Source organism: Porites lutea, chromosome 2 (assembly GCF_958299795.1).
Source record: "Porites lutea chromosome 2, jaPorLute2.1, whole genome shotgun sequence".
NCBI classification, from domain to species: domain Eukaryota; kingdom Metazoa; phylum Cnidaria; class Anthozoa; order Scleractinia; family Poritidae; genus Porites; species Porites lutea.
In genome coordinates, this window is record NC_133202.1 from 2186671 (window position 1) to 2321314 (window position 134644).

General features: G+C 38.2%; 11 protein-coding genes across 11 annotated transcripts; 4 read left to right on the forward strand and 7 right to left on the reverse strand.

The window, feature by feature from the left end:
• Nucleotides 1-12426: 12426 nt before the first annotated feature.
• Nucleotides 12427-35670, reverse strand: LOC140927371 (trafficking protein particle complex subunit 8-like). The gene is made up of 28 exons (XM_073377007.1): nucleotides 35383-35670; nucleotides 33346-33528; nucleotides 32605-32694; nucleotides 31412-31583; nucleotides 30483-30639; nucleotides 29225-29677; nucleotides 28543-28646; nucleotides 28186-28336; nucleotides 26823-26920; nucleotides 26055-26160; nucleotides 25469-25600; nucleotides 25305-25376; nucleotides 24348-24500; nucleotides 23173-23590; nucleotides 22231-22349; nucleotides 21916-21990; nucleotides 20742-21020; nucleotides 19985-20349; nucleotides 19593-19691; nucleotides 19158-19212; nucleotides 18201-18297; nucleotides 17453-17518; nucleotides 17215-17273; nucleotides 16436-16579; nucleotides 15807-15911; nucleotides 15378-15502; nucleotides 14918-14998; nucleotides 12427-14471 (listed from the first exon to the last, which is right to left on the reverse strand). The coding sequence occupies exons 1-28, from the start codon at nucleotides 35537-35539 to the stop codon at nucleotides 14147-14149; spliced, it is 4440 nt and encodes a 1479-aa protein (XP_073233108.1). The 5' UTR covers nucleotides 35540-35670; the 3' UTR covers nucleotides 12427-14146.
• A 1665-nt stretch (nucleotides 35671-37335) lies between these two features.
• Nucleotides 37336-45068, forward strand: LOC140926482 (calmodulin-like). Its single transcript, XM_073376216.1, has 5 exons — nucleotides 37336-37520; nucleotides 41773-41809; nucleotides 42385-42528; nucleotides 43536-43784; nucleotides 44784-45068. Exons 1-5 carry the CDS (start codon nucleotides 37518-37520, stop codon nucleotides 44810-44812), a joined length of 462 nt encoding a protein of 153 aa, XP_073232317.1. The 5' UTR covers nucleotides 37336-37517; the 3' UTR covers nucleotides 44813-45068.
• Nucleotides 45069-48560: 3492 nt separating this feature from the next.
• Nucleotides 48561-54011, forward strand: LOC140927373 (calmodulin-2-like). Its single transcript, XM_073377009.1, has 5 exons — nucleotides 48561-48675; nucleotides 50709-50739; nucleotides 50881-51024; nucleotides 52277-52522; nucleotides 53593-54011. The coding sequence occupies exons 1-5, from the start codon at nucleotides 48673-48675 to the stop codon at nucleotides 53613-53615; spliced, it is 447 nt and encodes a 148-aa protein (XP_073233110.1). The 5' UTR covers nucleotides 48561-48672; the 3' UTR covers nucleotides 53616-54011.
• A 307-nt stretch (nucleotides 54012-54318) lies between these two features.
• LOC140927372 (retinitis pigmentosa 9 protein homolog) lies at nucleotides 54319-58974 on the reverse strand. Its single transcript, XM_073377008.1, has 6 exons — nucleotides 58845-58974; nucleotides 58686-58716; nucleotides 58155-58284; nucleotides 57606-57697; nucleotides 55727-55788; nucleotides 54319-55290 (listed from the first exon to the last, which is right to left on the reverse strand). The coding sequence occupies exons 1-6, from the start codon at nucleotides 58970-58972 to the stop codon at nucleotides 55062-55064; spliced, it is 672 nt and encodes a 223-aa protein (XP_073233109.1). The 5' UTR covers nucleotides 58973-58974; the 3' UTR covers nucleotides 54319-55061.
• An 81-nt stretch (nucleotides 58975-59055) lies between these two features.
• On the forward strand, nucleotides 59056-63164 carry LOC140927375 (NADH dehydrogenase [ubiquinone] iron-sulfur protein 6, mitochondrial-like). The gene is made up of 5 exons (XM_073377012.1): nucleotides 59056-59195; nucleotides 59291-59344; nucleotides 61083-61164; nucleotides 62050-62090; nucleotides 63020-63164. Exons 1-5 carry the CDS (start codon nucleotides 59070-59072, stop codon nucleotides 63086-63088), a joined length of 372 nt encoding a protein of 123 aa, XP_073233113.1. The 5' UTR covers nucleotides 59056-59069; the 3' UTR covers nucleotides 63089-63164.
• A 778-nt stretch (nucleotides 63165-63942) lies between these two features.
• Nucleotides 63943-77297, reverse strand: LOC140927374 (protein VAC14 homolog). Its single transcript, XM_073377011.1, has 16 exons — nucleotides 77098-77297; nucleotides 76746-76896; nucleotides 75215-75382; nucleotides 74470-74532; nucleotides 73772-73879; nucleotides 73134-73243; nucleotides 72726-72832; nucleotides 71597-71736; nucleotides 71189-71431; nucleotides 70255-70320; nucleotides 69316-69554; nucleotides 68931-69105; nucleotides 68123-68241; nucleotides 66960-67039; nucleotides 65577-65733; nucleotides 63943-65195 (listed from the first exon to the last, which is right to left on the reverse strand). The coding sequence occupies exons 1-16, from the start codon at nucleotides 77196-77198 to the stop codon at nucleotides 65039-65041; spliced, it is 2184 nt and encodes a 727-aa protein (XP_073233112.1). The 5' UTR covers nucleotides 77199-77297; the 3' UTR covers nucleotides 63943-65038.
• Nucleotides 77298-95212: 17915 nt separating this feature from the next.
• LOC140926483 (proline-rich transmembrane protein 4-like) lies at nucleotides 95213-96244 on the forward strand. Its single transcript, XM_073376217.1, has one exon. The coding sequence runs from the start codon at nucleotides 95213-95215 to the stop codon at nucleotides 96221-96223; it is 1011 nt and encodes a 336-aa protein (XP_073232318.1). The 3' UTR covers nucleotides 96224-96244.
• Nucleotides 96245-100240: 3996 nt separating this feature from the next.
• LOC140929180 (proline-rich transmembrane protein 4-like) lies at nucleotides 100241-101257 on the reverse strand. Its single transcript, XM_073379046.1, has one exon. The coding sequence runs from the start codon at nucleotides 101255-101257 to the stop codon at nucleotides 100241-100243; it is 1017 nt and encodes a 338-aa protein (XP_073235147.1).
• A 4810-nt stretch (nucleotides 101258-106067) lies between these two features.
• Nucleotides 106068-108159, reverse strand: LOC140926485 (proline-rich transmembrane protein 4-like). Its single transcript, XM_073376218.1, has 2 exons — nucleotides 107960-108159; nucleotides 106068-107626 (listed from the first exon to the last, which is right to left on the reverse strand). The coding sequence occupies exon 2, from the start codon at nucleotides 107621-107623 to the stop codon at nucleotides 106655-106657; it is 969 nt and encodes a 322-aa protein (XP_073232319.1). The 5' UTR covers nucleotides 107624-107626; nucleotides 107960-108159; the 3' UTR covers nucleotides 106068-106654.
• Nucleotides 108160-111861: 3702 nt separating this feature from the next.
• LOC140927376 (proline-rich transmembrane protein 4-like) lies at nucleotides 111862-113803 on the reverse strand. The gene is made up of 2 exons (XM_073377013.1): nucleotides 113667-113803; nucleotides 111862-113333 (listed from the first exon to the last, which is right to left on the reverse strand). Exon 2 carries the CDS (start codon nucleotides 113135-113137, stop codon nucleotides 112190-112192), a length of 948 nt encoding a protein of 315 aa, XP_073233114.1. The 5' UTR covers nucleotides 113138-113333; nucleotides 113667-113803; the 3' UTR covers nucleotides 111862-112189.
• A 4648-nt stretch (nucleotides 113804-118451) lies between these two features.
• Nucleotides 118452-119574, reverse strand: LOC140926486 (proline-rich transmembrane protein 4-like). Its single transcript, XM_073376219.1, has one exon. The coding sequence runs from the start codon at nucleotides 119424-119426 to the stop codon at nucleotides 118479-118481; it is 948 nt and encodes a 315-aa protein (XP_073232320.1). The 5' UTR covers nucleotides 119427-119574; the 3' UTR covers nucleotides 118452-118478.
• Nucleotides 119575-134644: the final 15070 nt, after the last annotated feature.

The following is a 134644-nucleotide window of genomic DNA, read 5'->3' on the forward strand; positions in this document are numbered from 1 at the left end:
TCTGACGTGAGAGCTCCCTTTTTGAGTTTCTTAAGAAGGTGCACCTTGATTAATATATACCCTTTTAGTAACCGGAACGAAAAAGTTCTGTTGAACTTTGTAAGTGAGAGAATAAAGCTTGTTTACAGGATTAACTTACTCGGTACAGCTTTCGAAAAAAAATAAGCGGCCTTTCAAACTTCTAAACCACAATTTATAGGCCGCATACTCCCGAGTTAAATTCCATATCTAAATTTCAATTATTGTTTCACTGGAAGAACTTTGAAAAATATATGATCTTTTATACTCTACCTTGAAGCAGGTGCAACAGAACTCATAAATTATGAAATAAGTGCATTGTACCGTTCGCGATAGCCGAATTGAATTATGTTAGAAATGTCTTGAAGCAGCACCTACACCAAAATATTAACCCTTAAACAGCTGCATCACTGTAATCAGCGTTTGAATGATGAAGATATTTCAATGTTATATGCTTCAAAACACCTTTAGCCGTAATAAAAGACAAAAAAACTTGTGAACAATCAAGATGGCGTTCTCAAAGTGCTCTTGTTGGACCTTAAGAAATGTCATGTTTAGATGCCAAAATCCTCATTGGTTCCTAAGCATCAACTCATAGTTACTGTACCTTCAACCTTATTGGCCCCTGCAACAGACATCCGAACACACAAAGCCACAAAGATACAAAGGTACATACGCTCAGTCCGTTGACAAATGAGCTATTTTCTTCAAAATAGCTCAAAAACAGAGGCAATGTACGGAAGATCGCACGTAACGTAAACCTTCTCAGCTTTCACATTTACGCTGGTTCTATTTTATTTACACTCGTACATAGTACGTACGTAAAAATTATGCGACAGTGAAAATCCACCCTGTCTCTCAAGCAAGCAGCTGCAGGTATCTATTTAAGCATATTTATGCCAAACCAAGATTCTCCTTGAATCGTTAACGGCTAAAAAATCACTTGACATGTTTTAGCGTATAGAAACAAGGCGATGATAAAAGTGAAATGGAACATTTTTTGTTTTTGCACCATTTTTCTGTAAACTAAGAGTTTTTCTTATCTATCTGGAAACATACTCTTAACCCAGTAAAGGAAAAGAAGACGAAAAACCAGTGGACAACGGAAATTTAAACATAATTAACTTTGATCCCTGAAGAAATAGTTTTTAAAGGCCTATTCTCTGTAAGTAGTAACACCATAAATTGTAGGATCATAGCTCCTTCTGACCCCTCCCCCCACGCTAAAAAAAAACGGTTTTTGGGCACGAGAATTGAGGCTTCGTAACGTTCTGCCCAATAACATAAGTAAATACTTTGCTACAGCTGCTCCCGTGGTTAACAAGGAACCTTAAACAATATAAATCGATGAGCCAAAGGTTTTCCATCGAATCACCCATGACAAGAGAGCCATAAGCTAAATGGGGGGGAGGGGTCTCTTTCAAAACCTTTTAGAATCACCCATTGCAAAGGTATATTCTCCAAGTGCATCGATACATTTAAAGTGAGTGTTTATTTATTTCAGTAGCGTTTATTTTATGTCTAAACACCCAAAATTACCCAAAATCACCCAACCCTGATTTAGCCTGAGAAAAAAGCCGACATTTCGCGACGCCACATGTCGTGAAACTTGCAGTCGGGTGGCGTCGCAAAATGTCGGCTTATTTTCTAAGGCTAAACCTCATTGGTCTGGCTTTGAAACAAATTTGCGGGCAAAACCAAGTCTCTTTAGAAAATTGTACAGGTTTGAAAGATATAGATTAGAGACGGACCATTAGAAAACTTATGGGGGAGTGGGGGGGGGACGGGCGAAGTGCAAAAAAAATATTCTTGCAAGGGAAACATGATTAAATGAAAAAAATTCATGCACGCCAATTAACCCTAAAAAATATTCATGCTACGGCTCATGCTGCGGCTAGAAAATTCCCCTTCCCCCCCCCCCCCATAACTTTTCTAATGGTCCATCCCTTAATTAACAAGTTTACGAAAGGAAGTTGCGTTAGCTCCAGTGGTAAATCTGCTGAAAAAAAGAAAACCATCGACTGCAAAGAGGATGCTCGAAACAAATCCAAATACCTAGGAAAAAAGGAGAAGGAGAAGTTATAAAAAAGGAATGGTCTTCTCGAAAATATTGCATATACATCGCACTTTCAAAGATCCAACGCACACGCCTTTTCTTCCCTCCCCCTCCCCACCCGCCCCCCTTCTTTTGGTGTTGTCAGTCTACTTATACATTCACAACGACACCTGTAGAAGAGCAAGAAATAAATAAAGGATCGAAAGGGTTCCAGTTTAATTCTCTCCTTGGTACCCCGCACTATTCTTAAGCTGTCTTTTCCGGCGTTTCGATTTTCTGGTCGGTGTGAAATATATCGTCGTACTCAAAGAGTGCTTACCATTTGCCAGAAAATTTCGGAAATTCCGGATGGAAGGTAAATGGTAAGGTCACTTGTCGGAAATTCCTAATCGAAAATTGAGAAGTTCGTTTTGAGGTAGTCCGCTCATTCCGGTTCTGGTACGAACCAAACAGAATGTTGCAGTTACCATTTACGAATTTTTCGGTTCTTTCTCGGTTCCAGACTCACGCTACACAAATTCGCCCCATTTTTGGATTCAAACTGTAACGGATGTGGCAATTCTGCGGTAAACTGGTAAATCGCTTACCATTATGCTTTTGACACCCCAACCGGATTTTTCTGTCACATGGTAAACACCCTCAGTGTCCAAGTTAAACTACTGATTCCCAATCCTTGACTTATTCAGTCAGTCTAACTGAATGCAGTTTGTACGGGTGACTGCACTGGCGACGGGAAGAGAAGTAAGTATTTCGTTTCGTTACATTGGGACGTGCCGCTAGACACGGTACATGTAAATATATTTGGCCCCTCTATCTGATTTTGTGTGAAGTGGTCCTGACTACAGTGGTTTTTTTTTTTTTTTAGAAGAACAGCAGGGACGGTAGTGTCGCGGGTAGTCATTGACCTAAACAGGGATAAAAAGCAGAGTTGTTGTCCGATACAAAGAAGGTAGTTTAGATTTGTCCTATCTTCAGGGCCGGGGGTGCTTCCTGTAATGGCCTACACAGGGAGGCCCCACCCGAGGGGAGATAAACACGCGTGTCTCCCTCGCACGCCTCGTTCTTTCTTGCGCCCATTACTTCCAAGCGCCTGCTACTCAAGCTTGTTGATGGTGGGGAGCGATTTAAATTTTACGGAGGGGAAAGACTGGAACAGGCTAATTTTGGAATACTTACCACTGACACCAAAAAAGGATTCTTGTGCCATTGTTCGTCGTACACATCTTTCAAGAAGTCAGCCATGAGAGCAGAAGCAAGTAGGCAACAGAGCAAACAGGACGGAGATAATGAGCAGCTTAAAAAAAAAAGTAAGTTAAAGAAAGATCATTCAACTTTGTCGTGATTTTATGTCTTCATCAGATTGGGAGAGTTGTGATTAATACAGGTGAAAATAAATTTACAGATTTTCGCAAAGCAAATGAGACGGTCAAGTGTAACTTTATTTAAATATTCCCTCAAAATGTTCTAGCAAACTGTGCACAAGAAAAAGTTTTCTAAACCCACCAAAACTGCAAACACACCTTGTAGTTGTTCGGAGAGCTTTAGAGGCTTAGTATACGTAAATTTCTCGATAGCTTACCCGCCAATGAAAAACACTACGTTTAACGCCACTTAAAAATGGGTAAATTAAACTAAAGAAAAATTTCCTACACTTTGGAATGTTAAACAATATTTATTTACTGAAACGACTGTAAGCTTACGTCAGTTTCAAAAAATTAACCCGAGTGGCTCTATTTTGTCTTTGGAAGTTGTAAACTTGGTCTGTGCGAGTACATATGCCAATCAAAGTTTGGCACGTAAAAATACGATTTTCTCACATTTAGCTCAGAGAACATTTTGGCACGAGAGAAGTCTGTTTATTATATATAGACACCGATGAAATACCAGGATTTTTACAGTGACGAAAATGTGGTATCCAGTGAAGATACAATTTTTATCCTTCACATGTGAAGATATCACGGTTGTCATGACAACTACAGTCCTAGGCCTAGCCAAAAGGAAAAGAGCATTACAGCTCTCGCCGTCGGTGCCTATATGATAAACAGAATATTGCATGCTCGCTTCTGGATACGAATTTTATCTTCTCGTGCTCATGCAACTCGAAGATAAAATTCGTATCCATGCGGGGGCATGTAATGTCCTCTATTAAATATTATACATGTCAGACCTTTCAATCCTTTCTACAGTTAAGGTGTTTCGATACAGTTTTTCAAAGGCCATAGCGATATTTCTCAATCGCCTTAAAAGTAGTTTTTTCCTTGTCCGATCGCTATAAAATTTTCACCAGTTATTGGCTATGGATTGAAATTTGTGAAAATGTAGTTTTAAGTAAAATCGATATTACTATGACAACAATAAACAAAAAACTTTGAAATTGATAAAAGCCGAATTTTGTGTGATCTAGACCTGCTACGGAAAACCCAACACTAGGAACTTAAAGTTTGGTGTTTAGCAAACAATCTCCGTAAGAAGTAAAAAATTCTGTATGTTTGAATTCGAATAAAACTAAAATATATTTCAAACCTTAAATTTTCAATAGCCGTGATAGGTTATGTAATAAAAACGTTATAAATGACTCAAATTATTCTTACGTAGCGTACGAATGATGCTTAATATCATGTATTGATGCTAGGAAATTTTGGTGTACTTTCGTTGATGCGATATTGAAATCTAACCTGTTTTCTCACCATCTGTATAAGTGCAACTTCATTCAGAATTTGGGTTTTTAGCGCTTTCTTGTATATCTCCGAAACGACTCGAACGAATTTTTTCAAAATCTCTTCACATAATCTTCATAATGTATATAAAAATGTCCGAAACTTTCATTAAGATTGATTCACTGTAACACCTTGAAATTTCAAGACAAACCTATTCGACGAACCGGTCAAAAATCTGCGCTCCAACATTCACGATTTTGACGTTATGGTAATTTTTCCAAATTAATGCGGACAATACATATATCCATGACTAGTACTTTTCAGTGTGAGTATTGCCAATATTTTACATTCAAAAGATGCGATAAATTCAAACTAAGATGTACTAGTCATGGAGGTATGTATAGTGCGCATTATTCTGGAAAAATTAGCATAACGTCAAAACAGTGAATGTTGTAACGCAGATTTTTGACCGGTTGGTAGGACAGGTTTGTCTTGAAATTTCAAGGTGTTGCAGTGAATCAATCTTAATGAGACTTTCGGACATCTTTATATATCACAAATTTCAATCCATAGCCAATTACTGGTGAAAATTTTATAGCGATCGGACAAGGTAAAAACTACTTTTAAGGCGATTGAAAAATATCGGTATGGCCTTTGAAAAACTGTATCGAAACACCTTAAAGTTCTATACAGTAGAATCCCGGTAACTCGAACTCTGAAGGGAAATGAAGAACAGTTCCAGTTAGCGGGGAGTTATCGGGGTAAATTTCAGTGAAATTTTTGATCAAGGCCGGGAAAGGTCCATGGGCTCCTGCCAGCTAGCAATGACCAAATTTGAAAGACGATTGCGATATCTGGAATTTGACGTCAATAGTACGGCGATCGGCAGAAAAAGGGACGGTAACCGAGAAGACTGCGTTGTTTTGGTAGAGCAGTAGAAAGTGGCGCAACACTTCACAAGTTTCGCGAAGAAGAGGTAGCCGGACTACTGCCTAAAAAAATTGCATTAATAATAATAACAATAATAATAATAATAATAATTTATTAGTTGGTCAATATCTGCTAGTCAGAGTAAAGATCCCCTTACATCCGGTACTTGACACGAGACGGGCAAATGAAAATCCTCCTTGCTCTTAGATCAGCCTCATCCAATAATTGCCAAGAAGCAAGCTGAGAATGGTTTTATAGAGATTTATTATATTTGACTTTGCGGCCAAAATTCAAGGCAGAATCAAAATGGCGGCTGCGGGTTTCTCTAACACCAACCCTCGTGTATCATACTCACCGCTAGCTCACGCAGACGTCCCCTGGGGCTCGTCACGCGTTCCTACCCCAAAAACGTTCGCTGGGGAGGATTACGTGACGAGCCAAAAGGCTAACTCATCGCAAGAGTCAAGTCTTTCTCCGTCAAGCTGAACAGGAAGACCAAGAACACCAATAGGACCACTACCCAGCCAATGACGAAAACCGCCATGAAGAAGTCGTACCTCACTAGAAATTTGTCGCTTACGAAAGCCAGTTCACGGTCAAAATCCGCCAGACATGAAAACGCCATGCACATAGTTACCTGCAAAAAAAGAAAGAAAGAAAGAAAGAAAGGTTGCCTGAAAGAGCACTTACCACCCATCGACATGCAGTCGTTAGATAAGATGAATATCAGTTTCTTAACGGGTTGTAAATTGAGTGAATGTATCATGAAAACAACTGGTGCATTTTGTAGTATAGTGCGCCGGAAACTACAGAGTCGAAATAAAGTATAAAATAAGATACCAAGTCAAATCTTCAGTTGATTCTGCATGTAATCAGCTTCATTCGATAATTGTTCTGAATGGCGTTTAACTATAATTCGATACGCTCCCTAATTTTTCCAGACACTGATGAGGTCAATCGAACGTTGTAGAAGGCCTAAGCGTAATAAACGACCCCAAGTCCTAAATGTAATAACATTTTACTTCGGGAGGGCTCGTTAACTTTTTCTGGCAAATGCGGTGCTTATTAGAGGGCGACGCTTATTCGAATAAATAAGTAATTGGTAACATTAACAAGATGAAGAGAACCCCTTTAATGCCGTGTTACTTACGTCATTGATGACGGTAGCATGACGTCAATACATTTAAGGCCTCTGAAGTTATTACTCTTAAGAGTTTTTTACATTTAGGGTCGTTTATTACATTTAGACCTCTAGAAACGTTGTATAACTCTAAATCTGAAGTACTTACAAATTCCAAGATTTTGAGTATCCCTTGCATAGATTTTACGTATTCCGTATTTAGTGTCATTTCTCGTTTACCCCTAAAAAAATGAAAGAACTCTCTTAACCAGTGACAAAAACGAAAAACCATGAAAATTTCATTTAACAAGAAAAAGTCGCCTGCAAGTAGCAGCCGGCCCACGTTACGCATTTGTCTAAACCATTTGCATAGTCCGTCTACGAATTAGCTTCTTTTCTTTCCTAACCCCTCCCCCTCCCCTATCTAAAATCTCCTCTCCCTTAATTAGCCCCTTAGGAAGGCCTGATACTCAGGCTAAATCAAAATCAAAAGACGTTAATTCTACTGTACTTAATACAATTCTTTGTCGCGTCCAACTTTCAAATAAGCGCCGAACTAAGAGGTGTTAAAATCGAGTAAATACGGTAGTCTGTTTACCTCTTAAGTGACCAGTAAAACTTGGCATTTGGGTTTTTAGGTGGTCGCTTACAGAACTTTTCACTGTAAAAAGAGAGACGTTGATGACAAATAACGGAAAATGCTGATTTCCACACTTTGCATGACTGAAGCTCACCTTTTTGGTTGGATTCTATTTTCTGCGCTTTTTTTCGGCGATAAACACTTGTTGGAATTGCGACTGGTCTTAGCACGCTGAGAAACAAGTTACATATACCGTGAATACGCGTCTTGCAGGGTAAAATAATATAAGCATACACTAATAAAAAGGGAAAAGGATGTCAACTCCCTCAAACCCAACCAGACTCGCTTAAACCACTTCACATTTAGCAATTCATTCATATTTTAGCAATCCAGTAACGGAATTTCCGCAATTTGCGTTAAATCTGTGAGAAATCAGTCATACTCAAGAAAAAAAAAAACAAGTTATAGTTATTGAAGATTAGACCATGAATTAATGAGAGTGTCCATGAGAGTGGACCACAGTTTTGACAGAAATGTGGCAATTGATGATCAGTATACCAAGCGTAACCAAATATTAGGGCACATTCAAGTTAGAAAAAAATATGCATTTTGAGACATATATATTACATATATTATTTTTCAATATTTCCGCCAGCGAAAGTAGCACTGAGTTTACTAGATGAAACAATACAACCTTCAATTTGCAAATAAAGAAAACGCAACGGCCGGATAAGTGACATGAAATTACTGATAGGAAATGATGCGAATAATTATACCGGCATTCCATTACACGCGTTGAAGTGTTCCTGCTAAAGAGAACACTTTTAGCTTCACGTTCTGTGAAACGGAAAGCGTTAATTAAATTCTCTTTATCGGCTCTACTGTGCGAGAGTGATGTCAGACTGTATAGCCAAATGACCACCTCGATTAGCTTTCGCTATTGGTGGACAGTAATGATATGTAATTTTTGGTACTTAGTAATGACAGTAATGGCAATATTGAAGTGAAGTGGAGCAAAGTGATGTGAAGTGAAATGTCAAGAGATGGTAGCTTTCTTTCCGTAGCCGTTGAACAGAACCTTAAAAACAATATTTACAAATTCTAAGAATGAAACTTATTTCCAGTTACTGAGCACATTTAAGATCTTAGTAATGTGGAATTTTTATTAGATAGTTTCGAGCCAGAGTCCTGAATGTCTTCATCCTACCGAAAAGTTTTTCTTGTCCAGTCGACATGAAAAGCTATCCGTTGATATAATGAGAACCTCGCCACCCGCCACTCTTCGCACGGCCCTCGCCACTCGCCACCTGCTACCCGCTGCCCGGTACCTAGCTAACACCCGCCCACGAGGCGACCGCAACGAGAACAACTTTGCACATGCATCACACTTTTTTGTACATTTTTTTGCCGTTTTTGCACGACTGCTACGTGAAGATGCCTAATTTCGCGTTAAATAGACAACGTAAACAAGCAACAACAAAATTTTATTTCTCTTTCTGAACTTGGATAAGGTCCCTTGGAATTCCACTTCAGGAAGATTCGCCTTCATTTGACAAAGTAAGTATCCTAACTAGAAATAATCGCGATAAAGACTGAAAAAACTCAAATTAATTCACTTTTTAAGCGACTTTCTCGTTGCCGTCGCGTCGTTGGATCTTAAAGTCCCTAATGCCGTGTCAAACGCTCGCTTGGACAATAAATGTGACCCGAATCGCATAGGCCGCGCGGAATTCTGAGGTGTAAGGACTAGAGGGACAGGGGCAAGCGTACAACCTACGGACGTTTTCAGTGATACATCCATCCTCGGAGACCCAGGGGCGGTCAGTCGGGCCGGGAGAAATAGCGCGACAAAAGTTTTCAAGTACAGGCGGAAAAGCCCCTGGGTACCGACTCTCACCGGACCATTTCCAAACGGTCAAGCGAATGCTGGCTCCTGATTGGGCACAAAAAATGCTTTGTATTATTGTGCCCAATCGGCGAACAGCATCTCCTGAGTTCTTTTCGTGAGTTCGTACAAGACGGCTATTATTTCGCCACAGTTGCCCGGTTCGTTCACCAAGCTTTCCTATGACCAGAAACAAAGGAACTACCGATGAGTCGAAAACGTTTCGGATGCTATCAGCAGGAGCCGATTTGCACTGAGAAAATTCTGTTTCTGACGGATCACAATGTATCGTAAATATTAGGAAGTTCAAGATGGAGCGGCGACGAGAAAGTAAAAAAAGCAATAGCTTGACAAGGCAACACAACAACTTTGCACGTGCATCACCCTTTTTGCATATATTTCTTTGCCGTCACTGCACGACTACCACGTGAAAATGCCTAATTTCACACGTTTTGTGAAGGACGTAAACAAGCAATGACAAAATTTTCTTTCTCTTTATGAACTTGGATATGGTTGATAGAAATTTAATTCCAGAAGATTTCGCTTGCATTTGACAAAGTAAGTGAGTTGGAATAGTCTAATCTTGATAGAGACTGAAAAAATGTGAGTTCACTCTTCATGCGACGTTTTCGTGGTTGTTAGCTGTCGCGGCATATATTTAAGAAGGCGTGATCGATGCAAGCGTAAATACCTGTTGTAAGCTCGTCAAGCTTGTATTTTTGGAAAAGCGTCTTTAGTTTTCGTGTGGAAAGTGGTTGTCCTTACATTAGGCTGTTAAGTAAGACTTAAGAGCTGCTAAGTTTTACTCAACCAAAATTGCGCGTGCGAAGGCCTAAGCAAAATCTCAAGTAACTTTGCTTTGCATCTCATTAAAACCAACTTAGCAAACTTGCGGTTTCCAAGCTTTCAGAAAGGCGAAGCATGTCAATCAATCTTTTAAGATTGATTGACATGCTTCGCCTTTCTGAAAGCTTGGAAACCGCAAGTTTGCTAAGTTGGTTTTAATGAGATGCAAAGCAAAGTTACTTGAGATTTTGCTTAGGCCTTCGCACGCGCAATTTTGGTTGAGTAAAACTTAGCAGCTCTTAAGTCTTACTTAACAGCCTAATGTAAGGACAACCACTTTCCACACGAAAACTAAAGACGCTTTTCCAAAAATACAAGCTTGACGAGCTTACAACAGGTATTTACGCTTGCATCGATCACGCCTTCTTAAATATATGCCGCGACAGCTAACAACCACGAAAACGTCGCATGAAGAGTGAACTCACATTTTTTCAGTCTCTATCAAGATTAGACTATTCCAACTCACTTACTTTGTCAAATGCAAGCGAAATCTTCTGGAATTAAATTTCTATCAACCATATCCAAGTTCATAAAGAGAAAGAAAATTTTGTCATTGCTTGTTTACGTCCTTCACAAAACGTGTGAAATTAGGCATTTTCACGTGGTAGTCGTGCAGTGACGGCAAAGAAATATATGCAAAAAGGGTGATGCACGTGCAAAGTTGTTGTGTTGCCTTGTCAAGCTATTGCTTTTTTTACTTTCTCGTCGCCGCTCCATCTTGAACTTCCTAATATTTACGATACATTGTGATCCGTCAGAAACAGAATTTTCTCAGTGCAAATCGGCTCCTGCTGATAGCATCCGAAACGTTTTCGACTCATCGGTAGTTCCTTTGTTTCTGGTCATAGGAAAGCTTGGTGAACGAACCGGGCAACTGTGGCGAAATAATAGCCGTCTTGTACGAACTCACGAAAAGAACTCAGGAGATGCTGTTCGCCGATTGGGCACAATAATACAAAGCATTTTTTGTGCCCAATCAGGAGCCAGCATTCGCTTGACCGTTTGGAAATGGTCCGGTGAGAGTCGGTACCCAGGGGGCGCGATCCATTCAACCAAAATTTCCGGAAATTTCGGTCCAAAACTCAATGGATCGGTTCGGTCCAACCGGAAAAGTTTCGAAAAAACAGGTCCACCTTTTGAGGTGGTCCTCTTTTCCCGGTCGGACCGGTCTGAATGTTGGTTGAATGGATCGCGCCCAGGGGCTTTTCCGCCTGTACTTGAAAACTTTTGTCGCGCTATTTCTCCCGGCCCGACTGACCGCCCTTGGGTCTCCGAGGATGTGATACATCTGGTCTGCGCCTAGGCTCATCTTCTGTCTAATGGGAGCCCTTCGTTGCATTAGCCTTGTTTCCATGGAAACCATGGTCGTTTTGGCTGCTAGTAATTTTTTTCGCGGGCGAGCATATCACGAGGCTACACACTACTAAGAAACCAGAGACGTTTACCTGTTCTAGGAGACTGCCCACCTACCCCTCCCCTAAGCCAACATTTTGGTCTAAGTGTAAAGTAAGTGTTAATGTTGGCTTAGGGGGGGGGATAGGTGGGCAGTTTCCCCGAAAAGTAAAATGATCCAGTAATGTAATCCGCGATAGTCTTGGATTCTGGATTTTACGCTGTGGATTCCTTGTCAATGAAAACTGGATTCCGGATTACAATCATTAAATGGATCCGGAATCCGGGATCAGAATTTCCTTATACATGTATGAGGCGAAAGTTGAGTTTGGTTCAGTACTAGACCAAGACATCAGTATTAAAAGTTTTATTTCTTATTATTTTATTTTTACGCTATTCTATGCGAATTTGGGGTTTGAGATCCCCCTTACGCCCTACTTGTAAAAAATACTCGGCTGACTATTCAAAATTCTACCAATAGGGTTTCCCTGGCATGTACTTGCACAAACTTACGTAAAACAAAAGAAACAAAACAACGAAACTGAATAGCCGACTATCACTACATGTACATAAATGTAGTCAACAACACCCGAAATGAGTTTTACTTTGTAATTCAAAAAAAAACTGAAAATATATGTAGGATGGTGCCTGAGGTCCGAGACCTTCTCAAAAAAAAATGACCGAGCGCGCAGCGCGAGGTCATTATTTTTATAAGGCCGAGGAGCGGCACCATTCCATTGTTTAAGAACCAGAAGGTCATTATTGTGGCCACTGAAATGGAACAGTATAGGTTATTATTCGTAATAATAACCTCCTGTTCCACATCAGTGACCTGCCCTTCCATTTATTGAAAATAATAACCTGTTCAAACCAACAGGAAAGGTCCATTAATGTTTAAAAGATCTCAGGAGTCTCTTAAAGCCATTACAAACAAACCACATCGTAGAACTGAGGAAGTTTTATTAAGTAGCTTCGAGCCACAGTACTATACGTTGAAGACAACAGTGGATAAAACTGCTAGCTGTCCCTTAGATTATCGCGCGAGGAAGAAGGTTACGAGCTCGCAAACGAGAAAAACTCGGCCGGGTCTTCCCAGTTTCTTTTCTACCCGTTCTCGGCCCAGTCTCTCCCGTCCCTCCCTTGTCTCACTGATCAACTAAAAAGAGATTGCTGACAGTCTTAAACAATAAACTATACTTGAACACAAGGATTCAAGAGCAAATCCAATTCGTATTGAACACTGGTGAAAAGACAACAACATATACTGTTTCATTAAAAATACTTTTTTACCTAACTATGGACAATATCATAAAAAGTCTCGCTATACGCTTTGATTTCAGTCACCAGCACATTACGAGCGATTAATTTTTTTTCCTGGATTTACTGATTGCGAGCTCAAACACTTAAGAGCTTATACTTTTTTCTTTTTTATTTACAGTTTTGTGATTTTGTGAAATCTTACCTGAAAAATTACCCATGATAATAGTTAATCTGAGAGAAGAACACTAAGCCAAGTGCAAGATCCACGTGTGTAATCCTATCTGGCTTCGTACAAGCGTTTGTAAACTGGGGCCTTGCCTTGGCACAGAACACTCTAGAGATCTTTAGATTCAAAGACGAGTACGACTGCGAGTACGAGATTTTCTCAATACTAAGAAGTGATCACTGGTAAATAAGCGTCATTATGACGGGAAAATACGGTGGTAGCCGTCATCATTCTACTACGCATTTTAATATGTCGTAAACTTGGAAACAAGTCATGAAATGTTAGAACTGTTTGCGATCGAGGGAGGGCTTAATCTCCGTCACTAACAATAACGGTGTCAACTCTCTGGTGAAACAAAGTACAAGGAAGCAGTGTATCTATTTTTTAAGAAAAAACGAAAAAACGTAAAGTTAAAACTCGTCTTTATCGCCCTCATCCTTGAAACTGAAGGTCTCTACTACTATCCAGTAGGACCTACCGCACAGTTGTACTCAAATCGACCGGTCTAAAGTCCATTGGGTCTAACCTAGGTAACAAATCGACACAAACATTGTACGATCGAAACATTATGTTACACCGAAAAAAGCATTCCATTTACCTCTCAACCGAAATTTTGGTACATTTTCGTTGAGGTGCAACTGGAAACGATAATTCTAAAAAGCGGAACGGTAAGTTTCTGTCCAACCGCGCTAACAGGTCGACCACTTTAAAAAGTGGCTCACTTTTTCCGGAAAACAGCCGCCTGGAACAGAGCATTCATACTTGGTCCAAAATGTCCGGAAATTTTGCCAGAGTGGCAAGCTTAGTATTGACAGGTGCAAAACTGATCGGACCCGACGATTTTATTTGCGCAGTCCTAAAAGGCAACTAAAGCAAACCGCTTTGGCGGTTAAGATCACTCGATCGGATATCGAAACGTCAAAGGTTTGGACGATCAACCGAGGTTACGAAATATTCGTTACAAAAAATTTCAAGTTCTTGTCGCCTATGAGGTAATACTAACACAAGGAAACTAAAGAGCAATAAATCGGTTGTTCGCTGAAATAGGGTTTGGGGGGTAAAATGTAGTCTATTGTTTTAGATCAACGATATTGATGGCTATAGTACTCTCAAAATTACTAGAAAATTGATTCATAAAACATCTGAAGCATTGTAATTTTTTCTTCTCCACAGAGGTCATGAAGTGTTCTCAACAACCACAAAGCTGGGCGGACAAGGCTTCTGAAGAACCATACTGCCCCCTGGTTCAAGTTCCTCGGATAGTTTCGCGAGGACGCGAAAATTGTTCATGTTATAAACGCCCGGAAGAGTAACTAGAGCGCTGAATACCAACGACGAAGATCCGCTTGAGGGCAAGTGAAATCTCCTTGAGGTTTGCCCAATCCAAGTAAGGGAAGTGGGAGACGATTTTGATGCAGGACTGGAATCCGTGTCGAATGAAAAGAAGTTGTCTTGGGCGTCAGTAGGTTTATCTTCTAAGACTGCAGTCGAGTTTCCAAAGCTAGAAAGAAGCCAGAGATGTAAGGAACTCAAAGGCACAAGTTGTTTGAAAGTAACAGGAAAACATGTGGCACGTGTGTTTTTACATCGTGTTCAAACGCCTCCAGCGGGTTCGAGAGAATTTCATGGGAATTTATTCAAGACAGCAAGTTTTAATACATACCGTCATGCCGCAAGGGATTCCTACGGATCAAGGTCGTATCACTAGGGATTCGGGTAAGGGAAGGCAGAAGTGGGGAGGGGGGAGAGTGGGTACTAAACTTGGGGACAGCAAAATGACGAGGTTCTTTGATTGGGAATGAGCAACATGTCAAGACATGCCATTCAGATTCCACTGTAAAAAGTATAAGAGCTTGTTTAAAGGCTTTCTCTGGTCGCCAAGTTGAAGGAAAAGGCTCTCAAGATAATGTCACCCCAAAAAAACACAAGGGAATTAAAATGCTCAACCTGGAAAACAAATCCACAAAGACATCAACAGGTTTGGAGCAGCAGTTATGTAACAAGAGTTCCACTGAAAGACGTGCCAATCTGAAAAGAAAAAAAAACAACAACAACAACATCACATGACTGGTAAGACTCAGGTACAGGATAAACTTTTGAACGTAACCACAAAGGCTCTGTCGGTAAAAATACAATAAAATAATAAATAAGTTCCCAATTTCCTCTTAATAATGATCGAAAGGACCCATAAATTTTTGTCAGTTTGCAACATGGCTTTGGAAGTACAAAAAAGCACTGCTTTATCAAACGTTTTAGGGTGAAAGGTTCACTTGTCCAAACAGAAGAAGCATTGCACTACTCACCATATATTTATGGTGATATTTATTTGGTATTTAAAACAAAACATTTCGAGGTATTTAGTCACTGAACACCTTCCACGTGGACGAACTCTGGCTTTTAAAATTACCTGCTGGTGCTAAAGTCCACTTGTAGTGACGCGGGATGGCGGAGCGAATATTTAACAAGTAATTCTTGGTTGTTCAAGCCACTGGGTGACACTGTTTCATTCGAAACTGGTTCGGTGGGCTGTACCTGAAAAGACACCCATGAACAATGGCTTTTCAGCGTCACTGAATGATCAGAATGTTGAAAGGGTGAATCAAGGCACAAAAGCAAGCAGCAACAGAAACAAAACACACACAACCATGGACACAAAGGCAAAGAATACTCAAAGGGAGAAAGCTACGTTGTTTACAGACCTCGATTATAAAGATTTATCCACATCTCGGCGTGCCGCCTTCCGTCACAAGAGGAGATTTTAACCCTGTGCGCTTCAAGTAGTCCTCAAGAGAAATATGACCCAAGTCATATTCAACAGTATATAAACGCTTCTTACCTGAGCCTGTGTCACAGCTGAAACAGTTTCCGCCAATCTGCTGATGTTAACATGGCTCTGACCATTAACAATTTGCTGCTGAAAATCCTTGTCTATGTAAGACGTCTGGTCAAGAAGAGAAAATGGAGATCTTTAGACTCTAAGACAAGGACGACTACGAGTACGAGATTTTCTCAATACTAAGTAGTGCGGACGGGTGAACGAGCGCCATTTTGGCGGGAAAACGTGATAGCCGTCGTCATTTTACTACGAGTTTAAAATTTAGCAAGAAATTCGTTGTGGCGGGAACAACAACAGTTAGAGGTTTATCATTTTGCGACCGGAAGAGGGCTTAACTTCCTTCCGTAAAAGTAACCGTGGTAATATTTCTGATAACAAAAAGGACAATGAAGCTTTACGAGGTGTATATGTTTTTCGAGAAAACGAAAAGAAACTTGTAAGTTAAATCTCGTCCTCAAATCTAAGGTCTGTAATGAAACTGAAGCATTAACTGAGAATTGCACAACGCACACCTTATTGATCACTAAGATTAATATAGAACATAACTCAATTATAGTCACTTATGCGGAAGCAACTGAAGAACACAGTTTGTTATCTAGAGACCAAGGAGAATTTAGGACTCAAGTTACCTGCCAAAAAACAATTAAACCGATATCCACTTGTGAGGCATCATCGACGCTCCCAGCTTCTTTGGTCTGTGAAAGTTTTTTCTGCTCTTGCCAAGAATCTGATCTGAAGAAAAAGTCCACAGCAGGCGAAGATGAGGCAGGAATCTACAACAAAAAAATATTCATAATGTCACTTATTACCTTATAGCAAAACCATTCAAGTGTGCACAGGGTTCCCGCCATGACCGTAAAAGGTAAATGTCTTCCAAAAGACGAAAAAAAATTACTCACGCAACATCCTGTTTAGCAAACTTACTACTAATATATTAATTAATCGATATTTATGCATTGTGTAAGAAGCAAATAAAAACATAAAAAAATCGTAATCAAAGGTAAAGGTAAAGATTTGTTTATAGTAGAAGCGCACTCAGTTTCCAGCTAGTAGAGAGTCTAATCTTCACGTACACGGCGAACGGCAAACGTCAGATTCGAGTTGTGAATTTCTCAAAATACAAAATAAGCGGAAAAAAACAGCTCAAAACAACTGTTATGGAGTAAACGACAAGTAAAGGGGAAACTTGATAAAGGGTACAAATTCGCGCAACAAATATCCAAATAGAACATAACAGGATTAAAAACCGCAATTAGCAGGAGACACTTAGTTAGCTACTTACAAGAATGACCGAGGATTGGAATTGGGGACACCGAAAAACAAATCAAGCGTGATGGGAGGGAGTGGGACTCGAACCCGGGACCACTGGATTGTGAGTCCTGCGCGTTTGACGCTGCCTCCAGCTTACCTCACTTTCCACGAAGCACACGTGACTAAAATGAAGTTCAGCCGTGGAACTGCATTCACCTGTTTAGACAAACAAAGAATGTTTAAAAATTAGGTGTGATGAAGGTCCCAAAGTGGCATTATACATGTAGTAAGCATCGCAGCTTTTACTTCTTTTCTAATGAAACTTTTCACTTTGGATTTCGTATTTATTGGGTTCGTGAGAAAATCCCCCCATACCAAAAAAAAGGGCTCTTTACCTTGCCGTTTTGTTGCTTTAAACTGGACCATGACGGTTTCGCCATATCTGACTTTAATTGCACCATCTGTGAACAGAAAAGAGCACACCAACGTTAGTCTGAGGCGGACACTGGCCATCTACATTGATCAACTGAACAAGTTCATTAACAGTCATTGGTACAACATCATACATGTCTTTCATTCTTCGCGAGAAAATAACGAAAAGGATGTGATACTGAAAAACAGGTGTTTTTCATTTGTGGAGAAACCCAGACTTGTTCGACCAAAATGATGATAAGAATGGAGAGACTACCTTTCTTGGAATGCTACATCAACTATCACCAAGAGAGAATAATGAGGGAATCTTGGCGTGTTGGCCGGGATATGTGAATTTCAGTAAAGTAATTTTAGAGGTCGTAATTAAAAGGAAGAATTCCTGAGACGTCCGCACATTTTTATTGATTGTTTGAAACGTGTGACTGCCCCAAAGTAAACAATGCAGAATATTGTAATGGTGACTGTTGAATTCTCTCTTAACAAACTTGAATAAACGTTTGCCGGCCTCCCTAGAAACCAACTTCCGATTAATTCCAAGCGTTTAATTGGTCTAAAAATAACTTTGGTGAAATTCACAAATCAAAGGGCTACACTGGGCGTTTCCCTCTCTGCCTACTGTTCTCTCTTGCTATCACGGGCCCCTGGAGAGTAACTAAAAATTGCTAGTCAAAAGCCTAGGTATAAAACGACAAAATGAAAAATGAAAAGTACCAGTTTTATTGTGACTTAAGGGCTGCAGAATCCATTTTCTGCTTGCACAGGAAACTTGAACCACAGAAAATTCAATGTGTTTTCTGGCAACGTCCCCCTGCATTGTAAACAGAACAAAGTTCAATGAACAAGCAAATCAATATAACTTACTTCATACCAAACTATGGGGGAATGTTTCCCATCGGGGATACTGTGAACTTTCTTCTAAAAATTGAACACTGGGCAATTTGCACAAATTCCTATACGCTAAATTTCGATATACTACGTCATCTACATGTATTGAAAAGAACAAGGAAAATAAGTAGTACAAGCTAAATGAAAGGGGTTCAGAGCAGGAGTCGGTCAAAAGAGCAATGTCGTGATGTTAAAGCTGACTTTGTTTGCAAACTTGAAAAAGAGCGGGTGGATGCTTTTGAAGTTTATCCGAATACAGTCCGTTTGAATCTGCTAAATGATTGCCCATCTAGGTCGCCTTTAAGGCTCTGCTGTATTTCCTTTGTGTTTATCTATGACTACAGACGGTATTGTCATATTTCAGTCCATTCTAAGAGAAAGAAAAATTCCCCGACAACACCTCCGTATACTGCACGTTTTTTGTGAGTACACGGGGCGTCAAGCGAAACCTGGATTATGCGGATATCCACACAGCCTTCGCCAGCAGCTTAAACAGAAGGCGTCACAAGGGATAGGAAGGGAAAAGGGGTGGGTAGGGGGGCTGAGGAGACAAGAGAAGAGACCATGTCCCTTTTCCCTTTCACCATTTTTCTCCCTACCCATCCCTCCGCCCCCCACCCCCTTCCCAATTTGTTACTCCCACGAAGGCTATTAACCACTGTCCCTCAATACACAGTGTCTATTTAAATTAGGGTCCAATGAATACAGGTTTCCCTATGTTTGGCCCAGAAGTATCAATGTTTTAGTTCATTGTGACGAGAAAATGGTAAAAAGTTCACTAACCCGAACAAGACTTTCAACATCCAGTGCCACAATGAGCTGATTTTGATCCTCGGAACTACGAAATAATGAACACGAAGTTTAGCTTTACTTTCGATCCTCGGAACTGCAGAATAATAAACATGAAATTTAGCATTATTTAGACCTCTTTACTGTTCAGGAAGATTCGCCGTTGAAACATTATCTGTTTCTCACTGTAGCTTAGCTTACCCTGCCAACTAGAATTTTAATACCTACAATGCATTGAAGACGCGCAAAAATTAAATTTTTAATAAAAGGATAGCTGGAAACACTAAAATACAAGGGGGAAAACGAAAAAAGGCAAAATATACTATGAACTTGAACAAAATGGGTAAAAAACGCGATGCGACGTGTTTCCTCAACAATCAAAAAGTGCAATGACTCATTACATACATTACGTTTGTAACATAAACATACCTCTGCGATAGAGCCGAATGTCTGTTCCGTCTTGCAGTGGCATGCACACCAACAGAACTATTTGTGGTAACATTGAAAGCATGTTGAAGTACTCGATATCTAGAAAATCAAACCATAAATTAGTTAGCTATCGACACCAACAGTTTCACCAAAACTGACACTGTTAGGGCCGGCATAACTCTATCAGCCTAGACTTTCAAAAAGTCATTCGTCGGATTTTGGTTACTCTAGCTAAGTTCACATGAGCACTTGCATTTTCTGCTTGGGATGCCTGCGCTCTTCACAGGTAGCGACTTTTCGAAGCTGATAGCCTGAATCCTTACAAGAGATATTGATTGATGAAAATAACAAACTAAGGATAAAATATCATGATAAATTAAGGTACAACTCACCTCAGTAGAGACGTATTCTCCGGAGGCACATAGTAAAACAGCACCTCGCGCTTAAATCTGCCAGGCTTCTTGTGACCATGAACCCAGACCGGTAGTTTGGTAGAACTCCCTGGGGGAAGACCTCCCTCCGGGATGGGAACTTCGGAGACTCGAGTGATATCATCCACTGTTGAGTCACTTTTACCATCGCTCACTGTTGTAGTTTCACCCGCTGATAATGGTGCTCGCCCAAAAGTAAAGAATTCTGGGTTGGGCGTAGTGATGTAGAGTTTCTCGAGGTGGCAATCACTGCAATTTGTGAACTCTGCCACAGTTTGCACCACTTCGTTACACAGAAGATGGCTTGGAAATCCAGCAAAGCGAACCTGCGGTGAACGCCATATGGACTTAGCGATCGATTATAAGTTTAAAGGCTCGCTTATAACATAAATGGTCTCGATAATCAATCAAATGTTGCTGACAGCTGTATGCTCTAAGTGTAAATCTTCCTTGCCTGCTGTTAGCCTGATGGTGAGGATTACCCTTTGGAGGCAAGCTAAAAAACTAAATTTCCCTTACCAAGGCGAGTTCTTTTGGGTAGCAAGGGTGGATGGGGCACTTTTGAGACTTGTTGTCTCCCACCAATATGGCCCCGGTTTGAATCTAGAAGGCGAATCCATCTGTGGGTTGCGTTTTTTGTTGGCAATTAGTCAAATAAAGTAATAATCTCTAATCTATATTTTAGCAGTACTTTTCTACTCAACGCGTCAGTACACACCTCAAGTAAAGGCATTGCCGATACCACTTCCAAGTTAAGACGATAGTCCTTCCCATAGATAACACTAGTCTTCTCCGCTTTGGTGTTATTCATTCTCTGGCCCTTCACTACCAAGTCGTTTTTACCCAAAATACTGACGGCGGCCATAGCTGAATTTGACGCAGTAGATGTGGAGAATTTTTCTTCAATAGGTCCATTGATAGCCACACTACTCAAACTGTATTTTATTCCTGTGATGTGAAGACGACCAGTCTGGTACGGTATGAGTGTAAGACGGGCCTGTATCAAACAACGCCTTCACGTAAATAACTTGTTATTAAAAGTTAACCCTTTAAGCCCCAACATCCACATGCAAATTCTCCAAACTGATCTCCATACAGTTTCTTTAAGAATTAGTTGAGAGAATTTGATAAAAAATCAAGGCATTTTCTCTTTGGTGATCATTTTACTAATTCTCATAACTTTATCTCTTGACAATGTATGGACATCGTTAGGAGAAAATTGTTGTCGGTCACTATTGGGACCTAAAGGGTTAAACAAGGACAGGAAGTTCATTTTGCAAACAGACAGAGTGTGCAAAGACGACCTGTCAAGAACGGTATAAGACGAGCCTGCATCAAACAACGCCTTCATGTGTATAACTTGTTATTAAAAGTTAAACAGTGACAGAAAATTCATTTTGCAAACAGTGACTGCAAAAGAGAGGTTTCGTCCTTCGCACAGTGTTGCCTGTATTCCTAGGGATTACTTGTGCAAAGTAAATTTACGAAACCTAATCAGTTATCCAACCCCGAATAAGCGTCCCTCTTTGACCCTAACCCTTAAGCCGCAAGAGTAATTAACATCAAATTTCTCCCAACGACATCTTAATTCATAAAACAAAGTCGTCACGAGAATATGAAGACATGATCACACAAGATGAATTGAATTGATAATTTAAAAACTTCTCCCCATTGATTCTTCAAGAAACGAAAAGGAATGACAATGAGAATTGAAATTTTGATGTTGGGGTTTACAGGCAGAATTTAAATTTTGCGCTGAGAAAGCCTACCGATCTTCTTGTTCAGTTACTTTTGACTAAAAGATTTGTAGAAGCAAAATGCGTCGGAACATTCACACATGTAACAATTTTCTATCTTCAAATGTCATTCAAATCGATGTAAAATTTACTTACAGGTTTTGTCTCAGTCCCATTGATGTCAAAACTCTTGATTACTTCTGTTTTAATAACTTCATTCCTGGAAGAGAACTTCAATGACAAGAGCACAAATTAATATTGCTGGTTTTCAGCTGACGTCATGACCGCGGCCATGTTGGTTGACAAGAACAAAGGCCTTTCCCTGGCCTGGAAATTAAAACTGGCCGTACGCCGATATAGTTATTATTAATATTATGTCCTGCAGTTGATAATTCATTGTTGGGTGGCCAGCTCCCCCTTGGGACTTAAACTTGAATGCATTGTCATGTACGTACTCAGAGCTTTACTAACCTCATTGGAGATGCTTTCTTGTTGATTTTCCGGGGTGAATGTCCACAGTAATAACAGATTTGTCAAGTTAAGTGGAATCTTTAACGGGTTTTTCAAAACTACTTCAACTCCAACAGTTTCTGAAACACGAACACAACTTGAATGGTAAGGCCAGGAGTAACAAAACAATCTTATCACTGTAAGTGCGTCATACCCAGAACAGAAATTCTTCCTACCCTTCCCTGTCCGTGGGTAAAAACCAGCAGTGTTTTGCTTAAATTAAACTGTACTGTCGCATGGAAATATTTGCTTTCTGTATTTTAAAAGTTGAGAATTTATGTTTGTTTGATTTTGTCACTGGTTCTTGGAGGATGACAATGTACAGCAAGCAAAGTATTTGTAGGACGAAACATGTGAGAATGGTGGCCTGGAAATACCAACCCTTGAAATAAAAAAAACTTTAACTTGCCACTACCACACCTCGACTAAAATGTGGGGAGCTTTGGTAACGACGACAGCGACGGCAGTGAGAACGTCCAAAAAAAAAACAAATGGATTTTATAAACAAAAAAATCGACTCTGTTTGCGCATCCCACTCTGACGCAAAATTTCCTTGCGCAACGTTTCATGATGGACATAAACTTTGCTTTCCTTTTCTAAAATTAGCTTCATTCGCTACTTGAAATAATTGTTAATTATCATGACGAAGTTTGAAAAAAAAAACGAATTCATTTTAATAAAGACGTTTTCGTCACCATCGCCTTCTTCAAGTGAGTTCTCATTATTTCCATCGCTTTAACCGGCCACAAAGTGTGAGTGTTATCTGAGACTGGCCAGCGCGTCTCTGGCGATTAAGCGTCGATTTTGGCCAGTTATCGTAGCTGTTGGAGAACCCCAGAGTACACGTTTTACTATCTAGTAACTTTTCGCTGACTTGGTAGGGAACAAATAGACTTCATTTACCTCTAACAACACAGAGAGGTCTTGATGTGTTATCCGTCTTGCAGCTCAGATATGGCATATGAGGACGAAAAGACGGAGGCAAAGGAGTGATATTAACACTCTCAAAAGTCTCTTGTTCCAGTTGAATCCAATGCTGCGCAAGTTTAAGGTCCAAGTTGTCCTCAAAAGAAGCAAGTCCTATAAATGTCCAGTTATGATTTTTTTCTAGTTCATCTTTCGCAGTGAATACTTGATTCAAAAAGTTGTCTTTTGATTCATGCGTATTGTTCATAACCTTTCTGTCTCTAAGTTTGCTTTGAAGCAATCCATGTTGGTAGCAAGGTATTACTCTTGTTAAATCTTGCTCAATCAATGGCAATGGTAAAACAGAAAGTCTTTCTACTTGTGATTTCTCCTTCGTTTTCATATCACTCAGTTGCTGAAAGAGATGAAATTACAGTGATTTTAATACAAATAGTTATGGTGAGTCCTGGGACTGATCTTGTGAAAAATCATGAGTCCCTGTCCATAACCAATGAGTCCAAGTTCAAAAAAAGAAGACGTCCTAAATTGAAAATACTTACGACATTTTGACGTCATCTGTGATCTATTACTGAACAGACGCACGGCAGCATGGGATCTATTTGTTAAACTCACAACACGCTGCTACGTATACACGAAAGTGCTTAGAATACCTGAACACTACAAACAAAAAGCAGTTAACGCCAATAAAAGACGTTTCCTACACAAAATGTTGATAGCATTGCACCTGTTGTATTATTTAACGGCTTTTAGAGATAACCGTTTTGAAGCAAATTTTCTAGAAGCGATGATCCATCGATTATACAATGTAGTTAACTTAATATTGCATATTTTCTACGAGTAAACGCTGTGTTTGTTCCCCGCCTTTTAAATAGCCCGTATAGATAGCGAGATTAATCTCGCGTTACTGCCTCTTTCCAAACGCGCTTTTTCTGTTTTTGTTCAGGCTGTATAAGTCTGCGAGAAGGGTGGGGGTGAGCCAAGTTGTGAACCCACACGTACATTCGTAGAAGTTTACTTCAATGAAACCTAGCCTAGTCCAAAGCAGGCGTTTTTAGGAGAGCTCGTAAAAACGACTGCTTAGGAGGGTAAATGAACGCCAGCTGGCCTCCGTTAATACCTTGCACAGTCTGCTGCTAACTTTCAATAAATACCTTAAAAACAAATAGAAATTCCCTGAGGTAGGAAGCCTGTTGCTCTGGAACTTGAAGGCTTTCATACTCCAAAAGTTGTCTAAAGAATGTTTGTGCATCCTCCAACAAACGCAAGTTAAATGACTGTCGGCCAAGCGTGAAGTTGATGTGGTCCTAGAAAGAGAAGACGCCAGCAAGATTACAAAACTTGGCCAACACCAACGGCTTTTAAATTAAGTTACAAAAATGCTATACATGCACGGGACTTTTCAACGTAGAGCCTGTTTACGTGGGGGTGGGGGACCCCAGGTAGCTGAGGTAACCCGCCTGTTCATATAATCTCTCATTTTAATTTGATCACGTTTACATGATAGGTGGCGTGACCAGCTGTGGGTTACCTCACCTACCTGGGGCCCCCACCTTCATGTAAACACAGCTGTAAACAGGCCCTAAATGTGAGTCTAGATTTCACTAAATGTACGGCTGCTTTCTAAGGAAAGTAGAAGGAAGCCTGACCCAATGAACCTGTAAAATCTTAAGTGCCTAGCATATGATTTGTTTGAAAAAAAAACTAAGATTTTCTAGTTGCCTGAGTGCAACATTTAATGTTGCGCACAGGCCACCGGGCTCTGCTGGAATTCTTGCGCCCCGAAATGAGTCCAGGATTTGTAATCAATTAGAATGGAGCCAACAAAAAATACAGAAAATGCACTTTATTTGAGTGTCAATGTATTTAGCACGAAAGTACTAATTGGGGACAATATTTTTACGTGGTCATCCGAGCCAGGCGAAGGTCTAACCGTTTGCGGGGCAAAGGAAGTACCTTCATTTCTCAGTTAGCGCCGGGAATCGAACCCGCGACCTCCCGCTCTGCAGTCAAGCGCTCTACCGACTGAGCTAACCCTGTTGCGGTAAAAGGTTTCCTTAGAAAAAAAATTAGGTAGAAAACAAAAAGGCTAATAATAATATGACACAAACCTCAGCAAGGTGCCATGACTTTTCGTTGTAAACATAAAGAGCTTGACGATAACATCTCAAAGAATGCTTCCTCTGTTGGATAACAAACAATAAATAGAAGTAGTAAGTGCAAAACGTTCAAGATAATAACCCCAAATGGTAGCACCCTTCAGTTGTGTATGTACCTGGGCTGATTTGCTGTACCGATGACCTGCTAAAATCATGTTGAAAGCATACTTGCGGATCATAGGAGGATTGGTGTGAAGAAAACAGTGGGCAGCTTGCTCCAAAAGAAGGGCACACAGAAGATCAGAATCCTGAAAAAATAGACATTTTAAGGTTTAGGTTGAGGTTTGTGGCCATTAATTATTTTAACCATTGTTGCATGACTGTGACGTTAAACTTCCTAATTCAAGCGCCTGCTTTATGGAGTAGGTAAACACAATGTTCACCAAAGTTTTCTTTTTCTTTTTTTTAATTTAAATACAGTCCTCTTGGATTCAACCCTAGACAATTTGACAAATTAACTGAAATTGAATCAGATCAATGAAGTTTGAAACTGTGCAAATTCACTCTTTAAGTGATATTTTAGGTTTGGTGTCATGCAGAAATTTTGCTTCCATAACAATGTGACGTAAAAAATTCTCCTCTCCATTAGCCCAGATCTTTCATCTTCTCTGCCCCTTCCATGATGTCTCACAAAAAAACCTTAAATGATGTTAAGATTAATGGATGGGTCAGATTCTTTTCAGCTGTAAATTAATAATCTACCTCAGCAGTCATTCTCATGAACTGCATCGCAGGGTCCAAAAAGATATTACGTGACTTGAGTGCTTCAGTGCTAAGGAGAGTTGCTCTTATAGCAAACTGGTGTTGTCTGAAAAAGGAGAAAATTTACGAACACATTGAGAAAAGAGAGAAACGATACTGTTTGAAATAGGAATGATCAACTTCAATTACACTAACACGTGGCATCAACAATTCAAGATAATCTAACACATACAGGAGCAGTAATAATTTCATTATCACCTCAAACACAAGGAAGAGTGTTTTAACAGCTCGATTGGTTATCCAAACAGTTAAAATGGCAAAGAACATTTGCTTGACTAACAACACTACAATTAAATTTTCATTAGAGTGACTCTGATGTGTATGAATACCAAATGTCATACTATAGCTCAACTTCAACTTTCAAATTAATTTGAATAAATAATTGTAAATATACAAAACAAAGAGACTGGTCTGCAAGTAGCATTTGCTAATCCGGACAGAACAGTCACACAAAAACATTACAATAACAGTAATTAATATTACTAAAATTACGAAAGGAGAAATAATTACTTCAAGAAATTTTGGTAGTTTACTTTCTTCAATTGGTTCATGTCTACCATCATTAAAAGTAAATATACCTGTACAGTGGATAAACTTGAACAATAGAAAAACTTGCGGAGCTGCTGGAGGCACATCCGACCACCCCGAGTGCTATAATTGCTTCTTAAACAATTACCCTTAAAAAAAATAATAATGCATGCATAATACCTGCAGGCATTGAGGTAGGTGGTGATGGATGTCTCCATGTAGTGGGTGGGGTAGGAGCGTTGATATGAGGCCATGAATGCTGAAATAGCTGCCATTTCCTAACAAAAATAACCAAAATTAAATGCAATTCAATCAAGGCTACTTGTAGTGAGAAGGACAAGAATAGAATTTCTTTTTTCTAAGATTAAAAATTAATTTTTAACAGATCAAGGTAATCACCCAAATTGGTCGAATCCAATTTTTACAATGCAGAAGAAAAACATTGATTCAGTCACCTCTCTCTTTTATTGGACACCTCTTTAAGATGCACACCTTGCTAAAATGAGGATTTTAGAGTTGGTCCCGTAAATGATTGATAAAGGGCCATGCGGCGCTTATTTCATTTTCCCTGTTATAGGTGCAGCGCTTATACGAGAGCAGCGCTTATTCAAGAGCAGCACTTATTTCAACTACGTGTAAAAAAGAGAGAATAGAGAGGAGAAGTGTGACGTCAAGTTACCATGGTAGCCAAATTTTGGATGACAACAATAGGGCCAAGATTAAGCAAGGATGACAGAGACAGTAAAGAGAAGGGCAAAAAAAATACCCGATAGATTTACATTAGCGAAACAACTTTTTTTTTGTACTTTTCTTAGCCATCATTGCATGACTGTGACATGAAACCTCCTAATTTTGCTTGGTTTGCTTTGTTGTCATCCGAAAATTTTGCTACCATGGCAACGTGATGTAACGACTTCTCCTCTCCATTAAGTGAGGTGCATAATTATACACTGCAAGGTGTGCACAATTTAATATAAAATATGTCCACCTCGAACATACAACTTCCCCAAACTGATCTCCATACACTTCCTTTAAGAATTACTTAAGAGTATTTGATAAAAGATCAAAGATTTTTCTCTTTGCATGATCATTTTATTAATTCTCATAGACTTTGTTCTTGACAATCTATGGACATTTTTGGTCAGTATTGGGACTTAAAGAGTTAATTTAAAAAACCTGGTTTCAAGAGTCTCCCTAGCTACATTAAAACTTTACAACTCACGAGTTTATAGAGGTCTCATTTCTCAAGTGATATGGTTTTGAGATCTCTTTATATAAAGGGCTGTAACAAAGGTGGGGTGTTATTTTTAAATACCCAAATGATTAAATATTCAAGAGCGACACTTATTCGAGTAGCAGCTCTTAATCGATCATTTATTGTACTCCTTTTAGTTGACTCTCTAGAAGACAAGATCTCTCTAAGACAGCGCATACAAGTAGTGCTGGTCCCAAAGGAGTCCACCTTAGAGAGTGTTAACTGTAATATTATTTCTATGTAATCTCTATTTAAGTTGAAAATTAATGGCAACATTGTCATTCTTACCAGTGCTCCAGCAAAATAAAACCAAGCATGCTCATTATTGAAGTCTCTCTTGGCCGTGTGGTAGCAGTTGTAAGCTAGCTCGTAATTTTGCACTAGAAAAGCTAGGTCACCCAGTTTGCGCTGATACAATTCTGGGGCATCACTGGTGTAGCTGAAATTAACATAAAAAAGTTTGCTATTAACCTCACTTGTCGGAAGGGCAATTTTTGAAATTATCTTGTAATTGTCTGTACGAGATTGTAGTCGTCTGGGATGACCGGACGACTGAGAACATGGATCTCTGCCATGGTCCTCTTAGAGTTTTTATTTTGTATAAGAAGGGCTTGTGTTACATTGCTTTTACAAGATAAAACTTACATAATTCCTGGAACCAATCCAGAAGCAAGCCCAGCAGGTTTCCCTCCACTAAACCACTTCTTGGCTCCACTGAAATAACGATGAAGGCCTTTTCGGGAAACAATCTGAAACAGATAAAAAAATGATTAATATGGATAACAAAAATAATTTCACATTATTTATTTTTCACGGAACTTATAAAGATGGAACATTTATTTTTTAGGGGATATGTGAAAATTTTGGAAAATCCAAAGGACAGAATCTCTTGCAAGAGGCATGAGTCTGGTGACAAAAATCTGCATTGAAAGCTTGAATTGAAACCTGTATGGCAGCACTTATACACAATGCTTAATGTTTTTTTTATTTTTTTTTTTAAAATGACATTTGAAACTTTACAGTCAAACCAGCAAAACTGTGCAAACGAGAAATACTTCTGGAATGGTACTGTGTTGCAAGAAAAAAGCCAATCAGGAATGAGAAACTAAACCACAAGCAAGAACATTAATTAGTTTATGGTTTTACGGCTAGTTAGCGTGTCCTGATCTTGGCTGTGATTGGTTGTAACACAGTAAACATTTCTGAAACATTTCAAGTGTTCACGGTTTTGCCGTTTGACTATAAAATTTTGATTTTCATGAAGCAATCTTGTGAATAAAGAGTTTCACTAAAAACACCCCAACTTTACACAATGTGTACAGTGTACCTGCTCATTAAGGTGTCTCATTAGCCTCTCAATGTACTGCAATAATCCTCTGTAACCCAGCTCATGAACAAATATCTTTATCCTGTCGTGATCACTAAGACTCAAACACAGCCCATGATTTCTTTGAGCTGATGACCCCCTTGTACCCCCAGAGAAATGACGGCTGGAAAAATATCGATAATGGCTTGCAAGATGATGATGGTGTTTTGGGGTTTGCTTCCCTGAAAGATTCTTCTGGGGTATTTCATTCTCTAGTTTGTCCTCTGGTTCGGGGCTGTCATCAAATGACAGTGGACCTATCAGAATTGGACCAGAACTGCTGCGCACACGCCCAGGTCCTCCCTCTGTTTCTTCAACAGCAGCCTCAGGATCGAAGTTCTCATCAACAGCACAATTCTCAGGATCATCTTCCACTGTCTGGGTATCAGCACCTACTTCATCATCATCCCAGTCCTGGTTAAAGGAAAAGCAACAAAGAGGTTAAGCATCACACTTACGTCAAAAGGCAAATACGAATTTGTACCACATGACCAAGTTTTCCCTTAAATTGTCATTTATTTTACTTTCCATTATTTCTACACATAAATTAGTGGTTTCATGTAATGATATTTTTTATCCATAAGAATTATTTTGAGCTGTTTTTGTCCCCTCATTTTCTATTTTGAGTAAATTCTCAGCTTGAATTTGATGTTTGCCGTTTGTCATATACGTGAAGCTTAAACTCTCTCATAAGTAAAGTTAATCTATCAGAATTCTATATATATAGCAGGGCTGTCAATAAGGGCCGGTAGCCGGCCAAAACCGCCGGCTAGTTAGCCATCCTTAGCCGGCTACTTTCATCTCCTTCTACCATAACCGGTAACAAAAAATAAGTACCATCGAATAATGATGATCAATGACATTGAACGTATATTGAACTAGTCTAGATCTGTGAAACGTTCGAACCATGCCATGTTGTGAAACGCCCGGGACACTTTGACGGCATCGTTCCCAGTCTTGCGTGTATTCTGACGAAGCAACATGGCGTCCGCGATGGAAAAATACCTCTTGAAAACCCCTGGAAATAGGGTTTCCGAGACTCTAAATTCCAAAATGTCCTTAGATGCCTCGGTCCTCAAGAACTTGTGCATTTGGTGCGAGTTCCAAAGCCGCCTACTATTCGTTATCAGCCTGCCACTTAAAAACTTTTTGACAGCCCTGTATAGACTATACTATACACACTTAAACAACACAGAACTACATAAATGTAGTCTCTTACCAAAGTGTCCTCACTAGTTGGTATGATAAACTGACTCCATGGATCAGGCAGGTTAGGTCTGGGATTGGTTCCTGTGTGATGCACAGAATTGATCTGTAAAAGGTGACAAGCATTTGAACCATAGACAGACTTCATGCTTTGATAAACAGCCTCAGCCCTGCAAAGCATATCAAAGAATGTAAGACATACATGACATACAAAGTGAACACGGGTGATTCAGTGGTCGATGACTTCAGATCAGCCTACAGTCGCTCAAAAGCTGGATAGTGTTATCCACGAGATAAATCACTACCTAGGCAATAAGTATTAGGCAAACCAATGATTTTATTATTGCACTATCTGGATAGTGGATAGAGATATATTCCAGGGATAGAGTTATCCATAGTTGCGTAGCAGGCACCGGTATTTTTTTAGGGAGAAAAGAGAAAATTTGAGGATGAACACGTGCGAGAGGATGAAAGGAGAAGAAGCCTCCTCTCCCCTTTGCATGTTCTCCTCATGCAGCCTTTACGTTATCTACCTTTCGAACAACTAGGTTAGCAAGCTGACAGCTTAGCCAGGCCGCCATCATGTTCATGAATGCATGTTATTTTTCTAAACAGGAAACTTAGCTCCATACAGTCAAACGCCCATGAAACAGTGATTAAGAGAGAATCCAACTAGCCCATGTACACATGAAGGTCAGTGCATAAAACTCACAGTCTGAAAGGCATGATCTGAGTCACAATCTGAACACTAGGTAAATTTGTTTCTTTATACATAATGTTTTCAAATTTCAACATCTCAGTCATGTTTATAAAATATTGATCCAGTTCACTAGCTGGGGTTTTAAGTCACGCATACAATATATGTTTGTTTGAATTTTTTTAAATGATTATTTAATAAATAAAAGCCACAAGTCAGGTTGAACATCATTGCAGCATCCTTACTTCGACTCTTCTCCAACACTGACATCATGTAAAAGCAGGTAATACTTAAACACAGTGCTGGTGAACCATCTGAAATGGCCATGTTGTTCTGACTGCTGCTCTAACTGCTGTGAGCTCATGGTGGCAAATGCATTCATGGGGTCAGGATGGTGAGATGATACAACTATGAGACCTTCAATAATATCACAGTTATCAAGGAAAACTAAAATGCTATGGACTGATCAAACAGGACTGTCACTACAATTTTAAGTTAGTAGGTATATGCAATTGATAGGCGGGGATTGATCATTTAGGAAATCAATTCTATATCCTTCAAATTCTTATGAAAGTAACTAGGGGTCAGGCTCATAGAAGTGGGGTGAAATCCCCACACGCTGGGTCCTTAGTGAGAGCCCTGTCAAAGCAAGAGATGTTATGGTTCAATTTCATTCTTTCAGGGATGTAGCTAAGGAAAATATACAGGGGCAGTGCTCAACTTTCAGAAAAAAATCTTGGGTCCAGCTGGCCCTCAAGTTTTCATTTTTTGTCGCCAGAACAAGTATTCTGGTCACTAAAAATTATATTTAAGAATTAATGGATTATCAAGGATAACGGATTATCATTAGTGTACATTTTCCCAAAGTAGAAAGTCACCTATCTTGGGGGCAAGGTTGGCGACCAGGCGTGAAAATTTGCTCACCACTGAGTAAAAGCTGGTCGCATTGACGACCCCACGGGTCGCAACGTCGAGCGCTGAGGGGTGGATCCAGGAATTTTTGATTGGGTGGTGGTGGGAGTCCAAACTTTGGTTCAGAAAAGACTGTTGAACTTTTTTGTAGCAAATTGTTTCTCACGTGTTTCTCAATCTGTAAACGCCGGTCGCCAATGGTGCAGGAAATACTGCCTTGCGAGCTGAGGTAAACAGATCATAGGAGGGTACCCAAAAACAATTTTACATTTTTGAATATCCGGGAATTTAGTTCAGTGGCAAAATGCAACACGTATTTCATTAACAAAGTCAGCCAGTTAAAAAGTGATATAGACAATCCTGTCAATGACTAAGAATTTCAGTCTCAAACAAGTGTCAGGTCTGATAGGGAGGCTCCAACATCCCTGTACTTTGATTTACATTATTTTCAGTACAACAGTAACTAGTTTTTTAACAAATAACAATACCCAGACACAAATAAAAATAAAATTTGCCTTAAGGATACAAGCTAAAAAGTGTCTGATAAATTCATGATCAGATGGCTTCACTAGTTGAAAAAAGCAATCTCGAAATGCTTCAAACCAAGGTGCAGAGGCTGTAAAGACATAAACAGACCAGAAACAAGCAGGTACACACTTATAACCAACTGAAAAACAATTTATAGGAGTGAAAAAGTTCTGAAACAGAGATAGCATATGAATTTTCAGCTGAAACATGTTAAAAGTGATCACAGTCGCTTGTTGCTAACCCACTTCCATCATTAATAACACCTACTGAGCTTACATGTACATTTACATACAGTCGAACCTCTGATAACAGACACCTCCATAAACAAACACCAAACTGTGGTCCCAGGAGAAAATGTGGAAGGTAAAATTCAAGGGGGCTATGGCACTTTAAAAAAAAAAACTCAAAATTTTGCCTTCTGCATACCCACCCAAAATTTTCAAAACGATGTAATTGGGAACAAAAGGTAGCATAGTACATGACTTGTAAACAATGTTTCAAGCAGTTTAGGCTGATTAGAAAATGGCTCTACTAGCCTCAAGCCGTGTTTTTCAGCAAAATTTCCAGGGGAATGGGTTAACTCAACTAACTAAAAAGCCTTATATTGTTTATCTTAAGAAAACATAAATAAAATGGCGACAAATAAATGGCTCATAAATTTTTCTCACATATAGATGTCAACATTTACCAAAACACCTCATTACCTTAATGTCAGCCCAGTTGTTCTTCATTTTCTTACCTTTCATCTGTGCTTCAGGAGTCAAAGTGCTAGGATCAGTATTTAATGGCTGAGTTCGTGACACAACTTCACTCAAAAGTTTATTCACAACATGCTGGGGTGGATGTGTTGCTGACATTTCAACCAGCCTGATGCGCCAGTTTCTCACAGCATGGATTACACCAGAGGGATCACGGGCATGAGCTACAATTCAAGTAACACAAGGTGCAATGCATAAATGGTTGTGTAAATAAATATTAACAATACTGTATGGCACTATTACTTTTTTGCATAAGATTATAATGCCTTCATGGTACATTGTACATCCGTGACCTAAATATTTATTTCATAAATAATATTCAGCTAATGTATATGTACATATGGCTGCCACTTTTTTCTTGTTTGCACTTTCCTAATGTAGTTCTTCATTCGAGATTGAATCAAGCTGAGATGAAGAACGTTGTGCAAGCCTTTGCTAAGGTTTACTAGCCTGTGGCCCATTTCTCAAAAGCCCCAGTAACGTTTCGGGCCCAAAAACAAATTTTCAAATCGAAATATAAAGAATAAGAGCATGGGTTCTGGGTAGCAAACTACTCCATTCTGTTTCATTAACTGATAGTTTTATCACATTAGATGCAAAACTACTGAAACCTCTATCTTGCATGTAAACAACAACAGATATACGGGCCCGTTAATTATCGGGACTTTCGAGAAATGTGCCCCTGGAACAGTCATGTACACTACCAACCCCCCTTTTCACTAACATTATTTTACTTTAGCTTGAAAAATTTTGCTTGTCCAAAGGACAACTCTCTAACATTATGGGCTGCACCACTAGTCCCAGGCTATCTGACAACAAGTTCTTAATGCCCCATTGGATGCATGTCTCCATGTCAAAAAAATAATTTTTTAAAAGCCATTTCTTTAAATAGGTGTCTATATTGGTGTTGTGGGGGATGGACATTCGAAAGAGAGATCCAAAATTCTACAGGGTTTGCAAATTTTCTTGATGAGTGGAGTCAGTGTGACTTCTGGTTCACAAATTTTGGAGTCATTTTGGAATATTTGGAGTCAAGTATCACAACGAAAAAAGCCAAACAGACTTTCCAGCACGTGGTCCTGGCATGTTGACACTATCGTGAGGGAAACACCTCTCATCATAATTTACCCTCTTCCTGTTTTTTGGTCGTGCAGTATAATTCTTTAATTTCGATGATTTAATTAAGGTTTACAACGTTTACAATTAACGTAAATTGTATTTGTTGCGAAAAAGGTAAGGACAAAACTATGTTTGTTACCGAAGATTTCTGGAGTCAAAGTGACTCCCTCCGTAACCTCAGTGGAGTCATTTGAACAATTTTGGGGTAAAATATGCCAAATTTGGCGTATTTGCGAACCCTGATTCTACCTCAGCACAGCAGCCAGTTGTTCAAAAAGTGGAAAACTCTATCCATTAGATAAATTGTTATCCATAGGAAAATGCAATTGATTTCTCTAATACTTATCAATTGGATAACGATTTATCTGGTGGATAGCGCTGTCCAAAGCTTGAACAATCGGGGCCTGTGGCTTTCAAAACTACAGTCATGGCTCATGAAATAACGGTTCATGAAATACAGAAAGATGGTTCATTTCAAGCTTGGTAAATGAATGGCAAAGATAACTACATGCTGATTATCATACCTTACAAATGGATCATTATGTTTTAGTTTAATTTTAATAAACAAAAATGAAATTCACCATAGTTGACTTAGGTACATAGTTTTGGAACTGTGACTGTGAATCGACTTTTTGATTGCTCGAAGAATAATAATTACAACACATTTTACAACAATGCCGCTGGAAGGGAAATCAACAATTAAAAATTTATTAAGTTCAACGCAAAATCAACGGTTAATTAATCGATAATTACTTACATTCCACGATTAAGTGAATGCATTGACGACGTTTTACAGCCTTTTAGTACTTGGTATTTATTTATCAAACAAAAACTCATTAACAATAACACAAACGATGATCTAAAAACTAACAAGGCTATCTTAATCTTATAATAATTACCTTCACTCGTAAGATGACAAAATGGTCGCACCATTTCCACGAAGCTTAAGTTGTTTTTCTGGCAAACTTTATCAGCATCCTCACTACACATCACTGCAACCATCGGGCAAAATGCGCTCTGTATAAACTCGAACGCTGTTTGCGTGCACTGTGCCATAGCCAGTTATTGGTGGCTTAATAGCTTTTGAAATGTCAAGAGCACAATCAAGAATTCACCATAATTTGAAGGAGATTTTCCGAGCGCAAAACGTTAAAAACGCAACTGGTCTTCCGTCCGCCATTTTGATATCTAGTACCACCACTGCGCACGTGCAAAACAATCCAGACCAGACTGCCTTGCGAGACAAAAAGTTTATAGGTCTGCAGAGCGTGCATACAAACGGAAAGCTAACCGGTAAGTGAGCAATGGTCAAAAAATTTAACTGTCAGCTGAGAAATGAGGTGTGTGTGTTTTTTTAGTAGTACTCTGGCCCCGGATTCTCTTACATGAGGCGATAGGCAATATGATATCTGGCCTCTGAATCGCACAAATGACGGCTCAAATCGGAGAGAAAAATAGAACTTGAAACTAAACCTCTCTGGTGCTTTTTGTAGTAGAAATTTTCTTTAGAGGAGAGGGGGTTCACTGTTTCCTCTTCTTTTCGCGACTTCATAAAACTGATAACATGTTAGTTGACAAGAGGAATATAATTATAGACAGCTGTTTCTCGTTTATTAAAAATTACGACAACGTTCTTACAAATTGTGAAAGTTTCGCTTATTACAAACTAAGAACACCTAAACAAGTAATAAAAATTAAGACAAATGTATTACAAACTGCGACAGATATTGCAAATTACGATTAAGTGTTACGAATTTACAGTAGCTTTTACAAAGTAACGACGGTTCAGTGTTGCAAATCATGACCATGACCGAACAATAAGCTGAGATAGTTTGATAATTTGTTTTTCTGTTTGGTACAATGAAACGTTTTGTCTAGATTTGTTTGTGTTAATAGGAACGGCTGAAAGGCACATCATAATCTGGGAGAGATTTAAAATAGTGACTTTCGTGAGTTACGTTCGCCAAATTCCTCCTTTTTCTCTTTTATTGGGGCGTTTTTGTGAGGATTTCATTCCAATCTCGTTCCCAGAGCCTTTGTCCGCCGCGTTAGCTCAGTACCCCCATCGGGGTCAGCTAGGTTCACTTGTTTTAATGACAGGTTTTAAGAATCGTAAGAAAATATATCTGCAAACCGTTGATCATCTGCAGCTCGGTCCATAATAAACGTTAGTAAGTTGGAAAGACAAATTAAACTGTTCGCAGATGAAAAGAGTAAGCAAATTAGTTTGTACGAAACTATCAATGTCATCAGCTTCTAGGCAGTGAACGGAACGAGCTTTCCTTCCAGTCAAAAGTGCAATAAAAATAATTAATCACACATTCATCAATGGAGTACGCTAAAAAAAAAAAAAATCTGCTATTACCAGAAAATAGTGCGCTGAAAAGGACAGCCAATCCAATAAAGGATGTTTCTTTTGCCTTATTTTGCAACAGCAAGATTCTAGAAAAAGGGGAGAAATTCATAGTAAAATTTTGTATCCACAACATCCTCGTTTACACCTGCTTAATTTGTTTTTCTCATTATTGTTGTTTGTTTTCTGACAAAAGCTATCCAGCAAATCCCCGATTCTAAAGAAATTGTGAGGGATTTTTTAATAATCATATCACTCGGGAGCATGTATATATACTGTGTTTCATCAGCAACTTTAATTTTAATTACGGCCGCATACTCATGGCGTATTTGCACGACGCTTTCCATCTTGCAATTAAGTCAAACAAGATTTCCTCGAATTAATAAAGAGTTTCCTCTATTGTTTGTTTGAGTTTACAGAGATAGGTTCACATTTGACAGGTGCTTGTCAAGTGACTGGTGAAATTCATGAATATTTCTCGCCTGCCACACATCAATAGCAGGAAGCTTTTTGTTTTTTTCGTATAATTTGCTATAAAGAGTTCGACACACTACTCTTCTGACATCCATCCTCACCAACCTCCAATTCTAAGACAACTCAGTCCGATTTTCCTCCTTTAATACCTTATCTTCAGTGAAGTCAAAGCAAAACAGGCCTGTAGTTTATTCTCTCAGTGATAAAATGGTAAGTTTGTACTGAAATAACGTTGATCTTCATAATTTTATTGCAATTCTGTGTTAGCGTTTTAATCAAACTGGTTGCATTGAAGATTTAAATATTTTTTCGGCTCTGGGTCTTTAACTGTTTGACCTACAAGGAGGCTAGAGATATTTTTCATCTTTGAGGAAACTAAAACAAGCGAAAATTGTTTCTTTCTCTTGAGTAACCCTAAAAGATATGTGATACATCAAAAATATATGGCTCAGGCAAACGAAAAATGGAAATGAATTATCTCAATACTCATGTAAATTCACATTTACTGCGACAGCTGTCCGGTCAAAAAAGAATTAATATGAAAGTAGTTTTTGAACAATAACATTCACTTAACTGAACTTGGCCCGAGTGTTAGCCCTGAAAATTTTTGAAATAAGCTGTTAGCTTAAAAATAAAGAACGGAGCATAACTATTAAACACCCTGCCTCCTCCCGCTTAAAAAAAACTGCGAGACGTGCTTTGCCTTATTAAAAGGTTTTCGTAAGTTCAGAATAAAGGTGTCGTGAGCGATTCTCAGTTGTTAGTCGATTTCAACAACATATGTGAGGAAATTGTCATTGAAAACCTTTTAATGCAGAAATGAATGATGTACGAGAATTGGACTATGATGACTTAAACTTGACAAAATAGGATAGCGAGACAAATCAATACCCAAGGATAAAATTTTTTGACTGGTGATGGACATAAACAGAAAATAGAGTATGGGAGGCTTCTACAAAATCGAATGCAAATTAAAAAGAGTGATATATATAACGTATTCATACTAACAGAAGCTGTTATGAATAGTTAAGCCCAGATTTGCCACATACGTCTCAATACGTCGCTAGTGAGTTATATTTCTTGCAATAACTATTGAAAGGATTACATCTGTAACAAAATATTTGTCTTCGAACATTCTTGAAAATGTATACCTTATACGAATTTTTAGCTTTCAAGTGATTTGATTTATAAAAAAAAACATTTCAATCCTGCATAGAAGCGAAAAAATATGAGATTCGACCACAACAAGAGAGCTTTATGTTTTCAAAGAAAGTAACTCAATCACTCCGAGAGTATTAAAGATACTGTGTTCTTCCTGTCTATAAGTTTTATAATAATATCGAAGTTTTGATGTTACAAACTGTTCTCTGCGCCCATTACTGCCGTTGCATTGTAAACAAGAAATATAAATCACCAAGCTAAGTTTGTTGTTGATTGTACAGGCATAAATAATTAAATACTTTTTTTATCCCCTCCAGAATTTCGCACTTGCCGCGTCGGCAACACCTGCATGGCAATTTATGACAGTAATAAATTTGTCAAAAGGAAATTAATATAATACTGATTGCTTTCAAAGTTTTCCAGATTTTTATCTTTTAAAGTGAAAGAAGGAAACAAAACTGAAACCATGGTTCTAAAGGGTATGGCGTAGTAAATTCTTAAATTTGTTCACTTGAGAACATATGTTCGCATTCGTTTCTATAAAACATGCTAATTTTCTCGTTTATATGAATGTTTAATTTTTGGCTCTCAAAAAAAACAATTAAAATCGCTTTAAAGATATTTCTCCATCATTCGCTGACCAGCAGCTTTAAATTTCTGCCCTTGGCTGATTCGACTTGAGAAAGCTTGGGTATGATAGTTTACAAGACGTGTGACAATTTTTCTGTAGAGAATATAATATTTAAGTATTAAAACGGATTTTCTACTGACTCCAGACTTCGCCAGGCTTCATATTAAAGCAAAATCAAACCTTCAACTGACAGGATTTCATTTTGTGTCTTCGTAAACAATGAGCTCGGTTGATGCGTGGTTTTCGGAATTGATGTCAAGCTCGGAGATCGCCTAGAGGTTTTTAGGCATTTTAGTGCAGCTTAGGCAAGGGACACGAGTTACAATTTGCACAACATGATAACATAAAATTAAAATTCATACTGTAATAAAGCTTTCTTATACAAAAAAACTGTTTACAAAAGAGCTTGATCAGTTTCAATGGTAGAAAAGAAATAAGTTTTTAATGCGAGCAATTAGAAGAATTGATTGAACTAATTGCCTCTTGAAAACTTGCAAACATGATTTTCTTGCGTACTGGTATACTGAGCGGATCTCACACTCATTGCAATAATAGCAATACTTAAATTCGAACTTTGATACTGAGAACTTCTAGCAAATACAACTAACAAAAATATGATATATTTGAAACTGAGGGATCGTGAGGTTCACCCTAGTAACGGTACGGAAAAACGGGCAACAAAAAACATGCAACTTTTTTTGCAACATTGCTGCAACGGAGTTGAAAAGCGATGTTGTGTGTTTTACCCGGCCCATGTTCAAACCTGTCAACAACCTGATTTGGTGCAAGCCAGGTTTGAGGTGGGTGGTAAAACGCGCAACATCGCTATTCAACTCGTTTTGCAGCGATGTTGCAAAACAAGTTGCATGTTTTTTGTTGCCCGTTTTTCCGTACCTTGAGATAGATCCCATTAATCCTTTTTAACTATAAACTCTGTTTTGATACAGATGCAAAATGATATACATATTATTATGCAGTGTAAAATATAGGGCTGAAATATTAATATTGCATGGGGCCGGTAATCACACGATTCGGGACTTTCATTCTGAAATGAGTTCATTCCATCTCCATATATTTTTCTGTATTTATTTACATGATACCAAAGCGAAATTTCGTTCCCGTACAGGTCAATCCGGAATTAGGTCATTGTTCTGTTATTAAGTTTCATTCTGGTATGGCAAAACTGAAAAGGAACTTCGCTCCGGATAGAAAATCGCCAATGGCGATTATGGTGAAGTCAACCGCGAGTCGCGCATACGTATTTGATCCGGCGCCGAAAACCCCGTTTTGGGGCTGAGCCAGTCGATCTCGTGAACTTCATTCTGGAACTAAACTTATTCCAAAATGAAATTCATTCCGTTATCAGCTGTTATCACATAAACAGCCCCCTCAATTGCTCCTAATTTTGTTTCCGCAACTAAAAGAAAATCCGTGAACGGGGTTCATCCACATTTTCAAACTATCTATACGAAAGTCCATAAAGTATGTAAAATCATTTTCAAATAGAATTCGGGATTGGTAAATTGTTCCAATTGCTGGTTTTCAGTGTCACGCCATTCAAAATAGATCAAAATAAAAATCAAGACCGTTCAACAGATAAAGACCCTCGCCAAATTTCAGGTCAGAGGAATATTTCGTATACGAGATATTCGAAGAAACGTTTTACCCAAATTTATAGAGATTTGTACGGAGACGCCATGCTGTTGTCCATCCAGACGGAGCACCAACATGGCGGACGGAAACCAACAGAAACATCTGTTACCGAGTTTTGCTACAAAAGTGTGAATTTATTCTTCGAAGAATTCATAAACATTAAAGTAATACTTTTTCTAATACATGAACTGTTTAGATAGCAAAATTTCCTGAAATAACTCATTTTTTTAACCTACATGACAGCTCTCTTGGCCGTCATGTAAATGCCGCGCCACGCAAAAGCTTACAGGGGCACCCAACGAGAATATAGTTCCAAACCACTTAAACATAGCACAGTTAAACGTATTTTAGTATTTAAACAGTAGATATGGGCATATTTTCATCCCCTAAAAATTTTTCATCTGTTCGGATTTCCTAGCTGAAAGTCTAGCGATCCGAAAATTATAGGGATCAAACCTTACCTTTTCGAAAATTCCAGCCAGAAAAAAGGCTCTCGAAAATTCTAGGCGACCTTTTTAGGGTAAAATCCGTTAAAAATGGGCAATTATACCATTTTTCAGAAGTTCGAAAATCCTAGAAGAGGCAGGCAAGCAAGAAATTTTACACAAAATGTTCCGATAATTCTAGATCTCAAATCGTCTTCCGAACAGATATTTTCCGAAAATTGACGTTGGGTGCCCCTGAGCTTAGAAATTCAAGCGTAATCTATCACAAAATCAAGAACCCTTTTCAAGAGAAAATTTGTATGAAAATTATTTTCAGCTGCTCTAATACATAGTGAAAGTAAAATCTCGGTAGGATCGGTAGTTTCGTAGTTTGAATTTTAGTGAAGTCACGTGAAAACTAGCAATAAATCTACTGCTCCAATTCAAGAGAACACAAAAATTTGTTCTTTTGATCAATTTTGTTTTCACCCATGTAAACGCTCTTGCAAAAAAGAAAACCGATCCTTAAATGCCCCACAAAAATCAGAAATTACAACTTCAACTCACGCTATATTTACGGTTTCATTACCAGGCTCAACGCGGAAAATTAACGGCCGAAAAGCGCAAAGGTAAGTCACCCATAAAACCATGAACATACAAATCAATACATTTTTCTTTCTGTGTAAACCGTGATGATCAACCAGGACCAAGCTCTTGACAGGAAATCTTCCTAGACTCGGGCTTTGTAAAATGCAGGTCTATTAGTCAGCGGTTTTTACTGCAGTGGTTGCCACTGTATGTATGTCCGAGGAGCGATCTCTTGCTAGAAGCCCTTCCGTCATGTTCTTTCTTTCAACAAGAAAGTTTTCTCCACTTTGTCTCTCTTTACCCTGAGTATAAATGGGTGGTTGTGTATATTGACATAGTGTTGAAAATAACCGACAATAAAGTTACTAGCCACAATAACCTCGGCTCAGAAGACTGGATTTATACCTGAAGAAATTTATTGACCTCTATCTGACCCAGAAATGAACTTCACCTGCGAGAGGAGCCAGCTCTTCATTTGGTGGGAATCGTGAGAAGATGCGCTCGCTCTTGCGTTCTCCTCGCGGCTTGCTTCTCATCGCTCTCGCCATAATTGGAGAGCTTGTTCGCAAGCTAGACCTAAAAACTCTTTAAACTTTCTTTGCTCTTCTAATTCTAGAAATAGCAGAAGCTTTTAAATTGTTCGACAAAAACGGCGATGGTCAAATTTCGGTAGAGGAACTCGGTGAAGCAATGAAACAAGCCGGGCAAGAAGTTTGCGAAGAAGACCTACAAGAAATGATAAAAGCTGTGGATCGTAATGGTAAGGTATCCTCCTAAACAGGCGTTCTCTTCTACTTGCCTTATATGGCCTGCTCAGTTTTTCTCTGCACAACGTGAAACCTGTATTAAGCCGACACTGTGTAAGCAGACACCCTGCATTAAGCGGACAGTGGTCAAAGTCCCCAAATTTATTTCCCTTAGGTACTGCCGGAATAAAGCCTTTCGCCCCATAAGCTGAATCCAAGGCAGTCTTGGATTCTGGATTCTACGGCACGGATTCCGGATCTCAAGTAAAGGATTATCAGAGGTTGGATTTTGGATTCCAGTCGTTAGTGGGATCCAGATAACTTGAATTGTCTCATTCAGAAGTCCGGATTCCAAAGCCCAGTATTCCGGATTCCACGAGAAAAATTTCCCTGATTCCAGACTCTAGATTCCCTTACTTGGGGCGAAACCTTTATTAAGCGGACGCTTTAAACGGACCCCAGGGGTTATGGGCTCCTGTGGACCCTTAATTGTCATTAGATTCGACCATCATACATGCCAGGCACTCGAAATTAAAAGATTTCCACCCAGAAATTTTCCGATTTTACGATGCAAAACTTACTTGACAAAAGACTTATGTATTTGCGTTAACATAAACATTGTCTGGTTCTAAAAGACAAAAGAAACCGGAAATACATACACGTGCATCATGAATTGTGTAAAGCCTTATATGACAGCAAGTCGACAATAAATCCTTATTCTTTTGGTCAGTTTATCTTTTAAACAGTTACAAGAAAATCATTCACCTCGCGATGCGGACTTGCAGCCTTCGTTAACCTGTAGATCAGTTTTACAATAATGTTTCCTCATTTCGTATAGATCTTGTTGAAAATTTGAGGTTCCTGATCTACGATTTAACGTACATTAATCAGATTGGTCCACTGAAACAACGAAATTAGTGCAAACGTATCTTCTTTGTATCAGGCATGCAGTGGTAGTTTTTACACCACTGCCAGAGCGGGGCATTGTGACTCACCGTAATGACTTTGTTTGCATATACAGGAAACGGCAAAGTAGAATATTCCGAGTTCGAGGAGATGATGGCCTGCCACATGGGAGCTGAACCAATGACTGGAGAGGATCTAAAGTACTATTTTAAGAAATTTGACACCAACGGGGATGGTTACATCACTGGAGATGAATTGAAGACCGTAATGAAGACCTTTGGAGGCAAGACCTACACCACAAAAGAAATTGATGATATGATAAAAGAAGCAGACATGGATGACGATGGGAAAGTCAGTTATGAAGGTGTGTTCTAGCTTTTAGGAATTTGATTAAGCTGCCAGAGGTTTTTTTTTAATCCAGGGTTGTAGTGCCACGTGAATTTCCTGGATCTGTTTTTGTTCAATATACGCCAAAAATATGATAGGTGATGCAAACATTTGAGAGATTTTTGGTCCAGTAATGATGAAATTTCAGTCGTCAGACAAGACTATTATTTTGAATTGATTTTTCAGTAATACAGACTGACATTTTTGTTGGATTTCTACTCAGTTGTAATCAATGTTCAATAATGATATCCCTCCGGAAAAACTTACCCCTATAAGCGACTACGTACACTGAAAATTAAAAAGATCTATTTCAGCCCCAAAGTGCCAATTCAGCTCTTCAGGCCACAGCCTGATTTAGCTCCTCCTGGAGCCCTTTGAGAACAATTAAAGCCAAAACAGCCCCGGCCATCAAAGGGCGATTCCAGCCCACGCTGGGACCCATTTCAGCCCTTGGGTCTAAATCAGCCCTAGGTAACTGGAACTGTATTGGCCCTGCGGCCCAATTTTTAAAGCTAAAACAGATCTTTCTTATTTACAATGTATAAAATGAGAGTGGAGTTTGCAATCACGATTCGATTCATGGACACCATGATTTAAGAATTGAAGTCGGTAGACACTGTGTCCCAAATATTAATTCCCGAAAACACTGGACAGTATGTCAACACTGTCACGCATCTAAAATGATACTGAGAATGAATTGCACTTCATCTTTAATTGTAGTCTCCACAGCCACACAAGAAACTTTTATGATGATGTTACTTTTAAATATCCGAACTTTACTAATCTATGCAATAGATAAAACAAGTCTCTTTTCAAGATGTAGACCCTTTCATTTGTAAAAAAACTAGGTTATTTCAGTTTTAAAGGATTCCAGAGAAGAAAAATTAAGACTTCGTAAATTATTGTTCCTGATAATCAGGTTCCGTTTATCATTATGATCACTTTGTTACCACAATAGTACTACCCTCTTTTGCAGAGTTTGTGAAGATGATTCAGATCAAGTAGTACTGAAATTTTAAGCGGCCTCCACGACCTGTGGTCCCACCAGCCATTTGAATGCTTTTGGTGACTTTACTCAGGACAATGTTGACTGCTTGCTGCTTCCATCAGCTGATTGAGTGTTATGCCAGGACCGAAAAAAAAATCCATTATTAAAGTAGCTAATTTTACAATTATAAATGAACAAAAATATACGGATATTGAAGCACTGCAGTTGGAGTGAAGAACTGACTGAAAAGTTTCAATTTTTAAAAAGGTCTACTATTAATTTGCAGTGTAATTTTTTTTTGTTATTTAAGAAATATACAATAAACTGTGCGAATTTCTGATTGCCTTTTATATTTCCGGGCTTGAAGTGAATGGAATGGGTCGGCCCTTTACAGCTAAACAGTCACTTGGTACAACGCGGTACCAAACGTCTATGAGTTGAACTGAGAAAATTCTCAAATGCCAATTTATGCAAATTGTCCGATTCTTGCTTGAATATCTATTGCGTTGTCAAAATGTGATATTATTTTATTTTATTTTTTTTATTTTTATATATACATATTTTTTCGTTTCTTTCTTCATTCAATAGCCTTCCGTTGATTCATACGAACACTGCCGGTTCATGCATGGTTCATTCAATTTTACTTGTTGCCATCCCCCTCCGGGCAACCCCCGGGACAAGTCCAGCCCTTCGGGCCCAGGGGTGGGGGATCCTGTCCCGGGGGTAGGGGGTTGGAACAAATAAAAAATATCTTCTCTTTGATTTTGCGAAGTATGTGTCATTTCTCGCGCGGTTTAAACGATGGCTACGGGCCTCAAGACTACGTATTTTTAAGGAAAAACGCAGGAATTTGTCGAAGAGTGGTTGGAGAGGAATATCCTATCAAAATTAAAGTATGTATATATAACGGCATGTTTTAAAATTTGATACGAATATGCGTATAATGCGTACTCGAATGGATTATTTTTTCTGGAAAAAAGAAGGATATAGAAATATTTCTTCAGCCTAGCTTTAAATAATGATAAAGAAAACTTATATGAAAACAAATAAAAGGCTTTTGATACGAGAAACAGAGATTCGGTCCATTGTTCTGAAGTGTTTTATCAAGGAGGAGCTTTTTTAAGAGTTTTTCTTTTCGTGTTCAAATTTATTGTTCATGTTTTAGCTACATTATGACATCCATTATCCTTCTCTCAATAAACTCAGGAAAACGTTTCTAAAAGTTGTGAAAACGTCTCGCTTTACTTTTGTACGGATCAAAAAAAAGTACCAAAAAAACTATATGAGGTCGATCAGGAGCTCGGGGGTGGGGAATTGTCTCTTTTAGTCTGCTTGCCCGGGGATGGGGAACAGACATCTAAGAAAGAAAAACTAAATAGCAAATCCCCAGGGGTGTGTCCGGGCGGGGCATGATTACGAGTAAAATTGAACTATGTAATAGGAAATCGGTGGATAAATTTTTTCAGAATCGTCGGGACAGTGACAGGGCTACTTTTAATTTTATTTCCACAATTCCACGAACTCACCGAACTGGTTATCGGCCCTGTCCAAGTACGGATATGATAGTTTTGAAACAGCATTATATTTTACAAGAATCTCCCCGGCGGCCTTCTGTTCACACGAAACAGGTGAATCTGTTCATTCATCCGTGGCCTATTTGTGTAAAAAAATATATATATGGGAATATCAGAATTCGTGCCAAGGTTTAAGACCAACACCTGACCAACTTTTTCTTTACGGACACGGCTTCCGTCCACACGAATCCGATGAAAACCATTTATGAAAACCCCGAACTTTTTGAAAACGCTCACCTGAGTGGAACTTTTTGAAAACGCTGTTTTCGCGTGTACGTGTGGACAGGGGAAAACGAACTTTTCGAAAACGCTGAAGACACACCATCAGTTCCAAAAGATGGTGGACGGGCGCTTCACTTTCTTGTCTTTTATTCTTGGGCTTATTTTTAACCTAAATTCTTGTTTTCAAACAAATTTAGCGTTGTTAATTCTTCAAGCTGATTATTGCAGGAGGTTACAAAACATTATCGGGTTACTTTCGCTACCGGTGTCAAGAGGCGGAAGCTTGGATCTCCCTTTAGTTTGACTTTGTTTTTGCCCTGAATTTGATATTTTAAACTGTTCCTGCGACTTTCAAGAACGTCACAACAATATAAACCCACACCAAAGAAATTCAAAGGTGGTGCCAATTTATTATTTCGCGGGCTCGTAATAGCGAACACGTATGCGTCAAGCATGCGCAGTCGGGTAAGTTATCGTTTTCAAATCGATTTATCGTATACACCTAATTGCAATAACGTTGTCATAGAAGAAAGCAAAAAGCAAAAAGCAAAAAGCAAAACGCCAAATAGGAATTAATTGGCCATGTGATTTACATTTGCGTATTTTAATAGTTTAACAATTATTTAAGAAGTCATCCACAATAACAAGTGATAATTCTGTATTTTCGCGCTCTAAGATAGTCAGGCGTTATTGTAATTTTAGGGTCAACATTTTCGATTAACAGAAGTCGCACAATTCGAAAAAGAAAAAGGTAAATTGACGCGAGCAATGTTATATCTCAGTTGTCGCACTTTAAGTCGCCAATCTATTATGTCCTGACAAACAAAGCTTGGTTTTTGGCGCGGGTGAGGAAGTGGCGGGGGACCCTCTCACCCTGTCCGCGATGAAAAGTCCTGCCTACGCCCCTGATTTGTTGCTTGAAAATTGTGATCAGATGGTGTTGAGCACTGCAAACCATACGCAGACTGGCTTTTCTATTTAGCACTAAACTCAAAGATGTGTCTCGTTCCTTGAATTTACCCCAGGCTATATTTATTGATAAAAAATGAAGCGATTATTTCTTTAGTAGTTACCCGATGTACGTTTGTAATTTGAACACGTTTGAAATTCGCTAGATGAATCAGCCTCGAACTGCATGAGAATGACACTAAGAAACTGATGCAAATGATTTCTCTCATGTTACGTGATTAATATTCAGCTATAAGTGCGTGTGTTGTGAATGTTGCAAGCTATGATAATTACATGCTAATTAATTTCTATTTAACTTTTTGCTTTTTTCTATGACAACCTTATTGCAATTAGGTGTAGGCGAATTTTTGTTTACACTTTTTGCCTCATTAACATATACTTTTGACTATGTGATGACGCTAAGAAAATTTAAAAAAAAAAGCTGAATATTAACAGGGCATAACAGTTTCAGTTATCTCTGAAAATTTGAGCCCAATACACCGGACGGTTTCGGAGAAATGCTCTTCTAAAAACTCCAAACTGATTTTTACAGAGAATGTATGGCTATCACTTTTTTGCCACACAGCAATTTCGCAGTATTTTATGGCTGATATTTCCTTCAATATTGCTTGCAAAGTAAGAGTTAAAAATTGCACAAATTGCTCAACTTAATCAGCTCCCTCAACCTTTTCTTTTAGTTCATATTTACGGCCACGGGTTCTATGAGTTAAATCGTATGCTAATGAGGAAAAATGTAAACAATTGTCAGCATAATTCGCTTGTACGTGTGGACGGGCGAAAACGCTACGAGTGGACGCGAATTTTTTTGAAGAAGGAGAAAAAAAGTTGCTTTTTCAAACGAATACGGATACATGTGGACAGGGCCTAAGTCATCTTTGTTAGTGAAACTCAAGAATGCATGCATAATCCCTTATTGTAATGCAATAACGAATCAGGAAACCAATTGAAATTAATATTTACCGAATGTTCATGAATGCTACACCAGTCTCTTGCCGGCAATCAGCCAAGCCTTGATTATATATATATTTCACGAGTGCCATTCACCCTCCATCGTTCTCTCTACAAACTCTGGTCATTGTCAACCAAGAAGTAAAGCAACAATCCTCAAAAATATGGTGAGAAACTGGTGAAACTAGCAGTCTTTAACCCATATGTTATGTTAATCTTTTCAGTTTTCTTTATTTAAAGCTGTAAGCTCCGTAAACTATATACGTAACTGAGGTAATTAATGATAAACATGTCGCTTCAAGTTGATGCAAGAAAGGAAACTGAGTTATTTTATTTTTCCAGCTGATTTAAGCAGCCATTTGAACGAAGCTGTCTGAAATGATAACCGGGTATTTTCAGCCTTTTATTTACGGCTGCCATTAGGACAGTAGCGTCATAGACATTTGCCACCAAGCGCTTACAACGCCCTAAAAACAAAAATAAGAATGACTGAGTTTTTTACGACCGGATGATATGGTACTCGTGAAGCAGGGTTATGGCTGCCCTGGCTCAAGAGCTGCGATCTCGAAATACCTAGGAAGAAATAAGCCGTGAGCCCGAGGAAAGAAAAAAATAATAACCTCGGCAGCCAGGTTAGGTTGAAGCTCTTATAATGACGAGTAATAAATTAAATTCAATTCAGATACATATATTAATGTAGTGAAGGTTTTAAACTTGAGACGGTTTTGTTGCCTGTTAACTGCCCTAAATGGATGCTATAAAAGCTAAGACATCAAAAGCACTGCACATCTGCACCATATTAACTCTTACACAATTTCCAGAAGAGTCTCCTCATAAAAACCATTTCAATACATGTGTTTATGTGCTTGTATTTTTCAATTTATTAGCATAATTCCTCTCCTTATAGAGTCATCATGCATTGTAGTTTTTTAAAAGGCTTTAATTTAGTTCCTACCTTACATATCTTGCAAACACTCTAAAAATTAATGTATACAGTAATGTTTTTGCGCAAAATTCAAATAGAACGCGATATGAAAAACTCTACTCGGGTGTCTTCTTCTGTCTTCTCCTGAATCTATTAGTTATTTGTCGTAACTATTTATAAATATTGATTTTCTTTGGCAGAAAATGTGCTTATGCATTAAACGACCATTTTTTAGAATAAAACGAAAGAGCCGAAAATGGTGTCCATATATTCTAGGCGTATAACACCATTTCTTTCTCGAATTGTGGTTATGAGTGAAATTTTTTTCCCTTGTTGCCAGTCAGTGATGCAGCGAAAAATAGAGAACGCCTCAGCAATTATGCAAAACGCGTGAAGCGCGTTCTCTTTGTATTGGCAAGGGTGGATAAACTAAGTTATCCCCGTGCTCTCTACAGCACAACAATGCCATCCTGTGCACCGCGCCAAAAAAGGTCGCGTGCGCAAGTCCAAAAGGGACTAAGAGATATCTAACTCCGTCCTAAGCACTATACATTAAAGGTCGGTACACACTAGGCGACAAGTTGCAGCAACATGTTGCGACGGTACGTCGCAGCGACAAATCGCTTCGTGTGTACTGGAGAATTTTTGTGAAAATCTTTGTCTCTGCAACAGAATTTTGTCGCAGCAACACGTTGCAAATAATCAAATCAGACAGAATTTGTGCGACCTGTACACATGGAGTGATCTGTCGCCGCGACAGGTTGCTGCAACTTGTCGACTAGTGTGTACCGACCTTAAGACTTAAAACTCGAAGCGAGGTTGGGGAGATGGAAAAGAGAAACGCGCGGGGGAAGATGGGAAGGGGAAGAGAGGATCCTGCCTTTTCCCTCTTTCTATCGTCCCCCCCCGCGCTTGCTATTTCTCGATCGTTGTTATTTTTTTATTGGGATACCGTGCGGGAAGCTCTGCGGAGGAGAGAGGACATATATGAACACTCTCGCCTACAGGCACTAAAAAAACGACTAATCAGTTAAACAAAAGCACAAAAAAATCAGTCCCGAAGTCAAAAAAACGTTCTTCAATTTCCTGTCAATGGACTGAATTAGAAAGGGTCTCGAAATGCTGAGAGTACTCGCAAATTTTCACTTCTGCTTACTGGTGATGTACGCGATGAGCAAACTAAGCATATCCTCGCTTTAGGCTGTGTCTTCTAATCTGATTTTTATAAGCACTACAGTGACTCTAAGTAATTGTTGTAACATTTTTTTATTGTAGGCTAATAGACTGACTGAGGAACAAAAAGAAGGTAGTTATTTTGTAAAAATATATATATAATCTTCCATTCTTTAATTAGAGTCTTAGAATTTATTTATAGAGACTTTTATACTGTGTGAGGACGAGGGCCATTCTTTTGACGTTAACTAGTAGATCATTTATATTTAAACAGAAATTTCAGCAGCTTTCAAGCTCTTTGATAAAAACGGCAATGGTCATATCTCAGTGGCGGAGCTCGGTGAGGCAATGAAGCAGGCTGGGCAACATTTGTCTGAAGGAGAGATTAAAGACATGATTAAGGCAGTGGACCGCAGTGGTATGGCTCTTTCCTTTCATGGCGATACTATAAATTAGCTGGAAGAAGGAATGGAAGAAAGTAGCTTGCGAAAACAGCAGTCTCTCTGAGGGACGTTTGGCCAAGAGGGACGTCTGCGTCTCAGTGACAGAAATTCCATACTGATGACGTAAAATCTGTCCAGAATCTGATTAGTAGCTCTTATTGGTCGGTGGAGTAGTTGTATTGTCTTAGCTATGGTTTACTAACGACAGATAAACCTGGACAATTAAAGGTCAATTGTAAACGCAATGAATCTACTTCAAAACAGTCAAACAGAACACAAAATTTAAACCATAATTAACCAGAAGAAACAAAAAATTGAACAAATTTACATATTTTGGAACCCCATGACTTCCGGATTTATGTAAACATTGATTTACGTCGTCAGTATGGAATGGAAGAGGCGCGAATGTCCCTTCCGGCGGAAGTTCCCTAGCTGCGAGGAGCGAGGAGAGATCGGGATGACAGTGAAGAAAGCCCACACGCGAGGAAAATGTAGCGCGAGGTACATAGGCTACGTGTGCGCACTCAATACTACCGAACCCAAAATCTCCCTGCGCACGCATTCTCTTGTTACCTTTTTGAGTGGTTTACTGTGCATTCACGATAGCTCTGACCATTTATCAATTGGTAGCCTCTCTAAAGCGAATGAAAATTTAGGTGCTATGATAAAAAAAAAAAAAAGTGGTAGACGTATTTGGATGAAATGAATCTCAGTCCTAAATATCGCAGTATATATAATCAGTGGGTTTTTTTCGAGAACTTTAATACGTATTACTGGTAGTCAAATTTTCAAATGAGGAAGTTGCATTGTAGAATTCGATGTGAAGAGTAAAAACGCTCCTGCACAAAATTGCTCCTTTTTTAATTTCCCTGCTGTACTTAACTCGTGACTTAGGGTGTAATAAAAAATGTATTAAGCTTTACTGGTAGCAAGTTTGGTACCAAAGAAAACTTATAGAGCGCAATGGGGATAACACATCATCACAGGACCTGCAATGATAGCAATTTTTTTCTTAAAACTGATGCAGCAATCCTGTATAAATACGTTTGAATTACTATTGTTATTATTATCAGTTGTGTGCTGAAGTTTAGGACTCGCATGGGCCAATGTTTCCTCTTAAAACCAATCACGGCAACGCCTAGCTGGCTGTTAAATCTGTCCCGTAGTTGGATGTCGTGCCCTTTCTCAGCTTGCGCGCTTGTTATCATCATTTCTTTTCTATTCCAGGGAATGGAATGGTAGAATACGCCGAGTTCGAAGACCTGATGGCCAGTCAAATGGATGACCCATTGGGTGCGGATGATCTCAGGTATTACTTTAAAAAATTTGACCAAAACGGGGATGGATTCATTACAGGAGACGAACTTGCTCTGGTGATGAAGACTTTTGGAGGGAAAATCTACTCCAAGGAGGAAATCGATGATGCAATTAAAAAAGCAGACATAAATGCTGATGGCAAAGTCAGTTATGACGGTACGTTATTGCTGATTATGCGTGAGTGATTTTAAGGGAATGGCACTTTTTTGTTATTTCCATTCATGGCATGTTTCGGACGAGCTGTGGCGAAATCTGTAGGCTCAAAACGCATGCGATTACTGATGAACACTTTGCGCGCGGCCTACCAGACAACGTCACTATCCGCACGGATTTCAAATTATGCGCTTGTCACTTCACTCACTCTTGGAGGAAAGATATGAAATAAATGATTCTCGCAGTTCCCAGCCTTTACAAGTTAAGTTCGTTTAGGGTTTTAAGCCATAAAGAAGCCGTATAACAATATTTTTGCTTCAAGGCACATGTAATTCAGCCAAATCTCTGTCACAGTTCTCGATACACTGTGCTATGCTTTATATTCCCACGAAACTATCTTTGTGTCAATCTCTTCTCCCTTCTCTACCCCCTTCCTAAATAGCTATACAGTTAAAACCCGTTAATAACAGACATTGGCAGTATTGACGAGGTGTCCGTAATGAGCGGTTTGAATTTAGAGAGAATGTAAGACCTTTCTTTCCCCAAGGACAAAGCGAACTGTCCTTTAGATTCTAAGACGAGTACGACTACAAGTTCGAGATTTGACTTAAAGTTTCTTCGCGTATTCTCAAAATATAGACTCCCCGGAAAGCTTGATTTTACCATTTTTCACTAGAAAAGTTCGCACTGTTACTTTAAGTGAAAGAGGTTACACCCTCTCCCGATCGCAAAATGATAAAACTTCTAACATTTGATCACTTGTTTTCCGATCCCCACTTCGACATTCTCGCTAAAACTTGTAGTAGAGTGACGACGGATACCAGGTTTTCCCGCCAAAATGACGCTGGTTTACGCGCGCTGTACTACCTACTCGTGTCGTACTCGTCTTAGAATCTAAAGGTCTCTACTGAGGTGTCCGTATCAAGAGGATATCCGTAAGTCGGGATTTGACTGTATTTATAAAGATTTATTGTCTTTAGATTGGAGGCGGGGAGTAATGGTTGATAATGGTAGGAATTATTAGGATACTTAATGTGGACCTATATATGTGCGTATTTTTCATTCTTTTTCAGAGTTTGTAGCTATGATAAAATAAAACGAAGTGTCAAGTTTCTGCGGGTGAGGAATCAAAAGAAAGGAGGAATCGGCTGGAAACTAGCTTTAATTAATAACTAATACGTAGGAGTTTGATGAAATTGTGTCGCTTAAAAGAGTAGAGCACTGAGCTATTGACGAAGCACTTTTACTAGTAAAGCAAATTACTACTTTGACTAGGCTACCCAAGTTGTAACAATATTAAAATTTACAGTAACTTTCTAAACTGAAAGAGATGACTTTATAGAACAATACAATGAGGTATCTATATTTGTTATAATGTCGGATAATATGTAAAAACTTCTAGACCTTCTACAAGCATGCCGTAAAGACATTTACTAAAGTAACCGATTTTGGTCTCCAGCTAGTGGGTAACATAATAAAGTTTCAACAGTTAGACCTTGTGTTGTCGTCTCAGTATGTGTCATAAGAATTGACCACTCCAGAAAATAGGCGCTTTGCAGCTAGTCATTCACCTGTTACAAAACCGCCGTGCTGGAGAGCAAAAGTCGCACTGGGACAAGACAAACAAAGAAAATTACCATTTAAAATTATCCCTGTCTTTTGTTTGTCTTGTCCGAGTGCGACTTTTGCTTTCCAACGTGGCGGGTTTTTTACAACGTGAATGGCTAGTTGCAAAGGGCCTATTTAAATTTTGGGGTGACAAACAAAGAGCAGTATGGTATGTTATGGTATTTCTGGAGTGGTCAATTGACTCTATGTTATGTATGAATAATTATGAAGCATGCGGTAATTGAATCAAAGTAATGATGACATTCATTAAAAATTGTTAGTTGTGTGCTGATAACTGGTGTATCGAGGGGCTTAGCAGGCCGGTTGTGTTGTCTTCATTATCGAGGTTTTTTACTACTAAAACCGTCTAGAGAAACACTCCATCCATATTTATTAGAACACCTTTCTAAAACGCACACGTGGAATTGGTCTCATGCACTTATCCCCCTGTTTACTATATCCTACCTTGAGGTCAACATTGAACGTACTGCTGTACGAACTTTATTCAACCTGAACACCTCTACGCTGAAAGCAGACAACGAAAAAGGCTCTGAAGTACTTCTTCGATTAATTTACTCTTCACAGGTATATTTGGTCACTGTTTAGTCTCTTCCATATCCCCGAATTCTTCTTCAGTTTATTTCTGCAATGAGGACTTTCTTTCTAAAAGACAAGATATTTTTTGAACATTCACTGCCATTAAAGTCAACAAAGAAATGACCCAAATTTTATCACCAGATTGCAACGAGGCCGGAGACTTCGTTACAACAGATAACAGCTGAACTTCTTTTCCCCTACAGCTTTAGTGGGGCGGGCCCTTATCTCGTCTTTGTATTTAGTCCATAGGTTTTTCACAGTATATACCATAACGGCTTCCAAGCTTGAACTCTGCAAAAGTGAGACATCTTGAATGACGAGAGCGAGGTGAAAAAAATTATCTATTTTTCCTTGAACGCTTTGTTTTTGAATCACTGTCACTATCCTTCGACGTCGATTTTCTATGTTTATGCTTATGTTTCTTTTTCCTTTTCTTTTCACGTTTTGATTTTTTGCTTTTTCGTCTCTTCCTTCTTTCTTGACCGTCACTTGTATCCTCGCTGCTTTCCTGTGAATCGCTCTCGCTTGTTGTCGATTCTTCAAGTAACGCCTTCAGCTGCTCTATCCTGCAAGAGTTAGAGAAAACCTTTAACTATTAAGCTAGTAATTTTGCCAGATCATCATTCCCACAACAGCCTGCGCAGAGACAATTCCCTACGTTTCACATATTTCCCCGTGAGGAAACAGGCAAGAGATTTCGTGAAAATGAGACAGACCACCTGTCCAAATCCGTTCATTTTCCGACCTAATAAGGTGGAATTCTGTAGGGAAAGTTGTTGGAAGTGACTGTAAAAGAACCCTTACAACCAAAGACTCAAAGCCCGGAGCATATCACTATGGTGTCTGTGCACATGGGTAAAATATGTATCTAATGCTGATCTAAGATAACTTTACAATACCTATCAAACCAAATTCTACATAAGATCTGTTAACTACTGTTTTTAGAAATCCAGATTTAGATCTCTTCATTGGTTTCAAACCTTCGATTCAAATATTACAGACCTGCTTTGTCTTTCTGCTTTCTTTTTATCTTGAATAAACTCGTGCATGGGATCTTCATGCGCCTGAAAAGACAAGATTTGACTGCAGTGAAAGTTTGTTACTCAAATAGCTTAGCATGTGTGCCAACGTGGTTGGGTTTGAATGTCTCAGATTTGCAAAAAGAAAATGAAGAGAGGGGTGGTGCACAGCATTGGCGCTCTGCTCACATGGCTAACAAACATTCAAACAGTGAAATGAATCAAGACAGCAGGTACTATGGCTGACAAGAGACAAAACAGGCATTGAATTAGTACTCTACTAAAAAGACGTTAGGTTTTACCAACTTGCAAAAATGACTGAAGTGAAGTAACAGCTGACAACTGTAGAAGAACACACTTTCAATTGAAATACCTGTATTCAGTATAGGGAAACCAAGGGAGGGAGGGGCAGTATGGATGGGCAAACTTGGGCGGTGGGGGGGGGGGGAGTTAAAAGGAATGCCATTCAATTTGCAAAAAATTAATTATCAAGCACATGATTCCTAAGTTTTGAGATTTCAATTATCTTTGCTTGTTGTCAGTGATATGTTCATGATATTTGTCTATAAACATGCTTTATTTAGATTTAAAGCTCTAGATCAACAAAAATTGAACAAACAGAATCACCTTAAACACCATTACCCAAGGGCATTGCAGTACCACTTTTAATTAAGAGCAGTTTTTTCTCCTTTTTAATTTTTATACTTTGCTTATTTAAATAGCCTGTGAAAACAGACGTTTCTCCGGATTTATCGCTGCTGGGAGAAGGCTGAGGTAAAACCTCACTACTTGCCACCATTTTTTTCGCTGGTGTAATCGTGGTATAATTATGCAAAATTATCTTGTCAACCAATCAGTGCTTCCGACTGCATTCCAGACAGAGTTAACATCACCAGTATCAGGGTTTGAGCCAGGCCGCGCCATTGCGCCAATCCCACACTGCAATTGGAATTGTCCCTTTAATAAACGGCCAAGGGGACAATTTGTCCCCTTCAAAATTTAGGGAAAAATCTCGAAAGAAAGCACACACGAAGAGATTTATTTCAGTACAGAAATTGCAAGCTGAAATAGAACGTGGAAAGTATATTTCATCGCACGTTTAAAGTTCATTCTAAAGTTACGTTTCAGTCACGCCGACAATCTAAGACAGGGCTTCTGATATTTCGCGCGGTCGCGGAGCCGCGAAATTCACAACAGCACGAAAAATACCGCGAAATTCGGTAGAAATCTTATCAAATACATGTCTGTACAACATATTTGAAACTTATTTCAGCTATAGGGGCTATTTACTTGCCGTAACCTTGCAAATTTATCTTGGAACTTCGTCACTGAAACGTGCAAACAGATTATGTTGCGAAAAACTGGGCACTAGCCATGATGTTAAAGGCTTTGCCATTGCTTCATTTCTGGTGCGTATTGTTGTTGAAAAACGTTAACAAGCGCAAAACCGATCGATTTCTAGCGAAATCTGCCTTGAAAATAACCACAAAATCGGCCGTTTTTTACCAATTGCTTTTCGGTGAAGTTTGCCCCGAAAACTCCCGCCAAATTCCCGCGAAATCGGCCGATTTTTCCGCGAATTTCTCCCTACAATCCCGCGAAATTTGACTTTTTCTTCCGAGACCTATCAGAAGCACTGCTAAGAAGACAAGCCCCTTTACATCAGCAGAAGGGTGTACAAATTTTTGTCCCCCTGAAAATGGAAATGTCCCCCAAAATTTTAGCCAAGGGGACAAATTGTCCCCCAGTGATCAAATCCTAGCTCTAACCCTGCAGTATGGAATTTTTGTCACTGAGTCTGTTTTCGCAGGCTACCATTTAAACTACCAATACACTGACTACATGTATACCTGGCCACTTACCATCCTAAATTTTTCAATATTCCTATTCCCACTAATGAACAAGGGGCACTCCCTATCTCCTGTTCTGTGACCATAAGCTTTACAGCGCCAACCTACACAAAGTAAGCTGAGTTCAGTAAATACTGGTAATTAAACTTAGGGGTTCAGAGCTTGAAATAGTTTTGCAGCTGGCGCCGGTCAACCTGTTTCGGTCAAACCTGTTTTGCTCAGACACAACCCGTTTTTGACCAGGCAATTACAAGTACATATTAAGACATATCACTATAAAACTAATTTTTGGTCCATTAGAGGAGTAAAGGACCAGACAAAGCTTACTTTTGACCAGACATTGTCCCATTATTTCAAGACCTGGGGGGTTTCCCTGACTTAACCTTAGCAACCAACTTTAAGGGCCTATCTTAGAACATTGTCTGCCATATAAAGAGTCAAATATAACGACTCAGAGAACTGCAGGACCCAACTCTAATTTAATCTAATTTCTTGAGTCTGTGAATCAAATTCTTTGATATGAACTTTGTCAAAGAGCAGGGAAAACTAGGCTCATCTTACATTTCATCACTTTTACTTCCTTTCCAAGTGGCATCCATAGTCCTTTACTTGGAGCATGGGCAAGAAATTCTCGTGCATCCTTGTTTTCAGGTAAATCTGGAATGCAATCCTCTGGAAGTTCCTCTTCTTCCTAAAAAACAAAAATTACTTTGAAACGCTTCAACACAAAAATTCTTCTACTTCCCAATTGTCACCAACTGTCCTGAACAAACTAAATATTTGTCAGCCATAGGAGAAGAGTCCTCATAAATAAGTCCCATAATCGACAGTCATCTAAGAGGATTAGCAGCAAATTTTAAAGGAATATTATACCTATTGAGCAAATTTAAAAAAGTCCTTCTCTAGCGTAGAGCTAAAATTGATAAAATTTACCCAGTAAAGTTTACCATGTTCGTTAGTAGAGGGGACATGGCGCCTTTTCACATCAGGGCCTCTTCAGTTGTACTTTGACAATACTGTACTAACTACTCTCATACTTCTGAAACCCTTAACACTTGTCCAACTCATGAAATACTGCAATTTTCCACTGACCTTTACAATCCCAGGAGGAGGCTTTTCATAGCTGGAAAATTAAGACAGTACCACGTTAACTTTGTCAGCAACAAACAGTCAAAGGACCGCGACAAAGAGCTGACGTATCACCCTGATGTAGCCGGGTATTAAAATAAAGTGAAATAACCATAACCTTACAATGTTTCATAGTGTTTGGCTCTCTCGACATCGTCATTCTCACTGCGTTTTCTTTTCCTCCCCTCCTGTTTTTCTTTGTTTCTTTCTCTTTTCAGTTTAGTGGTACTCTTATCCGCCATATTAGTCATACACAGTCATACACGACGTAGAGACTGGAAGGGACGACCGCTGACCGGAAAAGTGCGCGTAAAAAGAAAGGTGCATTGTGGGATAACATTGAACAAGATGGCGGCCTCCTTACGTCTTGTTTGTAGGCGATTTGTTATTCGAAACAACTTTCGTTCTGTGGCAGCCCTTCATAGTTCTGTTCGAAATTTCGCTACGCCTGATAAAGTAACACATACTGGACAGGTAACTTCAGTTGTGTTAGTATTTTAGAAAGAGACAGAGAATTGTAATTTTCAAAATCTTTGATATTTGAAACTTCTGAACTTGTATATACGTAGGTATGGGATGCAGGTGACTATAGAATGGCACGCTTCACTGACAGAACAAAGGAGGTATTGTTTTTTTAACTTAATGATACTTAATATTTTGACTTATTTAATTCGACTGCAAGGTGTTAATAATAATATAGGCTTCAACTTTATAAAACATGGGAAAATCGGCATCAGTGTGCCTTTACAGTAACCGGTCATTTCGCCCCCGAGTCATTTCGCCCCAGTTACTTAAGGTGCTTTCCATTATGCTGGAACAACCGGTCAGAGACCACTCGAACTAACCAAGGGAAAATGGAACACGTCAGAACCAAAACTCCGACGGAATTAATTGTTGGGTAAGAGAAAAAAGAGAAAAATGTGAGAAAACATCGTCTACAATCGGAGAAGCCAGTAATATATTTGTCTTTAAAAACTGATGAAAACCAGAAGAAAAAACAAATCAAGATACTCTGTTGTACCTGCGCCTTGTGTGCAACTGTGCATAAGGAGAAAGGTTAGGTCTTGCATCTGAAGCTTACACACACTGCACTCGTAAACTCTTACATCTGAACCATCCACCATTTTGACTACTGTGTGTAGTGACAAGCTGGAGCAGGACTGGAAATGAAAATTTCTGAAAATGGAACAATAATTTCCGGTCAGACTGGACCGACTGGTCGAAGAGGAATACCTCTGGAGGTGAACCACTTTGACTGGAAAATTTCCACCTAGGCCGAACTTTTCCATTTACGTTTGGACCATAATTTCCAGAAATTTTGGCATAATGGTGAGCACCCTTAGTCCCCTTTTTTCGAGTCAGTTAGCATGCTTCAATGAAATGTCCCTCTTTCTAAAATAGGAGGCTAAGTAACCTGGGCAAAATGACCATAAAGCGCCTTTACCAGTAGTAGGGTTAGAAATTTGAAAAGGAAGTGAAGAAGATGCTTCCAACACTCAAAAATTTCATTAATTATAGTAAGTATTCTTCTCTTTTTCTCTGTTTGGGGAAAGGGTGAAAACATCACAAGGAGAGGGAAGGGAAAGGGTGAGAGCCTGTAGCCAAACATTTGGGACCGTCATTCCATGGCACCTGCTGTGCATCAGATCCTGATGCAACCTCATATTGGCGAGAACACTGACTATTGACAGGTTTGATTGATGTCACTCTTTTGGTTGGCACATAGCATGCAATTTGATTTAAATAATTGCTTGTAAACAGATCTTCTGATCTTTAACATGGCGTCTTCTGACACTTGACTTATGAGTTTTTTAGCTGCAATGAATGTTCTTGCATTAGAGGGCAAATCACACTGACAAGAAACAATAACTGCAGAGAATCAATATGCGTGTCATGAACCCTCAGTATGAAATAAGTGCCAAAAATCACATTTTCTCAGTTAAACTAAACCCTCCATAGCATAATCTACCCACCAGGCCCCAGTTGTTGTTCAAAAGCTGGATAGTGCTACCCACGGGATAAATCACTATCCAGCAGATAAGTAGTAGGGAAACCAATTGCCTTATCCATTGGATACTGCTTTATCCATGGAATAGCACTATCCACCTTTTGAACAACTGGGGCCAGAGAAAAAACTCATTGGAAAAAGCAGCATATTGCACAAGGTAAAAGCTGTGTGTTGCCTACCGACCCCCTTTTTACACGTGAAATTGATTACATTCCAGTGTATCCAAGTGACAGATAATGATCTTGCTGACAGATGATCGGCAGGCTCTCATCCTTTCCGTCCCCTCTCCTCGCGATTTTTTCACCCTTTCCGCGAACAGAGAGCCTTTTGACAGGCTATTTTTATCATTGCAGGTAAACGAGAAGTTTGCAATTGACCTCGTTGATGAGGAACCACCCATAGAAGTACATGCACGCTATGTGTGGTGTGATGGAGGTGATTATTATTTTTTCCCCTCCATAAAACTTGGATATGAATCATTTTATTCTGAAAAGCAAGCATGCCTCCTCCTGTCACTGTATATATCATGCCACACTCATCTACATTGTACACAAATAGTGTATCTAGACAGTGCAAGTTCTGGAACATGCCATCTTAACCCTGATCAGTATTGTCATTGCTTTACCCTAATCAGTATAGTCATTGCTTAACTCTAATCAGTATAGTCAGTGTTTATGTGAGTGGCTAGCATTACCTTTGATTTAGAACAAACATATCCATGTAACAAGGCTTACTGCACAACTATATAACAGTACCTTGTAAATATCCCAGGTCAAAAAAATTAACCTGAAATCAAAGTTGACCTGTCACATGTATATTTTTTGAAACCCTGATATGTCTTCTTTCTAAATATGCACAACTATAGGTACTTTAACCTCAAAGGGAACTTTTGAGATGTTATTTAGTGTATGTATGTCAAAACTGAAGCAATATTACAGAAAAACTCAGGAGTCAGAGGGTTAAATCATGAAAGTATAAATTGTACATGTTTCATTGAAACATCATGATTCCTACATACAGTATGCGCCCCAAACTCCTAGATGGAAACAAATTAAATGTTCTGGCACTGCTTCACTTTCAAGCCGGTGTTTAAAGCCAAAACATGTTTTTAATGAATGAACAAGTCAGGTTACTGAATTCAAAGTATATCTTGTGGTCCAATTTTTTCTTTGGTTTAAAGTTTTTATTACATCGTAGTTGTTGTTGGTTTCAAACTCGTTATCATACATTAGTATTCTCAGAAACAAAAGAGAATAAAATTTAAACAAAGAATATATTTGAACCACAATATTTATGTACATGATTTATTGTTATTTTTAGGAGGTGGTGCTCTTGGACATCCAAAGGTGTACATTAACTTGGTAAGACTGTTTATACTTACAAATAGTGTTGGAAATTCTCTCAGAATTCTTAATCGATAATCAGAAATAATAGGATTGACCCACCTAAGTGATCGTTGATTATAACCAGAAAAAATCTCTTTACAAGAATTCCATTTTATTTTTGCCACTGTACCTTGTTTTAGAACATGACTAAAACATTATGTAGAACATGAATCAGAAAACGGACATCAGTTAATTTGGCCCTGCTTGCCATAAAGTGCCAGTGGCTCGGTGGTTAGAGTGTCCATTCTCGAACTCAGATGGTCCTCTTTTGCCTGGAGCTCAGACATTTTTTGTCTTCTTTGGGATGATTCAATTCTCTTTCTTTCCTCATGACTATTATGTTTAATTGCCAACAAGAAACTTTTTTCCCACAATCATTGATTGAACATTTTCCAAAATTGATTTAATATCGTGTTGCTTAGAAATTTCAGTCGATGATTGGCACACCTCTGGTTGAGTTTCTGAATAGCCAGAAGCTGGTCAAGGTTTTTATATCACATCACTAAATTACAGATGGTCTGATCTGCATTGTTTTGTCCCATTTCTAGATTTGCTTCTATGGTTAAATAAAGCAAACTAGGTTTAGGTATTTAGGGCTAGGAAAGATTCAAGCAGTAGTGGTGAGGACTTTCTGGAAATTTTTGCAAATTCCAGGTGCCGACAAAATTTTCAACTTCTTAGAAGCAAATTTCAGAACTCCAGACAAGTTCAGTCAAAGGTACAAAGAGAGTGTGCCCTAAAAACTTAAACATCCTATTTTCGTTAAGTAATGAAATTTTGGGCACTTGTGGGAGGAAAACTTGCGAGGGGTTGTAGAAACTGGAGTCTCAAACTTCCTTTTGGCTCAGTAAATAAGTTATCCCTATCACTGATTCTTACAGATGCATCTTTATTTTCTCTTACAGGATCAAGAAGGACCACATGCTTGTGGTTACTGTGGCCTGAGATATGTTATGGCCCATGACCATCACTAAAAATATTAATATGCTGTGTTTTTGCTCTAAACAATTAAAACATTGCTGTTTATCATGTTTTCCAGAAAAATGAAAATGTAAATACTGTTTTCACCGTAATCAAGAACTTAAATCTTAAATCTTAAATAAAAGTTTCATTAACAAAATAAAATGTTTAGGGGAAACCTATTCGTAAATCACTTTGTAAACATATTTTTCATGAGGAAGGATATGTGGTTGTTTCGGTAACATCTAGTTCTTGACCTCTGAGTCGTTTCCTAAAGTTCTGTGAAAGAGAACTCTTTTCATGCAAAAATACCCTGTGTACAGACGGAAGGGGCTTCTGTACACAGGCTAATGCCAAAGGCTATGAACAAGAAATAATTTTATATTGTGTCTTTCTGAGCTCAGAACGAGAAATGATATTTTATAGCACATAAATAAAAGTATAACACATCAGCGAACTCCCAAACGGCAGTGAAACGACTGGTTATGCAAGGAAGGGCAGAGGCGTTTACATGCCATGGTTTTGTGTTAGTGCTGAAGTGAAGCACGGCCATTTTACCCTGTGTAGCTGGCGGTTTTTTAGGTGTGATTTTCGAGTCACAAAAGAAAAAACACACCCCCAAAAACCCCGCCAGCTACACACTCTAGGTCATATACCAGATGTAATGTACAAATTTACTTTTTGTGCCACTGTTTACTGCTTACAAATTTACTGTTTGTAATGATGGCCGCTTGAAAAATACTTAGGCAGAGTAACCAGACAACACCGAGTTGAACAGAGTAGTTTGGACATACACTGTGTTATCAAATGACCGGTTCAGAAAACGTGATAAAGGTGCAGGTATTAACATTAGCAAATTAAAAATAACTACAGCTTCTCTTTTATTTCTTGACGAGAGACAAACTTAAAGTTACGCTGTTTAGGTAATAAAATTTTGCTGCTAAGAAAATTAAATAGAAGGAAAAGGGCAGGACACTTCTGGGTGAGGGAAGATTGATGATAATCACTGACTAATAACTGTTACTGGGTAAAAAATAACATAATCTGCCATCCAATTCTCCTAATGCATACCAAGCACTCTAAACACACTTCAAGCGTTTCATGCACGTACTGCCTCGCTCATGCGTACCTATACGTCTCTGTGGCTACAGTGGCTATGGAGTAACCTGAGATCAGGCTCAATTTTAGCGGTTCTCATACATTCTCTCTAACGGCTACTGCTAAAAGTTTGTTTTCGTTTCGCCTTGCCCGTCGGAATGTTATTACAAAGCGAAACGAAAATTGATCCTGATCTCAGGTTACTTTGGAGTGGCTGGGGTGTAAGGTGTCCAGAAAAAAATTGCCATGACAAACCTTTGTTCACAAAATGACATGTTCGCTTCTGTTCATTTAATTAGGCACGCCTGCAAACACGAGGAATCGATCAGTGTTCTCGAAAAAATTATGTGCATTACTATACGTTTAGCTGAGAAAAAAATCCCCATTTGAACCAAAATGAGTTTTCAGTGGAGCAAGCCCCCAGGCTACCCTAGCGAGTGGTGCCTTTGGTGATTGTTGTTCTGTCCTTTTCTGTGCTAAAAGTCTGGCTATGTAAGGTCCTGAGAGATCACCCGTCTCAGAAATGATTGAGGTCTATTGAACTAGTCGTTCGGAGATATTCAACTTTATTTGCAAGATTTTTGTGACTTTCAAAATAACTGTTATAAACTTTGATTTATAAACACTATCTTGCCATAATAACAGCTTATAGGCAAGCTGAATGTAACACTAAAAGACTAAAATTGTTGCAAGACTATAAAAACAGAGGGACAATGAACTGACTGAATACGATCTACGAAGCTTCTATGACTAAATTTATCGTGTAGCTCTGACCAAAAAATGTTTACAAATAACTAATTTACAATTTAAAAATATCATTTAATTACATATGATTCTGAATATATTCTTATCTTTTTGTCTGTAAACTAGGCATTTAACAGGTTTTTCGCCAGAAACGAAGAGCGAGAGTGTCTGTTTATGAAGTGCTTTTGTTGGACAGTCTTGAACTGCTGCAAGAGTTCCTGAAAATTGATTCTCTGCACATGTTCACGACATGGAAAGTCAAGTAATCCCCTTTTGTCACTGTAAGAGAAAAGGAATGAAACGTTAACGATTTAGGAAAATACTCGATTTACGCTTCATGGAAGCTTTTAAGAAGGATCTCTCTCTCCCTCTCGTTCTCGCTCTCTCTTTTTTCCAAGCACTTTTCACGGAGTGTGCAAACACCAACCACTATCTTGAATCCTGGAAAAGGCTACACTTTTTTCCGATTTTAACCGTTGAGGTACATTTGTAGAAAAAGGTGGGGGAAACCGCCACTTGAGTACATAAAAGGGCCGTTCGTCTAGAAGCGGTACAAAACGACTCCTTTTCACTCGAAAACTTTATTGTTGAGTACCCCCTACATTGTGACTTCCTCGTAATAGACTGAATAGAACTTAAGTTTCACTCAAAGATCATTACCTGATATCACATGAGAGTACCCTCCCATTTGGTACACAGTCCAGTCTGTTCCGTAATGTAGTAAAAGCATCACTTTGAGGAAGAAGCATCAATAAGCCGTACAATGACTTGAGAAGAAAATGATTGTGTTGTGTGTCCAACAGCTGAAGGCGCAAGTCTGAATAAATAAAAGTAAAAAGCTACAGTTTTAAGTTTTTGCTTCCCACAGTACCAACAAAATCAGACTTAAGAAAAATAAACAGTAGTGAGTACTCTACCAAAGATGTGGTAATAAAGAGATTTCATTTAAATCGGGCTAGATCGTGGGATTTTGTCCACGGGATTAACAGTGTGAAAACTGAAAACATATCAGTGAGTTTACGCAACAGGACGGTACTAGGAAGAAGAGGATGGCAAAACGTTTGTGTGTGACAAACGTGACAGGACCATTACTTACCTGTTTTGTCGTGATCTTCACTTAACATTTTATGTTTTCTTGTCTATTACAAACAGATCTGTTTAAAGGAAGGTTAGGTTTGGCGGAATGTTTTTTCAAACAAAGTTATTGTCACGTTTGTCACACAAGGTTTGCCGTCTTCTTTCGTCTCCCTGCTCTCCCGTACTGTTGCGTAAGTTCACTAATAACTAAATAGCACCTCGTGAGTGTACTGCTGAAAAGGTACGACAATAGGGCCATTTGTACGAGGAAACATAAGACGCGTCTTAAATAGTACGCGAACTTTCCGTATAAACGGCACACTTCGTTTAAAATAAGACGCAGCTTAGCTAAGACGCGTCTTATTATAGAACAGCCCTTAACACCTGTTCTTAGATAAGACGCGTCTTAGCTAAGACGAGAAAAGCTTCGTATAAATGACCTTCGCGTCTTACATAAGACGCGAACGCATAGTACGCATGCGTTAATTTTTGGCGCGCCACGTTGGATTGCCGTTGCTACGGGCAACATTTACATGAAAACGAGTCAAGAACAGAAATAAGACGCGAACCATTTATACGAGCTGTTCTCGTCTTAGATAAGACATGTTCGTATAGATGGTACAGTTCGCGTCTTATGTAAGACGCGTTTTATTTTTCCGCGTATAAATAGCCCTAGGTCCACAAACTGAATAGTTAGAACTGTGCGGCATGAAACAAATTCATTAAAATAGTACCATGTAAAAATACGCAACCAAAGTGGTTTGAAAAGAATGGTCACACTATAGGTTTCAGTGAACCGAATCCAAAGATGTGGAATCAGGACAAACCTGGCAATTCGGAATAACATTTAAAATCCTGAGAAATCTTTAATGATCGCGCTGTTAGATTTTACCAAGAGCCATAATAGGACAGTGTCGTATTATAGCTCTTGATTTTACATGCCAAGATAAAGCCATGCGTACTTACATGTAAATATGGGAGACTCTATGAGTTGAACAAGTTTGTCTATCTGGATGAGAAATTCAACATTCACTTCCAGTTGTCCACTGATGGAATGAATGTCAAGGGATATAACTGTTGTAATGATAACAACATAAATCATAAGAATATCAGCTTGCATGGCCACAGCGACGCCATACCCACAGCCTTCACTTTTTCACTGTTCAGATAGCCTACTACGTAGATGTGCCTTTTGGCTCGTCACTACTGAGTAGCGTTGCCTGAGCAGGGGCGGATCCAGGATATTTTTTAGGAGGGGGTGCACTCGTCTCTTGATCTACTTCAACACCAATAAACCACATAGTTTTTTTTTTTGCAGTATACCAGTTGTATTAGAAAACCGCAAGTCATCTCGGGGGGGGGGGGGTGCGCACCCCCTGCACCCTCCCCCTAGATCCGCCCCTACTGATGTTCTAGGCGACTGCAAGCAGTGCTACAAACTACAAAGTTCGTACTCTCTTAAGCTCTTCAAATTCCATGACTTTCCATGACTTTTTTCATGGCCTCTCCTAGTTTTCCATGACCAAGGTGCCACGTTAAAAATTTCTCAACAATTTGCTTGTTTTAGGGTATTTTTTGACCTAACTCAGTAATGACATCTGCAGTGACTAATCTATACCAAACTAATTTTTTCATGACTTTCAAGGACCGACAATTAAATTCCATGACTTTCCAGGCCTGGAAAATAAAATTCTTAAATTTCATGACTTTCCAGGTTTTCAATGACCTGTACGAACCCTGAACTATAGAATTTACCGACGCCAACAAAAGTACAAAATGTACGGTATGATCTAGAAGTAGGTCACGAGGTTAAGTTACATTTAAACTTTAGGGATTAAAACGCCGGTCATAAGATCAAAACCAAAGTAACAAAGAAGCCAAACACAATGCATGCACTAGACAGTCACGTTCAAAGGAACCAATCAGATCTCAAAGCAAATACACGCCTACACCAAGCGCGGGAGACACGTGTGACCTTGTGTCAGTGCGTTAAGTTTTAATTCAAATTTGTTGAGATTTTCAGCCAATTACATGGAGTCAGAGTAGGACTTTCAATAATCAAAACCTGTTCTGATAACCAAGATAAATCGTATAATAAATGCGGAAAGGATGGTGATTGTAAAGGATACAAAATCATGAGAAGATCGCAAGCATGTTTGTAGTTTTGTGTTAATAAGCACAAGGAGACTGTTGCAACGGGATTATGACACCACGATTGATATAAACAGCAAAACAACGAACAGCTATCCTAGAAGAGAAAGCAAAGCAGAAGTAAAAACTAAATTAAAGTGAAAAGACACTGTACAACAACAACGGGTTCAAAGTCGTCATTAATTTGACCAACGTCACTGGAAAATTTTCTTTAACCTCATAATTCAATCTCGTTTTCTGGACTGGATAAGAATGTGTTACGTGCTATGTGCAAAACTCTTTTTAAAGTCCCTAGGCCGAACAAAACTCACTTGCCATGTCCCTAGGGAGCTAGTCGCACCAAATCAGTTCCTGTACTTCGAGACCGCGGGAAATCTATGTCCAAGTATTCGCAGTCGCAGCCGAGAAACTAACTAAAATAATGCTCAGGAGACATATTGTTTGTCTCGGATCTCTGATTTTGTCATGTACCTGTAATTTCTTTGCTTACTTTAAGTTCCATAGCGATTAAGGGCGAGTAATTGGCAAAATTAAACAATGTGTACTGGGCTGTCGTGACACAGCCCCTTTCAAAGATTTGTTTCATTTTGACTTGGAAAGTATAAGAAAGCACTGAAAAACAGACCCCACACGCAAACAATGATCTTTCTTATTCTCGACCCTCAACGTTCTCTGAAGTAAAACAAAACTCGCTGTTTCCTTGAGGCCAGCCAAGAGTACTTGACGCCGAACTGAGGGATTCCCTAAGTCAAAAGCAAAACACATTCTATATTAACTGTTACTTACAGGCGTGGCCAGTTCTCTGAGCTGGTCCCGGAGATCAAACAGTTCACTGGATGTCAGCAAAATCATGTTCAAATATCGCACCATGAGAGATGCAAACAGCAAGTCCTCTTCTTGAACAATTATCTCTGATAATGCTCTGTAAATGTCTTCTGCATTTAACAGAAGACAGAGCTGCCTAAAGAACGATAAAGATAAAAATTGAAACAGCAAATTTCAGTTTTCTCGTAACAGTACGTGCGCTAAAAAAAAGTAACAGGAGCCGCAGGAGGTGTTAGATGCGTTGTTAGCTTCAGATTTAAAATATACTGAATTAATCAGCACTTAGTGTATTTTAAGAGTTGTAAAAATATAAGTGGTACACTCAATCAAAGCAGGTATAACTTACCTCAAAATAAAAGAGCCTCTTTCTTCCAGCAGTTTTCTATCTGTCCTAAACAACTGCATGACATTGTGCATGAATTTGTGAAAGTACGTATTGAGCTGCCTGTGAGGGGCAGATGTCTGATCTGATGAGCTGCTGACCGGGGAACCAGCTTCAGACATGCTTTGAGTTGAACTATTCCTTGGAGGTCCAGCTGGGGAGGCAGAAATTTCCGCAAGTGCCTCCAAATCAAGAAGAACAACCTGCAAGAAAAGAACTTTATAGTTTGTTTGTTTGTTTTTTTTTTCACACTGTATAAGTGTGGAGCTAAAGGGTGAACATGGCAAAGGTCATAGTGGGTTTAAAGTGATACATTTTTTTTTTTAATTATTTGTATTTTATTCATTTTTTCCATTTATTTTATATTACAGGCCATTTATAATATATATCCCCCCTCCCCACCCATATATTACAGATTTGAAGATATCATTCACAAGATTTAAGAATCAGATTACAAGAAAAAATGGAGAAGGGTAAGATATAGAAACTAATTACATCACCTTTGCTTAAATTACAGTTTTATTTCGGATAAAAGAGAAAAAAAAGAGAAGCATATAAAGTATGAAATATAAAAGAGAGGAAACAGGAAAGAAACACATAAATATAGAACATACAAGGGTCAGTGTGATACATATACACATGTACTAATATGCCTATAATGCAGAACAACATTAGTTGTCAGAAAATAAATGCAATGTTCACATCCTCATTTTGCTGAAATCCTTCAGATTTATTGATTATTTATTATACACCAGGGTAGATTTGTTTCAATCTTCTGCATTGTGTTCACATGCATTACACCTGGCTAGGGGTTCCTTATATCGAGTTCTATTCTAAACAAATTTAACTTAACTGTAACTTAAGAGGGAGGGTCTCTGTACTTCATGGTTGCACTGTACATACCTCATCTGAGGGATCTGATAAAGTATCCAACAGTTTAGGGAAAAGCTGATCAATTTGACCAAAGATCTGTAAATTAATATATGAAAAGAACCTAACCATCAAATTCAGAGACTTGCCTGATAGCAACCTACAGTAATGTAATATGCAGTACATAATTATCTAGTAAAAGATACTTGATGAATGTGTAATTCATCGTCCATGTAGTAAATTTAATATATAAAATTAATGGTGTCTTCAAGACAAAGAGACATTCACTGCGCACTAGAAATATGTTTATGACCTGCAGGGAAACAAAATATTGTACTCTGCCCAATAACAACAAGACTCATGTAACAAGTTGGCCAACTGCATTGCAGGCCAATAAGAAATGCAGGGTGCTTGACGGGTGATGCATTCAAAAGAGGAAGACATGAGAAGGGCAGTAAACTCTTATTCTCAGCCTAAATTTCTTGTGTGCTTGCTACTCAGGCTAGTCAAAACTAATTTCTTTTCGTTTTTGTTGGAGATGTACAAAGTATTTTGTCAAGGCTGATAAAGAAAGTAATAACTAGATAGTGAATAAAAAGGGTGAAAACTTCAAAACTACAAAAATACCACTTTTGGCTTATTTGTCATCACTTTTCCATACCTGTCCAAACAATTTAATAACAATCACATGATTCAAAGTGTTTAAAGTAACTATGATTAAACACCTTATCCCAAAATTGTGGCAACACCACTTATTTATGTTTATCATCCCTCTATGCCTCAAATTATTCACCTGGAGAATTAAAAAGAACTTTTACTTTGAAGCAAGGCATTGAGGGCCAATTATCATGAAGACAAAAGAAAATCAAAAGTTGACGCCAACTTAGAATAAGGTGTAAAACTACCATTGAACTGAATCAAATCCCTTGAAAATTTAAGAGTTGGATCAGTACCAAGTCTAACTAACCTTATTAGGGGTCTTTACATGCAGAAGCAACACCCATCGCAACACAGCTATTCTGGTCTGAATTGACTTGTGAGTCATGTAAAGGGTGAGTACATCTACAACAGGACCAACATCAAGCTGGGTTTGAGGCTCAACAACAGCGTTATCACAATCCATGGCTACACTGTCACTGTCAAAGTCTTTGTCATCATCCTCAGTGATCAGTCGCATTAGACTTTGATTGACAGCTTTGGCTACTTCTTTGATATTTAGACTAAGTCAAGGTTAATTAACAGAATTCTAACAGAATTTTTCACTTTATGCTATTTAAACTAATAAATTTATTTCATTCACATTTAGCTGTCCCCATGGGGTCTCTGAGCATAAATTATAGGTGGTTGATTATAATACATGTATGCAATATTAAAGGATATTTTGTTTGTCTTGTTCGTAAGCCATGCATGGTAATATTGCTTTTAAAATGCCAGCATTGAAGGGCAGCATTGTGCGCCCTGAGAGTATAATAAACTCTCTCAACCAGGTGATAGCAGTAAACTGAATGACATCATCTAAAGGAAAAAACAGGAAAGAAACTCACTTCATTGAAGCCATGTTATCTACAACTGTAAGATCAAACGTAAAATATCAATGAATAATAATATTAATTTTAAATTAAGGTATGATTGTCGCACTGAGTGGTTATTGCAATTTAAGGAACTGCAAATTAACCTGAAAAAAATCTCGGACTTCAACGGGATTCAAAGCCATGGCCTCTGTGTTAGGGCTGCAGTGCTCTACCAACTGAGCTATGAAGACCCATACATTGGGAGCAGGCCAATTTGTTGAGTTCATCTTAACGCGTGAATGGAATGAAACATAGAATGAAGATGACACAGTAAAGATTCTGCTGTTGGGACATATTACAGGAAAAAAGAATGAAGAGATGATAGAATGAAGATGACAGAGTGGAGATTCTGCTGATGGGACATATTACAGGAAAAATATATCCATCAACACCAGCAACTGGATGGATTAATTCTGAAAGCTCTGCTTAAGTTTCAAAAAATTGTTGGTGTTGAAGAATAGTTTTTCCTATAGAATGAAGATTATGTGAACTGTGGAAATACAAATTTCAGTTGCTAAAGCACTGCAGCACTAACGCTGAGGCCATGGTTGCAAATCCAGTTGAAGTCCTGAAGGTTTTTTTGGGTTAATTTGCAATAATTGCTTAAATTGCAATAACTACTGCAACAATCATATCTTCATTTAAAACTTGTATTTCCACAGTTCACATCATCTTCATTCAATAAATAATATTATTATTATTTGCCCAAATTACATAAAGCCAAAACACACATAAGATACAAGGAAGAAAGGTATTGATTTTTTTTAAATTTGTATGAATGATGATAACAATGATGATGATGATGATGTCATAATGATGGCATTATGATAACAATGATGTTGATAATTATGATCATGATGATGATGATTATATAACTATGTGCACGTATCATAAGGATTAAAATTTCGTACAAGTATTAACTGAGGCAATTACCTTCTGATTGTGAATGTAAAACCAAAATGTTGACCATATTGGCAAAGTTGACATTTTTAGATTCTCTCTTGATCCCTCTAAGGAATTCACCCAAGACTGCTTCACACCTACACAGTTGCATGAAAGGCATTAGTATTATTCTGAGTAAAACTTGGTTTAAGGATTCTTTAGATAGGGGAAAAAATGAGCTTGTTACTTATTTTCCACTTGATTCTTGATAATTCCTATACATGTGTGACGATTAAATATAGTTTGAGAATTAAGAATCAGTCATTGAAGATCAAGCTGAGTTGAGAATCCCCACTCATGAAAAAGAAACATAATGACCTTGCTGGAAATTTTATCAATTTTGGAATGTCTCGAAGTTTCCATCCACTCTCTACCCCTTAACGCTCCATTGTGACTTACATTTTTCTGATTTCTGCATTACGATCCTTGAAAATATTGAAGAGCCCATCAAGAAACTCTGGGAGGTGGGCAATAAGATCCAGGTCTGGAACCGCATCTATCACCATGAGCTAAAACAGAGAAACAAAAGTCCACATTACCCTTTAACCCATCTCTTAAAGGATACAATAAATGAGAACAAGTTATGTGTTAAAAAATTTCCAACCAGTTTAAAAATTTCAAACTGGTTTCAAAAAATTTAATCTGGTTTAAAAAATTTAAAACCAAAGATTAAATTTGAACCACAAAATATATATAATTATGTTACAGGTCAAATTTGATCTGAGGTTAATTTTGATTTAACCTAGGTTGATGCTCAAGTTCCTTTCATAAGTCATCTAGCCCTGGTAGACAAAGGAAATCAAGAATCAACCTCGGTTAAAAATTTTTAACCTGAGAGCAAATTTGACCTGTAACATATACACACCGTGTTGATGTCTGTCTGAAGAACAGCAACTTCAGTATGGATTTTTTTTTTGTTATTGAAAGTGGTGGATAAAATTGAACCTAAAACAATTTTAGAGCTACAAAGGTATCTATAGTTCAGTTCAGAGATAGGAAAACAAAATGCAGATGCTTTTATGCCCTACAACACTCACCCAAGACACTAAAAACTGCTTTGCAAATGGATTTGCTGTATAAATTCTGTCTCTCAACAATGGAATAAAGGACACCAAATCAAATGAGGAGCTTTCTGTCACAATATCCTAAGGTACAATTCAAAATATTAAAAATTAATAAGTGATGAAATCATAATTACGATAACAAGTTGACACGTTTCTTGGTACACTGTATACACATAATTCGCAGATTAGACTTTATTGACTACAGAAGTTATTTAGTGGCCTTAGCTCCCACAAGTCTCCTGTACTTTACTGGTAGAGTTCTATCTGGACAAGTGACAACAAGGTCAGAGGTTCCGCTCCTACTGGCAGTACTTGGATTTTTTCTTCCGAGCCGCCTGTGTCACTGACTGAAAAATCATCTTTCTCAATTTAGCATTTTCACATAGACCATAATGTTCCTTGTTTACCCCTCAACATTTTGCATTACCATTTCCTTGGATTTCTCTTGGGACAACTGTAATACCCAGGAGAAATTGGAAAAAAGGGTCCTGCAGTACTTTTTTTTGGCAGGGGGGGGGAGTGGGGAGTGGTGGGGTAAATAAGGTGCATTGTGGTCTATGTGAAAGTAGTGAATTTCTGGGATTTTTAATGCCTGTAATTTTATACACTACATGTACATATAACAGAGACAATACTCTGCTGTTTTTCACCAATGATGTCATGTTACTTACTTTTATCAACCTGTCAAGAAGCTCTGCTCCGTTTTTTACATTTGGATCTGGATCAGCTGCAAGCTGAACAGTCAACAACAACAATCACTTTGAGAACTTGCACATTAGGTTTAAAAAAGATAATAGCATTATTTCAGACCATTGCAAAGTTTTAGGAGGGGAATGAAAATACAGTGAACAAAACTAACTCATTGTGGATACACGTAGATTTTGTACCTTGTAAGTTATAAAAGTGACCTTTATTTTTTTCCTCCTGTTTTGTTTATTCCCTTCTGTTTTGTTTTGCTAAACTAATAATGATGGTTTGCTGTTTGTACTGTATAATGCATTATTCCTACGTGGATTGTCGGTTGGCTGAGAGACTGACAGATATTGCTTTATTGATTAATATTGATTCATTGATTCATTGATTAACTGATTGACTGATTAATTGATTGATTGACTCTATGTCTGTCTTACTGGATAACTGTCTATAGATCTTACTAACAAACTGCCTGACTTACTGAATGTGTAACTGAAATAGTTTGTAACAATAGGCTTTTGTAACAGATCGAGTTTCATCATGTAATGATTACACACGTGACTGTTGGTGTGTTTCTTGCCTGAGCGGCTGTTTAAAATACATGATTCGTAAATCACTCCAGTCCTGGTGCTTGAGTCCTTATTTGAACGCGTAGCACTTTTACACGGTTGACTAATTTACTGACTGACTCAGTGATTGACTGCATGGTAAGGTATTACTCACTTTACTGAGGCCATCAAATACATCATTGAAGAATGGTAATACAGAGCCTCTTGCTACCTTGGCAATGTTATACAGAGCTTCACAAGCATAGTAACGTACTCGGCTGTCTTGATCATAAAAACAAGCCAAAACTGGAGGAATAAGATTCTTCAGGTACAGCCCAGCATCCTTGAGAGAAAAAGAAGTTGTAAAATAAGTTTGTAAGTAGTACACATCTGACATGCTGACCTGTACATGAGATACACATTCAGTAGTTTCGTGTGAGAGACCACTCTACTAACTCTCACAGACACTTTGTTATCATGGACGCCAGCACTTATATGAATGGCAAACAAACTTCTCACAAAACAAACTCATTATTCTGTCCCAAAGTCATAGCCATTGGTATCGAGCAACCATAAAATTTCTATCATCGCCTTAGTCTAGATTCAGTTAAATTTTTGTTTCTTCTGTTGTGTATTTATCTAATAATTGCTCTTCTCCACCTCCTTAAGCAGTCTTACTATATACTCTCACTCCTATGAATAAGGTCCATTCTGTCTTTATGTGAAAACATTACCGTAAAATTCTGAAAAATAAGCCCCGGGACCTATATTTTTCAAAGGCCCTTTTTGAGGGGCTTATTTTTGGAGGGGCTTATGTGTACAGAGGGAAATTTGAATTTCAGTATCGGCTAGGCTTATATAATACTGGGAGGAAAATTTACATTTCAAAATCAATTGGGCTAGCTTACAATTGGAAGGAAATTTATGCTACTCAGAAATTTGCAGAAAGTTTTTACTGAAACTCGCCTTGAGGACATGGATCTTACTAAAACACAGCCATGCAAGTACATTGTCTATATGGAACAAGGAAATCCAAGCCAAGGTTAACAGTAAAGGACGCAAACAGCAGGATACTGTGAAACTTTTTGACTACAATCATTTGGCACATTTAATAGTTCTTTGGCAAACGCAAAAATGTATGGGTTACTATACAGTTTTTGCTTAGGGGGCGATTTAACTGAGGGTCTTTTTGCTTTACAAGTTTGGGGGGCTTATATTTGGAGGGGCTTTTACATGGAGGGGCTTATTTTCAGAATGTTACGGTATTTTACGGTGTTGTTTTGGAATGTGCTGATTAAAAAACACCCTATCATTGCCGCACTCTGAAATAATTCAAACAAAGTTGGCACAATAATAGTGAGTTTACGCAACAGGACAGCAGGAAGAAGAGGACGGCAAAACGCTTGTGTGTGACAAAGGTGACATTGCTATTACGAGTTTTGTCATGATCTTCACTTAACATTAATGTTTTCTGGTCTATACAAAAAGATTCGTTTAATGGGAAGTGAAATTTGGCGAAAAATTATTTCAAACAAAATTATTGTCACGCTTGGGACACAAAGTTTGCCATCTTCGTTACTCTGCCATCCTGTTGCGTGAGTTCACTAATAACAATAATTAACTTATGTGACTTCTTGGTCTTCTTGTAGTAAAGCTAACTGAGGAAGTACACAGTAGAAGTTGACTGACTGTATTTGTAAGGATACCTTTCCTAAAGCAATGGCGGTAGCTGCAAGCCCAATAAGCCCTCCTTTTCTGGAGTGATTGTTGTGGGAAACTGCAAACTCATCAGCAAGGACAGCAGTCAATCGTGTTATTTGCCGGACATCATTATTGGCGACAAACTCTTTGACCATACTGATAGTGAAACGAAGATTCAAAGAAGCGAGAATTACCTCGACACGAATACGTCAGCGAGCAAAACGTAAGAATTATAGCAAATCAAAGGCAAAATGACTTTAATACAATCAACAGAACTGAAATCAAAAATGAACTCGTGTAAGAGTTAGATCAAACGAAAACATGGCGGCTAGTCAAAACGCCAAAACGTTGGCTTACCGTTCAATTTCCAAGGCAGCTGTTTTCCTTTTTTCGTACAATTTATCGTTCAATCCACGCACAATGTTCTGTGTTAAGGGTAAAAAGTCTTTCTCTGCCATTTCAAAGAAGAATCGAACCACATTTGGACGAAATTTCACACTGAGAAATACAAGACTGCAAGCAGTTATCTTACAGGCGTACCATGCTGTTATAACGCTCGACCCAGGCCTAAATTGTTCAAAAGGTCACTTTAAAACCCCTGCGAAGGTCCACCAGAATTTTTTTTTTCTTTTTTTTTTTTACTTTTCCTTATTCGTCTGCCATGATTCCGTCTTTGAGGTTACTCCAATACTGTTTCACCATTGTGGCATATTGTACAAAGTGCCAATATTTCTTTTCCAGAAATGAGATGCAAATAGCGTGATTTTGAACATCTGACATATCCTGCTGTTCAGGAAACGAAACGGGGTGTCCGAATCCACATCGATCACTTCATCAATAGAAAGCGAGAACAAAAAGTTCCAAGATTTAATCTGCCCCCTCAGCAGATTCAATTAGACGCCTAAGTTTAAAAATTTCTTTTCGTGATATGAATGCTGCAATTCAAATATTCAGTATTATGAATTTTTGCTTGCCATTGACCTTGCTTGTTTTAATAGTGCAGTTGAAGAGATAAAAAGGCTTCCCTTCGTTGAATCAACCTCTTGTTACCAAAGTCCGTTCGATTTTCAGTCGAAGTCATTCCAATTTTGATGTTTATTACCAGCATTTTCTCAATTAATCTCGAAATCTGCTAGAAGCCAAACCTTTATACCCGTACAAACTTGATCACGACCCGAGAGGATAAAACCCTTGAATCCCATTTTTTATCGTTCCACGGAATTATTAATGGCTGACTGAATGCCTATATTTGCGGGCATTTATAAACTGAAATCTGTTGAAGCTTCCCCTGCCCTCTAAACAGTAATCACAACATGCGTAATACATGATCCTATTATAGCTGTTAACTTCTGTAATCAATTACGTTTCAGAGGACTGAATTTTTGCCAGTAATAAGGGAAAGTCTTGGAGATGAAAGAGGTAATCATTTTGGGTTACCCGGAGCTTCTTAATTTGTAACAAATTATCCATCATCAGCTAAGGCACCCGTGGGCATGTTATGGCATCTTCCCGGCAATTTTCTCTACACTCACTACATGTAATTAGCGGCAAATCATTATATCCACCAGATGTATCTCTGCTTTATTTGACATGATAATCTCTTTATTTCTATATAATTTTCTCTTAGAAGTGGAACTACAAATTTTATTCAGAGTGCCCAAGCATGATCGGGTCACTAACTATACGCCAAATTAACTGTCAGGGAGGGCAAATGGAACGCCATGTGAAAAAGTGAAAGAGTAGAGTATTCTGCTTCGGTAAAATGTAAAACTGACAAGCGAAATGCATGCATGGTTTTCAGACAAGTCAAAAGAACGGTCCAATACACGAAACAAAGAATCTTCAAAGGCGGAAATTCTAAGAAATGTGTAAATAGGGCTATCAGTCAGTTATATCGTATCAAGAGAGCGGAATAGTTTTTTTCTTAGTCAGTATTTAGAAACGATCAGTAATTAATCACACACCTACACCGGATGGGGAGTTCAGCCCATCATGCCATGATGCAGTGATAAATTGCTCTCAATGCATTTTACCATGGAATAATGGATTTGGAAATGGTTGTCCGTCATACACGACTGTTTTATCTAAAAATGAACTCATGTCTTTAGAATAACATGCAATGCATCCGTTTGTCCGAAGACTGCTTAAAAACTTTTACTTGAGTATATAATCTGTTACACGCTGATTAGAAGCTCAGTGTTTTTTAATATTTTACTCAAGCGAAGTTTTAGGTTTTAGGTACAACTCGTACTGGGAATTGATTTAAGTGTAACATATTTAATTTCACGATGATGTTCTTTCTAAGTCGTGAACCTCAATCCATTTTCATAGAGTGCAAACCGCAGTCGGTCTTTTTCTCAAAATCGGTTTAGCGTAGCCTCGGCTCCTTCGCATGCAATGATTACCGCTGACCGTAAGACCCCGTCCTCTCTCCATTCTCCCACTCGTTCTCCAATGAAAGGTGAGAAGTGTATTGTTCGGTGGTTCTACGGATCCGCCCAACCATCCGGGTGGTGTTGCCAAGAACAATGGAAAAGGTGTCAGCCAATGAGAAAAGGCATGACAACATCGCTAAAATAGTGAGGCGAAGAGTAGCGTAATAGTCTCACGCGCGCGCCTCACAGGCCCGTATTTTTAGCGTCGGGCTCCCCAGTCTCGCTCTCCGTTTTCAGCCTCCCTTGGCTGTTGACGCGTACTTGAATACGCAAAAATACGGACTGTTTTGCAATCTAGCATTTTAATTGCTTTCGTACAATTCATTTTTGTCGATTTCTGGCAAAGAAAAAGTTATTTTTAGGACAGCTTCGTGAGCACGTTAAAACGAAAAGAAGTTCTTTAATTCATTTATATCGGTCATATGAACATGATAACTTAAAAAAGGGTCAAGTTGACGCCTTTTGCAAGTTCACCCAAGGGCAATCCGCGTCTCACAAATCTTGTCCAATTTTGATTTATTTTGCCTATACACCGATTATTTGGCGGTTCCGTTTTGTGTTCTTTCGCAACTTAAGCGATTATTTGGATGTTTACTGACTGGCATGAGAACATGAAATAACTTCACTCCACTGCACAGTTTTGTGTGGTTCCATTTCCTGTTGTTTAAAATGAATGTGAGGTGGCTTGTCTTTGGCAGTATCTCCAATTAACTCTAAAGCATTTTAAGAATTATTTTTCATTCAGCCAGTGTTTTCTGATAGGCGAAGACTCCCTTGCACTTGGAAACAGTTTTGAAGCCTGTCATCATGTAGATAGAAACCATTCTTTACATCGCCTGATCACAATTTGCTCGCTCTAAACTGTGCTCCGTTTCTGTATCTGGCCCTAAGGACAACCAGCTGAAAACTTTTTTAAGGACCAGTAGTTCCACTGTCATTACCACGAGTAGGGCGCAATGTGTTTAAATCCTCTGTCATCTCGATCACCTTTCAGGTTAAATCTTTCCTGAAGTACACAAGAAACTTTGATATTCTGTTACCGGCCCCTTCCATGGATAAACCAGAAATCGTGTCAGCACTGTCATGAAAGGCTGCATTTTGTCGGCTACATACTTACATGAACCCATGAAGATCTCATAATCATCATTTTTCCGAGCGAAGCGAGGCGCCAAGTGCCTCGCGCGAGTGGAGTGGAACGCGCGAGGATCGCAAGCAGAGTGCGATTTGGCTTTAGTCATAAATCTTTCTATCGGTTGGGTGTCCACAGTTGCCTAGCAACAAAGTCGCAACGGCGTCCCAATTGACCTCAGCAGCGTGAAGACATCGTCAGCAGAGTGTGATTTAGCCTGCGAAGCGCAGACGTATTTCCGGTCGTCGCTTCTCTCCCTCCGAAAAATTACTTTTCGGAGGGAGAGAAGCGACGACCGGAAATACGTCTGTGCTTTGCAGGCTAAGTGTGATTTGGCTTTACTATCGGTTTGGTATCCGCAGTTGCCTAGCAACAAAGTCGCGACGCGTCCCAATTGACGTCCCCAGTGTGACGGCAAGGAACATTTTAGGGACCAGGCAACAGTTCCACAGGTTCGAACCGGTTTGCTATAGATGACAAACACCTTGAATATTGTCCGTGAAAAAATGCTTACAATCGTTGTATCACGACCACCCAAACCATAAACAAAAGAGAAGAACAGACCCAATAATGGTGAAACATTGAGGCAATTTGGGCCAGTATTTTCAAAAAATAGCGAAAATCAAGATACACTGAGCAATTTTTAGTGCGTCTCACTTCGCAGACAAGTTTGCTTTTGAATGTGTCGCGCGATGTTTCCCTAAAGTGCGTTTCAGTTTGGCTTTTTAATTACCGTCGAAACCTTGTCTTTTTCCCCTGAAATCTCCACTGGAATTCGTTTTACAGTGTGGAAAACCCAAATTTATTAGTTTGCTGGCTTCCCCGCCGATATATAGATCAAAGTGTGCAAAGTTTCAGCTTTGTACTACGGACCGAAGTATAATAAAATCATGAAGCGACGCACTGACATATTTGTGCTTTAAATTTTTTTTCTAAATCCGGAGCCCGAAATAATGCTTTTCAATACACTTTTAAAGATAACACCATATGATTCGCATAAAAGAAGAAGAAGAACAGAAAGAACAACGTATGGACCTCCACGACGATATTCGCTCAGGTCAGCCATCCAGTTCTTAACCCCGACCGACAGGGCTTAACCTGAGTGCCGCTACCAAACCGAGTTTCGCGAGGGTTATTGCTAGCATTTCTAGTATAAGCGATAATTATGAGCGAAAAGGCCCATAAATTATTAACTTGTCTGAGTAATTGGTTCTCTCGGTTTTGAAGTTTTTAACAAATCGATAGTAGTCGAGGCGAGCCCTAACTCCACCTCCCTGCAATAGTGTGCCATATTCATGACATTAAGTCGTGAAGACGCTCCTATTCTTTGCTTGACGTTTTGAACCTGAAACTATCCGAGTTTCAAGGGCCTTAAGCATTGAGAGAAATAGGTGACGATCTGAAGATGCGACTCGTATATTCCCTGAGGTTTGACAGGAGCCGATTCCTGCGATTGATAACGAAGCTGAATGTCACGTGACAGACATACGAAATTTAACGTGACCTTATTTGGACGTAACCAGAACTGATCAGAAAAGGTGATGCTTGTGACGTATAAAAATATGGAAATTATAAAAGAAAAAGCGTCCTTTGTTGTTGTATTACACGTAATAAATCAAACGAGCTTGCAAGAACTTTTTTAAAACTGAGTTTTATTTAGGCTAAAGCAAGCTTCAGCATGCGTGTTTGAAAGACGGATGACGTGATGTCAGAGATAGAACTGGCCTTCACCCAGGTTGATTTTACGGATTAAATAACCTTGCCTCGGGGCAAAACCATTAGCATTCGAAACATGACCCCTAACTTTGTTGCGTCAAGTTATCTTATTTGACTCTGAAGCAAAAGTTCAAATATTAAAGACTATGTAGCTTTATGCAGTTGCGTCCAATAGGTGGTCATCATTTTTGCGGAGGTGTTTGGAAAAAGAACAAACAGACACGCGGGAGTTTATTGTGGTCACGCAATTGAGTGGGATCAAACATGCGTGGACAGAATACGAAATAAGCTGCGAAACAGCGCGGCGTATGCGTTCACAGCATACAGGTGATACCTATTGTAGGTCAAAACGATTTTCATTGAACTGGACAACAAAATGGCCAATTGTTTGCAGGTAGACGATGGAAGCGAGGCGATCCCCATGGCTAGTTGGGAAGCTGAGGCCATTCATGACTATGGCAAAGCGTACGCACGTAAATATTCCGATTTTAGAGACGATCAAGCGACGGTTTGGACGAGCATGTACGAGAAAAATCTCGGTCGGAAAGTCAGTAGACTACCTCCATGGGAAGTTTCTCAAACTGGGCGAAAAGAGAGCTCGGAAAGACACTTTGGAGACCCGGACAAGAGGGATTTTGCTTCGATCCATTTAGAAAGGGCTGCTCACTCTGGTGTGCTTGGACAGAAAAAACGCATCCCTCGTGCGAAGAAAAAAGAGAAAAAATCGAGGAACGGTTCGGATTCGAGCAAAGATAGAGAAGTGGAGCAGAAAATCAAGGATGGAAATGCGGGGACATCATCTTTGGGAGAACAGGATGATGCAATGAAAGCACAATAAGGTTGATTCAAACAGTTATTTTTAATAATTCCTGCTCGCTTTCTTGCTGCCAGTGCGGAAATCAATGCTGCAGCATTTGAATTTTTAATGAAACTGTTTCAAGTCTTTTCAGAGGAGTTTCCTCTGAAGTGATAAACTAATTGTACATAAATGTTGCGTTTTTATCCCAGGTTCGATACGTAAACAAACGAGAATATTGTCCTGGGATACCGCCGTTTTAGTTGAGAGAAAATGACAGTTAATGCGACTCTTCTTTGTGCGAAATAAAATAGATGCAGTTCTGTTAGTGAAATCTAGTTCATTCATTTTATGGTGCTCTGATTTCTAAATCTACAATAAAATTTTACTCCATGGTGCAAAAACCTAAAAGTGTATTTTAACGTCAATTCTAAGAGTTTAACTTCACGCTTAATGATCAATTTTGCCCCTATTGATTTTAACCACGACGCTATGAACTGAGGAGACAGTCGATTTCAAAAAGACAAAGGTCTTCCAATGAACTAAGTAAACACTTTTAAAATAGTTTATTTTCCGTAAAGTACGCTTATAAAGCTAAAAGTTCCATTGCCATCTCCTAAAGTGTTTTTACAGCGCCTTCTATTTACATACAGATGCGTGACTTTTTAAATTCGCGCGTTTGATTACAACAACATTGAGGTGACGTTCAAAACTTCAAGCATATGGTTCAGTAATGAGGGAGATAATTCAATTTTCAGCACAGCACACAGAAGATGAAAAACATCCGTGATGAACTTTATCAGTGCGATAAGAAAACCTGATTACATTTCTTCGGTGAGTTAGGTCAGTTGTGGGCTTGGTAAACTCGATCACGATCATTCGGCAAAAGGAAGACGAAAATACACAGGACGCGACTTGCCACTTGAAATCAACCTGATTTTCTGATAACTGTTCTAATAAAATCACTAGAATATTGCCTGCACTTAATGTATTCGGGATTCTTATGATCGCTAATCGCTAACTGACGTCAAAACATGATGTTTTGAGAATTTTTAATGAACGACCGAAGGAAAGAAAAATTTTAAACTGCTGTCAACAAGTTAATAAACGTTCATTTATATTATGAATGCTTTTAATTATTATTTTATCAAAAGTACGTTTTATTTATTAGTATTTTTTTTGAAAATAATTATGGTTAATTTGCATGCGATGCTTGCCTGTTCTATTTTCTTATTTTATGTAAATCTAAGTGAATGGATTATTTCAGTTTATTGATTTGGCAAGACTGACAGAAAATCGAAAATGTAATCACAATGCCTGACGTCCGCCACGACCTGCTCTCTTAGACGTTCGTAAGCGCTCGGAAATTTTCAGGAGCTGCCTGGACATGAAAAAGTTATAAATCAATGCCTTGGAGAGTGTTAAAAATATATCGAAGAGTACGGAATCTTCTCCATGCAATCACAAAATCCTTTCTTAAACTTACAACGACTGACAACAGGGCCGTTTATAAGAGGGAAGATAAGCTGCTGCTTACTCTGGCCATAATTAAACAGGGGCACCCAACGTCAATTTTCGGAAAATATCTGTTCGGGGGCCGGTTGCTCGAAGCCTGGTTAGCGCTAACCGTTGGTTAAGAGGTATCAAAATGTATAGGTTTCCATGGTATTTAACGCTGGTTAGCACTAACCATGCTTCGAACAACCCGGGCCGGAAGACGATGAGGGCCTCCCAGGGGGGGTACATGTTCCCTTGTTCCCTAGAAAAAATTTGAGTTTTTCCCTTGTTCCCCAAAAATAAATTAAGATGTTCCCTGAAATTCCCTTTCATCAAGTTCCCCTGGTCCCAGAAATTCTGTTGCATGTTCCCTTGATCCCCAGAAATATTAATTAATGTTCCCCAGAATTTCAATCATATTTCAGTTTTCGATGGTCAGTATTTTCGTAAGTTTTACCTCGTTAGTCATAGTAGAGATAATCCTCAGCAAAACGCCTCTTTCGTCTCCTTGATGAATGCCGCATCACCTCTGGTTCATCAGCAGAAATTTCTGTCGCCTATGTAAGAGTGAGGACATAACTTGTCTGTTGAATTTCATCCTGAAGTAGGATCAGCTCTTCCTCCTTAAGTTCCAAAACATCTTGATTATGTTTGTAGGTCGTCAAGATACAAATAATGCTATCTGCCTCAATGTATTTCGCTGAATTTCCGAAAAGCATATTGGGTTAAAAGGATCTTGAACAAAAATTTTGGCCATCACTTTTTTTATGCCAACTTTAACATTCTCCTGTAGGCAGGCGAGAACCAAGGTGTTTTCAGGGCACCCTTTGTCATGCTTAACACAGACTGTCTGATTAGACGTGTACAGAAACTCTGTCACTTCTTTCTGTGGCATTTGTTGCACTGAATGGTGGTCTCCTAATTTGGTTAAATCAAGTGGCTGGACATCTGGTGGGCCCACCGCATATAGATTAATGGGGGGAGTTCCTGGGTTGTCTTTGGTCGTCATATTGCGCACCGTTTTTTGGGAAAAACTCTGACCGTGGACAGCTCTCCAATTCCTCATCTCGCGAACTTGTTGACTAGTTAGCTTGTTTGTCTTTGGGGGACGTAATTTCGGAAGGTCAGAGTAGCTTGCAGATACAAAGGTGTGTGGGTAGTATGAACCAGAGCTAGTAAAGTATGAATATGGTGTAGAGCACTGTCTTTTTAAGCGTTCTTTGATCGCTCTACTGAACCTGTAGTCAAATTCAAGCTGCAACGGCATGTCACTGGCACCCGTTCTCATCTCAGAAAACGTGTTTTCCACAACCAGGGTCAAAATGGTCTTTATGTTAAATCTAGCACTCAACCCAGGTTCCCACGCGTTCTAAACTCGTCCCCAGTCGTCACCAGTTCACTTGTGAAGATTAGTCGCCAGGCTTAGTCGTCGGAAATGCGTGAAATTACAGAAACGTCGGAAATGTCTTCATAAACAGTTAGTGGAAATCTCTCCAAAAGTTAGAAAATGGTCGAAAGTCAATGTTCCCTTGTTCCCGAATATCCCTCAACAGTTCCCTTGTTCCCTAAAAGTTATTTTGAAATATCCCCTGTTCCCTAAAAGTAAATGGCGATGTTCCCTTGTTCCCTAAAACCCCTGGGAGGCCCTCGACGATCTGAGATCTAGAATTTTCGGAACATTTTTTGTAAAATTTCTTGCTTGCCTACCTCTCCTAGGATTTTCGAACATCTAAAAATTGGTGTAATTGCCCATTTTAACGGATTTTTACCCTAAAAAGCTCACCTAGAATTTTCGGGAGCCTTTTTCTGAGTGAAATTTTCGAAAAGGTAAGTTTTGATCCCTATGATTTTCGGATCTCGAGACTTTCAGCTAAGAAATCCGAACAGATGAAAAATTTTTAGGTGATAAAAATATGCCTATATCTACAGTTTAAATACTAAAATACGTTTAACAATGCTATGTTTAAGTGGTTTTGAACTATATTCTCGTTGGGTGCCCCTGATTAAACGCGAAAGGAACCATTTATACAAGTACGGCTTTCATAAGACACAAATTCGCAAACAGCTCATATAAATTCTTCACACACGGCTTAGTTCGCGGCCAGACCGGTTCAATAATGATGTAGTTTGTTTTGGTTCCTCGCGTAATTGGCTCAGAGCGAGCAAAAATCGAAACGATTGGCTTTGGTCTGGAAAATCACCATATTTTACATTATCTTTTTCGTTTCAAATTAACATCATACATTTCGAGATTGCTGTGTGGGGTTGTTGCGATACTTTTGCGGAAACCTCGACGAAAAGTTCGTCAGTGATCAATAATCGAGTGGTTTGAAAGAGATGTTCCGGCGATGGATGAGGTGGGGTTTAGACGAAATTTCCGGCTCTCTTGTGCAGCTCTTGTGCAGCAGGTCATTTTCCCGCCACTACAGCGCGAGTCTCTCGGCCGTGAAGGTCTGGGATATAATTGAAAACAGAGCATCCGCAACATTCTTTCACGGCCTCAGCATTAAAGCCGCAGACAACGTTTGAGTGCATTTCACGTCCAAGGTAAGCCGCGGTTTGGATAAGCCCAGCCCAAAACTCCTCGGCCAGGATAAGCCGCGGTTTGAGCTGGCCACGGGTTGAATAAGCCGTGAACGTAGGTTTTTTACCATTTATACGGGTGGTTCGCATCTTATTTAATTAAGCCGCGGTCAGAGTAAGCCGCAGCTTATTTTCTCCCGTATAAACGGCCTTATTAATAACTCGATGAAAACTCCCCTCATCTCGCCAACGATGATCGTTTTACTTATAACAGCACGTAACTGAGCACCGGGAATGTCCCCTGACAAAAATGATTCTCAAAATAAACCGAAGCCTGAAAAAAAAATGGGAATTGATAAAGGAGAGCTCGGTCACCCAGACCCTGAGATGAGGGGGGGCAGTCTACAAAAAAAAATTTTTTTTCGGCCCTTCGGGTCTCAATTTGGCCTACAAATAAGGGGGGCCCGGGCACCTTCTCTGGATCCGCCACTGAACGATTCTCAGGCTTCAAGACCGGCAAGGGAACCACTTGGTAAACGAGCAAAAACGTAGTCAAAGAATCAGACTGGTAGAAGGAACAGAAGGTGGAACACGAAACGCGTCCCGATATGCTAGCTTAATAAAGACGTTAAAAACGTTGTTGCCTTAACTTGGGTGAACAGAAAATGAGCTGTCGATTGGACAACTGAAGAATCTTTTTTCTAGTATCTTGGGGGTTAGTTTGGCGGCAAAAAGAAGGTTTCGTGCTTTAACTTTACGACCGTTCAGTTTGCAAGATAGGATAAAGCCTCCGTTGGTTGCTAAAACAAATAAGTGGCGCCCTCTGACAATATTCATTTTTCAAGGTCAAGGAGAAATCTCTCTTTATTTGTGATGTAATGCAACAAATTTATTAAATAAAGTTGACCAGTGATCATATTGAATATACCAGTATAAGTATGAGGATACGGAGGTGCTACGTTTGAACTAGCAGCTCAGGAACACAAGCTGAAAGTTTTGTGTACCAATAACTGTCTACAGGACGATATATATCAATTTTAAATTTGGACTGTGATTGTCATTAAAATCGGCAAAGCTATAGCGGGTATTAAAATTGCCTAGAAAATATCAACCAAGGTTAAGACGGTTTTTGGATACTTTACTCTATACATCATTAAATGACATACCTTGAAATTTTGAATATCCTGAGAAACATTTCTTGAGTTCAGAGGGTCGTGGGTTCGAAACCCATCTGGGGCTCAGATTTCTCCTGTGTCCTCTTATGGTCGATTCTTTACATCTTCCTTTATTTCCTCTATAATACTAATATCAGTGGCATAGGTCAGTTAGGCATTTGAGATGTTTATTTTGGTGGGCAGTCGCTATTTAAGTTTTGTTTCTGCCGAATATGTCAATCCCGAGATAATTATAGCGTTGTCAGATTTAAATCGACTTTCCTTGAAACTTAGTTCGAATCTGGGAACTTGGTCATCACTGGCTTCAAAACCTAGTAAGAATCAGATTGATTTGTACACTGGGTGCACAAGAACGTTTTGCAAACAGTCTAAATTAAAATGTAGTTATAAGAACCCCGGCTAGTTTTCATTGAGCTATACTCACGAAAGAAACACTAGGCAAAAATTACTTTTAGGTGATTTTTTAGCGAATTAGGTTTAATCATATGGTTCAAAAATTGGAAGTCACAAACGAAAAAGTGTTGTTGGAGACTATTTTTTTTTATTATCTTCAAGATATCTTATTGAAAGGGCTAGAAATGACATATGATAAGCTGCATCGACCTCGTACCGATAATATACTGGATCTGCATTCATTTGAATGAGTTCAATAAAGTTGCTCATTGTAGCTTTGCTGTCTCAGTCTTTCAGAATTTTCTAATTTGAGCACTAAAAGAAATCATATAAGTTCAACCGTCATTAGTGACCGAAAATTAAATTTACTGATTACTAAAACTGGGTAAAATGAAGCGCCCATATTATTAGCTTCGTCAATTTTTCCTGCTAGTGGTTACTTGATCTACATCGGTCACCGAGCCAGCTTTTAGCATACTCCTTATTTTCAATTCATCTCTCCTGACGTGAAATTTCTTAATTACAGAATTGATGGGGGTAAAAGTCGACACAAAAGACTGAAGAAGCAGGTGTTCGCCCAGGTCAGCTGGGCACCTGAACCAACTATCACTTGTGCAGAGATTCAAGGCATGCAATGTAATCTATTAGTTTACTGAAGGAGAAACATTATTATCTTTTAAGCTAATTTTCGATTTACTGCCGTACCAAACTGATTCAGACAACGTTCTCTCAGTTGCCGTACTTAATTCATGTTAGGTTCGGCACACGAATGGAGCGGAGTCTGAACTGGGCCTGACAGATGGAATTACTTATTGTAGCTTGGCTTAGCCAGCCATGACAATGCTCCTTTGAATGAATATTGATAAACCCAACTGAGACTTTATATGGGTTTTCAAGCCTCCCTGCTGAACAAGCCTTTTTTCCGCAGGCAAGCGCCAGCAAGTGCTTTCCTCCAATCGCTTAAGGCGTAAAAACACAGGTTCTGCAGGTTTGCCACTTTCCTTCGATTGTATTCTTTCCACATTCTCCTTGTGAATTCTGCTTATTTTTCAGAACGTAGATATTTTAAAATAAAAACACTTTCCCCCTTTGTTTATTGCTATTCAAGAAAGGCCGGCTCTTAGAACGAAAAGCCATCTCGCCCAATAGAAACTTAAACAGAGTAAACTATAAGCAGAGAGGCTTTTCTCTAGGTCTGTCAAGTTTTTGCGGTCATAATCATCTGAGAAAAAAAAAATTAGAAAAACCTTCTCCATCAGTTGAAAATGCTACAGAGACTCCGCTTTTGACACATTCTTGGCCGGTTAATTTTTACCATAAATCGTAGAGTGTGTCCATGTTGACTATAGCGACAACAAAGTAAATAAAAGTAGCTGATGGTTACTTTTTGATGAAAGAAATTTTCTTTGAAGGTGTTAAATTAAATTCGCCTATTGAAAAAAGTATACATCAAGTTATATGTCTTATTTACATTCGGTATGGCATCTGTATAGGACTTAATGTTCAGGAAGTGGGACGTAGCCCGCATGAAGATAAGAAAGAATGGATGTGCACTAAAGCAATTAAAAGAGAAGAAGGACAAATATATTGTCCAAAAAAAAACACGCAAAATAAAAATAAATTTAATGTTTTCTGGAGCAATAAGCAATTGTCCCAGCGCGCATCTTTTAGTGGGGGCAACATATTTTGATTTCAGTCACAATAATAACAAAGAAATATGGGTTGCGAAAACCGACGCATGAAAAAATATGATTGTTGCAAACTGCGCGCTGAAGTGGAGAAGAGAGTCTTTGTTGAAACAGGTGATGAAATGAAATGAAACTTTTGTTAAAAAGCTAGCGGTAAAGCCTTGAGTCCTTACAGTACTTGTTAAATACGTCGAGATTCTATGTGCAGTCTGACACAGAGTTAAGTCTGCCTACATAGGTTATGTCTGCACGTTTCATTTTTGCTTTTTTTGCTTTCGATCGAGGTTTGAGGTATGTGTATTTGAAATTTGCTTAGTACGCCGTTCTTTTAATGCACATGCAAACCGTATAATTTATCAAATAGGTAAACTTTTGTGCATAATTTAGGTAATCAAAGGATCTCGAAAACCGCCTTCGAGACGAAAGGATACAATTGAAAGCATACGTCGAGTAAACGTAAGTATCCATTATAAACCAAAATATGGTAAATATCTACGACTTTCTTAGATTTCATGAAACAGCCTATAAACCGTTACAGTTCTTTTGCAATATTTAGAAGTCCGGCCGCCTGCTAGAGTCTGGTTCGTTTGGGTACATCAGAGATTCTTACTGAGTGATAAATATGCACCTTATGAACCACTCCATCCACCCTCCGTACTTTTCACATCACACAACATTTACACTAAAACTCAGTTGTATGGTATAAAAATTGTACCAGGGCTTGCAAATAAATGAAGACTTCGAGAAGAAAAGTCGTTTCGTAACAAAAGCTAGCGGAGCACTGAGTTCAACAGATGAATTATTGATTATTTACCCAGCAGAGGGCCTGCTGGGTCATTTTTTTCCTTAACAGATACCATAAAACATTTATACAAATTAAAAAATTACAGTTCATATTTTGTTATCTGAATGTAAACACCAGTCAGTTTTATTATGTCCTGATTTAGTAAGCTACAAAGTAAGTTACAAGTTGTCAGTGTAAAAAACCCATATATGCCATGCGCAATGCGTCGTCCAGAAAATCAACGCCACATACAGTTCATTTCTGGCACGGAAAACTAAACTCAGAGGTAGGCGTAGTTGACTAGAATCGAAGCCAGATCGTCTTTTAAAACATATTTATTGAAACCCAGTTGCATTTAATCCAACCTCGTCCCCAGGGCTTTTCCCTTAAAAAAACGCGTGATCGCAGAGGTCAATCAATTTTTTAAAAATACAGGTCATACGGGCTAAGTCTAAACTAACGCTTGTCGCTGTGATATGACTAAGAGTTAAGGTGAATAGAACTAGGCTGTGTACGGCGGCCCTCTTCGCAAGAAATGAAATAAAATATCAGAAGAGTCGAGAAAGCGGACTTTACCAGTACATACTTTATGCATGTACGATAGCTGTCTTGTTAGTCATTTATACCGCTCTATAAACAGAAGTTTTACAAATGTAAATCGAAATCGAAGGAAAGCAAAAAATTACCATGACCAGTATCTGTGACAAAAAGGAAATCTTGTAAAACCTTTCGTTAATCGTTAAGAGATATAAGAGGCCGCCCAAGATCGCGCGGTGTGAAGATACGCATAATTTTAGCTTTTCACATAGCGCTAATTTATTACACCCAGGATTTTAGGGTGTACGAGGGGACACGTGACCAGCCGATACCAGGGCCTTTTCCCGCCCTACCCATTTTTTTTAAGGGAAAAGCCCTGGGGACGAGGTTGCATTTAATTGAGCTCCGGTTTTTAATCGCATGGAATATACATGCATGATTCATTTTCTAGATCCTTGCTATAACAGAAAACTAACAAGGGGAGGTAGGAAGAGAGAGTCAAGGAAAATTTTTCCAGGAAACTGTAACGATTAATCTTTGTTTTAAGATATGACAAAACACAACTTATCTGGAGACCTCTAGTTTGCTGAACGCCCACCCTCCTCTAGCCTCCCTCGCAGGCGTTTTTAAGGGAGCTCGTTTTTCATCCCTCCCCACAAGGTTGAGCAGGCGTTTGTGGGGAGGGATGAAAAACGAGCTCCCCTAAAAACGCCTGCGTGGGAGGCTACCCCTCCTCCTCCCAAAAAAAAACGATACTATCAAGCATACCGTGTTCTGTCGTGAATTGTAATACAAATTGTAAATTGTAAAGATGAACGCCCGGGACACACGAATCACCACGTGAGTTAACGCGTCAAAGTGAGGCAAAACGTAAGCAAGCGCCTCAAAGCGAGGCAAATGTGTGTCGACACAAATGCAATCTCAAAAAAAACCTCCCTTCTTAATTGCACAAGACACCCAATAATGCACAGAACACCCAACAGAAATTAGGGGTTGCATTCGAGGTAAGTTCGCTTACGTATTTTCTTTACAACATTTTTTACCCTTCCGGACAAATTCGTTTTGTTAAGTACTCAAGCGTCATGTATTCTAGTTCTGAAATCGACGCTAGTTTAGTCAAATAACGCAGAGTCGACAGCATGTTAGAGTATTAAGCAACCGCTGCAAAAATTAGAAAGTCACCTGGATTAGTAGGGGTAGAAATTATGAAAGGATCAATAAAAAAGGAACCGGTTTTGATAATTATTTCGGTTTTAAGTGTTTCTGAAAAGAAAACTTTATGTCAATAAGTAACATTTCGCTGAATTAACGTTGAGATACCGCAATGTGAATTACCAATTGCAAGGATAATTTTACACTGACGTATAAATTAATTTATGTTAGGCTATGTTGGAGAAACATTGTTTTTATCATGAGCAATAAGTTTACCCTTTCAATTAAACAAATTGTTCGGTGTCGCCTGAGGGTCTAAGAATGATATGATAAAGAGTTTGTCCAAACAATATTGATTTCATACATTTCAAGATGTGTGTTTTCTTGGGGCTTAACACTTTGCCGTTCACAAAAAAGAAGGTTTATGTTCGTAAGGAATTTCATAATCCGTTTTTCTTCTGGGGCTAAACATTTATAGCCTGCGAACCACAGACGTTTCTCCTCGCTCATCGCCGCGTTCGTCAGCGGCGATGAGCGAGGAGAAACGTCTGCCGTTCGCAGGCTAAAACATTTTCCGTGGCAAATTTTCGTCTCTATCTGCGTTTTGTCATCATCGTTACATTACTAAAGATGACACTTTGCTCTAGCTGATGTCGCACATTGTGTCATATCAAATAGATTGAAAAGTCAACAAAGTGCACAAGAGAATTTTTTCTTTCTTCATTACTGCGTTGTTCAGAAAAAAAAAATTAATAAAGGTACCCATGGCAAGTTTGGTGCAGTAATATAAGCAATGAAGAAAACAAACTTGTATTAACTTTCAATTACCTTAAAGTGTTGCAGCCTCACCTTCTCGTATATAGCGGTCACCTTGTGTCTTACGGTCACGTACCGGACAACTTCCCAAAATTTTGAGTTGCCTTTAAATATCATATAACGGTCACCTTGCTATTTCCCGAGGGTGACCGTTGTACACTGTAGGTTTGACTGCATCTTCCTCCGGCTTAAGCTAAAATGTCGTGGATAAAGTTAGTACTTGAAAGTACCTCAAAGTGTATAGAAGAAGAAAGTCAAGTAAAATTATTTCCTCCTTGTGCCAATGCGAAAGCATGAAAGTGAAATAAGATTGAGTGGGTGATTCATTTTTTTTCCAAGATTTCGGTGTAACATGCACAATTCCGTGTGAGCAATTCTGCCCCTTTTGCATTGTCTGAGTCATTTCATTTGTTTGACATTTGACTGTTGATTCAAACAGCGGAACTTTTTATTGCGCGCAGCTCTCAACTAGTAAATGCAAACTAAGACAATTTCAACGTACCGTTTAAAAGGCAAAAGGAAGTTTTTAAAAATGACTAGAGGAGATCCTTTTAATATATTTCGAACGTAACATTAATTCTTATTTAAGAACTAACCAAGCGGTCAAAAAGAGTGCCATTTTTGTGTTTTTCCGTCAAATTTTCGGGTTCTTGATACCACACCAGACATCAGACATCAGACATCAGACATACCACATTAAAAATTTGCTGAACCTTAATGAGGGATGATGAATTGTCCATTAAAATTTTTAACTGCTCGCAAAATTTTACCTTTGCTCGATTTGCTCGCAAAATTTAAACGAGTGCTCGCTTGCTCGTGTTCCCAAAATTTTTGCAGTTGCTCGCATGCTCGCTTTCTTGTCAGTATTGCTCGAGATTTTGTGAATACTTCTTCGGATTAAAGTGAATGTATTTCTGTATGGTGCTTAATTAATTCCTATAAATATGGCTATCAAGTTCAGTGGAAATGCACGCGATAAATGACAACGATAAGTAATAAATTAGCTAATCTAGCTATATATGGTTAAAAAGAGAAGATATTGCTACCTTGAGTTTTTTTTGAGTTTCTCTACCGCTCTACTGACACTGGGCTTTAATTAGGCCGTGTTTTCAATAAAAACGGTTTGGAAGCTTTAATTTAGGATTCTTCCAGAAGAGGTTGTTCTGACACGAGGATGTTGTCCCTCTTCAAGTTCTTTTTCAAGTTCTTCTTTCTTCAACCCCCCTTGTACGCTCGAGACATTCCAACCTCGTTCCCAGGGTTCTCTCCTACCAGCCCTACGGAGCAAGGCTAAGTGCAAAGTAAGTGAGTTTTTATTCTAATGAAGATAAAACTCATTATCACAAAAAGGTTTTGCTCTTAGCCTCGTTTTGATCGTTGCGGTTTTTGGAACTTGAAAGTGACCTATTGAGCAATGAGCTCATGCTGAGCTGCATTGTGGGATTTTTGTACGTCGAAAAGAACAATCCTGGTTATGTAAAGATGGAGTTCTTGGTGAATTATTAGGCTGATTTAGCAACAGGACTGCAACGTCAGTTGACGAGGGGAAAGCTCGCGGAGAGGACTAAACACGACGTCCGGTGCCCAATTTGCACTTTTGCCATTGGTCAAACCAGTTGCTTGATTTGCGCGCGCCGTCGTAAACTGACGTTCCCGTTCTGTTGCTAAAACAGTCTAATGTTCCTTTTCAAGACTTATTACAATGTGTTATTACAATTCACGACAGCTCGGCTTATTACAATTTACGAAAGCTCTGCTAATTGTGGGTAACCCAGACCTAAATTATTTGACAATTGAATAAACTGTTGTTTTTGTTTTGGTAGGAGATGACATGACAAGCTCCACAAGTAACACAGGCGATATTCCCACAGATGCTCTGGCTGAACCGGGCCCTGATTGGCCAGCTGCAAAGAAAATCTGGGGATTGGCATGGCAACTGCACTGGATTGGCTTCGGTGTTCTGTTTGGCTCTCTGGCAGTTCACTCTATGTTTGTCATAGTGATGGTGAATATAAGGAAGAGATTTTGCCGTAAACCTTTGTTTCTAGCTATCAACTTGCTCCTGTTCTTCCTTGGAGCTACGAGAGCGGTTTACATGCTCCTGGATCCGTACGAGTCCAGGGAAAATGGAGTAGAGGATCCTAAATGGTTGACGCCTCTTCTCTTTGGTATCGCCTATCCGTGTTTAACATCCGCGTTTTCTTTGATCCACCTGGCTTTTCTTGAGATCACCAAATTAAAAGTTGGCCCAAGCAAGTTGCAGAATGTTAAGTTTTTAACTGCAGTCATAGTGCTCCACTTTATTATCGTCTTCACGGCGGAAACAACATCATCCATCAAGCCCGAGCTTGCTGCACTGTTGATAGTGTGCCAGTCGTTTTTCATCCTCTGGAGCCTGTTACTTGCAGGTAGCTTCATCTACAGCGGCTGCAAATTAATAAAACACGTAAACCAGGTTCAAAAACAGCTTAGCATCATCGAGAAAGATGAGTGCTCAAGAAACGCAAGACAGAAGGTGAGCACCACCAAAGTCGCAAAGGTTACTCTTATTACCAGCCTCTTGGGCCTCGTTGTGTGCGGTTTGCACTTCTACTCTATTATTGGCGTGTACGGTATGTACAGCAAAGTAGTTCACCCCTCGCCTTGGCCATGGCTGACTTTTCAATCGCTTTGCCGCTTCGTGGAACTTGCCATGGCGTCCACCATTGCTTACAGCGTGATGCAGGGGGATAAAAGGCAGAGAAAAGGAAAAACGGTCCCTACTAATTCGGGAGAGAAAGTAGAGCTAAGGACTTTAAGAGAGACGCATTTGAAAATTACAGATTTTACCGAACCAAACTGACTTAGTGTCCTTGAACTTCTCATTGAGAAACATTCCTTTAAGGAGACATAAAAGAACGTCAAACTTAAAATTAAAAAGTATATGGAGCGGTGTGCTTACAACTTAGACTTTAATTAGCTAGGAAACTGTAAATGTTAATTTGGTGGTAGTAGCAAAAGTAGTAGTAGTAGTAGTAGTAGTAGTAGTAGTTTAATTTATCATACTTTTGATAGCTATTTTTTTTCTTTTTTTCCATATCATATTCGTTCCTTTGCGAAAAGTCACCAACGACACCTTTTCCGCAGAAGAAACCAACTCAAAGCAAAGGTGTTAACAAAAGAAAGGCATTTGTTTGAAATTTTCCGTGCAACCAGATCGTTCTTGTTTTATATATTGATTGTGCTAACTAGAGTACATTTCAAAACAGCCTTGTGAATTGAACTTATGTTCATTGTAAATAGAATAAGTCAGAAATACAAGAGAAGTTGACGCTTGGAACTATGCTTAACTCTATTTTTTCTTCACAGTAATATTATTTTCCTGCACGCTTGCGGGTTAGTGTTTTCTAAAGAAACATGTCCATTTTCGTCTTAGTTTACCATTTATCAAGCCTTTTTTTCGCGGGGTCTGCGGTATACATAGTCGGAGGCAGTTAGAACCTTTTGTCCATTATCTTTACAGAAACCTTGCAAGGGGTGACGAAATTATCTCATTTAAAAATCATGGAAGAATATTCCTTTCTTGTAAAACCAGGAAATATCTTCGTCTTCGTTTCTTCATGCTCTCAGGAACCGTGAAGGAGAACATCAAGAAAAACGCAAGAGGGTCTGCTTTTCTCCCCACCTCCTTGCTCGAAGGTTGCTGTTAGTTGTTTAAAGCAACAAGTCAAAGCTACGTCAACAAAGAGGTGACCCTTCCAGCAACCTGCGTGAGTCTTAATAGGTAAGACAGCTTTCTGTGGTTTTTAAAGAAGACTTTTGTCAAAGAAGTTTTTCATAAAGAGCTGACCTCGATTTTGAAACCCGGTCACTGAATGAGAACTTTAGAGATGCTTCAGATATATAATCAAGAAGTTCACGTTCTTGTTGCTTCAAACGATTAATACTATCAACTCTTTTTGAACTTAAAATTTAACAAGACACACAAAAATAATGAAATCCATCCCATAATTGAAGCTATTTTTGTTTATTCTACATCGTTACTCGTCTAATTAGGCACATTATTTTAATACGATATATATTCACAGATCCGTCGGATTCATAGACAAGACACACAAAAATAATGAAATCCATCCCATCATTGAAGCTATTTTCGTTTATTCTACATCGTTACTCGTCTAATTAGGCACATTATTTTAATGCGATATATATTCACAGATCCGTCAGATTCATATTAATTAAGAGTGTTTTCATATGCACTGACGCTAATTGCTCGTGCGAACCTATAGCAGTTTTGTTTTTTGCATATAAAACATAAACTGCGTATACCCTGTCTACTTATTGTAAATGGTAAATGTACAACTTTTTATTCTTCAGAGTGAAAGCAAAAATGTCAAAAAATTGTGAAACAATTTTTTCCTGTTAGATTATTTTCACCTTAACCGAGTCCCTTGGAGTCGCCATTTTGCCCTTCTGTCTCTATGGGTCTTAAATTAAAGTCTATGTGTCAGACATTCCAAAGGGAAGAGCTTGATTGGGGGAAACCTTCTCTCTTTCGCGTCCTCGCACGTCCGATCTCCCCTCCGCCTCTTTCGAACGCTGCGCCAGCCACTCAGAGTGGCGCCATATATATGATGCAAGCTATCAAATACTCCAGGGGTGACTTCTGGCTTTACCAAACCCATCTCACGTTTCCTATTGATGGGTGAACAATGCAACACCTGGCAAATTCAGCTTCGCAATGATACGAAGAGCCGACATGGAATGATAAAAATGCAACGTCTCTATGAACGCTTGGCTGCCACAATAATAATAATAATAATAATAATAATAATAATAACGATGATGATGATGATGATGATGATGATGATGATGATGATGATGATGATGATGATGATGATGATGATAACAATAATAATACTTTTATTTGAATTAACAATTATTCCCCGAAGGAGAAGTTAGTCGAGGGGATTATTCGACAGTATTAACTGAGCCTGAGGTGAATAATTGTTTTAGTATATTCACACGAAGTGATCTCAACAGAATCAGAAAGGAAACAATTAAAAAATGATTAGTTTGATTGGCGGGTGAATTCATGCGTGAACACGAAGCCGTAAACAGTGGATGCGCAGAAGTTAGATCTTTATCTGCAGTGTTCTTAATACCTTTTTAACTTGCCGGCACGTACAATTTTCGAAAATATTTGCCTTCCTTTTTTCTCCATAAATTAACTTCTATTTATAGGCAAAATTGGTCTTGCGAGAAAATCCCGACATCACAAAACAGTGACAACGCGGCCTCGTTTTGCTTTGTAGTGGTAAACATAGCTTCGAACGTACAAAAAGTAAGCTATACAGTAAGCCACTTCACAATAAATCATACTATTTAAACAACATGCATGGAGTCTTTTCTTACCTTCAAAGTCATCAACACTTGGATATTCGTGTATTTTCAAAAAGATCTTACCATGAAACTTTGGCAAAACACCCAGCTCACGACAGCGATTTTGTTCTGCTTTATATTCACCGCCTAGTGCGGTGAATATTTAACAATTATTCCTCGAGCTTGAATTGGCTCTGAGTCAATAGCCCATGAGGGCGAAGGCCGAATGGGCTATTTACTTAAAGGCCATGAGGGCGAGAGGAATAATTGTTTTGGTAAAATCCAACTAGTTGGTCAAGAATAAAAAATTTTTAGCTAGTTAAAGCTAGACCTTAATCCTTTTTTGCCGCCAAAAAGCCGGCGTTTTTCGCTACTAGTGGGCTATAACATCTAGCCTAGTAGTAGCTCAACCAATCAGAACGCAGCGTTGATAATAGACCACTAGTTGAATTTTACTAAAACGTCATAGTCCGAGATATCGAACCAATCAGACTGCTTGAATCACTAAGATCACTGAGTGTGTATATACTAATTTCTATTGCTTGTAAATGTTTATGTTTTTTTTATTGTGGAAGCCCCGGGGGACACCTAATTTCTATAATGGCCTACAGGGGGAGGCTCTACCCGAAAGGGAAACCTTTTTAAGGCTGAATATCATTATAAATATCAGGTATACCAAAGGGATTACCGTACTTCTTCTGTCAAAAATTGTATATAAAAGGATAAAGAGTTGGACCTCAGGGTGGAGTCTCTTCGTATAAAACTTTGTTGGGTAGCCCTCCAGGGTAGAAGCACACTCAACTGCTCTAGCTACAGTAAATTACAGACATTCTACTAAAGTGTGATTATACGCAAAGATCCTGCCAAACGAAACAACTGAACATCCCATAGCTACTACGTAGCGATAAAGCGAATCAGTTGGCTACAAGCTATAAAACTGAGCAAGTTCACAGGTTGAGCTCGAAAATTTCGAGAAACAACGTCCGTAGGGCTCAAAGCTGGACTTGGGTCCAGTACTGAAGAGCTGATTCAGTCGGCTACTTTATCTCGCTGATAACAACGGACAACGATTTGGCTCAGGCCAGATCAGTCTCTATACTGTAGCCGGTATCAGGCAATTATAAAAGCAAAGTTGACTGCAGCCTCTAGCTAGACATTCTAAAAGAGGTTTTCATAACATAGCATGCGACTAAACGTCACTGTCTAGTAGTAATAGTAGTAATAGTAATATACACTTATAAAGCGCCTTTCTCTTAGTGATCCAAAGCGCTTTACAATCAGTAAATACTTAGAAAACACATAACTCAAATACAACATAACAGGATTTTTAAAAAACCCCAACTGGCAGTCTATTTACAAGCGTGGCCGAGGATTTGAACTCGGAACGACGAGAACAAATCCAGCAAGTGGTCAGAGCGGGACTCGAACCCGGGACCGCCGGATTGCAAGTACGACGCGCTGACCACTCGGCCACGCTGCCTTCCAAAGCCTCCTCTGCCTAGAAATGTGAAGTTGAAAAACCAGACGATGGTACAGGCTTTCCATCTCCCACGCTGGTCGACAGGATTCTTTTGGAGTTCTTTCCTCGTTCCGCTGGCTGCATCACACTGTAGACAATGGTGCACGCCATGGCAAGCTCCACGAGACGAAAGAACGATTGAAAAGCCAACCATGGCCAAGGCGAGGGATGAACTTCTTTGCTGTACATACCATACACGCCAATCATGGAGTAGAAGTGCAAACCGCACACAGCGAACCCCAGGAAACTGCTGGCAAGAGTAACTTTGGCAACTTTGGTTGTGGAAGACTTTTTTTTCGGTTTAACTCGTAGGCGCTCGTTTTTCTCAATGGCTTTGAGCTGCTCGTGAACTGTATCTACTTGCTTTATCACTTTGCATCCACTGTAAATGAAACTGCCAGAAAGAAGCAAACCCCAGAGAATAAAAAAAGACTGGCAAACGATCAAGAGGGCGTCTAGTTCAGGCTTGATTGATGCTGTAGATTCCGCGGTGAAGACGATAACAAAATGGACTATAATGATTGCAGACAAAAACTTGACATTCTGCAACCTGCTTGGGCCAATTTTAATCTTGGTGACCTCCAGAAACGCCAGGTGAATCAAACAAAACGCTGAGGTTAAACACGGAAAGGCAATGCCAAAAAGTAGCAGCGTCAGCCATTCTGGATCCTTAACACCATTTTCTCTGGACTCGTATGGATCCAACAGCATGTATACCGCTCTCGTAGTCCCAAGGACGAAAAGAAGGGAGTTGATCGCAAGAAACAAAGGTTTACGGCAAAATCCCTTCCTGATATTTACCATCACTATAGCAACCAGACAGTGAACTGCCAGAAAGCCGAAGAGAATACCGAAGCCAATCCAGTGCAGTTGCCATGCGAATCCCCAGATTTTCTTCGCGATTGGCCAATCAGGGCCCGGTTCGGCTAAAGCTTCGGTGGGCAAGTCAGTTGGAATGCTTGATACCTTTGACATGTCCTCTGAACTCTGCATCATTTTTCTGTAGGTTAAACATGTAATTTAAGATAAAATAAGCCAATTTCCCCAAAAAATCCAAATGATCTTACTCGGTGAAAATGCCTGCACTTAGGAAATGTAGGACTCGTCTTGGATTTAATTCTTCTGCGCGAAGATAAACTCATAACACAGACAAGTGATACAAAACAGAAGATAGCGAGAACTGGCCGCATCAACGCTCAATCGAAAATCTACGCTGCATAAATGTAAACGCGTGGAAAACGCTCAGTATATCCCCAAATCATTCTGATCACATCACCTGTTACTCATCTAATAATCTAAAGGACCGTGAAAAAACTATACATGAAGGATTCAAACATCTTCCCAGCTTAGCTGTATTTAAGCATCCCATAACCAAAATATGAGCTCGGAGATTTCTATTAGCATAACAACACTCAGCTACTACCAGTTCTAAAAACAATACAAGTGAATTCTGTTAGACTCTCAAAAGTAACATGTATACCACAACTCCATATAGCTGCCATGGCAACTCTACGCCACATATTTCGATTCATATAGCGGTGGTTAGCTCGAAGCCTATGCTCCTTCTCTAACCCATGCACACTTCCCTCAAACCATTTACCTCTATCTTTTGTACTTTTGTTATTTTATGCCTATCTGCTCAATATAAGCTTTATATTAAGTGTGAATAATTAAACTGCAACTTCACTCAAACTGCATATTCTACCCTGCGGTTCCGCTGTTTTCCATTTTTGGGACCGAAGAACATACCCTGCAACCATTTATGACTTTTCGCCTTAATAGAAGTCCCTGATTTATTTTAAGGCTGCCTTTCGATTCATCAAAAAATTTGCCGGTTAACGTTAGGTAAAATTTCAACACTCGTGAATAATACGTGCAAATGCCAAGTGGGAGGATGGAAATGACATTCTACTAACATATTATATAAAGTAAGCGATTTGACTGATTGCAGTAGGCAATCTGCTAATCTGCATCATCCACTATTTGCGGTATGACTTACAGAAATGGCATGTCTTAGAGGTGTTTCGCCACTCATATGGGAATTTCTCCCAAAAACAAAATGAAAAAATGGAAAATCAAAACTTCATATAAATTGTCCATGAAGAGAACTTAAAATTGGAACGGTCGTATAAATCAAGCGGATGATCAAGACAAGCGAAAATAGAGTTACCAGTTATTAACTCCGCTTAATGCACACCACTGAAAGGGCTAAATCATTGTAATTTAACGTTAGGTTAAATTGGGTCAAGGGAAAGAAGAAAGAATATCAGGTTACGTTTCTATTTTGAGTCAGTTTCAGACTTACCTGCCACGATTCAGTTCCTTAACAATTAATGACACCTGACCAGTGCACGCATGGAACATATATTTATTTTTCTACCGTCACGTGAAGATAATGAGATGGAACAGAGGAAATGGATTGGAGTATTGCCAGTGTAAATAGCGAATAAGGCACTCACGCGGGAACAAAAAATGACTCAGCGGAACCCTTTCCTCAAGGAATCAAACATTTTGCAGTCGGGAAATGCAGTGTCAAAGTGAATGATTCGGACAAAATTACCGCAGCTAAACTTGTATAAAGGAGTGCCAAAGCAAATATTGAGATTTTCTCACTGGCATGATGCATAATAGTAAATCTCCAACCGAAAACGTGATGTACTGATACTTTTTCATATTTATTAGTTTACCAACTGTAACTGCATTGTAACAATGCCAGTTGATATTTACCGAATTAAAGGTGCATTGCACAGGAAAAATTACTACCCACGACCGAACGTAAAATTTGCTAGACTAGAAAAATTAAATTATGTGTTTAGTCCATTATGACAATTTTTTTTTTCAAAACCTGTTAATGTTCTCCTGCTGACTTGCTTACGCATTTAGCAGATCACTGCCTGTAGCGCTTTTAGCAAAGATGATAATATTTACAATATCACATAAAATACCAATATACTTGCCTCTTTAAATGCAGTAGAAGTTCAAAAGAGAGTCATTCAATAGGTCACAAAATGCTCACTTCCCCCTATATTTTGAAGGTTATCTTGTTGCAATCTTGAGTGAGCGATAGGAGAATTTCCTGAAAACAAATTTGGCCCTCTCTAAGAAGGAAAAACTCTGTTGTGTTTTAAATTATTGAAAAACGTTTCAGTGCGCCCACGCCTTTAAAAGAGGCAGATGCTAAAACTCAAATTGCTAATAGTTAAGCGTCACTCTTTTATCCTTTCTTCGAGTGAAAAGTTTCCCAAATCAAACAGTATTTCTGTCCTAAGAGAGATCAAGTCGAGGGTGGAAATCTCACGATGAAAATAATAAAATGAAATAAAATAATACGTTTTAACGTGATTATAGCGAGAACAAATACAAGGTAAGTTCAGCTGTCGTTTGTCACCTAGACAACCAAAAGAAGTTCGTTAGTCTTTTGTATACAAAAGACAGTTGGAGTTTTTCACCTTGAGATTAGATTGTAATAGATTAGAATTTTGTTCTAACATCAATCCTTTTTTGCCAAAAATAAATATGCGAATTGCAAATAATTTAGAAAAAGAGTAAATTACTTATGAATTTGCCTTTTTTATAGCCTGTCTAGGCCTTTCTTGCAAAATGTTCACAAAAATTCATTAGAAATAGCTCCAGCTCAGTCCTAGTGATTTTCTTGTCTATTTTTAAGGCATTTTCCCCTCCACCCTTTGAATTACGCACTGTTACACAACTGAAAAAACAGCGTTAGGGACCGTGAGAACAGAGTCATTTTGAAGTTAGTTTTTAACGCTTTTTTCTCGAAATAATTTATAATAAGCAGACTGTTTGCAAGGATCCTAGATTGAGTGCTTGGCCATCCATCTAAAAACTGCTGTGATTTTGTAATGTGTTATTTGTGGTTTCTTTCTTTGGCCATTTTAATTACGTACTGCCAACGTAGACGAAAGACTGAATCCTCGGGGACAATCGTCTTATCACAACATGCGATGAAAACCTGGGCGAAATTATCTGCACTTATTTGATGCGCGTATTTCTTCTGATGCAGCAAAGTTCGATTCCGAAGTTTCTTTAATTACCACTAACACATGCAAAAACCTGAAAGAATATCAAATTACACCTATCCATTAAATGAATGAGTATTTCACCCTGAGTTCGTTATGATAAGGTGCAATTTATTTTAATTTCCGTTACCATGATGGTTAACCGTATTTGAACTACGACGAACTCGGTTTTCTGGCTGGCAAGTTCAAGTCAGATAAAGAAAAAATTTACAATGTTACCCAATGATTCCAGCCTCTTTTTTACGTTCTGATGGAAGAAGAACTGTTCCATTTCTTTCTTTTTTATGCTTTATAGAAAACTGTCCATTAATGGGATAGCAACTACGATCAGCATTGCAGTATTCTGCTTGCAGAATTTAATACGACTAAATATGTCTACTTGTCATTTTTGCTGATCAGGTCTTTATAGATCCTACGTTTTTCGGCATATGCGTTTGCGGTCCTTTGCAGTCCTTTGTGGTTACTGCGCTTTTCACAAACGATATAACATGGTGCTGTCACTTGTTGTAAATTATAGAAAAGCACAAATATAAACCCTAACCATGCGGTACGAATTCCTTGATTTGCAGTTGCAGTCAGGATTTGAAAGACGAACCTAGGGTCGATTGTGCAAAAAATAGTAAAGCATTTAAATTTGAACAAATCCGATTACGTAAGGAAGTAAGCTTACCGCAGACACAAATATTATTCCAGACGTTTCCTCGTCGGTTTCTATAACGTTTTGCAAAGCCCTCGAGGTTATAAAACAACCTAGTTATCGCCTGGTCGGTGGTGTAAACTTGCACCACAAATGAGAAATACCGCACTTCAAGACTCGCTGACTAAATCTAATAGGCCTGATGGCAAATGGTAAGATTAATGCCAATATGATGTCACTTTGTTTTCAGTTGTCATTTATGAGTCGTTTAGCAAATATTTCTTCGTTAAGTGTCCAGATAATTTAAAAGGCAAATCTAAAACAAGCCAAAACATTAATCAGACATATCGCTTACGGTACTTTTCAAGCAAAACAACAGTTTAAAGACCGTATTTTTTTTTGTTTCCTTAGCAAATGGCGTTCTATTTGTAAGAATGTCATTACACCCAAAACTGGCCAGGATAGTGAAATAACATTTCGCTGAAACTAAACTTCAAATTTTCACGGAAAAGCTGTGATTTCAAAACCTCCCCTATTACAGGCCGATCAATGAACAATTCGATTTGGCACAGTAGAAAGAGAAATAGAAATCAGTTAATGGTTTTTTAATGGATCCGAGATCAGAGGTCACCTGCACGCAACGACCTAGAAAACGAAGCTCCGTTAGGGTAGTGTCCGTGGTTCTTAAAATGTCAATTTAAAAAATCTAAATTGCTAGGCGAATTACCTCACGTCCAAACCAGCGAGCTATAGTCTTCTGAGTCTTGAATGGCTTTGAATGTTGATCTTGAATGGTGTTAAGGGTGACTGAAAGATTCCCAATTAAAAAACTTCTATTATAACAGTCATGAAAATTTCTACTTCCCGATGTACGATATTGCTCATCCCTTGTTCCGTCCCTTGTTCCTTATTTCTATTTGGGCGGAAGCATCCAGTCCGGCAATATCGGATCGAGAGATAAACACGCAATGAATAAAGTTTATTTTCAACTGCGATCTTACATCTCATCAACAGCAAGTCATTTAAGATATAGATCGTGGCGTTTATTTCGACTGTTAGTTCTGTCTTTTTCCTTAAGCGTTTTGGTCGTCGAATGAATAATTAGCAGTATAATTAACCACTGAATTAACTGAAATTTCCGCGTTTTATCACAACTGAATAGTTGAGGAAAAGTTGAAATCTCTCGCTAACAGGCTTAGTTAGGGAACGGCTTAGAATTGAAAGTATATCAGCTAGTCAGAATATCGACGCAATTTCCACTGCCTCAAATCACAAGCAAATCGCTCGGAAGTAAGATTAATTGGTTATCATGTGTATTGTCTGAGATGTCTGTTGTCAGTCAAAGTAATTACTTTCTTTGAGACTTTTAGAGACGCTTCAGAGACGCTAATTGGAAAGTTGATCCCGTGATGTCATTGGAAAAGTTATCTCTGCTATCGAGTGCTTTGTTTAATCTTTGAGATTTGAATAAAGGAAATCAAGGAAGACAAATGCAGTCCAAATTTGCTTTTAATTAGTAATAAATTTACCTGTATTCTGTCGTAATCCTACCAGTGTTAACCCCTGTTATACGGTTTTCAAAAAATATTAAAACTTGCTGCTTTAATTCAAATGCTATCTAGTCCACCCAAAAGTATCCCTCGACAAGTCTACTGTCTGCGCCTTTAACTGCAGGAGTAAGAATTTGTCAGGTGGACCACGGATAGTAACACACTGTCAACGTCTATTGTCTCCGCCATTGTCCATGTTTTGCGGCTCCGAAGGTTGCATCACACTGTAGGCTATTGTACAAGCCATACAGAATTCAACCAACCGAAAACACGTTTGAAACACCAGCCATGGCCAAGGAGAAGGCGGACAGCCGTTTTTACCATGCATTCCATAGACAACGATCAATGAATATATTTGAAGTCCACAACAAACAAATGCCAAAACACTTGTTGCGAGAGTGACTTTAGCAACTTTTGATGTTTTTTTTGGTCTTTGCTGAATTGCTCTTCTGGCGCTGTTTCCAAGTTCGATGCTTTCGAGTTGCTGTTGAACTACTATAGCTTGACGAATGACTTTCAAACCGCTGTAGATAAAGCTTGCGGACAATAGAAGGCTCCAGAGGATGAAAAATAACTGGCAAACAAGCGGAAGTAATGGCAAGAAATCGGGTTTGATGGCAGTTGTTGTGTCTACAATTATGATGATTGCAAAGTGAATTGCAATGATACTACCTAGAAAGCGTAGATCGTGGAGCTTATTGGGCCCAACCTGTATCCTTGCCACTTCAATAAAAGCCAAGTGAATCAAGCAGAACGAAGATGTCAAACAAGGATAGGCTAAGTCGAAAACCAAAGTCGATATCCAGCCTGGGATTTCAATATTATTGGTCGCCGACGAGTATGGGTCAAGAAAGAGAAACAAAGCTCGCGTTGCTCCCAAAATAAAAAGCAAAAGGTTTATGGCTATAAACAAGGGTTTTCGGCCAAATCCCTGCCTGGTTCGAACTTGCGCTAGAACGAGAAAAGAACGCACTGCTAAGACACTGAAGAGAGTCCCCAGTCCAGCCCAATGGAACTCCCAAGCGATATTCCAATACTCTCTCGCTTTACTCCAATCAGGAACTGGCTCAGCAGCTGGTGGTCTTGTCGTGGATTGAGTAGAGTTTGTCGTTCTATTTAATTGACAGTTAAACATTATCTGCAATTAAATCAAGTCCGTCAATAATGTGTTATATTAAGAAAAATGATTTTTGAAACTTTGGAAGACGGCGATCACTTTTAGGCTTTTTCGATCAAATGTATTACGTTCACTGCCCTGAGTGTTCACTGACGATTCTTTTGTCCAGTTTTAACTACAAAAAGGTTTTAGAAAAACCTTCAAATCAACGCCTTCCTTACTAACGTCCACAGAATCACAGATATCATGATACATACATAATTAGTTGTATTCAGTGCTAAAACTATAATCAAATACTCGACACGCAACAAATACAGCAAGTAGTTAAAGATAAATGAATGCTCAGCCACTTACAAATAATGCTTCCTTCTATCACTGTCCTTATTAATAATCAAAATACAATCCTCAAGAGATGGCAAGTCAACTCTCTGGTAAACTTAACTCAAGCCATCAAACTTAGCACTGGCGGTACCACTTCATCTTTCAGTGTCGCTTTATAGTGATACAAAATAGGTGTTATAAATAGAGTTTGAGTAATTATCGTCTTCATTCAAACCACTTTTCAAGGATAACAAAGGCCAGAAGCAAACTGACATGAACCCGGAAACACCCGGCAGCTCAGTGCTGAAGCTCTTTGCTTACGTTCACACACGAATGAATAGAAAACTAGTACTGCTGAAAACAGGAACACCAGGAGAACGTGCCATGATAATACTAGCATGTTCTGTATTATTTACTCCGCCATCAGCATAACCGAGCTGTTTTCGTGCCGGCGGGAAGCCGTTCCACTTTCTCGGGGGCAATGCTTGCTTTAAGAAGGGGACATGGGGGTTTACGGTATTGCGGTATTAAGCTTTTTTTCAAGCGGTATTTCGGTGATTTTGATTTTAATTTGCGGTAGTGCGGTATCATCTTGCCCTGCGGTATGCGGTTTTTCATCCTTTTGGGTAACGGTATTCGATAAAAGAAGACCCTTCACGGTAATTTACGGTACTGTTCACTTTCGCTTTCCTGTCTAAAGCAGGTCAATATTTTTTTTTTAAAAACTGGTAGGGAATCCAAGATTATCTAACGACCGAGATTTTTAGATGGTTGTACCGATCAATTTGAGGTCTTCTCACGTTTTTTCGCAATCGCTGAGGTTGATTGCTGGTGCATACATGCTTGAAATAAACAGACACGCGAGATTGCTACAACTTTAAGTAAGCGTGAACGATCATAATTGCGGTATCGGTATTTCCTATCGATTTTCAACAAGGTATTTAGGTATTTGCCAATTTTTCTTACGGTATTGCGATATTGAGTACCCCCCAATGTCCCGCTCCTTTAAGTGAAAGGCCTATGCAGGAATGTATGTTGTGGATCAATCAGTTTGTCCCTGGTTTAAATGGGTTTCTCCTTTGTTTGAGTGCCAAGGTGACGTAAGATAATAAGTTTATGAAACAAAGAAAAAAATTAAAACCAAGGATAAATTTAAACTACAATATGTACATGAGTCATGTCATATCCTGCTCAAAACTACGAAAGCCGAGATGTGTCTTCCAGCTTCCGACTTCCAACTTCCAACTATTCTTTAACGGAAACCTGAGACAACTTTTTTTGTTCAAAAAAAAAAAGAAACCTTTAAAAATCTGTTTTCCTGAGCGGTCTGTGACAGAGACGGGCGATACTTAACTATATCAGTCAAGAGGACAACTTCAAATAAAATTAAAAACTGAATATTACGCCGTCGTTTATAAATATGAACTTGTTTGAATTGGAAAATTCACATTTCATGCCACTTATAGCTGATGTTGGATTAAACCTACATGATCATAAAAATACTCTAGCTCCACTCAGCAGCTACAGTTTAGACTTCCGCACTGTACAATGGACCGGAGGTTACAGGTTACGGATGGCTGGCAAAATTGCTGCCGTTAGATTACACATGACTTGACACGTGAGCCGAGTAGTATGTTGAATACAATTCACAACTGAACTTTTTGTTTTCAATGGAGAAACAAAAGATTCAGCCTAAATATATCGGAGAGAAAGAGACTGGAAGATATTTGCACGACGATGGCAAAGACGGTGCATTTAATACGACCTTTTGTCAAAAGGCCTGGTTTCGCCAGAGTTTGCATTTGCAACTGCCGCCATTATTTCCAGAGCGAAATGCGATATTATAACACCACTAACAAGGCGTGCACTTTGAAGCTTTTTAGACCCTAGTTTAATCTTGGTGACGTCCAGGAAAGCCAGATGGATCAAACAAAACGAAGACGTCAAAGAAGGAAAGGCTATACTGTAAACAAGTCTTGAAACACCATTTTCTCCAGACGAGTAGGGATCAGCAAATAAGAACAATGCACGCGTTGTTCCTAAAATAGCAAGCAAAATCTTTACGCCTAAAAAAAATGGCCTTTCTCGCTTGAATTTGCGCTAAAACAAAGACAGAGCGCACCGCTAAAACGCACAGGAGGAAACCAAACCCAGCCCAGTGGATCCCCCATGCAAGTCCTAACAGTTGCTTCGCCTCTTGCCAGTAGGATGGGCCTGGTTCGCTATCTGCGACCAGAGGTTCGTGAACAGGTAAATTGTCAGTTGTTAGTGAGCTCGGCATTGTAGAAACAGACTGTCAACGTCGCCCGTTATTTAACTTTGCGAGCGTTAACTGCGCTTTTAAATTGGTCGACCACCCTCGTCTGAAACGTGCTTTATCTGTTCTGGATGTGGTAAATCGTTCGTTTGACAATTTTAGTGTTTATATATACTGGGTATTCAAAGCAAGACTAAATATTGCTTGTTCACATTTGTTTGTTTTCTGTTTTATGGTGCGATTTCGTGGGGTTTTGACTGAATCTGTAAAAAGAACGTGACCAAAAAAAAACAGAAAACTACAAAGAAGATCCACAAACTATGATTTTCATGCGCTTGAGCCGAGCGGACTCTATCTCAAACACTGAATTAATGTGCGGACTGAAAAAGGATGGCTAAGGTAAGAGACGGCGACATATTAAACCAAACAATAAGTGAATAAACAATGCCCTTGTTATATAGCTTTATGGGATCCGCTGAATTCACCTGCGCATGGCATGCTAAATACTGAACTTCTTCTGAAATTCTTCACGCCAGTTCAATAAGATGATTTATTATTTATTCAAAATATTTCCCCGATTCTGATTGGCTAAAAGCACACATTTAATTCATCATAGCCAGTTTCTGACGACCAAATTTGGAAGAATTTTGTGTTTAGTGAGGAAATGACGTCAAAAATGCAGCGTTCTTGCAGGTTAATGCACCGTTAACAAAGAAGACCTTAGGACGAGGTTGAGTTGTTTTCGTTGTGAACTTGAAAAATGATGGACATTTCACTCGTTTCAAGAGTAAGAACTAGGCGAAAATAGCTAAAAAAAAATATGGCAAGAACAGTAAGAAGACAACTCGAAGGGCGACATCTGCTATGTGGAGAATATTTGCGGAGCTAAACAACCCCTAAACGTACACTATCGAAGATGAACTTAACATCGATGGGTCGATGGAGGTAAGCATGTTTTAGCCATGTTTTTGAACTAGGAATTATTTTGAATGAATAGTAAAACAATTATCGAATTCGGCTTTCGTATCATATGAAGAATTATGGAGATCTCGGAGGGTGTCATCCGCCTCGGCCTACGGCCTCGACAGATAACACCCTCCTCGATCTCCACAATTCTTCATAAGCAATGCTTAGCCTCATTCATTAATTGTTAAATGTTTTGTGTGTACATAAATTGTATACACATGTTGTGCCTGACTAAGCATCTTGGTGTTATCTCAGGTAATTTTGTCACGTCCACTGCTGTATCTGTTTGTCTATTGCATATTAGCCCACACGCTCGTCATAAATGTGGTTTGAAATAAGAAATTTCATTCATTATAATCATCTACTGTGAATAGTTTTTAACTTTAAGGTGCGTTTTTCTTCCGCACAAGATAACAATTCACGCTTAATCATGCTCTGCTCGTCAATAAACAAGTTTGCTGGGTAGTGTGAGAGCTCATTGGGGTTTAGTCCAACTTACGCGTAGACTCCCAGATCTCTAAAAACATGGCTTAACTCTTGGCGTACTCAGGCATTGTACATCTTTACTTGCTAAACTTAACTGATTGCAAAAATTAACCCATGTTGCGCCATGCCCTATGAAAATGATAAATGTTCGGGAAGTAAATCTGCACCTTGTTACGGACGGGCTCGGTGATAGCAGTTGCTAAATTGAGCAGCATACAGTCAGATATCAAGCGTTATTGGAGATATTCTCTTTCATATTTAGATTCACAATTAGGGTCAAGAGGCAAGAAAAGTTAAAAAAAGTTATTAATTTATTCAAGCTTTTGCTTGGTTTGTAACTTAACTTTTTGGTGCTGAGACAAAAGCTTTGTACAGTGACTCTTAAATTGTAGTTATGGGGTAGACCTGAGAATACATGCAATCAAAGTTATCACAGTTTGATGTTTTGGGAGCCGGCTGAAGGATCCATTTCACCTTAGTGAAATAACTAAGAACGTGAAAATTGAAGCACCCTCCAAAGTTTACGTTTGGTCACTTTATACCAGTTTATATTCTCAGTTTTTGGCCATGTTTCTGGGTTTCACAGGCTGCGTCACACTGTAGGCTAGTGTACAAGCCATAACGAATTCAACCAACCGAAAACACGTTTGAAATACCCACCAGGGCCAAGGAGACGGATTAACAACTTTACTATACAATCCATAAACACCGAACATTGAATAAATCTGCAGTCCACAACAAACAAATCCCAAAACACTGGTTACAAGAGTTACTTTAGCAACTTTTGATGTTTTCCTTGGTCTTTTAGATGTTCTTCTGATTGTGCTATGTACAAGTTCGATTCTCTCGATTTGTTTTTGTACTCTCGAAGCTTGATTGATGACTTTCAAACCACTGTAGATAAAGCTCGCAGACAGTATAAGGCCCCAGAGGATGAAGAATAATTGGCATATGATCAGCAATAACGATGCAGAATCGGGTTTGAGGGCAATTGTTGTTCCTGCAGTTATTACGATGGCAAAGTGAATTCCAATGATACCACCTAAAAAGCGAACATCTTGGAGCCTTTTAGATCCAAGCTGGATCTTTGCCACTTCAATAAAAGCCAAGTGAATCAAACAGAAGGAAGATGTCAAACAAGGATAGGTTATGCCAAAAACCAATATTGATATCCAGGGTGGGATTTCAATCCCATTTTCTGCTGAGGAGTAAGGGTCAAGAAATAAAAACAAGGCTCTCGTTGCACCTAAAGTAAAAAGCAAAGAGTTTATGGCTATAAACAAGGGCTTTCGACCAAATCCCTGTCTGGTTCGAACTTGCAGTAGAACAAGGAAACAGCGTACTGCTAAGACACTGAAGAGAGTTCCCAGTCCAGCCCAATGGAATTCCCAAGCAAATCCCCAAAGCTTTTTCGCTACAGGCCAATCGGGACCTGGCTCGGCGGCAGCTGGTGGAGTCGTGGATTGGGTCGAGTTTGTGATCGTACCCAATGGATTTGACATTGTCCCAATCAAATGAACTAGATGCCAAAAATCTTTAGCAGATTTTAACTCAGTCAATAATGTGTCACTTTGTCACTTCTGCCTGTGAGGATGGCGCTTTTTATAGGCTTCGGCGATCAAAACCAGGTAGCGGCTGGCGGTGTTGTCGTGGATTGGGTAGAGTTTGTCGTTTTATTTAATGACAGTTCATCATTATCTGCAATGAAATCAAGTCCGTCAATAATCTGTTATATTGAGAAGAATGATTTTTGAAACTTTGCAAGAAGTCGATCACTTTTAGGCTTTTTCGATCAAATCTATCCCGTTCACTTTCCTGAGTGTTCACTGACGATTCTTTGTCCAGTTTTAACTACAAAAAAGTTTTTAGAAAAACCTTCAAATCAATGCCTTCCCTTCAAACGTCCACATCATGAAAGATATCAAGATACATACATAATTAGTTGTATTCAGTGCTAAAACTATAATCAAATACTCGACACGCAACAAATACAGCAAGTAGTTAAAGAAAAATGAATGCTCAGCCACTTACAATTAATGCTTCTTTCTATCACTGTCCTTATTAATAATCAAAATACAATCTTCAAGAGATGGCAAGTCAACTCTCTGGTGCACTTAACTCAAGCCATCAAACTTAGCACTGGCGGTACCACTTCATCTTTTAGTGTCGCTTTATAGTGATACAAAATAGGTGTTATAAATAGAGTATGAGTAATTATCGTCTTCATTTAAACCACTTTTCAAGGATAAAAAAGGCCAGAAGCAAACCGTGACATGACCCGGAAACGCCCGGCAGCTCAGTGTTGAAGCTATTGCTTACGTTCAGACACGGACACACCAGGAGAACGTGCCATGATAATACTAGCATGTTCTGTATTATTTACTCCGCCATCAGCATAACCGAGCTGTTTTCGTGCCGGCGGGAAGCCGTTCCACTTTCTCGGGGGCAATGCTTGCTTTAAGTGAAAGGCCTATGCAGGAATGTATGTTGTGGATCAATTAAATTATCCCTGACTTAAATGGGTTTTTCCTTTGTTTGAGTGCCAAGGTTACGTAAGATAATGAGTTTATGAAACAAAGAAAAAACTTAAAACCAAGGATAAATTTGGACTACAATATGTACATGAGCCATGTCATATCTTGCTCAAAACTACGAAAGCCGAGAAGGGTCTTCCAACTTCCGACTTCCGACTTCCAACTTCTAACTTCCAACTTCCAACTTCCAACTTCCAACTATTCTTTAACGGAAACCTGAGACAACTTTTTTTGGGCAAAAAAAGAAAAGAAACCTTTAAAAATCTGTTTTCCTGAGCGGTCTGTGACAGAGACGGGCGATACCTAACTATATCAGTCAAGAGGACAACTTCAACTAAAATTAAAAAACTGAATATTGCGCCGTCGTTTATAAATATGAACTTGTTTGAATTGGAAAATTCACATTTCATGCCACTTTTTAGCTGATGTTGGATCAAACCTACATGATCATAAAAATTCTCCAGCTCCACTCAGCAGCTACAGTTTAGACTTCCGCACTGTACATGGACCGGAGGTTACTGGTTACGGCTGGGTAGCAAAATTGCTGCCGTTAGATTACACATGACTTGACACGTGAGCCGAGTAGTATGTTGAATACAATCACAACTGAACTTTTTGATTTCAATGGAGAAACTTAAGATTCAGCCTAAATATATCGGAGAGAAAGAGACTGGAAGATATTTGCACGGCGATGGCTAGTAGGGTGCATTTAATACGACCTTTTGTCAAAAGGCCTGGTTTCTTCAGAGTTTCTTTAATCATGTGTCAGTTATTCTTTGTAATAATTTAAGACTGGTAAATGACTGTAAGAATGAATACATATGTTTGGAAAATAGCTCTTGGTTGCCGTTCAGATCTCCACTCAGTGGAAAAGCTTAACGTTGCTTCCAATATTTTGGACATGCATTTTGATTTTAGGGACTGTATACTTCGTTGTTCGCTTAAGTCAAGGTCAGGGCGTTTGCTTAAAGAGATTACCTTTGCTTGCGACTTGTAACTTAGAGACGCTAATTAGAAAATGCTTTTTTTAAAGGTCATTGCAAAAATCATCTCTGCTATCGGGTGCCTTTGGATTTGTTTCCGCAGTGATAAATTCACCTAAATTTAAGCGTCGTGAACCCCTTAAGCCTAAAGGTAAGACGGTCTTGCTTTCGGCTGGGTTTTTAAATATTAAATTTCGGTGCTTTATAATGAAAGAGAGAACCATCTAATTCACTTAAAATTACAGCCCGACCAGTTCAATCGTGGCCTAGCTGAACGTGAGTCAAATTTTCCTTTCAATCTTTCAATGAACTGACAATAACAGTCTAACAGCGTCTATGTATGTCCCTCGTTGTTCATGTTTCGCGGCCTTTGCGTCACGCTGTAGGCTATTGTACGAGCCATACAGAATTCAAACAACCGGAAACCTGTAAGGAAAAACCACCATGGCCAAGGAGACGGAGTTTTAACTTTACTATACATGACTATAGAAATTGTAAACGCCGAACATTAAATAACGCTGGAGTCCACAGCAACAAAAAACCCAGAATACTTGTTGCAATCGTAATTTTTGCCACTTTCCAGGTTCTTTCTCTGCCTCACCGTCCATCCGTCCTTGAAGTACTTTGTCCGATTACGATAGCTTCCAGTTGCTTCTGTACATTCCCATCGCGATGAATGAGTTTCAATCCACTGTAAATGAAACTCGCTGACAATAGAGACCCCAGATAATGAAGAAAGCCTCACAAAAGATCTGGGACGGCGCTAGAATTGGTTTAAGCAGGGGTACCCAACGACAATTTTCGGAAAATATCTGTTCCGGAAGACGATTTGAGATCTAGAATTTTCTGAACATGTTTTGCAAAATTTCTTGCTTGTATGCCTCTCCTAGGATCTTCGAACATGTAAAAAATAGACAACTGCCCATTTTTAACGGATTTTTACCCTAAAATGGTTACCTACAATTTTCGGGAGCATTTTTTCTGGCTGAAATTTTTGAAAATGTAAGTTTTGGTTCCCATAATTTTCGAATCACTAGACTAGGAAATCCGAGCAGATGAAAAATCTTTAGGAGATAAAAATATGCTTAAACTAAAATACGTTTAAAAATGCTATGTTGAAGTGGTTTTGAACTATATTCTCGTTGGGTGCCCCTGTTTGAGGCCACTTGCAACTGCCGCCATTATTTCCAGAGCGAAATGAGATATTATAACACCACCAACAAAGCGTGCACTTTGAAGCTTTTTAGACCCTAGTTTAATCTTGGTGACGTCCAGGAAAGCCAGATGGATCAAACAAAACGAAGGCGTCAAAGAAGGAAAGGCTATACCGTAAACAAGTCTTGAAAGCCACCTGGGTATTCAGAACACCCGGCATGCATTTTCTCCAGACGAGTAGGGATCAAAAAATAAGAACAATGCGCGCGTTGTTCCTAAAATAGCAAGCAAAATCTTTACGCCTAAAAAAAATGGCCTTCGTCCAAAACCCTTTCTCGCTTGAATTTGCGCTAAAACAAAGACAGAGCGCACCGCTAAAACGCACAGTAGGAAACCAAACCCAGCCCAGTGGAACTCCCATGCAAGTCCCAACAGTTGCTTCGCCTCTTGCCAGTAGGATGGGCCTGGTTCGCTATCTGCGACCAGAGGTTCGTGAACAGGTAAATTGTCAGTTGTTAGTGCAGTGAGCTCGGCATTGTAGAAACAGACTGTGAACGTCGCCCATTATTTAACTTTGCGCGCGTTAACTGCACCGTTAAATTGGTCGACCACCTTCGTCTGAAACGTGCTTTATCTGTTCTGGATGTGGTAAATCGTTCGTTTGACAACATTAGTGTTTATATATACTAGGTATGCAAAGCAAGACTTAATATTGCTTGTTCACATTTGTTTGTTTTCTGTTTTATGGTGCGATTTCGTGGGGTTTTGACTGAATCTGTAAAAAGAACGTGACCAAAAAAAATACAAAACTACAAAGAAAATCCAAAGACTGTGACTTTCATGTGCTTGAACCCAGCGGACTCTATCTCAAACACTGAATTAAAATATGCCGACTGAAAAAGGATGGCTAAGGTAAGAGGCGGCGACATATTAAACCAAACAATAAGTGAATAAACAATGTCCTTGTTGTATAGCTTTATGGGATCCGCTGAATTCACCTGCTCATGGCATGCTAAATACTGAACTTCTTCTGAAATTCTTCACGCCACTTTAATAAGATGATATGTTTTGTGCCGTGCACATAAAATGTATTTCGAACTATCAACTTTTATTTTTATATCTTACTTTATTCATCTATCGATTGATTTTTTACCTTTAACCCCCAGAGGTTGTGCGACTGCATCGGTTGGGGAATACGTTCCCAATTTTTTCCCATTGGGTTTTTGGGTTTTCGTATGAGGCGGCGCACGTGGATAGTTTAGCCTGAGTGACTTTATTTAAGGAATATTTGTATACCACTCTTTAGTTATGATGTTGAGCTTTGTATGTTATTTGGACGGCCTGAGTGTTAAAAACACTCGGGCTCCATAGTTCGAGCTGCACACCCATTCTCGTCTCTTAGTCGTGAATATACTAGGAATTGTATACACACGGTTGTGCCTGACTAAGAATCTTGGTGTTATCTCAGGTAATTTTGTCACGTCCACTGCTGTATCTGTTTGTCTACTGCATATTAGCCCTCTCACTCGTCATAAATGTGTTTTGAAATAAGAAATTTCATTCATTATAACCATACTACTAGTTTTAAACTTTAAGGTGCTTTTTTTTCGCACACTATAACAATTCACGCTTAATCATCCTCTGCTCGTCAATAAACAAGTTTGTAGGGCAGTGTGAGAGCTCATTGGGGTTTAGTCCAACATGTGCGCAGGCGCCCAGGTCTCAAAATACAGTGGTTTAACTCTCGGTACACTCAGGTATTGTACATCTTTACTCGCTAAACTTAACCGATTGCAAAAATTAACCCATGTTACTAAATTGAGCAGCATACAGTCAGATGTCAAGCGTTATCGGAGATATTTTCTTTAGATATTAAGAAACAGCATTAGGGTCAAGAGGCAAGAAAAGGTAAAAAAAAGTTATTAATTTATTCAAGTTCTTACTTGGTTTGTAACATAACTTTTTGGTGCTGAGACAAAAGCTTTGTACAACGACTCTTAAATTGTAGTTATGGGGTAGAACTGAGAATTCATGTAATCAAAGTTATCACAGTTTGATGTTTTTGGAGCCAGCTGAAAGATCCAATTCACTGTTAGTGAAATAATTAAGAACGTGAAAATTGAAGCACCCTCCAAAGTTTACGTTTGGTCACTTTATACCAGTTTATATTCTCAGTTTTTGGCCATGTTTCCGGGTTTCACAGGTTGCGTCACACTGTAGGCTAGTGTACAAGCCATAACGAATTCAACCAACCGAAAACACGTTTGAAACACCCACCATGGCCAAGGAGACGGATTAACAACTTTACTATACAATCCATAAACACCGAACATTGAATAAATCTGCAGTCCACAACAAACAAATCCCAAAACACTGGTTACAAGAGTTACTTTAGCAACTTTTGATGTTTTCCTTGGTCTTTTAGATGTTCTTCTGATTGTGCTATTTCCAAGTTCGATGCTCTCGATTTGTTTTTGTACTCTCGAAGCTTGATTGATGACTTTCAAACCACTGTAGATAAAGCTCGCAGACAGTATAAGGCCCCAGAGGATGAAGAATGATTGGCATATGATCAGCAACGATGCAAAATCGGGTTTGAGGGCAGTTGTTGTTTCTGCAGTTATTACGATGGCAAAGTGAATTCCAATGATACCACCTAAAAAGCGAACATCTTGGAGCCTTTTAGATCCAAGCTGGATCTTTGCCACTTCAATAAAAGCCAAGTGAATCAAACAGAAGGAAGATGTCAAACAGGGATAGGTTATGCCAAAAACTAATGTTGATATCCAGGGTGGGATTTCAATCCCATTTTCTGCTGAGGAGTAAGGGTCAAGAAATAAAAACAAGGCTCTCGTTGCACCTAAAGTAAAAAGCAAAGAGTTTATGGCTATAAACAAGGGCTTTCGGCCAAATCCCTGTCTGGTTCGAACTTGCGCTAGAACGAGGAAAGAGCGTACGGCTAATATACCGAAGAGAGTCCCCAGTCCAGCCCAATGGAACTCCCAAGCAATTCCCCAAAGCTTTTTCGCTACGGGCCAATCGGGACCTGGCTCAGCGGCAGCTGGTGGAGTCGTGGATTGGGCCGAGTTTGTGGTCCTACTCAATGGAGGTTTTGACATTGTCCCAATCAAATGAATGTAGATGCCAAAAATCTTAAGCAGACTTTAACTCAGTCAATAATGTGTCACTTTGTCACTTTGCCTTTGAGGATGGCGCTTTTTATAGGCTTCGGCGATCAAAACCAGGTGATTTCCTCTGGTGGTTGTTTTGCCCAAATTTAACTATAAAAAACGTTTACAGAAAGACAAAGGAAGACTTTCAAATCAATACGCCCCTGCCAAACTTCCAAAACATCACAGTATAAAATACACAGTTAGTATGAAATACTCGACATGTACACAACAAGAACATTAAAGTATGCGGATGAATAAATGCTGTTTAAACTTACAAATATCGCTCCTTTGACTGGCCGACCGTCTGTTTAATACTCAGAACTTGTAACAGAACCCAAACACTGCAACACCAAAATCTGGCGGAGATGAAAGGCAACCTCAAAACTTGACAGATCCTTCAAAACCAACTTTGAAATGAATAGCATGTTTCCTTCACCGCCAGGTCGGCAAACCTCCTCTGACACTTTGATGGCTCTCGAGCACACAATTCAATAATTAAAAGGGATCGTTACGTTACGAATATGCCCGGCGAAATTCCGAGAATATTGGTAATTGATAGCAATAAGAGGCCGCTTAGCTTTTTTTTTTCAATCTTAATACAATCCTTGAGAGATAGGAAGACTTCGTGTCAGATACATTTACAGTGTAAGATCAAGCCATCCGCCTAACTATTAATGACCTCGTTACCTTTCAATGAAATTTGGAGTGATAGTGGTCTCATTAACTATTAGAACACAATGAATAACGCGAGGGAAATAGTTTTTGTGCATGGTAATATCACATTTTGCTTATTTTCATGCAAAACGGCAATTTATAATAATTTCAGAGTAAGAAAACAAATTACACCGTCAGAACAATCACCGGAGAACAAAATTGTAATTACAAAACATGTTTGCCGCCGTCTCTTTTTATATGCAAATATTTTGATAGTAGAATTTAAGAACTTTTCGCAGACCATGAAGCCATCGCTGAAAAGTCCCACTAATTTTTAATTTCATTTTCCTGCTGTTTCCTGCTAAGCCAAATAATTGACCAACACACCTTATCACTTAAGTAACAGTTCTTACCAGCAGCCTTTATTTTTATTTTTCCCTCAAAGTTTGCTGAGACAAGTGTGCGGAAATCAATTGATGGACTCAGCTAGAGTTCGAATTGCGTGAAGAAAGCGTCTAATTAGAAACAGGAAAACCCATGTTGGCTTAGCTCTACAACTCCATGCATAACGTGAATTTCTGTTCTCGCTCGAGTTTTCCCGGTTACGTTCGTTGGAAGTCGTTAGTATTTGACAATAGGTTTGATTTGGTCATTAGACCCTTCTATTTCAAAGAAAAATAAATTGTTTTATATTTAGCGGCTCTGTTAGTCAAAAAAGACACTTGCAAACACGATCCTTGAAGTGGTTTTTCCTAAGAGCGGCAGAAATCATCCTCAGGTTAAAATGTAACTAAATAATTTAAAGTTTTAGTTACACGATCTTTTTAATGGCCAACATTTTAGAGGAAAGTAGAGAAAAGGGCTCTAAACATTAAATTCAATCACCTGACAAAATTACCAGCTCTGAATAATTTAACAATATTTTTAAACGAAATCCGGCCTTTAGCTTAGTCGCAGAACTGAAAAGGCAGCAAAATATTAAGGAAAGAAAAAACAATTTAGGGAATGACAGGACTTTTAAATCTTGTGTTCCATCAAGCGCACTTAACGTAGTCGAATAGTTTGTCTATTTACCACAAAATGGTGAGAAACAATAATAGGGGAATTGACATTTTTGAGATAGCAATTGCGTTAAGATTTCGCGTTAAAATTCCGGCAAAACACCATTTTCAGATATTACAGCGCAGCGGAATCATTTCAAATTGAACAACACTATATACCAAAAGAGAAAGAATAACAAAAGACCTGGGACTATTAAAATAGAAAATAAACCTAAAAGCAAACTGACGTCACAGGAAAATAGACATTTGGCTTAAAGGGAAGGTGATGTAAATGTAGATGAAATATAGGGATTTAACGGATTATGAAGCTTCGTAAAATGGTTTTCGGTCGGTGGATTTTACAATTTAACTTCTTTATGACAATACTACAATTCATCAATTTAGATAGATGGAGATTTTCACTACCTAACGGTGGGCGGTAGTTTATCATTTATTTATTTATTTTATTTTATTTGCCACACAATAATTACAAAAAATATAGGAAAAGAAGAAAAAAAGAATTGACGAGGATACCTAACAGAAACTATAGGAGCTTATGAGAGGTTAGGCCTCCTCGAACTATGAGCTAGAGCTGTTTCACATCAATTGAAGAAAAGAAGGCGAAAAGTCGAAGATGGAAAGACTTATGAACTGTTTTCATACTTACTCAATAATTAAATCTTCAGTTTTTTCTTAAAAGAGGAGAGGAATTGAGAGTTGATGACCTTGTTGTCAAGTGAATTAAAAAAATTAGGCCCTTGAAAAAAGGGCGAGAACTTCTTCGTGTTTGTAGAACTTCTTCATCTTAAGATGGTTAACATAAAAGCCTTGCATTTTAATTAAAAAACATCGATATCCTATTCACTCTATATATGACATATATGGGAAAAAATGTATGTAAAACTAAAATTTCATATCTGTGATTAAAATTTCTGAACGAAATATTATTGTAAAGAATAAGTTAATTTTTTCCAAATAATTGCCCTTCTATAACCCAAACAATTTTGGTCATAATTGGTTTTACTTTGGCTAGAACTGCAACTGCAAACTGGAAGACGAACTCCTGGTATCGTAGGTGGTCCTTTTCAAATATTTTTAGCATAGGTATTCAGGTGCTACGATATTGTTGTACAACTTGAACATACGGCAAGGTATATAATTTAGCGTATGGAAAGTTTGTCCCACAAGCCCAAGCTCTTGAAGTAGGGGACCGGAGTAAGAGTAGACCGTGCTTGCTGTCTGCCTTTTCTCCGTCCAGTTCGTACTGAAGTAGCTCAGAAAAAATAAAAGACTGCTCACCATCTGGAGCTAAAGTTCAATATTGAAAACTGCTTTGGAGTTTTGAAGATTCAGGAGTAGTATAGGAAATGCTGCCATCCCACTCACCTCACTTTTTTTCTACCTCATCTCGCAACGTCGCTCCCTTGTTCACTCATTTCGCAAAACTCGTTCGTTTCGCTCACTTCGTTCAATTCGTTCGCTTCGCTCACTCATTTCACTCAGTTCACTCAACTCACTCGTATTGCTCCATTCGTTCACAAGAATCGCTCCATTGCTCGAAGATGTAGAAAAAAAGTGAGGTTAGTGGGATGGCAGCATTTCCTATACTACACTACTCTACTCTCTCTCTCTACTCTATGATTAGATAATTATTTATTTAGAAACATAAAATATAAAATTGATTTAAAGAAAAAAATATAACAAAATAGAAATGGGTTTTAAAACGAAAAGCAAAGAAACAAGTCAAAAAAATATTTGTAATAAATTCAAAATAGGTGGATTAATATTTGATAGTGAAGATGATTACCAATTATTCAAAGATATTGATAAAAATATTGAACAAATAGTTAAATCAGTGGAAGATGGTAGTATTGATTTAAAAGAATTTTTTAATAAAGTTAAAAGAATTAATGTAAAAGAAAGTTATTACGATGCAGGGGAAGAAATAAATGGTTTGTTTAAAAATGCAACAAATTTATTATGTTACGAGGGCACAAGATTTGAGACTGATTACAAAGTTGGTTGTTGTTTTTTTAATAAGATTAATATCGTAGAATACTGTAAAAAAGAAGATAATGATAGTGATGAGAGTAATGATAGTGATGAGAGTAATGAGAGTGATGAGAGTGACGACGGTGGCGGAGACAGTGACCAGGAAAATTAAATTGGTACTTAAAAGTTTATGTCCTGTAATAAAAGTATTACAGGACATCATGTCTAACCAAGCAAATGGTTTTCAGGGTTCACAACCCTTTATAATGGATAAAGAATTTCAGGGTTTGGATGATGATGATGATGATATAAAATTTTCAGTTAAACTCAGGGAATATATTGAAGGTATTATCAAGAAGGAAAAAAATATTATTTATGATTATTTGCTTAGTCTAGTAAGTTTTGCAATTAAATATTTTCTTAATCCAACAAAGGATAATCTTAAGATTGTTGATTGGTATTTTATTGATTTGCTGATAAAAAAAGATAAAATAATTATTAGAGGGATGTTTTATGATCTTGGTTTATTTATTGAAGATAAAGTACTTGTTGAGGGGATTCTTGAATTGGAATCAAGAATAAATGAAATGAATGACAGTGATGAAATGGATGATAGTGCTTAGTAAAATCTTATAACATTTTTTTTTGTTACAAGATTAATATATCCAACTAATAAAAAAATGGAACCAAGGTCAAGAGAGACTACTCCTACAAAAGAGGATTTGGAATTTATAGTTGATGATGGGTATAGACATAATGAGGATCCCGATTATATTCCAAACGAAAAAATTATTATTAAAGGACCAGTGTTTAAGAGATTAACCAGAAATGCTAAAAAAGCTTGCTGCAGAAAAAAAAAAAAAATTGATTTATTATTTAAAGATTATCTAAATATTAATAAAAATGCAACTGTCCAGCTACGAAAATATTACCCAAGAGAATATTATCTTTAATGAAGCCAAAGAGTACAAAGTCAAAGATAGCAAGATTAAATACAAACGTATTCCAATTGAAATCAAATATCCAAATAACAAAAAAGGTCCACTTGTAATCGAAACTCCAACTCTTTTTTCTTTTGGAGTAAATGAGAAGAAAAACCAAAATACCAAAAAGTTAGAAGGTTACTCAATACCAGTATGTCTTTGGTCTAAAGATAGTGAACCGAGTACTCAAGAAAAAGCATTTTTTGATGTTATTAATAATATAAAAACTGCCTCTCAATATCATCTAGAAAATGAATATGGTACTGATATGGCATCATCTCTTCCTTCACCATTTTATTTTAAAAAAGAAGAATATACAGACAAGAAAGGAAAAAAGAAAACAAAAGTTGATGAATCATCAGCTCCAGTTCTTTATGCAAAACTTATTTACTCTGAAAAATCAAAGAAAATTCTTTCACTATTTAAAACAAAAGGAAATAAGAGTTTAAATCCTTTCAAATATATTAATCAGTATTGCAATGTTAAAATGGCACTAATAATTGAAGGAATATTTATTAGTAAGACTGTTACATCTTTACAAATAAAAGTACATGAGTGCTATATAAAACCACTTAAACCTAGGGAATCTTTACTAACGATTGAAGAGGAGGAGAGTGAGGGTGAAGAGATAGCTGATCAAGAAGCTGAAGACTTAATTTTATCTGATGAAGAAGATGAGTAAATAATAGGATTTTATTTTTAATACAAATATTGTATTAAAAATCAACCAAATCCTTCAAACTAACCCATGAGTTAAATTTATCAGGATATCCACTCCATTTTACTAATGCCATTTTCTTTTTATTATCCCTCCTGATAATTTTTTCTATTCTAAATGTTTGTTGTTTTGCTTTCTGTAATTCTTGCTCGTAGAAAGAACCTTTAATCTCTTCTCCCATCAAATCAACAATACTATACATAATAGGTTTTGTTGGAAGAACTTTATCAATTACAAATATTTCCTCTGTCCAGTTTGGTGTGTAACCTTTATCAAATACTCGTCTCTTATACTTAGAAATTCTAACACGATCACCAACCACAAATTTTGATTTACCAGGTTTTGTGTAAATTAAATCACCGTATAAATTAGACCAAACTTTACGCTCATTTTTCTTTTTACTAGCTTCAACAGGAGTCATTTTAATGCTAGAGTGTTTCGAATTATTGTAATCACCAACCAGATTAACTATTTTATCCCAGTAAATAGTGTTATTATTCACAGTAAACATTTTCCACATTCTGTTTTTCATTGTTTTATTCCATCGCTCAACAATACTTGATTTCTCTTCATTTTCAGTGTGATACAACTTGATTCCCTCTCTTTTCAGAAAATCTTTGAAATGTTTACTGATAAACTCAGAACCCTTATCTGTCCATAACATTTGAGGTTTACGTTTACTTTTAAATATGTCATCAAATGCTTTACTAACAGTTTCAGTTTTCTTATCTTTTAATCCTCTAATCCATCCATACTTGCTAAACACATCTATAACCATTAGAAGATATTTTATCCCTTTATTCCACTTACTAAACTTTTGCATTTCAACTAAATCAGCAGCCCAGATATCATCAATCCCGTTTGAGATTACTGATCTCTTTTGAAAGTTTCTTGTGATTGGTTTGTGAAGTTCGTCGGCTAATTGTTGAGACCAATCACTACTCAACGCCGCTTTACGTTTTTTGATCCCATTCCAAGTTTTTGTTTAGTATTAATTATTGTTCTAGCTAAAGTATGCCCCCACTGCCTTTCTTTCCAAGGAATTGCATCTAACGATTTTACCATCTTTCTGTCAGCTTTATTTTTACACTTTCTGTCATCACCACAAACACTATAATCAACATCATGTTGCATGGCCACAGCATCAGTTTGTCCAGTTGGTTGATCGTAAATTTCTAATATTTCACCAGTTTCCGGATTGTATCTTACTTGGTTTTCGAGATCGTTATAAGGACCTGTGTATTTATGCCCCGGTAAGGTCCATCCACCTTTTGGTTTTGGTAATTTACCAATCTGCTTGTGAATATCAATTCCTCTTCCATCAGTTTTATATTTCTTTTTAGGCCTAACTTTTGTTGATAGTCCATCCATGGCTGATCCAACAGAATCTTGAATAAATGGAGTGAGTTTGTTAATTCCATAATTTACAGCTTTCTTCTGAAGATCTTTATTGGACATTAACTCACTTGCTCCATATCGCCCCATTTCAACTGCTTTCTTTCCCATCCAAGGTAAACCGTAATGTACAAATCCATCAACTGCTGTACCAACAACAGTATCAAAGACGCCCGCCCCTTCAGACGGGCTGTTTAGTTTTTTGACTTTCGTTTTCTCTTTTTTCCACTTCCACTTTGAGAAGCTGATCCAGTTTTCACATATCTAACTTTTTTATTTCCACAAACTGCACATCTACAAAAGAATTGAGTTCTACCTCTTTTATCTTTTTGATAACCACTTGGCTCTGTGCAAGGAGTTACTCTTTTATCTACAATACAATATGATTCTTTCATTTAATATAATGTTTAGATAAAATACATCTACGAAGTATGTCTACTAGATCTAATTTTTTAAAAAGTGAACTTCAAAAGATATATAACATACTTAACATGAGTTATGAATATGCTGATTTTTCTAGATTGGAAAATGACACTAGATTTATAAAAGTATTTGAGTTGCTTATGGAAATAAGTGAGAAATCAAATACTCTCAATAAAGTTGTAAAAGGCAATTATCTTTTTATATGATAAATTAAGACTTAAAGAATATAATTATTATATAAATGACAAACATGTTGGAGAAGAAGTTTACTAATAAAGATTTAGGAATTGAGTTAAATTCTTATATTGATAAACAGCAAAATGTTTGGTTTCGTGGAAAGGATGTTGCTGTGATACTTGGGTATAGTAAAACAAGAGATGCATTATCACGGCATGTTGATAACGAGGATAAAAAACAATTATTTACTTATCATACCAGCGTACCCAAAACGGGTACGGTGGCTAAAAGTTATTCCAGCGTCCACAAAACGTGGACGGTGGCTCCAAGTGGTAGTATGTGCACTTATATTAATGAATCAGGCTTCTACTCCCTTGTATTATCCTCTGAATTAGAAACAGCTAAAAAGTTCAAACACTGGGTAACATCACTAGTCCTCCCATCTATAAGAAAATACGGTTATTATAAAATGTTTGACAACCCAAATAACAAAATGTTTAAGATTGAAAATGAGATGGATTTACACTCTAAAGTTGTTCACCTAATTAGAAATTTTTACCCAGATGCTATTATGGTACCAGGACTTGGGGAAAATCAAGATTCATCAGAGAAAAGAATAAATAGTTGGAAGAAGGGATATCTGAGAGGTCAACCAGACCTTATGATACTTAATTATCATAAAGATTATAATGGCCTTTGTATAGAATTTAAATCTCCAACTAATTACTATGAGATTTCAGTTGCGCAAAAAGAAATGAAAGAAAGATATAAAATAAATTGTTACAAATTTATTTTAAGCAATGATTATGATTATATTTGTAAAAGATTACATAAGTATATGGAAGGTATTCGTATTCCTTGTAAATATTGCTCAAAAGCATTTTGTAGTAAAGAAACACTAAATAATCATTACAAAGTAATACATAGAATTGAGAAAAATATATAATTTCCCAAAGTTGTAAAAGGTAATTATCTATTCATATAACAAATGGAAGCCAAATTCTTTTCTGAGATAGAAAAAAAGATGGATGTTAAAACACTCAAAGATTTTGAGAAAGAATTAAGAAAAAAAATAGTAAATGAGTTTGAAACTCTTAGAAAGACTAATGATGATCTTTCTAGAATACTAATGGCTGGTGAATGTGAGATGTGGGGGAAAATTCGAAATGAGGAATATTCTTGGTTGAAAATAGATAGTGGTAAAAATAATAATCTTTTTCGTCTTATTGACATTTATTCTCAATTTAGTGAAATAGTTGATAGTGTTAAAGATTTAAATAAAAAAGTTGAGAAAGTTAAGCAACTAAAGAATTTACCAGATGATAGTGAATAAAACTAATTTAAAGAATATAATTATTATATAAATGACAAACATGTTGGAGAAGAAGTTTACTAATAAAGATTTAGGAATTGAGTTAAATTCTTATATTGACAAACAGCAAAATGTTTGGTTTCGTGGAAAGGATGTTGCTACTATTCTCGGTTATAGTAAACCAGAGAATGCTATTGAGAGACATGTATCCAAAAACCATAAAAAACGCCAAAATACCTGGTACCCCGTTTCGGGGAGTCAGGTCCAGAACCCAAAAAGCTGCCCCGGTAAAACGCTGGGTCAGGTCAGATGGTGCACGTTTATCGATGAGGCTGGTTTTTATGAACTTGTATTTAGTTCTAAATTAGAAGCTGCTAAAAAATTCCGCGATTGGGTATTTACTTCAGTTCTTCCATCTATCCGTAAATATGGTCAGTACAAAATGTTTGACAACCCAAATAACAAAATGTTTAAGATAGAAAATGAAACAGACCTTCACTACAAAGTAGTTCAACTAATTAGAAATTATTATCCAGATTCTATATTAGTAGCTGGATTGGGAGAGAATCAAGATACAAGTGAAAAAAGACTAGATTCCTATAAGAAAGGTTATTTGCGCGGGACACCAGATCTAATGATTCTAGATTATCATAAAGATTATAATGGCCTTTGTATAGAATTTAAATCTCCAACTAATTACTATGAAATTTCATATGCGCAAAAAGAAATGAAAGAAAGATATAAAATAAATTGTTACAAATTTATTTTAAGCAATGATTATGATTATATTTGTAAAAGATTACATAAGTATATGGAAGGTATTCGTATTCCTTGTAAATATTGCCCACGAGCATTTTGTAGTAAAGAAACGTTAAATAATCATTACAAGGTTATTCATAGAATTGAGAAAAATATTTAATTTTTGATATTAAAAATAATATCAAAAATATACTACCCCCCAAAGTATGCCTTTATAAAATCACTGTTGTCATTATCAAAATGTGGATTATGTATTACATCCAAAATACTACTACCCCGCTGTCTCTCGTAGAGATAATATAAACACCAATAACCACAGAGAACAGTACTACGATTTTGTATTTCATCTGTTGAGTAAACTATTTGTTTTCCAGAAGTATTAAAATATTTTAATGCTTCATTTGGCATTACCAACCCAAATGGATCAAAGTACTCAACTACTGAATCAATATTTCTATAACAAACCCAGTGTGTTCCAGGACCTGTTATATCATCTAGATTGATTATTCCACATTCTTTTTTTATCTTATGAGGTAGTCTATCCCTACTGTAAATTCCTCTAAAATGTTTAATACCAAGTTTCTTTATCCATTCCATGAGGTCAAAGTTGGATAGAGGTTTAATTACAAAATGGTGCCGAGAATGGGAATTGAGTTGAATGGGCTGTTTTTTCCTAGTAGTAGTCCTTTTCCCCTGGATTTGGGCTTTTTTTTTTTAACCCCCATTCCAATTGGGTTTTCCCAAGTACCGATAAAGGGTGGTGGGTAGTAGGAATAACCTTCACCATGTGTTGGTGGAGGAGGATGTGGAACGTATACATTTGCTGTATTAGATGATCCACGTCTATCAACTTGTAGTCCAGATCCAAACATTTTAGATACCAGGCTAATTGCCATTGGAATACCAATAGATGCAAGAGTTCCAAGAAATCCTCCTTCTATTTGTTTACGAGTTGGTTTTATAACTAACCGCCCTCCTGTTTGATAAGCTTTGTTAATTTGATGTATTTGTGATTTGGTAAATTCTCTTACAATAGGTGGTAACATTGGGAAAAACTGTGGGGGAATTGTGATTCCTTTTCCAAATATTTTATTTAATCCAATTTCTCCAAGTGCAGTAGCAGCACCAGTTGCTAATGCAGGGACAACTTTTGAAACTCCTTTTATTGCGTAAGGTAGTACTTTTGCTCCAAGAGATGCGAGTGATGAAAATAAGTTTCCACCATGTTTTACAGAACTTCTAATTTGAGTTTTACTTATTTTTATATCTGATCCAGTGCCATTTGCAATAGATTTTTTTATTTTAGAAATTTGTCTTTTTGTTAACATTAACTCATCAGACCCACTAAGATGAGAGTGTTTTAATCGAAGAGTTAGTGGTGATTTATTTAATATTGCAGAAGCCAGTTTTGACTTTTGTCCATCTGTAAGTTTTACACCGTATTCAAAATAAGTAGTCATTTTATTTTAATATTTAGATTATATTAAATCTAAGCACGAAGCAATAGTTTTCCATCCTGTTGTGATATTTCTGCTATTCTTTCATGTAAGACTAATGCGTAAATATTATAATCAGCGTTTGGATTAGCAGTTAGCTCGTAATGAAATGCTACTTTTGTAACACCATCTTTGATATCCATTTTTTGTTTTGTTAGGTCAAAATAAACAAAAGGAAATAAAGTTTTGAAATTACTTATATTAAGTAATGTTCCACCTTGATAATCATTATTTGCATAGACGTATGACATTACATTTCTAAAAACTCTTGACATATCTGTAGAAGGTTTAAAGTGAATAAATGGATATTCGTTTCCATTTGCAACTTCCAGGTAACAATTTCTTATATTAGCATTATTTGGTAGATTAAAAGTATCATATAAAAATGGATTTGCTGTTTGTGAATCAATTCTTGCTGTATCAATTCCAAAAACAAATACATGGCGTGGTTTTGAAATAGCATTTGTAATTCTAAAATGTCCTGTCTGTTGCTGTGAATTATTTGATCGCTCAACTACTTCATTCAAATACGTCCATTTGTAAGGTTTAAGATAATTTTCCATGTACAACTTTTGTCCTTCTGAATTAAACGTAAGTTTTGGAATAAAAAGTTGTAGTCTTGTTATAATAACTCTACAATCATCAGCTCCTTGAAAAATTAAATTTGAATCTTTTTCAATTTCAATATTTAGCTCAATTTTTGTATTTGGAAGTAATTTGTCTTCCAATGCTTCAAAGAAAGAATATCTATTAAGAGGAATTTCACAATTTACTGTGGCTGATACACCTAATAGTAATTTTCTTTTATGAAAACCTTTATTATAAGTTGCCTGAGCAGATCTTTCCTCTGCAGCTCTTGATGTATCAAGAAAATAAAATTCGTTTGTAGCAACACTCTCAGCATATGAAGGATTATACTCAAGAAGATTTTTAATATTTACAACATGATTTGCGTAGTTACAACTATAAACTTCTCGACCATTTGCTAGGATACTTAATTTTTCTATAAATGAGTTACTACCATTTACAATTCCATTATGGTCAGCAATCGCTAAATTTCCTCCATCTGCCAGCTTATTTACTTTAAAATCCATTGACAACCTTGCGTTATACCAATCAAAAGGAGTAGTTTCTCCTGTATTATCAGCAACAAATCTAAGACCTGTTTTAGTTTGGTGCGCATCATTTGCTGGAGCCGTATCTAGAGACTGTTCCAAGTCAAAAACAACATCCTCATATCTATCTAAATATTTTGGATTTCTAAAAGACTTCATTTTATTTTAATAATTATATAATTTTCTCTTACGTGTTGAACCTCCACTAAGAAGGTTATTTAATGTTTGATCTATCTCTTGTTGTCTTATTTTTTCAACATTTTTATTAAAATTAACTTTTTTTGCAGGGGGTTTTCGGGTGGATTTTACCTCCCCCTTGGATAACATTTGCACTATTTTATCGCCAGCCTTTTTACCAGCATGTTCACCAGTTTTTGTTGCAGCCATTGTTAGTACTTTTTCACCACTTTTTTTAGCAGCTTTTTTCATTGTTTTTCCAAATATTTTTTTACCAACTGATTTAAACACATCCATCATTCCTTCTCCATAAATATGTTGTCTTGTATATCTACCCAATTCAGGGTCAAGTTTCATTTTAAACTCTGATTGTCGCATCATTTTATATTAATAGTTATACAAAATGATTATTAGCGTAGCAGCAGGGGGGTTTTGGAGGGATGCAATCCCCCCATTACATTGAGTGAAGTATCAAAGTCATAAACCAATCTATACCATTAAAATTTACAGGTCTTCCAAGTGAGTCTGTAACATAGATTCTCATTTCATCAATGTGAAATGAAGAGACATCACAATACAATGGTCTTTTAGGTTCAAACGTAAATGGAAAAGACCTTGTGAGATTGTCTGTTGGTATTACAGCAATGGTATTTGTATTTATTCCATTTACAATGCTATTAGTTATTGCTGTTGTGTTTATATTTAGTACATCAATTGAATTTGTGATATTTGGTAATTTTGTTCCATACTCTGTGCTTGTAACAATTTTCTTTTCAAATCCAATTAGGTCTCCAAATTCTGTTCCTCTCAGATCAAGTTGGTAACTACCATCAAGTGATACTAACACTCTATAGGTAGATAGTATAAAAGTTAGATTTATTGAATACACTTTTTTTCCACTTGAGTCTGTTGAGTGATGAGACTTTTGATCCATATATTGATGAAGGTAATCATTAATATCTGAGTAGGAATACATTCCATCTGTAAAAGTAATTGTTTGCCAGGTAGATCCATCATGAGTGTATTTGATTTTATTGTTTCCATAATCACTTCTAATATTGTACCAAGAGTAAGTCATGGACAGCCGATCAAGAGCAAGTTGATGTTTTTTTTCAGGGTCAAGTTTAAGAGTTGGATTAAACTTTATTGTAAAATCACCAGGTTTGCTGGTTCCTCTTTTTTCCCTATTTATTGAGGAAATGTGGATAGCTCGTTCTTCCATTTTTATTTAATAGATATATAAGTTTTTAGTAAATCGTTAAGTTGTTTTTTTGAGACAACCCCCATTTGGTTAAGAAGATGTGCGATTTGAGAAAACTCAGGTATTACACCATTATTCCCTGCAAGAATTGAGCCACCGAGTAATTCAAGTCTGTCTAGAAGTTGATGTGGGTTGTTAAAGTAGATCGTTCCAGAGCCAGATTTTGTTTTATAATACTTAAGATTACTTAAATTTGTTGCATATATGCTTAATATGTTAAAATTTTTTATGTAATCTAATGTTTCTTCACGTGGTTTTTTACTTTTTGGTTGAGCTAAAACATAACCGTTTGCGTCTCGTACAAAATCTGCAGTATTTTTTAATCTTGCACTCAAATCTCCTAAATCTTCATTAATATCATCAATTACTTTATTAATGGTAGAAACATCTTCTTTAAAATACTCAGAAGGTAGTTTGTAATATTCGTTAGTTTTAAGTATATCTTGTGATTCTTTATTCATTAAATATCTATCAAGGTCTTCAGGAGTAAATTTTGCTATTTTTGGTCCCTCATCTGATGTAGAGGGTAAAACTCCATCATCTTCTTTAGACGGGTCTTCAAAACCAGGTAATTGAGCCAAATCCCATTTTTTTACCTCATCCATTTTATCAAATCCTTCAGTTATAGCAAGTCTGTTTTGATTAAGACCTTGTGTAAGAGCAAGTTGATTAGTTTGAAGTTGTTTTATTAATGAGTCTTGCTGTTTATCAATACTTTTTTTAACACTATCCTGTGATTCAATAAGTGGTTTAAATGTTTCTTTAAAACCCTCCCTCATATCTTGTTTTTGCCATTTTGTTGTTTTTATAACATCTCTCACCTGTTGAGTCAAAGCATCAGCTTCAATTTTATTTCTTGCAAGTTTTTTGTATTCTTCAATATTCATTTATATATTCTTTAGATAAATGGAAATACCAAACTATGATAGTGGTGACAACCCAGATAAAAAATATAAACAATTATTTCCTTACATGCCATCAAACACATTCCGTATGTTAATCTGTGGAAACAGTGGAAGTGGTAAGACTAATTTGTTGTATCATATGTTAATTAAACCTCTACTGTACTATGATGAGATTTATCTTTACGCACGTAATCTAGAACAGGATAAGTATCAAAAGTTAATTCAAAAAATGAGGGAGTTAAGTCATAAACTGGGATATGACATACTTCATGTTAGTAATGATGAAATAATTCCAGTGACAGAAATGGATTATGAAGACAATCAAAAACTTGTAATATTCGATGACTATGTTTGTGATAAAAACCAGAGACAACTGATTGATTATTTTATTCAAGGACGACATAAAAATTGTTCAGTGGTGTACCTCAGTCAATCGTTTTACAAAACACCAAAGGACATTCGGTTGAATTGTTCTCATTACTGTTTATATGAATTTCCATCATCAAGGGAAGCCAACAGAATATCATCTGAGTTAGGAGTTAGTAAAGAAAATTACCACACAGCAACTAAAAAACCGTATTCATTTTTATACGTTGATAAACCAAGAAAACGTATAGCAAAAAACTTTACTGATAATCTAAACAATAATTAAAATGGGAATATTTAACGAACAATCTCTTGATCATCCCTTTGCTAAGGGAATACAAGGAGCACCAGGAGTTGGATTTAATCTCACTTCAAGTGGTGATTATGATAT

Bases quoted from the DNA above. Each gene is read 5' to 3' on its own strand.
- LOC140927371 (XM_073377007.1), bottom strand. From the start codon at position 35,539: ATGGCACAGTGCACGCAAACAGCGTTCGAGTTTATACAGAGCGCATTT. The intron at 31,584-32,604 runs GTATCCTTAAGG...ATATTATTGAAG, and splicing joins TATCAGACACTTTTTAGCTT to GTCTCATAGTTGTATCATCT. The intron at 17,274-17,452 runs GTAAAGAGCCCT...TTGTCTAAACAG, and splicing joins TAAAGCAACAAAACGGCAAG to GTGAATGCAGTTCCACGGCT.
- LOC140926482 (XM_073376216.1), top strand. The intron at 42,529-43,535 runs GTAAGGTATCCT...TTGCATATACAG, and splicing joins AAAAGCTGTGGATCGTAATG to GAAACGGCAAAGTAGAATAT. The intron at 43,785-44,783 runs GTGTGTTCTAGC...CCTCTTTTGCAG, and splicing joins TGGGAAAGTCAGTTATGAAG to AGTTTGTGAAGATGATTCAG.
- LOC140927373 (XM_073377009.1), top strand. The intron at 51,025-52,276 runs GTATGGCTCTTT...TTTCTATTCCAG, and splicing joins TAAGGCAGTGGACCGCAGTG to GGAATGGAATGGTAGAATAC. The intron at 52,523-53,592 runs GTACGTTATTGC...ATTCTTTTTCAG, and splicing joins TGGCAAAGTCAGTTATGACG to AGTTTGTAGCTATGATAAAA.
- LOC140927372 (XM_073377008.1), bottom strand. From the start codon at position 58,972: ATGACTAATATGGCGGATAAGAGTACCACTAAACTGAAAAGAGAAAGA. The intron at 58,285-58,685 runs GTCAGTGGAAAA...TTTGTTTTTTAG, and splicing joins CTCCTCCTGGGATTGTAAAG to GAAGAAGAGGAACTTCCAGA. The intron at 57,698-58,154 runs GTAAGATGAGCC...TACTTTGTGTAG, and splicing joins GGAAGTAAAAGTGATGAAAT to GTTGGCGCTGTAAAGCTTAT.
- LOC140927375 (XM_073377012.1), top strand. From the start codon at position 59,070: ATGGCGGCCTCCTTACGTCTTGTTTGTAGGCGATTTGTTATTCGAAAC. The intron at 59,196-59,290 runs GTAACTTCAGTT...GTATATACGTAG, and splicing joins AAGTAACACATACTGGACAG to GTATGGGATGCAGGTGACTA. The intron at 62,091-63,019 runs GTAAGACTGTTT...TTTCTCTTACAG, and splicing joins CAAAGGTGTACATTAACTTG to GATCAAGAAGGACCACATGC.
- LOC140927374 (XM_073377011.1), bottom strand. From the start codon at position 77,198: ATGGCAGAGAAAGACTTTTTACCCTTAACACAGAACATTGTGCGTGGA. The intron at 71,737-72,725 runs GTAATTGCCTCA...TTTTTCCTTTAG, and splicing joins TTTACATTCACAATCAGAAG to ATGATGTCATTCAGTTTACT. The intron at 69,555-70,254 runs GTATGTACAGTG...CTTTTCTTGCAG, and splicing joins TATCAGATCCCTCAGATGAG to GTTGTTCTTCTTGATTTGGA.
- LOC140926483 (XM_073376217.1), top strand. From the start codon at position 95,213: ATGACAAGCTCCACAAGTAACACAGGCGATATTCCCACAGATGCTCTG.
- LOC140929180 (XM_073379046.1), bottom strand. From the start codon at position 101,257: ATGATGCAGAGTTCAGAGGACATGTCAAAGGTATCAAGCATTCCAACT.
- LOC140926485 (XM_073376218.1), bottom strand. From the start codon at position 107,623: ATGTTTAACTGTCAATTAAATAGAACGACAAACTCTACTCAATCCACG.
- LOC140927376 (XM_073377013.1), bottom strand. From the start codon at position 113,137: ATGTCAAATCCATTGGGTACGATCACAAACTCGACCCAATCCACGACT.
- LOC140926486 (XM_073376219.1), bottom strand. From the start codon at position 119,426: ATGTCAAAACCTCCATTGAGTAGGACCACAAACTCGGCCCAATCCACG.